Below are 142611 nucleotides of genomic sequence, written 5' to 3' on the forward strand. Positions count from 1 at the left end.
AGATCTAATGTAGAAATTGGCAAACAGCACAAGCAGGGAGAGTGAGTAAGCCGCACATACATACAGCAGATTTCGACTGTAGCCGCAATCAAGGTGCAACGCCACACAAATCTCTACCAAAACAAGTACAAACTGAGTCTGTTTAAAGAAACAAAACAGAAAATATAAGTCAGTTTCGTTTTGGGCACCACGAGTTTCCTCCCGTGAGCTAACAGAGAAAATGACGTTACTGAGAAATTACGGATACCTTGATTCGAGGAGAAGTGTTCCGAGCGTATTATTTTAATTAAATTTTTTTTTAACTCCTTTTGCATAACAGCAGTATTTTACTGCTGCAATACGATGATAAAAAGTTCGAAATCTATTCATGGTATTGAAGGCCTACGAATACCAAGATTTGATCGTTTATTTTGTTGTTTTTGTTTACTTGTCGTTGTTTTCTTGGATTCCCACAGTCATTTTTGATAATCATTAAAGATTTTAATGAGTTTCGTCAATCAAATGCTCAGTTTTACAACTCAGTTTTTTTTCATTTTTCCCCCGATATTAAGAATTTAAGAATTACTAGCATTCATTTTTCATCGACTTTATCTTGAATGGCTAATAAAAAAAAGCATTTTAACTCATGAAGATCTGATTCTTTATTCTTTCATCTTGCATTTGCATATTTATTTTAAAAAAGTTATGAGAAATTTGGTGTTGGATCACAATAATTTCTACCTGAAAAGTTTGAGTATTCTCATTACTTGTTGCTGAATAATGTATGGATGTTGTAGGGAGAGGTTACATGTTCATCAAATCCAAAAATTGGTGTTGGAAAAGTGCACAATGGTTTAATTAAGATTGAAAAGTTCAAACACGCTACCAATTTTATTATCGAAAGAAGTGTTTTCAGTATAACTTACAGAGCCACTACTGTTAAGAGGTTACCAAAAGAAAACAAAAAAATTGTATTCAATGAAACGAACGATAGGTTTAAAACAAATTCAGTTTTAACAATTAGTGCTCTGACGAAGAACTACCGCTCGAGACGTCAGCTTGAAAGACTCTTTACGGTGGCCAATTTACACCATCAACTCAGTTGATTAAACCAAATATTTTGCAATACCTCCCCACTGACGCAGCACCACAGTTTCTTTAGAAACCTTCCCTCTTTATTCAATGGTTTCAACTTCATACACTTCTAACAATCGGCTTTTAGAACTAACGCAAGCAAAAACGACAAAAAATTCAGAAAATATTGGTCGTTTCCTGCAATTGGATAGGCCGGTTTTCTGCATGTTATTCCGGTAATAGAAGTTTCAAGGTAAAAAGAAAGAAAAAAAGAGAAACGTTTTTATATCGGGGCTTCGTACTTTTTTTTTTTTGCAAACATCAAACTTATCGTAAATTAATTTTACATACACCTTGCGATCCGAAAAAACACGAATATCGTTTACACTGTATGGAAGTACAATAAATGTGTAACTACGTACTTATTGACTGAGTTAAGGGGTCGAACGGGAAAATATTTTCCTCATGGTCATGACGTACGGTCCGAGCGCAGCCAGGTTCGTGCGTCATGACCGAGAGCCAATTATTTAAGCTCGCATCTGCCTGGGTTGTATGGTTTTGTACGGCCCTGCTTAACGGCACCACCACGTACGGCCCTCTTGCGAGGATTTTTTAACGAAATTTTTTTATTAAAGGCACGTGCGAGGCTGTACGGGTCGCATAATAAAATATTTTATGTAAAAGATATCATTCTTTGTTCATTCATAGGGTTTTCTACTGCTACGACTTCAAAAATGTAAAATGGTTTGCCCAAAACAAATTCTGTCTTTCTTCCATTCAGTTTCCCTGATAATTATTCTTCAACTTTGTCAACCCATCACCGTTAAATAAGAAATTAAATATCCAAAATTTACATACAAAAATAATTAATTTGAGTCACATTTGCTCGTCCATTCCGGTATCCAGTCACGCCAGTCCAGTCTACGCTTTCTTTTTGCCGCTCTCTTTATTACTCCTATTTTGCAGGTAGGTTTTTATGTAAAAGTTGGTGAACAATCCCATCATAATGAAGGTGTAAAACACCATGACCCATTTCGCCCAAGTTGGATATTTACAACCGTGGTCCAGCAAGGAAAAAAAGCCAGACACTATGACCACGGCGAATTGCGTCTAAAAATAAGAATGAGACAAACAGGCCATCACTACACGAAACTTATTGCACACATTTCTATTGAAATCACGACGGCTAATCAGAACAAAGGAAAGTATCACAAGGGAACAATAAAAGCTCCTGATTGGCCGAGTGTCTAGCACAAGATTGCAAGGTCAATCACAAAACTCTGCAAAGCAAACAGTTGGAACAAATTATGTCCAATTGAAAAAAACTCCGAGGAACAATCCTGTTTTGTGGAAAATTGTGAAATCTCAAATGTGTTATACCCCTTCATTTTGAACAATATGGCCAAATAAGGAGACTTGCAACTTAGTTTGAGAGTTGAAATTACTATGAGAATTTCCCCCACGGGTATTAAATAACCTAGCAAACAAGAGCAGCAAAAAGGAAGCAAACAATATTGGCCTCAGAGGTTCGAAGCCTTTCCATTTCACAGAAGTATTCCAGTTGTTAACGACTACCCAAGGACAATGTACCGATTATAGAATCTTCAATAATTTACATAGTTTTAGATTATGAAAAACGTTAAGCTGATGAAATCATGTTGGGCAGTTGTGACTCAAAATAAAATTGGCATATTCCGCTCCTATTAACAAAATAGAGCTTGCTATCATGGCATTGTTCGTATACTGAAAAAAGAAAGACACTGTAACTTTCAAGTATTTCACTGCCAAAGCATATTATCAGTTACTTTTCAGTACCTCACTCTCCTAGGAAACTACTAGTATTAGTACAATTTTTTACAAGTATGGAGTTTCGCTGCACGCGATGCAGGCTCCGCTGTTAATTTTGGATTTCTTTCTACATCAAGAGAACGTTCTATGAAGTCACATCAGCTGACTGACATATCTACCTGAAAAAGTTGTTACAAATAGCTCCTACAGAATACCTACATAACTAAATAGCAACAAGTCCAGAGAACTTTTCCCGAAAACTTCCACACATAAACCTGTACGGGATTCGCCTTGATATAAAGCAGCGCTATAACGCTAAAGCATTCACAGAGTGGCGTCACCTTGAGTTTCGAGAAATCATGAGATTACTATTTTGAGAGAAAAATAAATCTATGTATACTGTTTCCAAATTTTTTTTCCCAGACTGATATGTTATTATGTAATAGGAAATATAAAGCAGCGCAAACACACAGTAAACGCTATGCATTGCGTATCTCCAATGGTCACAGGTTTGTCGAGGCGAATTCCTTGAGTTATGATTAAAAAAAAAAGTAAATCCCACGATTCTGATCCAAAGTATGCACAACAAGACTTCCTTCTCTAAGAGCTCTAGACTGAGAAACTAAACATACATCGTATTCACAGATAATGACGTTAGCGTCTCGCTCACTATCCTCATAAACCTAAAAACTTAACATGAAAAGAGTGCTGCTTGTCGATAAAAACAAGTTCCGTTTAGCATACCTGTACTTGTCGAGAAATTCCAACACCATCCCAAAGACGACTCAGAAAGTTACATCAAATGATCTGATTAATGGATTACCTTTGTCGAGAGTATCATATTTCACCGAGGTATTTATGATGTTATCACTTGTATTAAAAGTTTTTTTTTTTAATCAAAAAGCCGCAATACCCTGGTATAAAGTTAAAGTTAATTTAAAACGTGAATGAGTTAATAAGAGACCAGTCAAGGGACCGATAATGTTAGAGTTTTATTAAACTTTACATTAATCACTAATTCCAGTTAACTTATTCTAAGTAAAAACCCCACGAGTCTTTCTTAACAATTTTTACGGCTTCTTCACACTTGTGAGATAAGCAGAAGTTTTTTTTGAGGAGTTCAAGAATTTTTTGTGCCTAACTTCTGGCAAAGCGACGTAATATTCGATACTCACGCAGGTAGCGCAGAATAAAGGTTAACCATGTTTTGTACTTTTATCCTTAATTAATTAGGGATAATCGCTAGCAAGTTCTGATCCCATGTAGCTGTGCATGCCAGGGCCTTTTGAAGATCATCCTCTGCTGTTGTTGATATATTGTAGACTGAAGTTTTTGCATATGAAGTTGGAAAATAATTGACAAAAAATAATGAACTTAAACCGCGTGGCTAAGTTAGGCCTCTCTCCCCTGAGGATTAATTTCACTGATCAGACGCGCCAGGGAAGAAAATCAACTCCGCTTTTGAGGTTGGCTCCTACTCCTGCGCATCGCACAAGTGTTAACAAGACCGTCGACGGTTATTCCACTGGTCATATTAAAGCAATCAGTAAACAGTTATAGCTTAACCTGTTAACTTCCCAGATCTGATTGTTAATTCTCTCCCCTTTAGCTGCTACAAATTTCCTTGCAAATTAGTCACAATAATTTGGTGTTAGAACAAGGTTAAAACTTGACATAAGTATTGAGCATTTGCTGAAAATTATGTGGACGTTTAAGAGAGAGGTTACATGTTAATCGCTTCTGGGAGTTAAAGGGTTAACGAGATTCCTAGCCAAGAACAGCTGCTCAAAACACTTCAAGGAGACCGGCTACACCACGGTAGGTAAACCCGCCTTTTGGTTCTTGCATGAAAGGGGATGTTGTAAGATGTAGAGGTTAAACAATTAAAGTAATCCCACTATTTGGTAGTCAAATGGAGAGAATAAATTCTCAAGACAATTGCTAAATTGGTTTTTAACCATTTCTGACAAAGTTATCCATCGGATACCAGTCCATGAAAAAAGTAAAGAGAGAATTTGTTCTATGTGTTCAATATCGCACACGATTGGTTGTTGCTTCGCACGCCCGAATGATGACCAATAAGAGACGTCGTACAGTCCTCCGGGGATTGACGCCATCAATTTGATTTTAACATGTCAAATCACAGGCCTTCTATGAACGCACCATGCAGTGTCATGCGCACAATTTAAGGCCCAAGCTCACACAACCGGCTTTGCGTACTTTTCCTTTGTTTGCAGAGTCTTGATTGGCTTATCATTTAATTCCCTCGTGATAATTCTCCACCAATCGAAATTTACCCCATGCATTCAGAGTGACAGTGGACTACGCCTACTTATAACAACGAGTTCTAAGTCGAAACAAATTTACTTACCAGTTGAAGCTTGGTAATGTAACGCTTCCACCAAAGGTAAGGCCGCATTTGAGGACCGATCGCAGACAGACCATAATAAGCATACATGATCACGTGAACAAAGCTATTGCATGTAGCACCGAAGTAAGCTAGGAAGAAGAGAAATATCACGTTGGTGAACTTGTTATAAACACAGACAGTTTTGGGTAAAACGATTCAGGATTCAAAGAAAGAAAGTATACTTACAGACACCACCTGGAAAAAAAAGGGAAAAATAGAAAAAGTCAGTTTGAACAAACTTTCAAAGAAACTCAAAGTTTAAAGGCTACCATGAATAGTTTTCCAAAAAAAATTCCCATGTCATGTTATCAATGTTGTTCTTGTTGTCGTTGTGTTGTTCTTGAAGGACATTCAAAGTCAATTTTCCTTTCATTGAAATTGTTGAGGCAGCCTTTTAATCAACTTCTTCAATGTAATTAAGTTCCTTCCAAGATTGTACAGCTCTACTTTGCCCACTCTGCAAGCATTTTCTCTTGAACTTCACGATGAAAACTAATTGAAGTAATTTGTATTTCCACAAATGAGAGCATCTCACACTCAAACACAAAAAGGTAAAACGTCCTACCAATATACACTCAAGAACTGCCCCCTCCTTATACTTACCGGGTACCCATTTACACACCATCCACCAGAGCACACACATGCTGGCGTGGTGATATACGTGCAGGAATGACACTTGGTTGTTCTTCTTGCGGAGAATAAAGAAAAACTGCAAATAAAAATACAAAATTGTTATCCTTCCCACGATTCAGTGCGGACGAACACCACACTACACTTACCTAGGTAATTCCCTCCGCACAGAAACTGAATAATTGGCTGTCAGATGTGAAACATTACCAGAAAGTTATTGCAGTTGCGCAAGATCAATTGGGAAAACTTAGGCATGATACGACACGGCTTTTGAACGCATTGGGTTAAAATTCTTTCACTTTTAAGTATAATTCTTCGAGATTAGTAATAAACCAAAACAGGGGTTAGGTGGTCACGTAAAGTGGCGTCACCGTCTGAACCAATAAAATTACAAACTGAGACCAGTAACGACTTGTTACAGCGACCTTCTTCTCATTGGCCGTCGTTATCACGTCAAGCAGTCATGAAGGGAACACCGAGGAAGACGTAGATTGAAAAAGAAATCTATATTTTGCGTCAGAACTTCGCGAATCGCTGCATGTTTTTACCGTCTCTTATGGCAACACACCTCAACTTTAGCATAATGTTGGTGAGTAGCGCTGAGTCAAACTGGTAACTTAAATAGCTTGCCGACAGGATTTTCTGTTCTCAGACCACACAAATTTTGGTGATTCCACTTAATGATGAACAAAGTTTTAAAACGCACGTACTGAGCTACTATTTAGCCTATTAGATCTTTTGTTTTGCAACGTCCTCGTCGCCGTCTTTGTGATAGTTTGCTTAAGGTCCTTCCCTTTAGATCAATTCAAGACACAGGATCATAACTGCCCACTGCACACTTACAGTGTCAAAATACTCCACAAACTTTGACATCCAATATACATAGCAAACTCGAGCCAGCTGGGAAGAAGAAAGAGAGAATAAAATAGTTAGAGACAAGTTCTCTCTGACTCTTCCGCTTCGTACCACTTCAATTACACGATTTTTTCTGGGAACTCGCTATGCACGGATGAATCTTTTGCTCTTCTTCATCCTTTTAAACCTCACCATCTTCTCCCGTCCACTTAGAGGCTCGTTAAGGTGCTACCTATAATTTACCAGCACAAATTACTGCATTTGATCTTGCGTCCTGGTAACATGTTGTTCCAAACACAGTGTTCTCCCTTAATTGATGCACGACAGGTAAACGAAAATTTCAAATAGCCAAAGCAATCCTTTTACCTGTTAAATTTTCAAGAATTCTAAGCAATTTTAGATTATTAAATCACCTACCCGGTTTTGTCTTGCATCGTCACGTACGTAAGGCACAGCATCACAGAGAAGATTGAAATTGGGTATATCCATAACAGCGGCGATGAACTGCAGATTAAAACAAGCAAGAGGTGTCAGGTACAATACGTCTTTTGAGAGACACTTCCTAAAATGGTGACTTAAATCGACATAGTGTACCATACCATGAAATACACCACCTAGCAAGATCAATAACTCACTTCATACATCATCCATCCGGACAGAAGCACAAGTGCGAAGTTGTAAACTACGAGAATTTCTCGTAGTTCGTAGGCCTTCCTATTCTCCATCACTTTGGGTCCGACCTTCACGATGAACAGGTACATCGCCACTAGAGCGATGGTTGGCCAAGGTGTGGCTACAAGTGGCCATTCCTCAGTTTTTGGGTCTGAAATGAAAACCGTTGATGTCAATATTAAGGTAGAGAGGTTAGTGGGACGATAGTGAAGTAGGAAGGTAGGTAGTGAGAAGCTGGGTGGTGCCATTGGTAGATGGAGGGTGCAGGGAACTAAGCAGGAAGCCAAGGAGTCAATAATACTTACCACCGTTACCAATGGCCCAGTGGTAGTAATCTACAAGACGTTGAGTGGTGGTCGTCATCGTTCCTATCAGCCTTCTTTATTCACCTGTGAAGATCATGATCACAATCAAGTAACTGAATAACAAATTTGTTTGCATTATTGTCAGAAAACCGTGTAAATTGAATATACTGATAATTCAGGGCGTGAAATTGCGCCTAATACAGGCGCCAATGCGACTAAATTTTTCACTTTGGCGACCAAATCCTGAAAGTTAGTCGCCAAATTGGCGACTAGAACGTTTCATTAAAACCTTACCAAGAGATATAGAGAATTTTAAAAAATTGCAAAGATAAATCCGCAGCAAACTTCCTCGTTAAGTTTGTTTCCAAAACGTAGCACATGCATCTCGATCGATAACTAGACGCCATTTTTGATTTAGATAAGCCTGAACGTTGTATATCATCCATCCTAGTGTCCACTTTGTAGCACGTTAAAGATCTTTTCCCTAACTTAATTTTGGAGGGCCTATCTAGAACGCTGACAGCGTAAAGAAAGATTTTGTTTGTCTTTGAAAATGGCGACCAACTTTTTTTGAATTGGCTACCACTTTGAAGAATTTAGGAGCCAAGTGGCTATCAGAAAAAAAAGTTAATTTCACGCCCTGTGATACATTACAACAAATATAGCGCCTCGTTTCTACTCAGTTACATAAAAAGAAAACACACGCGTGCAGTGAGGAGAAAACAATTGTAACGATTGCGTGACACGAGCGCCGAAGGTGACATGAATAGTTGTCACGTAATTTTGCGATAAGCCCCAATCAACATTCAGTTAAGAAACGATTTCTTTGTACCTGGAGGAAAAACCTCGCAGTTTCTGAAGAATTCAACTTGAGGATTGCAAAAATACCCTTTAAAGTTAATTGCTTTCGTAACTTGTACGAGAGTTCGTATTCCACAAACTATTCCTTAAATATCACATTACAGCAAAATAAGTTAGGGGAAAAAGGAAATTGTGCAATATCAGAGAACGCATTCCAAGAAGGGTCCAAATTTTCAACTGCACGTTTAGAAGCAAATATTTGGCATTTAGGTTAAGAGTAAATATGAAAGAACTATTTTAGGCAGCGGAAAATGAATTTGTTATAAAACTTATTTCCAATTAAATTATGACAAATTTAATGTCCAAACAAGTCGAGCATATATTTTTCCAAACAAAACGAATCACTTTATGATCTGCCTGTTATACATAAATCGTGGATAGATTCTTGCTAAAATTTAATCGGAGAAAATTCTGTTACTTCTGATGTTTACAGTATTTTCTTTCTCATTAAAATTTACCACACCCAAATTTTATAAGACTTTTTTAGAAACAGAAAGCGAAAGTACGGGCAATTGAAACAAAAAGAAAAAGTTGCGAGTCACACAGTCGCGACACTAAACTTGGAAAAGTAAAGTTTTTCGTAGTTACACAATTTACGCGACATTTTACAAAATCTTACCAAAACCCAATTAAAATTTCTTGCGGGATTACATGGTAAACATACATTCATGATCCACCAAAGTAACGACACTGTTTACCTTGTATCCACGCGTGAACTGAGCGCTGAAGCAAATTAAATCTTCAACAAGGCGCGGTGTTGTCGGAGAAATTTCTCCGCTTGAGCACAGCGTCTTACAATTCGGTTTCTAGTACAGTACTACCACTACTACTACTAATAAAAAAACTAGATACCCGCTTTTCTCGCAGATAATTTGTAAGCAAACAGTACTTGTGTATTTCGCTGGTTGTCACACAGGGAGCAAAAACGCATGCCAAGCTTCAACGATTCAAACCAAGTTTGTTTACACCTATGGGCCAATAAGAGAGAAAGCTGGTGCAGGTGTTTTTGGTTTCAGTTGAATAATTTGTCGGGGCCTTATAGCAACAAACGCCGCAGCGTTGGAAACTTCAGACGCAATTAAACGCGTCCGAATTATACAGTTTAACCCTCTCTGTATTTCATCGATATCATCAAGGATCGTTTTGCAAAAGTGGTAAATGGAATAATATCAATTCTTCTACCGTCTATCCAAAGCGATTTTTTCCTCATTCAAAAAAATAATAAAATAGCGGAGAAAGTGACCTAAGAATTCAAGTTCTATCAGTGTAACGCAGCCTCTAATAAATCTCTAACTGCCGTCTGTCTGGCTTGTAAGCAGGCTCTCGTGTTTCAAAAGAAAAAAAGAAACATAGGTTTCAAAATTTATATGGCGCGAATAACCCGGATTTATCAAATTAAAGAATGATTTATTGTGAAATGACCGAAGACAGGCTTGATTTAAGAACGATCAGAAATTGCAACTCAATGAAGGGTGATTGAGATTTGAACCCAACACTTCTGAAATAATGATCTTTTTTAAAAGAATGATTTCCAAAATCTGGCTGAGTAATTCTATGTCTCTTTTTAGCAAACAGGGCAAACTTACAATTACCTTGAGAAGGCAAAAAACCCTAACAACAAGCACGTCAAACGAATTAAAATGAGTAACTATTCCAGCTTCAAGCCATGCATTGTGTTTGTGTTATATCCTTAGCAAGACACTTAAGACTGTGCTCACATTACAAGGTGGGGTAACTCAATGGATTAGCAGCCAACTCAGGACAATGTTGGCCTGAAAGTGATTCCTTAGCAAGGAAAACACCCCAAGATTCACCCTGCAGGAACAGGTTACCCGAATCAATCCTCTTAGTTTCCTTCCTACCTACATGGTCATGGTGATTTCCAGTCAAAGGATCAGAATTCTGTTAACCCTTTTCCTACTTAGAGTGACTAGCATCTAATTTCTCCTTACAATATCACCCTCAAATCACTCATGAAAGTCACAATCAACAATTCAAGGGGCTCTTGATTGTTTAAACAATTCTCCTAATCAGCACCTAGATAAATGTATCGAGAACAGTATGGAGAATATGCATACTGATGTTTGGGTGTAAAGGGTTAAAAAAAGGGCTAATAAAGGGTTGCCTTCTCGAGATAGAGATTTTTCAAGCCTTTCAGATTAGGCACAAGTATTTTGTTGAAAAAGACAAAAAAAAAACAAACAAAGAAGATGAAATAAATAATAGAATCTATATAGCCTGTGATGCAGGTGTCTTATAAGGGCAAGTTTATATTTTTTAAGCTTGCACTGGGCGTGAAATTAACTTTTTTTTTCTGATAGCCACTTGGCTCCTAAATTCTTCAAAGTGGTAGCCAATTCAAAAAAAAGTTGGTCGCCATTTTCAAAGACAAACAAAATCTTTCTTTACGCTGTCAGCGTTCTAGATAGACCCTCTAAAATTAGGTTAGGGAAAAGATCTTTAACGTGCTACAAAGTGGACACTAGGATGTATGATATACAACCTTCAGGCTCATCTAAATCCAAGATGGCGTCTAGTTATCGATCGAGATGCATGTGCTACGTTTTGGAAACAAACTTAACGAGGAAGTTCGCCGCGGATTTATCTTTGCAAATTTATTTAATTCACTATATCTCTTGGTAAGGTTATGATGAAACGTTGTAGTCGCCAATTTGGCGACTAACTTTCAGGATTTGGTCGCCAAAGTGAAAAATTTAGTCGCATTGGCGCCTGTATTAGGCGCAATTTCACGCCCTGATTGTACTCATTTATCCAGTTAACTGTGTTTCACCATTTAACTCCCACAAGTGAGTAAAATATAACTTCTTCCTACAACATCCATACACTGTTCAGCAAACAGGTAATAAGAATACCCAAACTTGTTAGGTATAAGCTGTGAGCTTGATCTAACATTAAATTCTTGTAACTTGTTTACAAGGAAGTGTGTAGCAGCTAGGGAGGAGAAATAACAATCTAATCTTAGGAGTTAAAGGGTTAAGTTGACAGTGGAGGAAGTAACTGGAAAAGAAAAGGAGTAATTTTAACAGTTCCCTCTCTCTCTCCTTTTGACCATCACTCACCCCCTTAAAACAAAGGCAGGCTAAAATTTATCAGGTGCCATTTTTTCTCTTCAAAGGGAAGACATACCACAATGGATTTTTTTCTTCAGTTGTTTCATCATTATTTTAAGTCACTATCAACTGTAGAATCAAGCTGTGAATTTAAAATTGTAACATTTTGACTGCAATGCTGCTACCCTGCAGACCAACATGTTTTGCTTGTTCACACTTCAATTTCTCTTACAGCTGTCATTTATTCTCTTTCCCTATTAATAATATACATGGAAAAATTACTCAGTTCTGATTGGTGAAGATAAATGCAGTTTTCAGGTAATTCAGTGCAGAAGAGAGTTAATTCAGTGCAGAAGAGGGTTAATTCAGTGCAAAGAAAGAAAGAAATCAGACATTCTGATTGGTCAATAATCAAAGAAACTCACAGATAGCCAATAAAATGCGAGCCTTGGATGTCACAACAAAATTGAAAATTTGATAATTTGCGAGCGAAACAATGGCCGGCATTTTAAGTAGGCTTTCTTTGCCACCACAGCTGAAAAACAGCTTAAACAATGAAAACACTGTAAAAAGCACTGCTTTTTGGTTGTCGGTTTGGAAAAAGTGGTGTTTAGAGAAGGGAATTGCCGAGGAAATAAAAAATTACGAGCCAACCCAGCTTAACACTTTGCTTGAGCGATCCAACACCAGAATTAAAAACAAACATGGTTAAGCCTCGGAAACGACGATTCCATTTCATCGAAAGTGATTAGGATACAGACTGAACAATTCCTTGAACTGTTTAGCCTGACTTTGAACTTTTTTGCAGAAGATATTTTTTTGTGATGATATCATTGCATAATTTATTATTGTTTTGATTGTACGCAGTTGTTTTGACCGAACACACGGTTTGAATAAATTATTTTAGCACTTGATGTGCGCTTTGCTTATATTTAATTATGGTAAGCCATCTCGTATTTTTCCATGTATATTATTAACACATAATCACATGATTTTTCTCGTGCAATTTGGAATAAATAAACACTTGTTAATTTTTTCAAAGACCACAAATTGCACTGGCCCTATAGGCTCGTGCAATTTTGTTAGTCTTTAAAAAAATTTACTCATGCTTATTTATTCCAAATTGCACTCGAAATCATGTGATTACCTATACAAATACATTTTATTTTCCCAGCCATTTTCCTCAGGATGCCAATTCTTGATCCTTTAAGTCCCACTAGTGACCGAGAGAGAATTTCCCCTCACACTATCAGTACAATATATAGCAGACAAGTTATGAGAATAGAAAAAATATCAATTTGGGGATTATTGGTCGATCCAGTTCCAAATTCTCCACACTAACATCACATAAATTGTATGGCAGACAGTCAGGAGAATTACTAATGAAATCTTGGGAGTGAAAGGGTTAAAGCCTTGCCAGTTTCCACTAACTCATCTAATCACACTGCCTAGCCTTTTACAAGAACAAGGCAAAAAAACATTTTAACCAAGAAACCTGCTAAAGTATGGTATTCAGTTGCACATGCAACAACTGGAACTCACTTCATAGTATAAAAGTCCAAATGATGTATTTTGGACCTAACTCTGAGAAGATTTTGAATATTTTGCCTGACCCCTGGACTGCACCACCACACCATAATGCAGGACCCACCACCTACTAAGTGCTTTTCCTGTCTTAGTACCACTGCATGGTTATTTGCCAATTTCTACAACATTTGTGTACCTTGATCTGAGTGTAATTAACCTCAAAAAAAAAAAAAACAGCAATGCTAAGGTCCACATATTTTTAAACCTTTACAAAGTACTTTGCTTGAAATGTTTTTCGTCTCTAGTAGATTTTGGGCTTTGAGAATATCATCTCCTTAGCATATAACCTTTCTCAATAACACTTGTCACCACTTGAAAATTATAATCATGAAATCAAGGACTGGTGTTGCATTCAAGCATTTAGATATCATTATTTTTTCATAAAACCTTTAAAACAAACATCTTTCATAAATTTAAATACATGTGTATGTACACCCATGTACAGATGTTATGTTGAATAATACTTCAAAATATTCTAATCACTTGGATGTGTTGTCCATTGATCTGGTGAGTGGAAAATGAAATTGGATTTTCACATGTTTTTAATATCCACAAACACAGACAACTCTTGTGCAAACTGAGACAACTCTTGTGCAAACTGAGACAAAACGTTCTGTATGATTACATGATTAATGTAAGCAAATGAATATTACCTATGATGTGTCATACTAGTGTCATGTGTAGAGCTTCAAGACCCCCTTTACGAAATTTTTTCCAAAATTAGCTCAGTTTTTAGCATGCCGATATATGCTTTTCCTGTTTTTTAAAACCTGTTGTGACACATGAATCAAAATTACCCTTCGGTGTCCCAATAATTCTGGTGACAAATCATCGCAACATACATTTAACATTATTTAGTATCACACAGATTTGAATAATGCTACTCGTTTCAAACAGTCTTCTCTTCTGTTCTATGTTTACGATCACAGGAAATTTAAGGTGTAGACGTTAGCCTTGAGATAGACACGTGGGAACACAATCACAACCGGTACATGTGATCTGTATTTTCATCATTGGTAACATTCTAAATTTGTCTCTCTAGAAAATCCATGTTTTTGAGCGTCAACCGTTAAAAAGGCTCATGTAATACACAAATTTGTAAGGATCTGCTAGAAGAGACTGATTCTACTTAAGAATAAAGTTAGTTCTCTTCTACATGTACATCTGTTCTAACAGTCGCTCTACTGTTTACATTCAATTGAAGAGTCAAATCACTTACTTTATTACTCTCGATTGCTAGACTTCCAGTCAAATTTTGTAAAACAGTGACCACAGAAATGCGAAATTGAACCGGCTAAGGAGATCGCATTCAAGTGATTTTACATAACGAAATCACAAGGCCGGGACACAAAAGCGATGAACAGAAGTGTAACCTTGAATGACCTTAATTATAGTTGCGTAACACCATTCCATGCGTGCTCCTCATGGATGGAAATTCGTTAAAGGAAATTTTCAACCGAACGCGGCGCGCTTAATACTTTGAACAGAAAGTTAGCTCCGTTTACTATGCATGATGCGTAGTTCTCTACAGCCATGTAAACGGAAATCAGGCGAGACGATAAGTATGAAATTACACGAAAGGGTACCAAGTTAATAGGAACGTCTATCCAATTCCAGAAGCCTCTAAACACTTTTTCAGCCCCTATTTCTACTAATGAAACCTCGGCTTACCTCTATGCAGCTTCGGGTTGAAAATATATTCTGGAGGCTACCTCTCCACCACCTCTCGGAAAATTATGTGAGTGATAGGCAAGAGAGAGCAGGTTTTGTTATAATAACAAATGGCTGGTAGAGCTCGGCTTAATAGGCATAATCGCCTCACTCTGATTGGTTAATGTACAGTGGCGCGACAGATTCACGAGAAGCCCTCCAGGCCCGCTTGATCAAATGGACTGGCTTCCAATGTCTCCCCGGAAGTTCGAATTCCTGCCGAGATTTTGCACCAAATTTGGCTGCAAGCAGTCGTGACTCTGGGATTTCACAACGCATAACACCTTGGAATTTGTAGCTGGTGGGCTCTTGTTTGCATTCTTTTAGATTCTAGTTCACATCAGAGTTAACGAAGTTGAACGGTCCTATTTTTTACTTGCTTGAATGAACTTTGGATGCCCTCGAGCGGCACGTGTATGACAACTTACATATCATGAAATCATTTCTAGCGGGGCAATTTTTTTTTTTTGTGTTTCGGTGCGTACTTTATTCCAGTTCAACCAACACGATTTCATTTTGCATTTATGTCGCTGCTTTCAGACTCTGTCCCCGAACGGAAAAAAAAGAAAACCAAATTCATCTTGCTCGGATTTGATCTCTTTCAGCCATAATGAATTCCATCTACAGGTCAGTAATAATTAGAGTTTGTTTTGGGCTTAGTGTTGAGACAAAAAAGGGCTGCATTTGTTTGTTTAAACAGTCCGCGTGTAAATAAAGAGTGCGATGTTACATCTAGTAATTAACAAACCAAACCTTTGACTTTTTTTTCTTTTTTTTTTTTTTTTTTTCTTTTCACCCACTGCATTCTCTACCCAGTTGTTTCATTCATGAGACCGCTTTTTTTCAAGAACTGATTTTACTGCCGATCCTAGGCTTGCAAACACGCTCTCTCACTTGGTCACGGAGCTGCAAGAATTTTATGCAAGGGTCGATGCTATTAGCGGTAAGTTAAGTTACAGTAATTCTTCAAGTGCCTAATGTTATTTTTGAAATGATTCTTGCAGATTTTCTGCTGAAGCCAGTTCATATTTATTTAATTTTTTTGGCTTGATTATAAACAAATATCCCTCAGGTATACACTACCCAAGAGCGTATAGAAGAGATTAAAAATTCCCCTCAGGTATACACTACCCAAGAGGGTTAAAGTGATTAAAAATAACCCTCAGGTATACACTACCCAAGAGGGTATAGAAGAGATTAAAAATTACCCTCAGGTATACACTATCCAAGAGGGTACAAAAGCAATTAAAAATAACCCTCAGGTATACACTTTCAAGAGGGTATGGAGGAGATTAAAAATAACCCTCAGGTATACACTACCCAAGAGGGTATAGAAGAGATTAAAAATAACCCTCAGGTATACACTACTCAAGAGGGTATAGAAGAGATTAAAAAATTACCCTCAGGTATACACTACCCAAGAGGGTTTAGAAGAGATTGAAAATAACCCTCGGGTATACACTACCCAAGAGGGTATAAAAGCGATTAAAAATAACCCTCAGGTATACACTACCCAAGAGGGTCTAGAAGAGATTGAAAATAACCCTCAGGTATACACTACCCAAGAGGGTATAAAAGCGACTAATAATAACCCTCAGGTATACACTACCCAAGAGGGTAAAGAAGGGATTAAAAATAACCCTCAGGTATACACTACCCAAGAGGGTATAAAAGCGATTAAAAATAACCCTCAGGTATACATTACCCAAGAGGGTAAAGAAGGGATTAAAAATAACCCTCAGCTATACACTACCCAAGAGGGTCTAGAAGAGATTGAAAATAACCCTCAGGTATACACTACCCAAGAGGGTATAAAAGCGATTAAAAATAACCCTCAGGTATACACTACCCAAGAGGGTAAAGAAGCGATAAAAAATAACTCTCAGGTATACACTACCCAAGAGGGTATAAAAGCGATTGAAAATAACCCTCAGGTATACACTACCCAAGAGGGTAAAGAAGGGATTAAAAATAACCCTCAGCTATACACTACCCAAGAGGGTCTAGAAGAGATTGAAAATAACCCTCAGGTATACACTACCCAAGAGGGTATAAAAGCGATTAAAAATAACCCTCAGGTATACACTACCCAAGAGGGTAAAGAAGCGATAAAAAATAACTCTCAGGTATACATTACCCAAGAGGGTATAAAAGCGATTAAAAATAACCCTCAGGTATACACTACCCAAGAGGGTATAAAAGCGATTAAAAATAACCTTCAGGTATACTCTACCCAAGAGGGTATAAAAGCGATAAAAAATAACCCTCAGGTATACACTACCCAAGAGGGTAAAGAAGGGATTAAAATTAACCCTCAGGTATACAATACCTAAGAGCATATGGAGGAGATTAAAAAAAATCCTCAGATATATACTACCCAAGAGGGTATAGAAGAGATTAAAAATAACCCCCAGGTATACAATACCCAAGAGGGTATGGAGGAGATTAAAAATAACCCTCAGGTATACACTACCCAAGAGGGTATAGAAGAGATTAAAAGTAACCTTAAAGTATACGCTACCCAAGAAGGTATGGCAGAGATTAAAAATTTCCCTCAGGTATACTCTACCACATTTGGACTGATTCCACATTAACTTTTCTTCAGCACATACCAGTGCATTTTGGGGTCGAGATTGGATCCCATAAATTTAGAAAGGTCAGCCAATCAATCGAAGACTCAGGCCTACATAATGAGATTGCACTAAGGGATTCCAATCCAATATTTATTGTACTTCTTTATTGTAATTTGCACCAAGGTGAAGTATTAATTGTTAAGTGAACCTCTAACTTATAATCAACAGGTTTAAGTAACCATGTAGACACCTACCGACTGCAAGTGTTAATGCAATTCTCAACATCATAGAATGCATGCTGCAAATCTTTTCAGGGCCGAAGCTCCTTATGATCACTTGCAAGGTTATCAAGGTAACCAGATGACTCCCAAAGCAAACTCTGTCATCTTATTTCAGGTTTTCATCCTATTTTTTCAGATCCAAGAACTAAGAAATGGCTCTTTGTACCATCCATATGGTCACCCATTATAGCAGTTTTAGTTTACTGGCTTCTTGTTTGGCTGCTCCCAAAGATTATGAGGTCCAGAGAGGCTTTTCAACTCACAAGCTGCTTAGTAATATACAATGCTGCTTTAACACTTCTGAATTTATACATCTTTGTTGAGGTAACAGGGCAAATTAAATCTTAGTTGCACCATACTTTAATGTCACAGAAATCATATAATTTTATCTTGAATATATTCCTACTTGCAGTAATGTTGTTACAGAAAAAAAGGAAAAAGACAAATTCAAGTGATAGCATTGTAGGGTATAGAACAAGTATACAAAATTAGTATATAATTCTCATTTTGAAATTTTGGAATTTTTTTAATTAAAAGTAACAATATTGAATTCATACAATTCGTTTTTCTGCAGGTCTTGGTTGCAACTACAGATGCTGGTTACAGTTATTCCTGTCAAGAGCTCTCAATGACTTATAAGCCAAAGGAGATGAGGGTATGTTATTCCAGATTCTTTTTGGAAACAAACAATTGGTCACCTCTACCAATTTTTGTGTAAAATGTGATGATTTAAAGCAGACTCCACCCTAGATTGAAAAGACTAACCAAAGGAGAGAGGAGGAGAAAAAAAATCAAACTCCACTTAGAAGCAACTTTACATTTTAATTAACTTTTGCCAGAAAAATTATGGCTTAATGGTTAATGAGCGGGACTCCTAGGAGACGTAGCTGGCTCCTCTCTCCACCTTGTAAATTGGTACAGGTTAACCCCTAAGCTCCCAGAAGTGATAAACAAGTAACTTCTCCCTACAATATTCATCCACTATCTAGCAAACAGGTAATGAGAATACTCAAACTTATCAGATAGATCTTGATCTAAAATCCTCATAACTAACTTTTAGTTACAAGGAAATGTATTGCAGCTAGAGTGGGGAATTGATAATCAGATCTTGGCATTTAAAAGGTTAATTGTCAGGGAAAGCTGACAAAATGCTTTTGGTAGACAAACATTCCATCCCAAGAGGGGAGTGGTAATACTCTTAGTTGCTTCATGCTAAAGAAACTGGGATAAACTCTGGCCAGATAGGCTACTTGGCAGAAGTGAAGACTCTTAAGACAAACTATGTTATTTCTTGAATAAAGGGGGTGAGTCTCTGAAGAAACTGTGGTGCTGCGTCAATGGGAAAGTATTACAAGGGAATTTGATATTATCACATAAATTGATAGCATAGATTAGTCACTGTTAACCCTTCAACTCCTAACATCTGATTGTTGATTCTCCCCTGTAGCTGCTACACATTTCCTTGTAAAGTAGTAATGAGAACTTGGTGCTAGATCAAGATAGCAGCTTCTACCCGATGAGTTTGAATATTCTCATTACCTGTTTGCTGATTTATGTATGGATATTAAAGGGAGAAGTTTCATGTTAATCACTTCTGAGAGTTAAAGGGTTAAGAGTTTCAAAGCTGATATTTTGAGTGCTAGCACTTGGTCAGCACTTTAGCACTTTGCTCTGATGAAGGGCTAACACTTAAAATATCAGCTTTGAAGCTCTTAATAGTGGCCAATTTATGTTATCAACTCAGTTGATGATACTAAATTCCCCTTTGTTACTTCTTATGGGTTAATACTAACTCATTCATTTTTCTTTGAAGATTGCCTCAGTTCTTTGGTGGTTCTACTTCTCCAAAATTGTGGAGCTTTTTGATACAGTAAGTTGATGCTCTTTAACCTTTTAAACCCTAAAATCAGTATGCATCTTCCCCATACTGTTCTCTCTACATTTCCTAATGTGCTGGCAAGGAGAATTTATTTAATAATCAAGAGGTTCTTCTGTTGATTATCATTTCCTTTATTCTCATGACCTTAATGTTTGATTCTGGGGTGATATTGAAAGGAGAAATTAGATTCTAGTCACTTTCAGGGATTAAAGGGTTAAGGGCTCTTTGTAGGATTGTGCATGACAAAAAATTTACCATTCTTAAGAAATGTTGTGGGAAATTTGAATGCTCAATTTATTATATGCTCTTCATTCAAGAAAATGAAACCCAAACGGAACACTTTGACTCAAAACTATGGAGTACTTTTTTAACACTCTCTACATTTCACATTGTAGAGTTTTTAATCACATGCAACAAGACTTTCACATGCATTCTCAGTTCATGTATGTAAAGAACTTGCAGTGATCTGACTTTTAGAATTTGAAAATAATGATCATATCATCAAAATGTCATTGTAAATTATTATGGCTGATTTTTATTCATAATTGTTTGCCTAAAGCCTATGCTACTAGAGTTTAAACTTGTTTTGAGTTTTAGAGGCCATGTTATATTACATCACTTGTGCTAGAGATTTGACTGTAACTCTCTAACTTTGGAAATAATAAGTATGTCATGTAGGCACACATTATACAAACTGCGTGATCATGCAGGCTGTGAAGGGGTCAATATTTCCTAGAATTTCGTTCTTTTAAGCCAATATTTTCTGCTTTAATTTTAAGTTTTTTCTGAAAAGGGGCATTCTGTAAAGACTCAAAATGACAGTTTTCACTGATTTTAAAAGACAAAAAATAGATGTTGTTATTAAGTTTATTTGAAAAATTTGTTACTGTTCAAACAAAATATTGTTAATATTGTTGGCCAGTCTTTGCATCAACACTCTTCAGATCAGGGCTAATTGTGGTTTATTTTTTTGGCAGATGTTTTTCCTCCTTCGTAAGAAGAACAACCAAGTATCTTTTCTTCATGTGTACCACCACACAACAATGGTTTGTCTATGGTGGATTGGAATCAAATGGGTTGCTGGTGGGCAGTGTAAGTTGCATCTCATTGTGTTGGTAAGAATGGGAGGGGAATATGAATGGAATTCATCAGTGGACATTCCACAAGGTGGCTCTTCTTGTCCACTGTTTCCAGGTTGAATTAGAATTTGAAATGTTGGTTCTTTAGAGAGAGGAAAACTGGAGGAACCAGAGAAAAACCTTCTGAGCAAGGATGAGAACAAATGACAAACTCAACCCACATGTGGCACCAGAGGCCTGTTTCTCAAATGTACTGGTAACTTAATAAGCCAGTAAAGCTGCTCTGTTTTCATTCAAGGTGGCAATTTCAAAAATTTTGAAAATTATACAAGAAAAAATATAAGCTAAAGAAACAAAATGAACAGGCTAGGGTGCCAGAACCAGCTTCTCCATCCTTTAAATTTTGATTTTAAAGTGTGGCTTTGAGCTTGTTTAGTTAGGGGTACTTTTGAGAAAAGGACCTTTGGTCAAGGGAAATCAAAACTGGGACACAGTGGTGAGAGGTGAGTGCTCTCACCATTATGGCATGCCAGTTCTGTTGATTTGGTACACAATATTACAATATTTTTGGGAAAATTTCAATAAGAATAGCTGCCATTTGGCATCATTGATGATATGCTGGGTTATTTCCTAGCAGACATCATCTGTTCCGAAGAGAAAATAGTTTTTGTCCCAGCTATCATATGAATTGTCCATTAATAAAAGCTGTTCTGTTTATTGTCCTTCAAATAGTTTATACAGCACATGTTACAAAATGTTTACTAATAGCATACTGCAGGAGACTTCTAAATTCAGGAGTATGTACACTTTTTAAAGTGACTACATGAACAAACAAGTTTTCTCTAGTTTTATAGTAAAAGAAAATTGTTTTCCATCTTGAATCAACTTTCGAATGAAAGGTTTGACCATTTGGGAATATCATCAGGAAACAACACTGGATATCCCCCTTTTTAGCATCAGACAAGCCAAAATATGAGATGGGTTATTCTTGTCAAGTTACACTTTAAAAAAAAAAAAGATAAGACAAGGCAGCTTTATATTCCCAATGGTTTAACAAAATATTGCATTATTTTTTATAAAAATAAAGAGGGATTACACAGTTGCCCTTAAAAAAACAGTAATTATTCTGGTTTTTTCCCCAATATGCAGCCTTTCTTAGTGCAATGATTAATTCTCTGGTGCATGTATTCATGTACACATACTATGGGATGTCAGCTATTCCAAGTCTGCGGAAATACCTTTGGTGGAAAAAGCATTTGACACAGTTTCAATTGGTGAGAGTCTTTTTTCCACCATTCTTATAACTAACCATGATGTTGTGATTTATCAACTGTGTAACACCCTTCTATAGTTAATATCAGCTTGTATTTTGTTGAGTTTTTGTTTTGTCTCATTTTAAGTTGAACTAAGAATGCAATCTTGCAGCATTGTCTGTTGAGTCTTGCAATAGAAGCCTGATATTCAGGCCTTTGTAACATGTTGTAATCCATGTAGAATCATAATTATGCTTTTGGAAAGATCAAAATTTCTATAATTCCCCCCCCCCCCCTCCTTCCAGGCCATGCAAATAGCAAGTGACCCCTCCCTCTTTATTCAATATTTATGGTGACCCTCTCATCTCCTTCAGTATCTCCCCTTATATGCCTAGTAATTATTAAACTTCATGTCACATACAACCATAAGTTGCTTACTTTGCGTAACACCCAACTTGGATAATGGACCACCCTTAAATATACTTCAAACTAATGACCCCCAGAATTTCTAAACAAATTTAGCCACCCCCCTTTTGCCAATCTGTCAATCAATCCCCCCCCCCCCCCCTTATTTTTATCTCCTTTTCCCTATACATGAATAATGACCAGTTCCAAAACAGATGGTAATGAGAGGTACATCTTACAGGTGTTGGTAAACTGTCAGTATTAAGCTTTTATCGAAAGCCCTGACTATAATTTATTAATTAGATTTTTGATATTTTCACTGATTTTCAGTTCTTGTTTTCTGGTGTTTAGATCCAGTTCTGTATTCTTCTGTGTCATGGTGTTGTGTCACTTCGCGCCAAGTGTGACTACCCCCTGTGGATGCAGTATGCCTTGATTGGTTACATGATCTCTTTCCTTATCCTCTTTTCAAATTTCTATGTTCAGTCTTATTTTGCTAAGAAGTTTAAGAAGCAAAAACCAATTGAAGCAAATGGAGAAATTGTAACAAATGGCTCAGCTAACTCTCTTGAAGAAAAGAAGAAACACGTCTAGTCTGGGATATTTGCTAGGTCTGGTAGTACTGTAGGCAGGGCTCTCAAGTGTCATGCAATGGGTGAGACTTACTCAAACTAATCCAGAACTATTAGTTCTCAGGCAATTAAGGTTTCTGATTTTAATTGTTGATTTTTGAACAGCAAACTGCTGCCTTAGTTAAGTAGTTATAAAATTAATGATCCCTTTGTATTTGCTTCGAACACAGTGGAAATCTTGCTCTAAATAAAGGAATGCAAATCTTGGTTGCTTCCTTTTTTCAGAGTATGCCCCCTTAACTCCTAAGGTAGGTGCTGCCTGTGGTGTTTCACTCTACCAGCAAATTAACTTGAGAGCTCTGTTTGTAATATAAAAAAAAACAATAAAATAAAAACAAATCAACGAAGAGAGAAAGAAGAAAACGTCTTAATATATTAAATAAATAGAAGGCACTTTAGGTGCAGCCTTATTGACTAGAAATTATTAGAGGCATGTACATGTTGTGTATTATTTTAACTTGCTTGGCAAGTGCTGCAGATTATTTTTGATCTCATTCATTCCAAAGTATACACGAGGAATTTGGAAATCACCTTTAAACAGAATGTAATTCCTTTGCTTAGCTATGATCAAAGCTTTCTGTTTGAATCTTTTTGAAAATGGTGATGTTGTGGGCAGTTGCTATGTGAAGTTATTCTTCTGTAAAAAATTATTGGATAGAGGACTGGGAGTAACAGCTAATTTCTCCTTACATTGTTCGTATATTACCCAGAAGAGGTTTAACCCTTTAGCTCCCAGCTCAAATTTGTAATTCTCCTTAACATCAACCATACAATTCTTATGATGTTAGTTCAGAGAATTTAACATTGAATCAACTAATTATCCCCAAATTGATATTTTCTCTATTCTCATCACTTATCTGCTTGATATTGTATTGATATTGAAAGGAGAAGTTCTGTCTCGGTCACTCATGGGAGTTAAATGGTTAAGGAATTAGCAGAAAATAAGCCAAGAGTTATTCTAATAGGGCATTGACACAAGATAATCTCAACTGTTCTACAAGGGAATGAAATGGAAGGAGCATTTAAAACAAGATCTTAAGAGGTGAAGGGTTTGGTGAAGGTGTAATTAAAGAGGCTGAGCAAGGTTTTTCAGGATATGTCTGCAGGCCAGACTGTCAGTTTCCAGTGCTGCCTCACTGCAGCTATGAAAGTTAGGAAATAGATCCCTTTTTACCTACCCCACCTGATCTTTTAATCGTGATATTTTTTATGCAGTCAAAACAGTTGTTATTTTGGTGCAATGCACTATAGTAATGATGTGAAAGCAAAGATAAACATTTTTAGAATTATTGCAACTATCAAGAGTTTACAGGAAAGGAATGGTGGAAATAGAATTATTTCCTCTTTAAAGCAGGTGTTTATATAAATTTATTCTTAATATTGATAAATCAAAGAAATTTTATTCCACTTTTTTTTTAAAATAAATTTAGTATCTAAAAAAAATATATATATGCAAATTGGGTAACACTAGAGACCAAGGTTTAAGAATGAGGACAACAGAACATTTTGATAATGTAATGTTTATTACAAACAGTTTTTTCTTTCTTTTTCATACAAAAAATATCTAATCAAGCTAAATTGTTATTTATCGTGAAAACTAATTGTCCATCACTCACAAGAAACAGTGGTAACTGTACAGTGATTTAAGCTACAGTGTTCTTAACTCATGCATGAAGCTTATCTACTTGTATCAAACTAAAATATTGCGATTATTAAATGGTCATTTTATACACACGAAACCATTCGAATCTCCTCCATTTTCTACCTGACACTTCTGACACATCAATCCATCACGGCCTGTTTCGAAGAGTCTGTCACAACACTATACTTTACGTCGCGCAACAACTCGAATAACGGTTATTGGGAGAGATTACTCGAAGATGTCAGCTTTCATTTACCGTCTTCAAACGAGCCACATTACGGTATTGCCTAAAATTCAATTCGGTTTCCCTAGTGATGCAGTCGAAGACAACACAGAAATTTTTTCAAAGATTCAAAATACGAAGAGAAAATGGTTTTTAAACGTGAATGAAAATAGTAAATTATATCTTAGTTTATTTGTCCTTTTAATGAATGGTGACCATGAATGACCCATCTGTAATGAAGCTCGTCTAAAGTACTCAAACCAATCGTAAATGGATCGTGTTCCTTTTTGAACTCAATCTATTATCGTTTTGCCAAAACGATGAAAGCTGCTAGCACACTGACATTAGCAAACGAGTCAACTAACTATATAACAAACTTTCTCTCGCTATAATTCACTAATAAATGTGAAAAACCTGGAAAAATTGCCACAAAAAATGAAAGGAAACCAAATCTTTACCCTTCGAAATCCACCGCCTCCGGGACAGTTTTGTACTTTGTTCCAAAATGCTGAATTCGAATGTAGTACCGAGTGAAATGCAAATACGTAGTAAGTTATTGTAATAGTTCTATTTACACGAAGGTTTGCAACAAAAGCACAACTTTTACAAACACAACGAGACAAAAAATAGTCGATTCTCCAGTCCTGGTGGACTTTTAAGTGTTTAAATTTTAGACAACGCATCAGAGGTGCGCTGTATTTTGCCCTTTAACACGAAAATGTCCGCTAACCTTCACCTATCAGTTTGTTTTCTTTATAAAAGGTTCCTAGTTTGATTCTTTAAATTGGAGAGGAAAATGAACTCTCAGTCGCTAAGATCCTCTGGTGCAAGCCGACAAAGCGACTGAATTTCACTTCATAATTAATTTTTTGGGAAGTTATACGCGTTTCTGTAACATCCCCTCCAACAGATTGGATCTTCCCCCTAAAAGACGATAGTGCCTCGACATGACGCTACAAATTGAAACAAGACTAAAATACGGTTGTACCGTGTTTGTGTATTTTTGTACAGGTTGTGTTTGAAATTGAAAAATTGAGGAATTTTTAAGTTAAACTTTGAGGAAAGTGATAGGATTCACCAACATCATTCATTGACGAGATTTCTGTACATTCAACGCTTTCTCTCAAATATTTTTCCGGGGGTCTGATGGGATGTCACAGATTCGCAAACAAATAAACAAGTTTGAGAAATCACAAATTCATATTGATAAAGCTACACTACTTGTACAAAAACGTTTCAAACTTTTTTTTTTAACCGTCCTTCTTCATAAAGCTGAAGTTACATTCTTTCATCGTATCCGGAGCGAATTTGTAGATCAAACGCTGTCCAGGGACACGTTCTAGAATCTTCCTCTCGTAATAATATCGCAAAGCACGGCTCATCTTTTCATAATTCATGTTCCTGCGGTTCTTCCGTTGACCCCACAGCTTAGCAACGGCTCCTGAGTTGACAAGCCTGAAAATGCCCTCCTCGCGCTCGATCCATGTAATGTAGCGAGGACATGTATCCTTGTTTTCCAGTAACTCTTTAAGAAATTCCCACAGGTGCAGAGATCTTGTCTCTGAAATAAAAATACAATTTTATTGAAATGACGCACATTAACACTACCTTTGCCAAATTTTGAGAGAACCTGCAAGTTTACTTAACGTTAATTTGCTACTCTCCTATGTAAACAAGCCTACATTTCTTGTTGGTTTAATGAAATTGAGCCAACAAAATACAGTTTGACGTCAGAGGAGTGTTTGAACAGGCACGAACAAAACATTTTTTCAGCCAATCAAAAGGATCGCCTCTGCTATATTCGAAATTTTATAAACAGATGTTACAAAGTGTCAACAGTGGTAAATTACTAAATTTGTTGTTTTTAACTTTTTTTTACCCTTAAAAAAAATATATAATGAAAAAAAAAGAGAAAATTTTGAATAACTTACGTTTTCTTCGGCCAACACGGGGTTTTGCACCTGGCGAACCTGAGGTAGAACTTTTTGTGGAAGAGTCACTTCGGCTGTGGTTTCCTTTTATGGAGAGAGAACAAAAATAGCGGTGAGTAAAGAAGAACATTCAACACAGTCACATAGAAACCTCTGTGATAAATCAACTCACCATCTTTGGCGTCCTCAGTGCCAGAATCTGTTGAACTGGAGCTGTTCCTTCTTCGTGCTACAGGAGAGTCGCATCCTCTCTGCGACGGGGACCCCCTGGGGTATGGGGACGTTGGGGGTGATGGAGATACCCGTTCTTCTCCATAATCACTATCCCCGCACGATTTTGGGGAAAGGTTTGCCGGAAAAGGCACTTGAGACTCAGCTGGTGTCGGCTTCATGGGGGGTTGGACCCCGTTTGATGGTGGCTTCTTTTGACTGACAAACGAAGTATCTAATCTAGGTTTCTTTACGTCAGGAGGTAAGGGTCCGTTCTCGCCGTGGCTGCCAGCGGAGAAGGGCTCTTCATAACGCGCACCTCGGCTGGTGCGTTCCTCAGAAGATGCTTTCTTTGTTTGCGATGCCTGATCAAACAGAGGGTTGCTTTTCTCTAAGAAACTGGCCGCCAAAGAAAGTGTCTGCAGTGAAGACCTAGGGAAGTTGTCCGGGGGGCTGCTGGGGGAGGGAAGATCAGGAGATTTGATCAGAGGGGGCACCGGAGGGAGGTCTTTGTTCCTGGTAAGTTCTGGCAAGGAGCGAGGGGGTTGACGCGGTGGAGGAAATCCATTAAGGGATGGAACACATGGCGGGTAACATCCATTTGGAGGCCACAGGCGAGAGGCACAGAAGCCGTTGGCACCAGAGTTGTGTTGTGCTGCATAACTGCCAACAGAGTAGCCACGAGTGTGGGCTGAAATGAGAAATTTATCAAACTTAGACCACGTGTGGCGTGATTACTCTAGTGGTGTCTTCCTGTCCAAAAGGACTAGTGTCAGCGGAAGTCTTCAATTGTTACTGACTTTATCAAAACAAATTCACTCGAAGTTCACTATGATCAAAGGCCACGGCATGTTTCGTGCTTTGTTTGTTTTTATCACACTGTGAGATGTTCCTTATCACGGGATAACGTAAACATGCGACTTTCATGAGCTCGTGGACTTCAACTCATGTCAAATTTTCGTGAGCTTGTTCGTACATTTTGATGCAGGACTTGAGATCTCTCCGTTTACCCAAAAGCTTAAACCTGAAATCATTTGTGGTAAATTAAGGTGAAGGTTTTTTTATCTTTGCCGGTTGGAAGCTTGCCCATTGTTTTTGTTCCGGTCTAACCTTGGACTTAGATAAACAGTCGCATGATTTAACCGCAGTTAGTCATATGTGTTCGATGTGACTCGTGAAGATTCATGTAATTTTGTGGCTAAGTTCCCGATTGCCATGTAGCGTGTGTGTTGTATTTGTCAACGACAAAATTAACAAGGATCAATGCGTATCCAATTTGTGATGTCACGCAACGCACAGAGAAGCTACAAGCTACAAAGCAGACGCGTGGGTGGGGGGGGGGGGGGAGGGGGGTAGAGTGAGGTCAGGATAAGAATTAAACATTAAAAACAAGATAATACTTACTCGATTGTGGCTTGGATAATGAGCCGGCAACCTCTGTAACAGAGTTGTTCTGAGCTACTGAAAGAAAGAAGACATGATTATTTCACCATAAACAATAATGAGCTTTTCCGCGCGCGATTTCTCGCTCGCACGTGTACACTTTCTTCATGTTATATCCAGCGATATAGCGTTCTTCAAATAAGAAGTCGACTGCTTGGTGCAAACACTGCTATTCGTGGAATGCAGAGTGAATTTTCGATCAACTTTTTGGCACCACAAACTTGAAACTTGTGGGCCATGTTTGTAAGCGTGTGACTGTTTTTTAACGTGGAGGACAAACTTACCGAAAGAATGGCTTGCAGAGCTTGTCACGTGGCCTGCGACTTCTTGAGAGTTGCTGTCAAAATCTAAAATAAACAAGAATCCACAGGTTCATTTATTAACCTTTATACTGACGGAATTGTGAGCTCAAATCTATAAGGGTAGTTGGAAGAATAGGCGATAGTTTGAGGAGTCGGAACCCCTTCAAGAAAAAATTTTAAGACTTTTGTGACTGGAAAGTAAGGAAATTCGAGATTCGTCGAATGTAACGCCCTCCAATTGCATTTTTCGAAACTGCAATGTCAATGATTGTAAACTTTGCATTGGTTGCTACCACAACAAAGCGTTTTTTTGTCGTTCTAGATTTATCTTAAAAACAAGAGGCTATAATTAACACTGCCACGCTTCTAACATAAAATAGAGTTTCGTTCATTGAAGTGGAACAAAACAAACGCTGACACAAGTCACAGGTGGGTTGAGAGAAAAATTTATTTAGGTATTTCCGCACCGACAGATTTGTGAGGAAAAGAATCTTTTAAAAATTAACATTTCAAAGGATGACACAGAAAATCGAGAGAGGTTCTGAAAGTTGCCTAAGAAAAGTCGTTTCAAAAAGCGTTTTATTGAAGAATGGAGATTTCAATGCATACAATTAAAAGGATGGAACCACAACACATCGAGTAACCTGAGGCAAATTCTATTCAAGAAAAGTCTTTGAAAAAACCGCTTCTCAAACCATAGAAATTGTTCCCAGTTATTGTAACAGAGGATTCTAATTAAAATTATTTCTATATGTTATTTGCATTTCCTCAAGGAAATAAAAATATGGAACACAATCTATAGGTACAGATGAAACAAATTTGGGTCAGTCGATTTAAAACAATCTTGCGTGTGTAATAAACGTTGCTCTGACATAAACATAGTAACCAGGGTTTCCTTTTAAATCTTTATTATAAAATAACACAAACATAAAGATAATTTCCTGAATTAAGAAGAGAACGAGAAATTACTTATGGGATTTTCAAACCAAATTTAAAAGGTCACATGAATGTATGTATAGGTTTGCCTATACACTTTTTTAAAAGATATTGCTTGTCTGTCCAAATAATTTGGGGTATCTTCGTTGAACGGGTGGTTTATTGACTGAACACAACAAGTCATCTCAAAATGGTACATGACATTAGTAACGCCAAGCTTTCATTGATAAGCAGATGGTACTTAGAACCAGCTGTCACTAAGCTGATGAAACAAGCTAAAATCTTTGCCAAACTGTATGGCTTACTGTACATGTGCACTGATGCCAATTCAAGATCTCACATGCAGTTCACTGTGGTGTGTTTGTATTGACACTGTTTTGGCGAGTATATTGTTATGATTAAAGTACTGGCCAAACTGATAACTCATCCAGAGTACTTTCAGTCTTAATCATAAGACCTAGCAATCAATTTCTGATATCTGACACCGTTGAATTTGGAAGATTCTTCAGGTCACAAAGAAAGAAAGAAATGAATGAATGTACAGATGAAAACCTGGAAAACTTATCACAATATTATTATTGTTACACAAATTTTTCACATAAAATGCAACTGTATGCTCCCAAAGTTGTTCAAAACACTCTCTTCACACTCCAAATAACACCACAGTCCAAATGGACAAAAGATGTTCTTTGTGATGCAAAATTGAATATGTATAGTCCTAACGGTTTCAAATATCATGTTTTGCTCTTTTTCGACCCTACATTGTCACAAGGAAATGACAATATTGGATCCAGACAAAGGTTACTTCCTTGCAACCTTAGATGAAGCCACAGTCAGCCTGCGAGAGAAATATCTTGGAAGGACGCCACATACAAGTGAAAAGCAATTCACCACCGATGGTGCAATGTTTGTATCGGAGACGTGGAAATATTAGCAACACTACAGTAGCTTGAAAGCTAAACAATTAAGTTAAAAACCTGCTTGGACTTCCAAGCGAAAAGCCCTTAATTAATTGCTTTGTAAAGATCTTTAAGCCTGCGACACCGCACTTTCAAGCTGAAAAGAAGCTTTAATATTTCATCAGCTTAAATTGTCTTTTCTGCTGAACCCTGAATATTCAAGTTGCAACAAATTTTAATATATGTGCATTGTGTAGTTATGCAATATCGCATTTTCTAACGTTCCTCGCCAGAACGAAGCGAATCGCGTCCAAAACAAAATGTCTGTAGTATTAAAGAGTACAAAGGAATGTAAAAAGAGCCATTTTCATCACGTTAGTAACAGCTTAGCCCACACGAGGAAGTGGTGAATGTTTATGCATCGCGAAGAGAGCTATCTGATTGCTTAGCCTATAGTATTACTGCGACCCGACTTTTGGCTCGCCTGTAACTAGTTGACAAACAACACCATCCATAACATCAAGATTACTGAATCAATTCGAAATATCTTCGGCCAAAAGCTACAAAAACTACAACAGAACTGCTTGAAATCGCTGATAATTTAAGACATTGCGAAATTTATGCAAATAGAAGTCATGTAGTCTCTATGAGTTCTTATCTCTTGAAGAATCTCCTTCGAAATTTTCGAAGAGTTAGCACTGATAACCGAAGGAAAAACTTATAATGTACACAAAATAGAAACACACAAAAGAATCTTCGTTTCTTTAGAGGTGACGAAGGATGTGAATCAAGAAAGAGAGACATATAGCGAAAATTGTTGACAATCCCAAGCACAAATATAAATTATTACGTCCACCCAGCCAAGTACAGCATTGTGGTTTTTTAACACAAAGAAATTACAAAATACCCTCGGCGAAAACAAGCAAAGTCAGTTAACTAAGGTCATTTAACCATAATGAGGAGGTATAACTCTTAAGCAAACAAAGAGCGGTCGACACTGTTCCCGGAAGAAACTTCGAGAGAACTGTTTTTGCTCCCGGAAATATTCAACCCAATGCGACCCGCTACGTGACAAAATAATTTTTCTTCCAAAAGCCAACTCACCGCCATCTATGTTTCCAATCACAGCATGACTATCATCCATATCGTTGGTTTCATCTGAAAGAAAGAAACGTTCGTCAGAACATACGAAAGATGGCTTGGACAAAGCTATATTTTCCTAATAATTGTGCGTGCTAGCTCATTTCAATGCCAACTGGATGGAAACCATAGCTCCCCGCAACGCGGAAAAGCATTCAGAATTAAAACCCAGTTCTTCGCGTTGTGAGAAAAAAGTCGCTAAAATTGATCGCAATTTAGAAAACTTCGACATTTTAACAGCTTTAAACGCTTACATATGCACAGCAACCACGCGCAATCGTTGGGTACAAGTTAAAAAAAACGCTTCGAGACTGATCTCAAGGTATGATGCGAAGCAAACGATGAGCGGCAAGAGATACGCATGAAGATGGTCCCTCGCTCAGTAGTCCAGTTTGCCGCTAGACTTTCATCCTTTAAGATTATTAGCCCTTGAGAAACAATGAGACCTTCTGTACCATTCAACAATGTGAAAGGTTTCACAAAGTATGCTAAAAATAGCGATAGACAACGCTTCGCCTTTCCTTCTCCTTCGTGGATATGGCGCGTACCAGCGCGGAAACGAACAAGCTTGTTGGTTTCACTCGTGCTACAAATCCTCATACGAATCCTTGAAATGACAAAAAAACACAACGGATTGACAACGACTTCGGGTTCGTCGATTACAGCCCAATTCAACGACCCAGCGTAAAAGACAACAACTGTAGAAGATTCAACCGATCAGGAAGCTTGAGGCTTTCGCTGCGTAAAATTACACCACGAATCATCGTCTCGATTTCCAAAATACCATCCGAAATGTACTCTGCAGTCGCTTAAAGACGACTAACCGAACAACTGGGCATAAACGAGAATTCTAGCTTTAACACTTTCACCAAACTACAGTAATGAACGGCGGCTAACAGTAAATATATCATAAAAGTTCAAATTATTGTGGGGCTGTTTCACGCAAGGTATACGAGCTAATACCAACGAAATATTATGAATCAATTCGACCTGATTACCTTTTCGCCGACGTTTCTTCTTTTTCTCCTTGCTAAATATTCTTAAAGAGCAGTAATAAGGCATTTCTAGCGTCGAATGGTTGGCGGAAAGGTCGCTTGCTTATTAGTGACTCGACATGCAGGATCGAGCAAACCACGAACAACAGTCGATAAATATGCTGGGGATTACTGAACAAAGTTACCACTGGGGGAGGGGGGGTGGGAAAATACGATTCCTACTTTGTAGCGTTTTCTATGATCAGAGATTTATCCCTTCCACATGAGGATAATACAAAACTTACATTCACACATGAAAAATTATGATAATCCTTGTTGAAGTGATCCAGAATACTTGAAAGCTGTGCAAAAAAGTATCTCTGAACACCCTCCCCCTAAGTAACGCTCTGAAGTCATTCAGATTCAAGTTTCACGTTGCCTATTTACGTAGCAAGACATTCAGCGAGAGATTATTTGCATTTACAAGCAGGAGTGTAATTTGTTTCGCTCGAGTAATTTGAATTCAGAAGCCGACTTTCTCTAGTTAGGAGACGGTCAATCCGAGACGAATTCGCAAATGTTACACATAACCGTGAAGAAAAGTTCATTCGTGAACGAACAGAAGGACTACATTGACACGAAATGGAGCAGACCCGGAAGTCAAGAACAAAGCACAACTCTGCGCGCCTGTGTATCGTTGCGGAAACATAGGAATGTTGTTTGTTACTGCTAGATTTATTATGGGCCTAGAACCCGTTAATTGTCAAACGAGTCACTCGAAAAAAACATTATCCTTCATCGAACTTGCGAGAACGTCGAACAGCGCTCGAAGAATTTCTATACTTTGTCTCGAAGCTCGTAATTTACACTTCCACAATCACAAGACATTTGGGTGCGACTCGCAAAACACCCACGCAAAACTCACTTGACCTGAAGATCACGTGAACGAATTCGCTCGCGTTTTGCGCAATATTATACGTGCTGTAAAGTCGCCGTCAGTATACGGAAATACTTATGCGGAAACTGGTTGCCATCAAGTTCTGCTCTTCATCACGAAGCTGTTCAAAGTACAATATATTTTTTAAGAATTTAATCTCATTCCCTCCACGTTACTGAGGCTCTCATTTTGGCTTTTGCTGGTCCAAACATATGCGCATTTTCTTTAAAACTCTCTTCATTTCCTTCATTTAATGGCACTTGATCAAAGTTTACCATTCCTTCACGTCCAGGTGTTAGCGCCCAATTTTTAAGTTTAATACCGGTTTTCGTGCTTTCTTCCGCGCCTGATTAAGCACATTGAATGGCTACCATGAGCCTGGAGCGAAAGCATGGAAATTAACCACTCGGAAGCGGCGTGTAGAGCCAAAAATTTGCATCGCGGAAAAAGAGCGAATTACTATTCACTTCAATTATGTTCGCTTAAGTTTCAATTGAAATGACCCCTCTGACGTAAGGCAAAGAGAGGTCGCCTTCTGCGTGCAAGCACACTTCCTACGGGTTTGACGTCACCGTGCATACGTGCAATATTTTCAAATATTTCCTGACTTGTTGGATAGTGACTCGTTATCTTTTGGGTTTCTTTAGCAAACAGCCACAAGACCAGTCAAAACCCTTAGCTCATGCAGCAATCCCGTGTATGCAGCGATATAAATAGACCGGTATGTATAAAAGCGTTCGATTCCTTTTAGATTTGAAATTCTGTGATTTCAGCCCAGTCTAGAACGCCTTTGAAGAAAAAAAATGGAATCGAAAGAGCAACATTTCTGTTTGACAAACATAATCTGCTATCTCAAGATCTACAAAACTTTGTAGGAATGTCAAGTTCCTCCTCGACAAAAATTTGAAAAAATAATTTTGAGCGGACTGATTGAAAGATGAAATTTCCAAGTAACAAAACTTATATTTCGCTTCTCACCGCGAATGGGTTTTCATCTAATCGAAATAATTTCCTTATTTAGCATTCTACAATATCGGACACAGCCACTCGGATGTCCTAATCCTTCAATATGTGTCTTATTGGTAGCGGCGCGCGTGCGAGAATGCACGCCTTCGTACTTCGTGCCTCGAGAGGGCATCACTTCACGCGTCCGATCTAAACCGAACTTGCGCCTAAAGTCCCACTGCTGCTCACGCCAGAAAAAAAAGCTTCTAAGTAAGTTTTTAAACCAAAACAAATAGGTCAGGGATTAGGCTATTCAATTATCGTCTATTCAATTTATTGTACACTGAAATATGATTTGAAGAAGTGCTACATAAATCTTTGCATGTTGTTTTGCGAATTGACACTGCAGTTGGAAGGATACGGAAGAAACCCGGCCGAAAAATGCCGAAGAATACCGAAGAAAATAACAAAGAACCGAAGAAAATAACAAAGAACCGAAGAAAGGCTTTCCGTATGGCGGCTTCTTCATACAATATGCTACACAGAATCTATGCATGGTACGTGTTTTAAATAATTATCTGTTTTCTGGAAAACCCTTGGCTCATGGCTTTCCAAAACTTATTATTATTATTTCAAAAATAGATATCACCAAAGAGTGAGACTTACCACTTTGTGCAAGCAATCGGTGGATTTCTAAAAATGAAAAAAAAAAATTTAGTTAAAAAAAAATCAAATCAAGAATGAGATGACATGGAGTGAAGGCGGATTTGGAAACAATAGCTGCCGCAATCGGAGAAAAAGTTATTTGGTAAGATCCATTGAGCCATTTTATAAACAAATTTTCTGTAATCAAGTGAGATAGGGTCTCACCTTCCACGGGAAGATCATCCGGAAGGGAGAAGTAAGGGGAATCTGTAAGATACATGATAATTGACAAGTTAGTATCTAACTTTCATGCAGTGGGGTGAATGAAAACTATCATTACTTCACACGTTACAGCTAGAATCTTGAAAAGCGAGGATAGCATCGGAAGTTATCCGGAAAAAAAATCTAGATGAACGAAATACCTCAGCTGTAATCGAAAAGTTTTATTTATTATGATATTTTGCTTTTGTTGCATATAGCATTTGAAAAACACCTAACCCTTTCACATAAACTTTTCAGTCCCAAGATCTGAGAGCCTAAAAGTCTTAACTAAACTTCATGGTTTCTCTGTTTGCTGGTTTTACTAGCTTAGACCATGGCTTTACACCATGACAGAAAATTCCCCTACTTAATAACGGTCTAGCTCTCACGGAATTATTTTACCTTTAAATTAAGAGATTTTTACCTTGCATAGCAAGAAGATTAAACATCTCATCACTTGATGGATCGTAACATCCTGTAAAAATGCAGACAAGAATAACAACGATTAACTTTCCATTTTTCCTCTCCTGTCTAGGGTATACCAGATTATCCTTTGGTTAATTAACACCGAACAATGTATACTTCTGAGAGTGAACTTGAAGCTGGGGGACTGAGATAGGGGAGTGGTGTACCCATGTACACTATCAGTAGAAACCTTTGGCAGATAACAGGGCTTTGATTTTTTCAGTAACTCATGAAGGAAATCATTGTTTCTATTTCATTTTGTTTCTATCAAAGGAGGAATCGTTCTTTTGTTTACTTTTCTGAAACCCTTACCACATGAAGCTAGAAGAGCTTGAATGAACTAACAGAGGCCGAGACCCTTCACATTCAACCCCAACCAGGCACATCCCGCAAAAGTTTTATTGAACCCTCCCTGGGGAAATGTTCAAGACTTAAACTAGATATGTTACTTACCTCCATAGGAGGTACTGGAACCTGCAAAGGGACAAAAAAGTTTTAACCTTTTTTTATAGGAAAAGCAATCTACCCTAGACATCATACACAGCTAGCCTGTAATGATTCTTGTACTATCTTGTAAGGTCCTCAATGGCCTGCCCAACTGACAGCTTCTTTTCTTTAACCCTTTAATTCCCATGAGTGACCAAGACAGAATTTCTCCTTACAATATCAATACAGTATCAACCAGATAAGTGGTGAGAATAAAGAAAAATATCAATTTGGGGATAATAAGTTGATTCAATACTGAATTCTCTGAACTAACATCATGAGAATTGTATGGTTGATGGTAAGGAGAAGTACAAATTTGATCTGGGAGTTAAAGAGTTGTTTTCGTTGTTTTTTTCTTCTTCCTATATCTTCTTTGATTATTTCCTTCTGAATGCTTTTCTCTAATTCCTCTTCCTTTCATAAATCCATTCATTTATTTATTTATTTATTCATTCATTCCCTCTTTCTTTTTTTCTCTATTCCTTCGCTCTTGTTATTCTCTCCTTCAAACTTTCTTTTCTATTTCTTAATTCACTTTTTAAACTGTTTATTTACTCTCTTTCTTCTTGTTCTCTTGTTCCTGTTTGCATCTTTTCTTTCAGCAACGTTTGCTTGCTCCACTGATGGTTCACGAACTCAGTTGAAAACAAGTTATTTTCAAATGTTTTGATAATGTTAAATTTGTTGTTTATATTGATACAAATATAGCACTTACTTTCCCATTGGGAACTACTCGCGATCTGCGTGAGGGCTTCGTACAGGAGTCCTCCATATTCTGAACGTTTTTTCAAATCATCTGCTGTTGAACACCACAGCTCTGGCCCAGTCAGGTCCAACTTATCCAGGTCATACTCCCCAGTGATATTATTAGAATTCCAGACCGACTTCAGAAAACTTTCTAACTGAGCCGCTGTCCATGTGTATGGTGGGTAGTTGGACCAATCTTCTGAAAAAGAAAAATACATATCAGTACCGAGGGCACCAGGTTGCGAGTTGAACACTTGGGACACATCTAGACTGAGAAGAAAAAAGCATTCCAACAGATAATTAAGTTGAATGCGGGGTTAGAAGAAAATAGAAACAGCAGCAAATTCAGGGTCCTGGGAGAGGGCGAGGGGGGAGAAGGGTTGCGAAACTCCTTCTCCCCCCCCCCCCCCCCAGCAGAACTTTGGGGGTTTGCTTAGGGTTAATATACAGGATCGCATGTTATAACAAAATGTGGCATATTTAAAATGAACTTGTCTCGAAATATTTCTTAGCTTCTAATTCACATGGGACTAAGTGCAAAATACTCTTTCTGTGTTTTCTAAATCTGCCCACCCGCCTCCCCCCCACCTAATCAAAAATTCCTGGATCCACCCCTGATGAGCAGTTTACTACAATCTTTTAGTAATTAGGTATACCTTTCTGACTGGGTGTCTTGTTATGAGAAAGTGGCTGAACAGTAAAAAAAAAGGTATAGAAAGATGTATATAGAACAGATGGATGGATGGATGGATGGATTGGTAAATGATCACGCTGGAAAGGAAAGGGAAAGAAAGGGGGTGAAATGAAAGTAACACTGAAGAAAAGGAAGAAAAAGGGACGACAGGAAAAAGAAGGAAAGAATCCAAAAGGTGGTTAATGTTCTGAGAAGTAATGAGCGCAGGTCACAAAGCACATTCAAAAGCGTTTTCTGGATGTCAATGAAGTTCCAACAAAGATCACAACAGGCTTAGAAAAACTGAACAAGCACCAAAAATGAAAAGTTCTAGAAATCAAGGTTGATATTTCAGCAAAGGAGCCCAAAGAAGAAATCGTTTAGGATTCCAAGCCTAATTTAAGTTGTTCAGCGCATGAATGCAGTTTAACAGGAAATTATTTCGGAGGAGCTTCGCCAATCCAAGAAGGCACAATATATTTATCCTCATATACCTCAGAAAAAGTTTGGCAAATTATTACGAAAGAAAGCATGGAACCAGTTTCGAATCAAAAGCTATGCTGAGCATGATAATATCCAGAAGGATAATGTGGGAAGTACAGAAATCAAAGAGAAAGAGGCATTTTTGACCGAGCGCTTCTCTTCCAAAGGCAAGCCTTATAACCCCGACGGAGAAGTAACAAAGCGTGAGTGAGCAAATTACTGCTGTAGTTTTGGTATCAACTGGAACACAGCTAAAGAAGATCCGCCTCCAGCAACTTCAAGCGATTGACCACATCGATGAGCGAACAGGTAACGTGAAAAAAACTATCGGAGTTTGACATTACACCGAAGTTAGATGTGGATTGATAAAGGTCGCCCTAAGCGTTCAAGTTATTTTTGCCGCCTAAGTTTGTCATTAGAATTCGAAAAAATTAAAAACTGTGACTCAAGTATGCAGTTTAAAGAGAAAACTTGAGAGAAATGACCCATCTCAAGGCAATTGTAAAGCCAATAAATCACAGATTTAAACGAAAAAAAAAGGCCATTGGCCGAAGACATTTGAAGCAAAGAGCTACTTGAACGATTGTCCGGAAAGGGCCAATTTGAACAGAACTGAGCTGTGGCCAATTTATGTCCCCTGAAAAAAGAACAAGTTAAACACGCCTATCGAGACATTTTTGTTTACTTGCCGAAGGCAAAAATCGACTCATGAAATCTTCGCGGGAAGAGCTTGAGCCTTTTTTCCGAATTTCGAAATGCTTAATCTTAACATATTAAAGGCTCCAAGAGCATTTCTTTTTTTAAACTAAGGACGCGATTATGTGCCCAATTTTCGAAGATTAAGATGGTTTCCCAGCTAAATTCAACAAATATTAAAATTTCAGCCTTGCATGATAAATCTTGTGCACTTATCTGTCCTTGAAATCTTTCGCTAGGCCGCATTTGGTAAATTTAATTTCGCTAAACCAGCCTTATAACAATAGCTTCTGAGAAAATGATCATAAAACTCTTTGCTATCGTCTCAACACGATCTACCCTAAATGATTTAGAGTTCCCATGATGTTTCTGTCTTGGAAACGTTGCTATCTTGAATCAAGATCACTTGTCATAAACACGGTTTTGTTCTCAAAAAAAGAACTGAAAGATATATTTCGTTCCAGTAGAATGACCCGTGACCCGTACGGCTGCATATAGAACGCCTTAACGGAGAGATCATGTGAAACCAAACAAAACCCGAAAGTGTAATTTTCCGTGTTTGTGGGGAAGCTGTTGTAATCGGCCTTCCTTGAATTTTCTAAAGTAATTTTTTAACAATGTCTTTATTGATGCTAAAATTATGTTGAAAGCATCAAGTCGCGTCACAGTGGATGTCGCGTGATTCCGTTCGTAAAGCCTCGTTACTTCATAATCTTAGACACTACTTTCTTAAAAAAGCATTTAAAAGGCACGCAAAGAGCTTACCTGTAAAATAAAATAGCCTTTAAAGTAGGATCGACATGTATCAGATCGCAAAATAGAGCTATCTGTGTTCCCGGTTTAAACCTTAGAAACGAAACGAAGACGGAGCTGTTAAACCCGACTTCGACAGAGTCGAGAGGTGATTGATGAATTTAGACTTTCTCAAAATGGGAATCTTAAGCGGAATTTCAAAACACGAAGGTATCAAGCAGCAAAGGAAACTTGCTTACCTTAAAATTATTTCCGATTACCCAAACTATCTTTCAAATACACAAGACCAAACAACTTGCGTAGCTTCAGTTTCTGGTGACAAGACAACTTCGACCGGAAGTTTTAGACCGTTGGAGCGTAAGACAGGGACTAAATGCAAAGAATCGACGAAAATACACATCTTCGTCAAGCGAAAAAACATCTCGTTATTCAGTGATGGGAAGGAACGAATTCAGGGCATCAGAATGAAGCTGTATTTACTGGATACTTTACGCTTGTCTTGAAAGCCTGCAGATTTCGAGTTCGCCGTTGTAAACAGGAAGAACATTCCACAAACGCTTTTGCGACAAACAATAGGCTTGAATTATGGGTACAATCTGGTCGGCCAATCAAATTGCTTCAGACGTGAGCCGACAGAAGGGTGTTTTCGTCCATAGTGTCTATGACGTGTTAACTTTGTAAGTATTTTTAACATAGCTGGTTAAATTACTCCAAAAATATTGGGCACTACACTGCTTAGTTTGAACGCAAACATGAAAACAAATGAATTCAATTCCGGAAAGAAACAAAGATGTGTAATTGCGTTGATCGGGACACCTGCAATCGATGCAAATTTCATAACAACACAGTAGAAAAAAAAAATGTAACAAACGTTATCCATCTTATGCGATTCAGACAGTCCCTCTTGTATATTAAAAAAAAACACGTGAAATGAAGCGGAGTACTCAAGGAAACTTTTGGAGAACCAATTTCAAATATATTTAAGAGAACTTTGAAGTGGGAAGGGGTTATGAAACTGAAAGGGCATTGCTCCAACGATGCTTAAACAGGTGCACGATAAGCGGTAGCACCGATGCCAAAGTCTTCAATCTACTGTAGCCGTGGTTTGAGTCCATCTCTGGATTGGAAATACAGGCAACATGTCCAAAATTGACCGATATTTCCTCAGTCTATCTTTTGCCCACATTGTGTTGCAAGAGGAAAATCAATTTTCGGACGCTTGGAATTGTTTAACCACAGTAAGAATTACAGCCTGGAATTAGCTTGCGCCGCAGATTTGGAAATGCATCATGAGATGATGATGAATGAACTTGGGTGAAGAACAACGGATGAGACTGATAACTGGACATGCATCGAGCTAATTTGCTGTTAGAGATCGTAAATGAACGTCAAATTTCTCATAAAAAAGATCAACATACCGATTCCGACTCGACCAGGAAACAGTGCACAAAGGGATACCTCATGGATGCAACACAATTATAAAAAGAGGAGCCAACCCTTAAATGCACTATTGCTACCATTCAATGTATTAATTATATGAAATTACGTACCTGTAGGTCCCAAACACTCCATTAAACCAGGAGTTGTATGCTGGTCTAAGTCCAGGCAGTTGTTTCCTGGAGAAGGAAGAGCCTCGTCCATCCTTGGGGACGCACTCTCATCTGACGAGTAACCAGACTCATTCAGGCTGGAGCAGCTCTTCCACGAGGTTAAACTGTCACTTCTGCTTTTGCTCTCTTCCCCATCTAACTGCATGGGTTGAGCATCCATGTTCGGGACAACCTGGGTACCATCCAGATTTAAGTAGTCCTCAAAGTTGAACGGAAATCCACATCCAGGAACTTCGTCATCACAAGTCATCATTTTGGATGCTTCAAATAGTTCACGGTCTGAAAATGTCTAGAAGAAGAAACAAGTCGAAACTTGTAACAAATGGGCAGCCCTGGATCAACTGAGTACTTTTAGTGCAAACTACCAATGCTTTTTACAAACTTCTATTTTTTTTTGGTTTAAAACTTGGCCAGTCATTCTCAGATTGGGTTAACATCCAAATGTTCCCTTTGCGACAATGATTTTTGGAAGGTCTTTTCAAACCATATTAGCAGTGCTGATATTATTATCATTATCATTACTACGACCATAAATACCATTAATAACATGATCATGTTTTATTGTCAAGAATTCGTAAATAACAGATAATTTGCCCAATCGCCTATGAAAAAATCATACGGCTCACCTATGGCTTAAAGTTTGAAACTGGCACATTACGATTTTTAAGCATTTTTTCAGAAGATATCCTACATATCAAAAACATGCAGATCTAGCGAATCAAAAACAAAATTATATAGTTACAAAGAAGTCATGCCAACGATGAATTTAGGTGTAATTGATCAAAACACCTGTAGAAGCCATGAGTGCAGAATACTCTCTAACATGTTACAGCATAATAACGTGTGTAGATTTTTGTTGCAAGCTTCTATCTAATGATCAATGAGAAAACTCAGAAAAAGTTTTAGGCAAGGCCAGAAAAGATCGATACTGTATTTCTTTTAAATGCTGCCTAATTTTTATGTATTATATGTACTGAAGTTAAAGTTTTTGTTTGATGAGTGCGTATTTTGGGCAAAATTTGGCCCCACAATCATTGATACGTTTATTTTGCAAATATACTCCCCTTTTATGTCCCCTTTTATCTCCAGAAGCTCTGGAAAATTTAACTCGAGGATGTTTCTTAGTAATATTTGTGTTTGAAAATGAAATAAACGAAATCATCAAAATATCCAAGACGCTGAAACATTTTCATGATAAAACAAACTGATATAAGCTATGCAATCATTTACAAGAAGGCCACTTTTCAGACCATCTATACTTTTAGTCTTTTAACTATTTCTATTTATACAGTCTATCACAGACCCACAAAGTATGTCATTATTAGGCACTTAACAAAAAATATTAGTCCCACGACTTTCAAGCCAATATTATTTAACGAATCAGGTCCCCAATGTTTACTATTGTTTGGGATACCCAAAGATAGATCAAAGTTCCCGCAAAATAGTTTTCCTTAAAATTTACCTCACCTCTTTAACTAGTTTCCGTTAGGTTTTGTATCAGAAAGACTGCGATCACGAGATCTGAGTGAAGAAATCGAGCTCCTAAGGTGTCTTTGGAAACGCTTACAGATTTGATCACTGAATAAAAACACTGTGTCAGAGAAAATTGAGTGGAGTCACGCACAACTTAATGTTTTGACAGAAATGCATCATGTAATATACAGGCAGCGATCGATCTTTTCACCACCGACATGGGCAATACTTTTACTGTTTAGACTTTAAGAAAATCAGAACCATTGGAAACACAACTGAAAAATATTTTTGGTTAGTACTATAGAACTTTAGTAACCGGAGCGCCACGGAGAGAGCGGAGTTCTAGTTTACTTATAGGATTTGGCACTTTTACGACACAATACCCATTACATTTACAGATAAAGTATTTCCATCGGTAAGAAAGAGTGTTGATGATTTTGCAAATTTCTTCTGAGATTTTATGCTCAAATATTTTCAAGGGTTCATCTGGTATCGATGACTATGTTCAAGATTTTAAGAAACGTTAAACACTGTTGAAGCACAATTTGGATACAGATTTTTGTCGAACCCAATCAAGAGAGCGAGACATACCTTCAAAGAAAAAAAGGTTTGTCGAGCAACTCATCATGGAAACAGTTTCTCAATTAGCTAAACACAGTGTACTGTTTCGCCTCGAGGTTGCAAGTACTCGTGTACATTCATCTACACGCTGAAACTGACACCATCGTTGAAACACGCACACTACGGTTAAATTTTACCGCGAATATTTTTGCGATAAAAATTGCAGGTAGCATGCCTACAAGCTGTACCTACTCGATTCATAGAGTAAAGAATGATATTTCACCCACCTCCATCTAGCCTTTGGCAAACAAATTGTGCCACAAAACGTCGGTGTCTGAAAACTATAAACAACCTCCTTAATACAACGCTGATCGAAAAATTAAAAGATGGCGCTTGCATCTGTTGCAGAGGTCTAGCTGTATCGATTTTCCAACGTGGACTGACAAAAATGGTTGACTCCTCTTCTCGTTTGGAAATACTCTTTCACAAGTTTTACAAAGTAGTCAAATGTTTACGACGTTGCCTGCTGATTTCACAAGACGAAATGTCTGAGGACAATCGTAGAATTAAAACAGCTGAAACATCTGATCTCAAATCTACCAAACAAACTTGCTAACGTTGTAATTTTTTCATCGTGTTCACCTTAAGAGTTGTTAAGATTCGTGGCGTTGAGGACTGTACAGGCAATTAGCGAGGAGCAGACGGTATATTAAAATATGTTACCTAGACTATGGATAAAAACAAATGTCTTTGTGCATTTTATTAAAATTCAACCCCTCTCCTTGCTTTTGTTATGGTGTCTGAATGAGAACAATACGAAATGTCACGCGATGGACGTAAGTTACATTTTTTATGTTTGACATAGGTTTAAATGTCATTTCAGATATATCTAGATCCTTTATTTACAGTTAATTACAAAGCAAAGGACTTAGTGTAGAGCAAAGGAAAATAAGGAGATTCATGTTAAATTCAGATGATACAGAAAAGTTAAAAAGTCTATAAATAGATCACCGAGTCAATATACTTATTATGCGTGACGTAATTGAGAATTTCAATGAATTCAAATCTATTCGATTAGATATCAACAAAAACAGAAAGCTTTTTATCACCTTAAGAGTGTGTCAGGGATCTATCGGCAAAAATGTGACTTTGTATAATAGATAATTTTTTCATTTCAATCAGTTTTACACGAAGTTAGCACAACTTTATTCGATACTGCAGTCATGCTGAAAATATTTCGCTTTCCAGTCTTATGCAGACCGGTTTAAAGCTGTATTTGAAGGATTCCACAGCAATGTTTGTATCGAAAATTCTAAGGAAGGATATGTGTTCTAACTAAAAGCATAATTTAATTTCTACAAAATTATCACAATTTTCAAAACTTACGTCCGGACTAGAAGAAAACATGACTTCTGAATGCACGTTTTTGAATTTTCTCACACCTGAAAACATAGTGATTACATTGTGTTACGGATGTCGCGAATAATCAACATGATGTTTGTGATGATCGTGAGCACTTTGTGTAGGCGATATCCATTCTTAGTTCTTCACTCTTTTATGAACTGGCATGATATCCCGACTAAGCGCGCGTCAAAACAAACTGACATCACTTTAAGAACATTAAATATACTTCATTAGGTACACGAACGTCGACTAAAACCGCATCTGGTTTAAAACTGTGAACCTGTCTGTAAGAAACTGAAGTGTTACCTTTATAAGAATGTGCAAAGTATTGCTGCTCCTTAGGGTTTGACAGAGTCGAAGGTGTATCGTTCAATTCTCTTCGGCCAAGGTTTTGTGCCTGTGCAAGTTTTTGATCTTAAACTGATCTTATTTACTCTCGCTGGTTCGTTTTAGCTCGTTTAATACGTGATCATAAAAGGGTTTTCCCAGACGGCTCTCCTATTGGTCGATGAGCAGCGCGTATGAGTAATTACAAATTTGATTGGCTCCCCTATGAGCATCCGGAATAGTTTGGCGGGCGGTACTCGACGATTTGATTGACTGCAACATCCGGTTTATTCAATGTGAGTGCTTGTTTTTACTGTCTAGTAATCGGTTTTGACCCATTCACCCCGTGTAAGCAGCACCGGTAGTTTATTTATATCAACTTTATTTTTTGTGACTCCAAGTATTTCTTTCAGGCATTCAGAAAACTGCATGTAAAACAGCTGCAGGATAATCCTCATATTACTATGATTCCAAGAAAATGTGTTTGCATTTCATCATAAATCGACTGAAAACTATCAGACGTGACACTACTACATTAGACAAGTTATTTATTTCACCGTGGGTTAATTATATATTCTGCTTTCGCATATTTTTGTCTACCGCCGAGTGCGCTCTGTATCCAGAAATAAACAAGATTACAAATCATTAAACCATGCATAAGTTCTTTGAGTAACATTCAGTCACGTAATCCCTACTGGTTGCTACGGTTTCACATCAACATTTGAGTCGAAATAACAAAACTGGAATTTCGCTCCGCATCATATTTTTCGCCAAAGCAGCATGATATATTCTGTTTGCAATTGTTCTTTGGAAAAATATCAGCGTATTTTTATTCGTATTTTTTTCTAGAGATAATATTGCTCGTGAGACATGAACCACATTTAGCACGTAAATGACGCACCTGCCAAACGAACCGCGAATCACACAAAGCATAAATTCGTGATGTCTGCGGCCTACGAGGTGAGGCACATAGCAGGAAAAAACTGAATTGTCGCTTAGTTTCCGTACGTGACCAGTGGTATAGATTATTTTAGTCACAGTCGGGTATGCCGACAGGAAGCGTAAAATATCACGTAAAATAATAAAAAAATAAAACTTGTTTCACAGTAAAAGAGAATCACTAATAAAAATTTGACAAAAATATTTCGATGTCCCCCAAAAAATTAAACAGGCCAATTAATTGAGAATGATAAAATTGAATTTTTCAGCAACGTGGAAGGCAATTTTTTTTTCAATTTTTAGAGGAATTTTTAATCTTCCATAGAATTTAGCTTAAATGTTTTCTTGGCTCGAAAGTGATGTAAACCAAAATAGCTTTTTCCAAACAAGTGAAACTTTGTTTATTTCCAAGTTTCGAAACTGGTTTCAGAAGTCGAGATATTTGCATAGCTTGCAAAGGTTTTGCAGTGTTCTGCAAAATTAAAACAGAAATAGTTTTCCGGAATCAAAATAGATGTTAAATTTATTTGGAATTTAAGTTTTATGGGAAATTCATTTCGGTATCCATTTCGAAAGATGTGAGTGGAAATTCTGCGGTTGTTAAAGAATAAATGAGTCAGTTTCAATTTCGTCTTTTTTTTTGCTGTTCTCTTTAAAAGTCAGATAAATGCATATGAGAAGTTGGCAGAACAGATTCCAGTAGATAGAGTTTGAAGTTAAATGGGGTAATTTAAATCTAATGAAATAAGAGGTAGGTTGTAGTTCGCTCCCATAATAAAACTCATAACTCAAAAGACGCGAATTGGAATTCACTCTAAGCTAACTAACGATTAAAGATGCTGCCCTGTTTTTGATGACGAATGGAAAGATTGCACGCGAATAAAAAAATTTAACGACGTTTGGCGAGAAATCCATAAATTCGAATTTTTTGTGCAAACAGACTGTGAAGGTGGGAACAGGCACATATCTGGAGCTTAATTGACATGGGAAACTAACAACTGAGCTCATAATCTTTAAAATGCATGGATGAACCAACTCTGGTCTGAGGAATTGTTGAGCTAAGATTTCCAAAATGCTTTGATACATGAGGAAAGAAACAGCATCACAGCTAAAAGTAAAATTGATTGAAAATCATTTATGAAAAAATAACTGAAGTTTTCTTGCGAAAGGAAAATACATTTAGACAGGCATGCCATTTCCTATGTTACTGAATATTACTTAAACTTGCTTGTCACATTCAATTAGTAACCTCCAAGTACTGTTCAGCCTTTTACAGCCGGGAAGTGGGCAAAACGTTTTAGACCACAAGATAATGTGCAGAATCATTTCTTCCTTAAAAATCACTGTTCGGATTCTATGATCTACACTCTTTCGCAACTTGTTCTTACTTGCCTGAGATGAAATTGTTATTTCAGAAAAACCAACAAGTAGCCTCTTTCATAGCCGGGAATATGCTGAAATGAAATGTTTTAGTCCAGAGGGAAATGCAAGCCTTCAAAATCATTGCATGGTCTTGCTCCACATTTCATTCCAAACTGTTTTAAATCAATGGCTCTTTTAAAGTGTTTAGCATTTTCGTAGCCATGTTCTAGCTGGGGTGAGATGAAATTAAAATTTCGGAAAAACCAACGAGTAGCCTTTTCACAGCCGGGAAGAAAATAAAAAGTCTGAAACGTTTTGGACTTCAAGCGACAGTGTAGAATCATTTCATTTCTTTGTCTCACTTCTCATTTGATACTACTCTGATTTAGAGTGCTCGCCAACTTTTATTAACAATTACTTAGCTATTTCGCAGCCGTGTGATGAAGTGAACATCGCAAAGAGGACGATAATAACAACGTGTGCTGATGCTGAGATGGGTGTTGGTTTCAGATACTAAGTTATCATTAATTGAGAATATTTCAAGCTCTTTCGCACAAAGAATTTGTAGCAGTTGAAAAGCAAATATTAATGCCAGGATATTGTATATTTTACTTTCTCTTTTAAACATTTAAATCAATTTTGATGTGGTGAAGCTCTTTGAGGATCGCTTATCTCCTACTCCACTGCAGATATGGATCGATGAAACGTTTACCGTACGTGACATTAAAAAGGAAGTCACTGTTACATGTTGAGATCCTAATTTTTGTCCTAACCCGGATACGTGTTAGCTTTAAATTCTTGGCAGTTTTCAACCCTTGGCATGGACAACATGCCAGACCAAACTACACACTTACAGAGTTGCATCACGTATAGTGAGATTTGAAAATTTATCTCCAAATTTGAAAAGTTTTTCGTGTTTGCAATTCATGTGTATTTTAGATTCTGTGGGCAACCCTACCGTAAGTTCCCTCTTAGCTAACTTTTTGAGGTTTCACTACCCACACAAAAGTATTAAAAATATCGACAAAAAATGTTTTGAAGCTACCAGGCTAACGTTCTCTCTGTTGTCGGTTAAGGCAAGTTTAACCTGCCTGAAGAAAAATTTAGCTATGCGGAATTTCTGTAAATGTAAAAGTTTTGCATCAATTCTGCAACAATCTTGGTTATGCCTTAAAACGCAGTGATTGCATGCTACATTGATTTTGAAAACGCTTCCGGGCAAATTTTGGAAGGACAAACAACATTCAATGTCTCTCCGACATCACGTATCCGTGAGACTTGTACATGTCGTAGCTCTTCCGCTGTTACTTTTTCGAATTTCTCGGAACTACAAGATTCGGAATTATGGGAAAAGGCCAATGACTGATTCGCATTTCTCGGAAAGACAGGATCCAGGAAACGATACAGATATCGGAGAAGACGTGATATGTAATTTAATTCATGTCTAGCTGGTCTCGACATGATCGACATGATGTCAGAGGTCGAATGACAGTCATTCCGTATAAAATAAAAATATTTTACTAGCCGTGAAGCCGGTAGTTCAAGTCAACCTTGTCTCGAGTCAACCGTGAGTTGAATTGTTATTTATAAGTTAGGAAGCAAAATATGATAAAAAAAAAAAAAAACGCCTCAGTTCTCATCGAGGGACGTATGGAGTTAACTTCTTTGGATTGGAAAATTTGTAATTCTGAACACGTCAGATACACAGGTATGTAGTTTTATTTGTCTTGTCTAAAATTAAATCGCTTCACTGTCAACTTTCGTTCCATCTGCCTCTCAGTAGTAGTAAGCTGTAATTCAGAAACTGTCTCGAAAGTTGCTCGGAAAAGTGAAATACGAAGCAATCTGCATTAATTTCTAAAGGTCTCAATAATAATCTACCCCCAGGCTCTTCACACAACGTCTCATCTTGACCTCACGCTGCTTAAATAATGTTTTCACAAACACATTCCTCAACATATGACAAATGTGAATAACAAGAATGTTTAAATCACGGTATCTGATTTTTATAGGGAATAGGATTACTCGTTATACATAGAATTAATATCTGCATCGCTATCTGCAAAATTCAAAATATTCTGTTAAAACAACCACGGACAATTTTTCCTTGCTAAGTTTCTACCTTTGGACCTACTTCGGATTTACTCTTGCCTCTTCTGCAGTTTTCTATCTGATCGAAAAAATATTTTGGAGTCTCCTTCAGATCGAAAGAAGTCTTGAAAAGCGCACAAATCTCTCAAAACGTTACATGTCAAACACTGAGACATAAACTCGAATTTCTATTGAAAAAGTACGGAATGCATAGATATAATAAGTTCACCTTTCGAGCCACGGTATCATGGTTATAACCGCAACAACCCAGCAATCTGTTATGATAACAATTACTATATCATGATAGTAACAACAGTAATCATGAAAACATATAAAAACTGTGACCCGGTGGCTCATCTATTGAAATATCAAGTATATTTCCTTAGCAATTTCAAATGAGAGTTTGGTTTATTATTTCCCGTGTAAGTCGTATAGGTGACACTGAGTCTCAACCTCAATTTGTTTCAGGTAGAATCCCCTTCGAAAGTTAACGTCATAATGTAGTAAATACACTTTTTTATTTAAAACAAATAAAAGTTTGTGGTGAATTTTGTAGACATTTTCTATACTCCTGTCTAGATCTTTTGAAGAGGAGTGAAATATAGTTATTTATTGATATCATAGCCTAATAAATGAGTATTTTTTTTAAAGGTTTTTTCCGGTCTTATTTTTTGGGTAACTTTTTCAGATTTCTTCTGCTATAACCTTGCACATACTTATCTTTCACAGAAAGATTTCTACATGAACAGAATGAATCGATCTACACATTAACACAATAAAACAGAAAGTTTTCCTCAGACTTCTGATTATCTCACGGCCCAGTGTTTTTCTGTAATTCGGAGTCTAATAATAGTCACCGGCGTCAGGCCATTTCCGATGGAACTATTTACAGTGGAAAGGTCATTACACAAATGAGATCAGCGAGGTGGCAATTTAATAAAAAGATAGCTGGAGTAATTCTCCGAGATTATTCCTGATGCTGCACAAAAGAAAGACTGACCTAGCAAAGACTGAATTTGACTGGCTCAATTAGAATGCTCATGTTCGAAGATATTCCGTTCTTTTGGGTGCCTCGAGGTTGAGTTGCACCCTAAAGGAGTAATTGCAGATTCTCAAAATTGTTGAAAGCCGAAGAGCGTATAGAGGTTATTTCGAAAAAAGAAGCGAGATTACCGGGAGCCAAGCTTAGTCTTCATGGTTTTCAGCGACAATTCCGGCAGTGTAAACCATAAAAAATTAACTAAATATTTTGAAGAATTTCATACACGAACACACTAATCGTCGACTAAGTTTCCATTTCATTCTCGTTGAGAGCAAAAGTAAAAATTTCCTTTGATTGAACGCAATTTTCCCTTGAGGATAAAAGCAAAGTCACTTCGAGTTGAGAACACATTTCGAGGGTTTTAGTGGTTTATTAATTGATAGAGAACACTAGACCATTTCACATGTTATAAAGATTGTCTGAAGTTGAGAATAACAGACTCCGCATAGTCAGTAGGTAATTTGATGGCAGACTAGTTAGGTATACCTGCAGATTCTATGTGCCACTCACGAACATGTGGGCTTCATGCGTATTTAGTGGCGAAATATTCGAAAGGGAACGAAGAGACATTTCGCAAACTGGATCCAATCAACTAAATAAATCATTCAGGTTCCAACACTCGAGGAATTTAGTTAGCCAGTACATGGAGTGTTAATCAAAACTTTATTTACCAAACAGAGCTACGTCAGAAGTTAACGAAAATTGCTTTTGAAATTTTAGAAAAATCTTGACCTTCCACTCCAATCATCTCAAGGATACCTCGCCAGATATTTAGGACTTTTTCCACTCGTTGGATAGAATTTAGTAACGAAATTATCAGGCCAGTGTATTGCAAGTAATTGTGCAAACAATTTTGCTTCCCGTGGTTGAATTTTTCTTTGAGATATTTGTTCTTGGGCGAAAGACGAAAGAATTAGCGAAAGCCTGTCTTCATCTGAGAATTGAAAATGTTCCCATTCAAATTAAGCCAATTCGGTAATTGTCTTTCTACACATGAGTAAAATTTGTTGAAAAATAACGAGATTTTGGAAAACGTTTGGCAGCTATGGTTCCTTGATTCCAAGTTGTTTGGTGAACAAATGCATTCACTTTAAGAGTAATAAAAATTAGAATTTCTTCGACACAAATCTTTATCGGAATTAGCGAGGAGATTTCTGAAAACATACTTCCTTTTTTTAAACTAGTGTCATTGTTTATTTGAAATGATCGCCAAGTGCTGACGTTCAGTAGGGTTGTACATTCAATTCCAAAAGGACTCAACATGATCATTCTTGCACAGCAAGCATTAAGTTTTATCACACGCCACAAAACACTGCTTGATTTTATCATCATTTGAGAATGAAGGGTTGATTCGTTCAGATCCTGCAGTTTCCATTTGGCAGAGATAGAGGAGCACTTGTTAAATCTATCACATTTCTACCTGAACTTAAGGATAATTAGAAACCTGTGACAAGGTTCAAGGTATTGTTTAATGCATTTCGTGTGCAAAGAAGACAAGAAACTCTTTCTCATTATTTGAAGCAACGTATTGTGATGAAAAGAGGTCCAACTAATAAACCAATTGCTAGTCAGCGTCTCCGATGTTAAAATTCTTCGATAAACTATCCTTTCCTTTCATGTCCCTGTGATTCCAATATCTCCATTTCCTTATGACGTTTAGTATACTGTAGGTTTATGGCAGAACAGCAAAGTTCCCTCGAGTCTACTTTGATTTATATTGGTTTGACAGCGAAAAGGGAGACTGCTTGACATATCACTAAAGTAAAAAGTCCGCGGCGATAAATTTTTCAGTTACAGGTGAAGAATTTCTATCCGATTTGAATTTTACAATCTAAAAGCTGTAGAGTCAAGTGATTTCCGCCCTTCTTAAGACAGGAATAGGCAAGACATAGCTCCCCGTGGAAAAAGGAAGAAAATTCTTTGATGATAAGCGACACAATCCGAGACATAGACGGCAATGTTTGGGATAGCTCTGTTAATCCACCGATCTGTAAGGAATGTGCACGAAATGGTTTTTCGAAGGCTTTGGGAAGGGTATAGTGAACAAAGGGAAGTTTGTTCTTTTACTTTTCAGGGTAAACGTCTTTCTTGTCCATCTTTTTGATCGCATATTCACAGTTCTAATTGGCGAATTCGAAGATTCAGAGAGTAATGTGTCTTGTGAGTTGTAAGCCTTGATTTAGGATGAATACTGAGAGACTAATAATCTTCAAATCCTTTGTTGAAAGCGTGGAGATGTATAGTACACCAGTAGAACAACTCGGAACAAATTCGATTCATCTGGAAAGGTCAATCCAGGAACTTTGTTATTCAAAATTGACCAAATATTTTGGAAGAAATGGTTGTTACCTCTCCTTAAATTTGGGTAAAGTTCTCGGATTGAACTTAAAGATACTTATGCAGTTGTTATTATCATTATTATTCTTATTATTATTAATATTCACCTGAAAAAAGTACATTATTCATCTGGAAACGTTTTGGCAAAGAAAGGAAAGTTGCTGTTTAGATTGATCTGAGCAAAATATTTTCTGAGATTATTTTATTTTTCGAGAAGACATGGACAGTTTCAGTTAAAAAAAATTTAACGATCCAACTATCATCAAATATTTCCTCAAGCTGTACCAAGCCCCGTGTTATAATTTATCCACAGGCAAACAAAATTTTAAATTTTCGATTGACAACTGTGACGAGAATTAGTCATACAGGAGGAAGTTATTCTTTGTTTGGTCATTTATGAGTTCGAAATGGCGTGTTTTTAAACACAGCATTCGCCTGTCCTTTTTCAGTATATAAGAGAAGAACTCTTCTGTTTGATCATCGCCTGAAAAGTTATAATTACATATTAGATTCTCCTTCGCTCTTTATGAGGCCCTTATGAGCGTGTAAATAAGCGAATGCCTTGCAGTGATTGCGGATGTATCTCTGTAAAAATAGGTTCCCCTTGAGTAATATTTCTGAATCTTTAGGAACTAACTCCTTTGAAAAAAACACCTTGTGTTTTTCCTTTTTTAACAACCAAAAGTTAAACCGAATTTAGTAAACTAAAGAGTTACGAGTGACTCAATGCCACCACAAGTGACTCCATGCCATGAAGTAATATAAAATCAAAACTTACCTTTTGTCTGTTTTCTTTTTATCTTAATTCTTACTGTTTAAAGCCAATCCTGATAGGAGTTATCGAAATGGGCTAATTGATATGGCAGAACATATATAACAGCTAAGAGTTGAATTTTGAGTTCCCTAAGCAGTCACAATAATAATGCAAAGAATGGTCTTGCAAGAACTCACTCAAGAGGTGTTTAGCCTTGTTATCTCAACGATGAAAGCAATAATCACTATAGAATCTTTATACCTAGCTGAAGGTTCTGACTATTGATTGCAAAACACGTAAATTTCTAGTTGCAAATCTGCAAAAATATTATAATGAGTCACTGTTGATGCTCATGGTGGGTCTTTTAATGCACATAGACTCAGTAATAACTGGTGAAAACGCATTTAAGTTTACCATAAACATAAAATTTCACAACCTTATTGTGTTAATTCTTCAAAATGAGACACATTAAATGCCATTTACTTTCTACCCAAGAGATGTGTGCTAATCTCCAAACGGATGTACCAGGTGGCGAAGCGAATAGCAAAGTGCTTTCTCTAATGGAGAGAAAGAAGGCTCCAACGAAATCATATATCTATGGACTCTATGATAAATTATCGTTTTCTGAATGCCTGAAAATGAACATTTCGATAGTTTGAGCCAAACGAAGGAAAAAGAAGAGATTTAAGTATCCATTCTTAGAAAATAGTGTAAAAGCTGCGTTGCTGAAGTTGCTTAGTGCATCCAGTTTCCGCCATATTTACTTATAACAACGACAAAATCTCCCGTTGATTCTTAAAATATCACTGGAGAATTAATAAACCTGCTGTTGCCTTTACAACGGAGGAAAATAGAGGTAATAAAGCTGCAAGATTTGTTGTACACTCTGCAAGACCAACTTTACTTTGACCAGTATTTTAGCTCGAAGGAAATAGCTCTGTTGCTCCTTTAAGATGACACATTTTTGCAGATTTCCTCGTTCTTAAAACAAATGTTCAAGATCAGTTGAGGCACAAATGCTCATACTGTTTTCATTTAAGACGTTAGTGCTAATTCAATTGACAACACTTCTACAACAATTGGATGAACCTTGTACGAAATCAGAAACTTTGCATGATCACCGCAATTACACCCGCAAATGAACATGAACTTCGAAGCACTCCAAGCTTGTTGTTTTGGGATAGATATAAACTCCTTTTATTTTCTAATCTGCTGATCTGAGCAGACTCTAATCGTTTTTTGAATAAGGTAGTTTGATTAAAAAGTGACTGGAACAAACACTAAATGTTGAAAATGATTCGAAATAACAGCGATCTCTCAGTTTGATTCATGAATTATAAACGTTACCTCCAGCAATAAATTCGATTGCTTACAACTACTGAGACGAAAAAAACCAAGGGTCGTTTCGTGATTAATCGTAAGAGTCTGAAGCACAACGTACGTTTCGGCTAATTGTAACTCTTTGAAGGCGTCCCTGCCTGTTTTAAATTCAGTTCAGGTAATTGGTGCGTTCACAAACTGGTACCCCAACAACATGTTAACAAGTTGATGTCCTTCGCTGTACGAAGGTAATAGAAGATCTACATTGCTGAAACATTGATAAGACAAAAAGCTGGAGTTCAGAAGAAAAATTAGAATTCCATAAGTCAAATGCAAACGATAGCTCAGGATTATGCCTCGCTGTTTGGGCTTTACTTAATACCTTTGAGCTAGTTTTTGATAATAGCAAGCACCCTACGGATCACGTGTGCGGCTGGTTCATATCGTTGCCGTTCCTACATCAAAGGGGCGTAAGAATCCTCCAAAATAAAACGAAAGAGCTGAAATGAGCCACAATACCATACGATTTCTGCTTGGATTCCAGTGAAATAATCTAAAACAGGTCTGGTGCGTACTGCAACCAAGCGTGCATGAATGGTTAACTAAGGATCCAAACATCAATTAGTCGAACCACATGACAAACATACTGGCTTAGAATTGAGACACTGAGCTTAATAAATAGATTTGTACACATTGTTCCTTGCTTCCATCATCACTGATCATTACTTAAAACTGACCTGCGCTCAGGATCTGCTCGAACATTTGCATTTGAGTTTGCGGTTTAAAACCCAGCTCTACAGTTGCAACGGTACCACTGGCGAATTCTTCGTGAACTCGAAGTAGAATTTCTAAAATGACCTGCTAAGCATAGTTTTCAAATAATTCGACTTTAGAGTGCCATTTAATTCGCTGAACTTAAGCATTTTACGCAACCTTCACCGCAACCAATAAATCCATCACCTCAAGAAGAGATCAATTTCTTGCTCGTAAACATAAAAGGCGACTGTTGCTTGGTTTGGATTCATCCCCCAACGTCGCTTCCAAGAGTTGTTTCACCGCCTTCCCTCCTTTGATTGGCTTGTCATTAAAACGGGCGCATCGATAGAACTCGTGGTTATTGAGCAATATTGAAGTGGAAAGGGTTTTTTGTGTCTTTGATATACGCAGGTGAGGTTTTGTGATAGACGTGAGGTTCAGTCTGATGAGATGAGTTTGTCATCGGAGGGACGCGCGTCAGTAAACAAGAGGATGATTTGCTCTCCCTTCAGTCCATTCGGTTCTTCGACAACAGCTAGGTTTTAATTTTTGCTCCGTTAAAAATATATAGAAGTTACCTGAGCTAGGTTGCTTCACACATTGTTGCAGAATTAGCGACCGCATCGGAAAAAAAAAAAACGCGTAGACAGAAAGCTGTATTTTGGTCCATGAATAAACACATCGAAGGCTACTATTGTACTATTCGATCGCAAACATCGTTGCGCATCTTCTAATCCGCTCCTTTGCAGGTACTTACCTCAGCTTTCACCATTCTAGTTTCTCCAAAGAGGAAGAATTAACCGTACAAGCCTTTTTGTGCAAGCTATGTTTCCAAAAACTGTTCGCATCTTAATTTATAAGCTCTTTGTCTGGGCTTAATTGCAGCTCTAACTTGCTTCGCTCCCATGAGCCTTTGGGTGATGTGTCTACACGTCATAAGTGTCCTACAGAATGCTTTTCCGTTTTGTCAATCCAAAGGTAAGGAAATAAAAAAAATCGCTCTCACCATTACTCCTAGCTTTCGTACGAGAGCCCTAGATTTTTAGTTTGTTGACAGGTTTTTTCGTTTTTCAATAAGTTTATAGTTTAGGTAATCAATGCATGACTGCGAACGAAAACGAAGAGATTGGGGCTTTACTGGGACTGGACTGAAATAATAACAAGAACCTTGAAACTACCCTACAACATTTATAACAACGAAACTTATAAGATAACTACAATTCTTCGGAACGTTTTTAGAAAACACCTTCCCTTAGATCGTTTTTATTTTTCACTTTCGACGACTTGAAGCCTTTGGCATACATAAGGTAACGATATATTTTAATAGGGCTCGTTTTCTCGCATTTCGTCACCGCATTAGAACTTCAGTGTTATGATAGATATTTTAATTATTTGTGCAACGAAAAACGACACCTCATACCGGTAAATGAGACGACGCGAGGATTTTTGTGTGGGCAGATGCTTTGTTACTTGCGTGTTTACCACCAAACTATAAACGCCAAGCAATATTTATTCCTTACAAGAAAACAATTTTTCCCTTTCCACGCGCTCTCTAATTTCACATTAGAAGAAAATCATTTCACTAACCTCTTAAGCTCAAAGCCATGGGCATCGCATGGGCGATCCATTTGTTTTGGTTGTGCAGAAACATCGTTTTCCCGCGTTTTACTGTGTCAAATTTAGATAACATGCACTTATAAACTTCCTCTTTGAGACTTAAGTCAGCCCAAGCAATGCATGTGATTTTTCGTATATGTTTGCTGATTTGAAAGTGAATAACATCATGACGAAACTGGTGACCCTTCACCTTGTTTCAGCACTGAATCAGATATTAAGCCTTAATGGAAAGAAAGGGCGGCAAACTAAATCCATACCTTACCAATCTTGCGACGAAACTAGGCTGACAGTCGACAAGAAAAGTCAATCTAACAACTTTAAAGTAAAAAAACCTGCTAATTTTCAGCCGCACAAGGCAGGTTGGTTTGTTTGTTAGATTTCTCCAGCTATAGAAACCTGGAACACAGGAAGTCTTAAGACCACGTGATGTCATATTGGACTGACGACGACGTTCTAGAATAAACTCTAAAAATTTAAATACGCTCTCAGTGTTTATGGTTTGAGTTCAATTAGCCCCAAATTACTTTTACTACGGAGTGGAAAGACTCTGAGAAACGAAAAGGTAAAGGCGTGCCTTTATGTGCATCTGTATAAATTTGAACCATAGCATACTTGACTAAGGGCGAGCTGGCTGACTCGGGCGAAATGGTCTCGAAATAAAATGACTGAAAAACAAATTGAAATAAATATAAATACAAACCAAGTGATACGAGCCGGAAAGATTAAGATGTTACAGAAGCAAACTATCGTAACGGAAAAATTGAATCTTGAACCTATGATACCATCGAATTCCTCCCACCATTCAGGTTACTACTTCGCATTTAAACGTAAGATTCAGAAAAAAGTCTAGCTTTCAAGGAACATTCGCCAAGGAAAAACAGAAGCACATTTAACCATATATATTTGTTTACAGATGCGTTCATTTTCAGCTTTAACGGCCCAGAAAATGGAAAATTATCTGCCCTCGCTAGAGAAAAAAGTTTCATTTTCGACTGATGTGTTAGGCAATAAATAATGGTTTTGAGAAAGTCTTAAAACTGATTAATTACAAACAATCCTTCATTTGGGGTGGAAAATTATTCAATTAAAGTTAGGCAGATTGCTGTTGTAAAGAATGGTTCGAAAATTTCCCTTTAGCTTGCTCTAATTTTGCATTACGATAGACTAAAACTAAAAAAAAAAAACTGGTCCTGAGAATTAAACTTTTTCGTTTCTATGTTTGTTATGTTAAATGATTAAGTAGTTATAGAATCATTCTAGGAAAATTCCTACAAAATTTTGAACTTGGTACAAACAATATTTCCTCTGGCTGCAAGTTTTTGTTGTCTCCTCGTCAAGGCAATGAACAGATTTGTTGAAATTTCTGTGCCGAAGGAAAAACCCCTTTCACTGAAGGGATGAAGAAAAAAAACGAAGTTTTCACGTAGTATAGTTTCAGGCTGACTAAGTGCAAAATTTCAGTTATAATTGTTACTATTATTAGTATTTAAGAACAAGAACCCGAACTAATTCCCCTTTCGTTAGTGATTATAGAAGAATGAAAATCGCTGTGAATGGTTCAAGATAACTTTGTACCATTAAAGGTCGTTTACCGCTATTGTCAATCGATTCAAACTTGTTGACCGCAAAAAGATTGTATCGAGGAACGCAATACTGGCTGATAATTCAGCTTTGAATGCTATCAGTGACTACGAGTGTTCTGTTTTAAAGGCTGGGTGCGTTTAAAGCTCCTTTAGCACAAATAATGAAAGTGAATTATATTGAGACGGCACTGAGAATCCTAGCTGAGTGAAGATGTTTCCTTTGGAAAAAGGCAGACCATACTCGTAGCGGACAACGAGACTTTTCAAGGGCTGTGAGCTAGTCTGCATGATAAAAAAATCATATCATCTTTGTTTAAAAACAAATGATGAAATTTCCTTAACCAAGACGAATTCTTTGTTCGCCGTAAAGATGGAATAATCAATTGAGTTTTAGGGGCGATATTTATCTGATCAGAATTCAAGCTCTTCTTGTGGTCTTTGGAGGTGTAATTCGCCATTGTTTTAGGCTCGCGAGCCTCAGGGTAAGAATTTGTAGAGGTGGTTCTGTATTGCTCAAAAAACTGTCACTTGGACCACTTGCTTTTCATAATCTATGAATGAAATGTTCACTTACATTTTCACTGATGTTGAAGAGGAATTGTGACATAAGTTGACGAAAAATCTAGTAAGTGTGAGCCCCATAAAGCCATGCAGAGCTTCTTTTCAGTAACTGACCGAGATAGTCAAAATCCCGCGACTCAAGTTTATGGCAAGGAAACAGATTATGTCGAAGGGATTAGTTAAAATACCGTTTTGAATGTTAAAAGCTGTCTATTACTTACAAGAAGGTGCAATTAAATGGAAGAATTTAATTGAAGAAAGAAATTTGTAAAGAAATCAACTGTCTTATTGAGTACCTCGAAAGGTTCGGTTCAGTATCAGAGGATGTTTGTTTTATTGATCCTGGTTAAAACTCCACCGACACAAATCTCCATAAATGTTTAAACTCGTCTTTTGAAGCAAAGATTCGCCTAAATACAAAGAATGTAGAAGGGGGACCCCTTCCCCCTGCTGGTTCTGCTGTTGGATCGAAACCTAAGATCTGGGAACTGCACAGGTTTATAGCTTGAAGAAATCTCTTAATTCCTCTCATTCATTCGCAGCCTCGATCAACACCTTTCATGCCTTCTTGGAAATTATCCTTAAACGTGGCAGTTTCTTATTAAAAAAAAAACTCTTACAAGCATGAGAACTAAAAAAATCAATTCCTTTGCACAGCTGGATCATTTCTCGACGATTATACATCGCATTTTAATTATTGAAGGTCTATAGCAATTTACGTTATTCAGGGTTTAAATGGCTACTGATAGTGGAAAAGTGAGCACGTTGTGGCACGAAAAGGGGCCATAAAAATGTAATGAATAAAATCTTCACATTCAGAGGGTGGTAAGAAGCCTTCTAGGCGGCTTATGAACAGTCACCAGCTTGTACTGAAACTCCTGCACACTGCTCTCCTTTTAACTCAAGTTTACGCAACAAAGTTTAATCTATGTATATATATACACATATATATAAAAAGTACAAGTTTCAATGTAGCTTCAACAATAACGTAAAAAGATATATCCTTGTTGAGAAACAATATAAACATAAAAAGTTCCTGTTTAAGATTGAACACTTTGCATGCGATTCTTAATAGGTAACAGTCAATAAGGTTTTCAATGCAGAATGGATCTCATTGCGAAGATGCACATGCTCTAGCTGGCTATCGTTTGGATCGATAAAATCCCCAAACGAATATCCAAATGATCGACAAACCAACCAGTTGTAATACTAACCTTTCCTGAATAAGTGAAAAATTCACCCAAATGATCACTGATTTTGAGAAGATACGTGCAACTCAAGTACACAGGAAACCTTGTAACTGTGAGCTTAATAAATGAGATATCATCGATCTGTGAGGTTCGACCGATGTATTAAGGGTTTCAGGGGCTCAGCACAAGCATGGAAAGCTATCCCTTTGGATCGTAGGACTCGAGAGAACTTTTTTAAAACGTTAAACATATTTTCAGGGAGGTGAGTTTAGAGAGACCTGAAGATAGCAATAAGCAAATCAAATAACAATCACAATTGTTTGTAAGAAAGCTTTAAAATAGTGTTCACCTTTAAAGTTCTCCTGTGTCTTCGTTTATCTCATCAAACTAGAGACCATAAACAGGTCGCCTTCTGGCGTGCAACGATCATAAAATTCGAATTTTGAATTCAAATATTCAATCAAAAAGGCAAATATTGTAGAAATATGAGTCCGGCTTCCAGCTGCCATTTCAGCTACTTGATTGAAACTCCACTGACCAAGCAAGCATATTGAAGTTTGGCTATAAATTCCAGTGGAGGACTGCATGAGGTTCACAGTCTTGATGCAGAACTTGCAATACCTCTTCAGTACATCGGAATACAAGAAAATTATTCCTATACGTAGTTGTTAGACGATCGAAAAACACTTGTCTTATAGCCTCCTACGCCTTAATGGTAATTAATAATATCAAATTTTCTCCCACGCTCGATTACAGCTCAGTTTCAAGTCCACGTACGTATGTGGCAGTGATGTTTCTTGTTAAAAAAACACCGCTAACCTACCGTTATTGCTTCACTGAAACCAATTTTAACTGTCATCGACGATCTTCCCTCTAACGAAATTTATTTCGTCATTTTAGTTACGAAAATGGTAGCGATGGTTTTGGAGAAAACGCCGTAATAGCTGTGTAGCTTATTTGGGGTGAAACGCTCCCGACTGGAAAGATATTCGAAATGACAACAACGATGTATCACGTTTTATTTTTATAGTATTCATGGACCCTCTTGAAGTTATATTTTGGTTACATGTAGTTATAATGATGGGGTAACCGTAAGTTTTGAATGCTAGAGTAATCCCTGTTTAGTTAAATAACATTTGACAAACACAGTGTAGATCAAACTTTGGCGGGCAGTAAATGGATTTCCGTTCAGTCGGTGCAAATTGGTAAATTGATGACTTTACTCCTCATTCATCACTCTTCCTCTGAGAGTTACGAAGGCCTACATCTTTTGCTTCACTGTGTTGTTTCATTTTAGAAAGATGTAGTTGAAATAACCTTGGTTTGCAGGAAAGCCGGATGTTTTGAACAACAACCCGAGAAGCGTTTTAATGATTTGTATTTCGGGGAACATGCTTTGTTTACTCTTGTCATTTAACTCAATTTCATGGAAACTAAAAAAAATCAACTTATTGCTCCTTAACTGCTTTGCAGAATTTCAACGAGATGTCAGCCATCTTGACGAACACATGAAACTTTTGAAAGTGAAGCGGGAGCGCTTGCTTCGGTCGTCGTAGCCGAACTAAGCAAATCATTTCTTACTAATCAGTGGCCGGATCCGTCGCCATTGAAGTATGCACTAACTTACCTTGAATGGGTAAAGGATACGTCGCCGCATTTTAACCTAACTACGGCTTCCTCTGGCTCATTAACCGACTGATCGGTCCACTACATAGACCTGCCCGGTCGTGCAAACATATTCGTCCACAAGATGCAGAGGGGGTGACTATCTATCGACGGACGACGTGAGGATCACGAGACTAGCTAGATGCTCATTGGCCCAAGTTCAAAGTTGAACGGTTCAACAACAGATCAAATTCTAATTTCTCCTTGAAATGATAGCTTATGTTGAAATAAAACGGAACGAAACAGTTGACATCCCGGTTCCTACTTTGATAGAGAATCAAATTCTCGTAACTTTAAATACACTGATCAATATCTGAGACTTACATTTGCCCGTTTAGTTTGTGATATTTTAAGGGAGGGGCTAGTTTCAGAGGGGGTGAGAAGTTTTAGAGGGCACGGCATGAAAGTTGGATAAAGATTTCTTCAGTCAAAAGGTTTCGAAAAAGCCAAGTGGTATGTAAACCATTCACAGATCTTGACATCAGTAATTTTTTTAATTCGTTCTATTTTTGGCCAAAGGAAATAAATTTGGAAAATTAGCGAAATTCCAATCTATGTTGGTTTTTCTTACTTATCCATTCAGCTTGATCGTCAGACATTCCATTCATAGTCGTGTCTATCCTAGTCATCGGTGGTCATTCGAACAGTGAATACGTATTATGTTGTTGTTGACGGTGCATTTGTTTCATCTGTTATGGCCGGTTTCAATCCAGACGTAAAAATATCTTTTTTTAGGGTGTGGCAGCATTACGAACACCAACATACTCTCTATTTTTTATAATGTGACAAATGCAGAAATCCAAGTTACCAAATAACCTACAGCGCTTGTTTGAATAATTTCCTTGATCATTAACATAATCTCTGTTTATCATACAAGTTAAAATCGGCGTTTGAAACCTTCCGTTTTTTAGTCTTAGTGTTTTCTTTTGGAGGAAGCTCGTGTTCTATTACCACTTGACGTCCATAGATTGTTGACAGTAAACTGTACGCGGAGAAACACCCAAAACATATATGTAGACTTGAAAAAAATAGTTTTTAAGGACTAAATATCACAGAGTAATGTTTTGAACGGTGACACAGATAAAATCGAAACGTTTTCACCATTCAATTTTAACATAGACAGTCACCATATAGTAACTGTAAATTTTCAAGGTATGCGACCAAAACAGGAAAACGTTTAAAAACACACAAATGAGTTCATTAGTTGCTTAAATTGGAGTCTTCGTAGCTTTAAACCGTTTTTTTACGAGCTTGTCAAAAATGCTGCACATTTCGGTAAATGAAATATTTTGTTGAGGAATATAAAGTTGTAATGGATTTTAATGAAGATGTGTTGTCTTTTTAGACCACTTTAGATCTGATGAAGTTGCAAATTAGATTTACATAGTTATACTGAGAATATTTTCGGTGTGACTTTTTCCTCTGTCATTTAAAAGAAATGTAAAAAAGAGATATAAATCAAGTATCTTGTCCTTTATTTAGCATCAATTGATTGGGTTTATCCCATGGACTAACAACAAAATTGATATGGTAAACATTACAGATAACCTGAATCGCAAAACTGCTTATTTGTCATGGTGGGAAATTAAATTCAAGGAACGTAAAATTACTTGATGTGTACGTACATAATTAAGACCTAAGAGAATAGATCATTTCACTAGAAATACGTCAATAATGCTAACGAATTTGATATTAACTTACCGCCATTTGCAAGAAGCTTGAAGTCTTTAATCACTCGTTCATCACTCTAAATAGCGAAAATTGCTTCTAGCGCATCTTTTGTTAAATTCTTTGCCGATGACACATCTTTGCATAGTTGCACAATTGAAATGAGCTGACCTTTGACATCCCTTCAGATTTTTCCGAGAAAGAAAGGAACTCACACTGGAAAGATTACTTTCGATATCAGCATTTCCGAGAAATCCAGGAACACGTCCAAAAGGCCTACTTACTCTGCTCCCCTGGAGTAGCTATGTCGTCCCCCTTTTGTGCGTGAAGAACTGGGTCCAAGGTAACAGACCCAAACAAAGATGGCGTCTGTGTTTTCTCTCCCGACTTAACTTGCCATATGATGGTTGCTCTTTCTTTGAAGCCGAATTGTAGAAAGTTGAATCATGGAAAGTTGAACTGGTAGTTTTGAACTACAGCTGGTTGTTTTTCTTTTGTTTAACGTGAAAGGGTGGGATGGAGGAATCAAAGACGGACTCGAGGTATTCAGTTGACCATCAGTAAGTTACTTGAAACGAAATGTCATTTGGTGGAAAGTCGTTCAAGAGGGAAGAGCTTCGTATGAAACTAGAGCTTCAGAAGCTAACAAAACAATCCAAGAATGAATTCTCAGGCTTGAATCCGAACGACAAGTCCAAATTTCTTGAGAGCAGTTTGAAAACTGCTTTGGCGCTTCAAAACCAACCAATAAAACGGAGTCGTCCCGCGAAAAGCAAGCAAAAAGTGACAGGTATAGAAAACAACGAATCAGATGGTGAGGTTCCTCCACCAAGTCCTTCAATTGATTTAGCTCCGGAGCTGAGATCAACGCCAGACTCGGAGATACATGCAAAGGCTGTTGCTGGAGTGGACTGCTTTGGTGCTGATTTGAGGAGTTCTGATTTGTTCTCCCGATCTACTGGTGTAGCTTCTATCCGATCGAAAGTCGACTTGAATGTTGTAATGTATGGAAGGGGACTTCAAGAAGAGACTAGTGCAGTGATAAAAACAAGGGAAAAGGTAACGTGAAAATAGCTGCATGACTGTACACTAAGTTAAATTCAATCGTTTTACTCACAAGATCTCGTCAGTAATTCTCCTTACTATTTACCATGCAATTATTATCATGTTCGTGTGGAGAATTTGGTTTTAGGTCAACTGATAATCCCCTAATTTATATTTTAGTTAGTCTCATCATTGTCTGGTTGATATTGCATTGATAGTGTGAGGAGATTATGTTTTGGTCACACATGGCAGTTTAAGGGTTTAGTAGGCCCAATTCACCAGCCAATTAGTTCACAAGACCAATCTTGAATGAAGCAAATGCAGCATATTAATCAATTCAAAATTTCAGATTGAATTAAAAATGATTCAAATTTCATGTCTGAACTGTCATTGCCCATGAAAATATGAACATAATTGTATAAATCCCATACTCATAATTGTAATAAATGTTTCTGTCGAAGCTAATTTCACAACCTAGCCATATCTTTTTGCAATCATTTCATGATACTGTAACAGGCAGGGGGCACCTTTTTTCAGAAATCAGCGAAAAAACCACAATCAGCTAGATCCAGAAGTCCTAGAAGTCCTGCACCTCAGGCTCAACACAGGAACATTCAAACCAAGAAACCAGCAATAATAGGCTCTCAGAGCACTACAGTAGCAGTCCAGCTTACACCGCGCCCAGCACAGAAACAACGGACAACCTCCAGGGCATCACAGCAAGGATCAGTGAGAAGTGGTGCTTCATCTGCCAAGTAGGTTGAAACTTGTTAGGCTGGTCAACAGTCTTTTAAGACAAATGAATAAAGGAGATAAGTTTCTTAGGAAACTGTGGTGCTGCATTGGTGGGAGAGTATAGCCAGTAATTTAGTGTTAACAACTGTGTTAAAAATGCAAATTGGCCATCGTAAAGGGTAAAAAAGCTGACATTTTGGGCATCAGCCCTTCGTCAGAGCAATTAAGACTATCAGCATTAGGTTTAAGTATAATTACAATAAACAGGTGAATAGCACTTTTGGTGCACGCTGATTGGCGAGTTCAGAAGTTAATAGCAAGTACAATTGTACTAGTGTACACTAGTGGTCCCTGTAAAGCCAATGAGAAGGTTACACTAAAAACAAAACAACCGATCTGATCTCAAGGCTTGTTTAAAGTAACCAATCAAATTGCAGGAAAATGAAAGACAAAGAGTATCATGTGGCAAATTTTGCAACTTTTGTTTCCCAAACTCTTACTTTTTCCCTCCCAGAAATGGATTAATTTAATTTCAAACTGGCTCAGTGCTGCATCAATAGAATATTTGAACTGGCCAAGTCTTGTATTTGGGTAATTTCAAAATGAATGTAATAAAGTGGTAATGGAACCTCGTGTTGTGCAATTTTGATCTAAAATCATAATTGTGATTCCAAATAAAACTCATGCTGCGCACTCGTTCAATTTTGAAATCATGTGTATGATTTCAGCTAAAATCTCACTCCACTCAGTTCAATTATCATTATTAATTCAATTAAAAAATAAAGGAAAATGAGTCATGCTTCTCAATGAATTAAACCCTGTGTGAGCAATCAACAAATCAACTCCCCTTGTAGCATTCTTTGTTAATCTTTTCCCACATCAGGTGTGAAAGTAATTTTTTTTTCTGTTAGCTCTGAAGCAGTCAAAGAGATACCTACAGTACATGTACATGTAATCCTTACTAGGAAATTGAAAACTTTTTGCATAAGTAATTTTTTTTTAACAAACTGCCAAGCAGAAATAAAAACATCTGAACCATCTTAGTTGATTTAAACAAAAATCACACACAAAATTTATTTGGTGATCATTTCCTTTATTCTCATGACATTAATGTGTGATTCAGTGGTGATATTGTAAGGAGAAATTAGATGCTAGTCACTTTCAGGGGTAAAAGGGGCAAAAGCAAATTAAGGTACATCTTTGCTTCAATTGTGGAGGTGCGCTGGCCTCATGGTTAGTGCGCTTAACTCCAGATCGAGTGGTCCAGGTTCAAGCCCTGGCCAGGGTCGTTGTGTTCTTAGGCAAGACACTTCACTCTCACAGTGCTTCTCTTCACCCAGGTGTACAAATGGGTACCAGCAAATATGCTGGGGGTAATCCTGCGATGGACTAGCATCCCATCCAGGGGGAGTAGCAATACTCCTAGCTGCTTCATGCTAAGGAAACTGGAGCTAAGCGCCAGCCCCATGGGCCACTTGGGCCTGTATAAAGGCTTCACTTTTTTTTGCTTCAATTGATACATCTGTTTTACATTTAATCAGGGACAAGGAAATTTTGAAGGCAGGGTCACCTACTGGGGATGAAGATGAGGGTGAGGCTGACTCAGCTCTTGCAACTGAGGCCAATTCAGATAAGGATGACAGGCCAAAAGAGGTGAAGGTCCATACAAGGTCAGAAGATGCATCTGGTGATACACATGACCAAGAAGCTGATGTGAAAGATGAAACCAGAACTGTGCAAGTTGCTTTTGATTTGGTTGAAAATGTTGAACCAGTTGATAAAACATCCAATGGTGAAAATGATGAACAGGATGAGAATGAAAAAGCTGAAAAACATTTTATCTCTTCTGAAGTCTTAAAAACCTCAATTTCTGCTCCAGCACTAGCCAGTGGGAAGATGGCTGTTGACTCTGAGGAAGATTCACCAATTAATAGGATCCACTCAGAGATTCTTGAGCTGACAAGGAGAATCAGTCAACCAGAGGTAGGTTTACTGAACTTAATCAGAGCTACTGAAGAAGCAGAAAATGAAGCAAAAAGGCTACAGGAGATGGCTTCTGCAGCTTCTCCAGCCAGAGAAAGCTTGTTACTGCGAGCAATGGCTGAGCGTGGAGGCACTGGCTTCTCAATCCAGGGAGCTCTGCGAGGCTTGTCTCCTCGTGATCCAAAGCAGCTGACATCTACCAGTCCCATGATGCCAAAACCACCTGTCCCTGCTGTTAAAACTAAGTTACAGAGTGATGAAACAAACAGAGCCAGGGTCTCAGTGGAGGAGAAGGAAAGCTCAAGTACAAGCCCAAAGAAAGACAGGGGAATGGCAATGAACAGTGAGATGAGTGCTCCTGCTGAAATTAACGCCAAACCACAAGAAGCAGAACTGCCGCAGACTGCTAGTAAAGGAACAGTAACAAGGAGGAGTGGAGTGACTGAGATGGATGTGTCAGGTAGTTTTGTAGTACCATAGATAGCAGTGGTACTGTATGTAGATATGTAGCTGTGGGCTTTGATAATATACTTGTAATTACTGGATGTGAATTTCTTTATGGTCTGTGATAGTGTTATCGAATAGATCTGCTTTCCACTCTTGCTCTTTCAGGTTCTCCATCTCTCATGTCTTTGACAAGACAAGGACTTACCAGTCAGAAAACTATGACAACAGAACAGGCCATGGAGGTAACTGGTGTGGCTTTTTGGGATAAATACATTTATCATGATCACAGTTAGTTGTATACTTACCAAGTCTTAACAAGGAGGCATGAATCTTGCCCATGCTATTCTTTGATTTTCAATTCTTTAACTGATGATTTCATGTATGTTATTGAAATAGATTGTCATGGGAAGAGTGAATTATGTCAGTAATTTTTTTTAGAGAACCCTTTAGTTGCTTAAATTTTTTACTATTTTAATTTAATTTCATTTTGTCCAGTGCCTATTACTTCCTTCTGAAGTGGTTCCAGAAGACATCATCAGCATTAAAGGTCAACAGTTTGAAATGGTGTCTAAACAGTCTCCTGCCCTGGCAACTGCTCCAGATTCAGAGAAACAGTGGATTGATCTTAAACAAGACAAAACTGTGATGTTTTTGGATTCATGGGAAGTGAAGGAAAAGAAAGAAAAAGAAAATGACCAAAAGGTGCACATTAATCCTTTTCTCTGTTTGGTTCTTCATGGCCAAAAGTAGTTTCAAGTGTAAGAATATTGATTCATGCAAGTCCATTTTTAAAAACTGACCAACATTGTTTAAGATTGAAGAATAATAAGAACAATGTCCAGCTGAGAAAAAGTTGTGTTCCCTCTCCTTTGAAAAACAGACTGAGATATTGTCAGTTCAACTCGCAATGAATACTAATGCCATACGTACATGTAAATGGGTTTCAGGGTGAAAGTTTAAAGGCAAATATACAGTGGTACATAGCTAGGTGACCCTTGAAATACTTCAAAGCTTTCCATATTTCCTCAAATAGGGACCCCAGCACTGATTTAAAATATTGCAGCCATAAGGATGGCTGCCTATTGGAAGGAGTGAGGGTAACTCGATCAAGGGGAGGGCTTGATATTTTCCTGTACTGATTTTGTTCTAGTTGAAGCTTAAAAAGTCATAAACAAAATGGCAATTGAAACAAGTTTTCCTTGTAATTCTACTATTTAAAGTGAGGGAGGAGGGGGTGGGGTGCTTATTTGAGGGATGGGGGGGGGGGGCACTTGTTTGACATTGTGGCCAAGGGCATGGGCACTTATACAAGGAAATACAGTATTCCAGTTTCTGAAGTAGTCATAAAACAATTGATGAAAGATTTTAATTTGCTCTTCACCTGAGATGGGATGCTAATCCATGTTAGACAACCCTAAAATCAGTGTCATTGTCTCCCAGTTGCCATACATACATAAAACATGTTGGTGCTCAACCTCTTTATGAACTCAGTTTGGAAATTTTGATGATATGCTGGTCATTTTGAAGAGACTTTTGTCCTCATTTTCTCTAGTATGTACAAGCTACAGTATACACTGTCTTGTAACTAACTTGTACCATTTGCCTGAAAGAAAATTCAAATTCAAATTGTAATCACCAATGTTGAGCATAATTTGTTGATTTTTTAATTTTTTAGCCTGTCAAGACTCACAACATTCACCATTTCTGTACCATGCCATCCAGAGTGGAACTACCTCCTCATCTATGCAGATTGACAAGAGATGAACATACAAGCAATAAATATCGTAAACTGACAGAGAAGACGATGGAGGTAAGATTAACAGAAAGGACTGCAGAGGGAAAGATTGGTCTGAGGTTGTGGCAGTACAATAATAAGGGCCAATATTTCTCAATATGGCTTAAGCAAGTGAGGCTAAGAACCAGATTATAATTATATAGCACTTAGACTAAACTTGTTTATTTGAAATTTTCTGGATTTTGAGAACAAAAATAAATGGCTTATGACCATTTCCACATCCATATAGCAAAATCCAGTCCAAGTAATAATCAATTAGAATGTTTGGGTTTCCCCCAAGACTAACCTGTCTATAATAAAGCAATCTTACTTAATGCTTATCTCAGTTTTTTTTTAAGATTTCCTACAATACATTGTAGTTGGCACCAAGTAAAGCCCAAATTACATTGTATAGAAGAAATGCATTTGAATGATAAATCATGATACGAAATCAGTTGTTTTTTTTACCATCTTACTCTGTCTCTTTTGAAAATATTATGTCTTCAATTTATAAGTACATGTAGCAAACATTTCTTTCTTCCATCCTTTAAACCCTTTTCAAATGAATACATGAAAGACAGACTTTAAATGCTGTCTACATGTAGATCATCTTCAAATGGGAGAGGTTTGGAGAACAAAAAGAATGTAACTATAATAGTTTAACAGCAGGTGGAAAAGCCAGGGTGGAAATCAGTGTTTGGTGTGCCTCATTGGACCTTATGCAATAAGTGGCTTAGTAATGGTGTTACAGGAGGCTATGCCAGAGAAAGTTGCCATAAGGCAAAACCCAAGCCAGGAGCTTGCTCGCAGGCTGAACAGACAACAGTTAGGGGTCTCACCGGCAGTGGTAGACCACCAGTAACTGAATTTTATTGAAACCCATGAGTTGATAGTACTACAAGGGTTTAACCCTTTACACCCTAACATCAGTATCCATAGTCTCCATACTCTTTTCTATACATTTCCTTCAGTACTGACAAGGAGAATTTGTCTAGCAATCAAAGCTTCTTTAATTAGTTGGCAATCGATCATTTCCTTTACTCTTGTGATCTTAATGAATGACTCAGCTGTATTACTGTAAGGAGAAATTAGATACTGGTCACTCTCAGGGTTTAAAAGTTTTATAGAGTAAAATTGGGTCAATATCAGTATCTGGGCAACTGCCCACCTACCCCTCCCCTCCCCTAACCCAACATTAACTCTAACTTGTTATCAATTGACTGTTGTTGGGTTAGGGGAGGGGAGGGGTAGGTGGGCAGTTGCCCAGATACTGATATTGATCTGTAAAATTTGTATAACCTGCTTGTTATATGCAGAGTTTGTCACTGAATAATAATGAGAAGAACAATTATTACATGTAAGAACAGTTGTGAATACTTGAGTCACGACATGTTTGTATCCAAACATGTCATGACTCATGAGAATTTTAAACCATGTTGGAATAATTATACTAAAATGTTCAAAACAAGTGGTTTTTTAGCCAAGAATATTCTGTGGAGCCAAAAGGTCATGGATTTGCACACATGCGTGTAGTGCTTCTGAATATGTTTTTTTTTGCTGTTCATTGTTACTTTGCAGCCACCACCATGCAACAAAAATTGTTGCTCTTTGCAGCATTAGTTGTTGTTCACAACTGTTTTTAATTGTTCTTCGAATTACAATTAATTACATTGTCAAACTCTTAACAGGTAATACAAATTTACTCTTAGACTACTAGGATAATTAATACTAATGTCAAGATTATTATCAAAACAGGTTTTACAGGAAGAAACTGATTTAGCTGAAACTGTGGAAGAGGAAACTGGAGATGAAAAAGAGCCAGAGAAACCAAGTAGAGCTGTTCAGCAGCGACGGTGGTCAGTTGTGGCCCAAAGGATTCTGGATGAAGCTTTGGTGGCTGGTGATGATGAGGAGACTTTCAATAGGTTGAAGAGAGCTTCAGATGATTTGGTGAGTTGTGACTGCTCATCTTGGATTCCTAGTGATCTAAGAGGTTACACTGTTATGTATACAGCTACTGAGGGCTTGAGTTATGCTGGGTTGAAAGTTACAAGACAGTTGTAATATGGCTCAATTATATGTATTTTAGCAGGCACAAACTCCTCCTCCGTAATATGATAAGCTGAATTGTTCACACATTTTGATTGCTTCTTACATATGATCTACATGTATTGGTGGACAGACACAAAGATGATGTAACCATAAGCTTTTTTATCATAAAAAAAAACAGATATTACTGTATAGCCATTGGTCTGTAGAATAGTAGATCACTGAAGATGTCAAAATATGTTAGGTGCATTAGTGGCATACTCAGTTGCGACTTGTGAGCCACTTAACAAATAGATTCCAAGTTGCTGTATGTCTGTTCAGTAATAGATCACAGATGACGTCAAAATGTGGTAAGAACAAAAAAGTGGCACACGAGGGGCAGCCGAGTGTGTCACTGATGTTCTTACCACATTTTGACATCCTCTGTGATGTATTACTGAACAGATGCACAGCAACTTGGAATCTAATGGTTTTATATCATAAAGAATTAAAAAAGTTTTAATGATAACATCATCTATATGTCTGTCCTCCAATAGATCATAAGTGAGAACTAATCAGAATGCATGCATTACTGAGCTTACTATATAATTAATGTTAATCATGCACTTACATGTAAAAGTAGTAAAACACATTCCTCAGCCTAATTGATGAACAGTGTACATGTAAAACTAAGTGATGATGGAAATTCATCAGAAACTTTTACAAATAGGTTTTGAAGGATAAGACTGAGAATGATCTAAACGTTATATCTGTTTGCACACTGTTGTCCATTTGAGCTTCATTTATGATTCACACTTTACTTGTGTATTGGTGCTACACTCTTGGCCTTCTACCATGTATTTGTGCATCATTTTCTCTGGTGATCCTTGTTGGGTTCTGTGAATATCCTTATATTTTCTGCAAAAAAAATTATATTGAATTCAGCATTATCTGTTCTCTTTTTTTATACAGTTCTCAGTTGAACAAGAGCAATCACTTGACATTGTTGGTGTTAAAATAGAACTGAAAGATGATAGCTCAAGGTAATTTGAATTATGTTAAATTTAATACATTTTACAGCGTGGTAATGTACACTTTAACAAATGTTACTTCCAAGTATGTAGACTGTACTGAACAAGTTTCTTTAATATAAATTTGTTTGTTTTGTCACATAATCTAAATTTCAATAGATGTGAAATCCCTTGTGTTATACCTGGTTGGTCACAGTAATTTGAGTTTTGGGGAATTTCAGCTCTATTTAAAAAATCCTGCTTTTGTTAATGGTCTGTAGATTTTTTTCATTTTCCTCTAAAAATACTCTATCATAGGACCTTTGAAAAATCTTCTCATTGTTAACCCTTTAACTCCCAGATCTGATAGCCAATTCTCCCCTCCTGCTACTACATATTTCCTTTTAAATAAGTTACAAGAATTTGGTGGTAGATCAAGACAACAACTTCTATTTGTTATGTTTGAGTATTCTCATTACCTGTTTGCTGGGTAACTGGTCATTTCGCACAAAAGACTTTTTGCACAAGTTTTTTAGCACAAGTTTTGGACCGTTTGCACGGTCTGGTTGAAGTTATTATGTAAATAAATGTCTACGTTTTCGCGGTTGGATCATGTGAAGGTGAAATGTCTTATCAGTATCAATCAGTATACCTTTTATATTGATGTTTCTCACTTATGATTATTGTGCGAAATGACCACTAAGAATTGTGCGAACGGTCCAAAACTTGTGCTAAAAGACTTGTGCGAAAAGTCTTTTGTGCGAAAAGTCCTGTATTCATTTGCTGGATGATGTATGGATATTGCAGGGAGATGTTAATCGCTTCTGGGTGTTAAAGGGTTAAAATATTTGGTCAAATTGTTTTCTTTCCTTGATTGTGCTTGAATTTAAGATACAGAGAATTTCAAACATCTCAGATTAATTTTGAATTTTGACATTTTTCTCTGAACACTGTTGTAAAAAAATCTAATATTTAGCAGGTTTAATGAGGCTTTTTCCTTCACTTGTACTTTAAGGCACATGTATTTTACCACTGTCTTGAAACTGCTGGGGCTTCTAATGAGTTTTGAAAAGTTCATCAATCCCCTAAGTGCTGGTTCATGGAGTGTCATGAAATCTCAATTTACTTCTTAACCCTTTGACTCCTGAGCATAACTACATGTAGCATGTAACTTTCCATACAACATCATCCCTGTATCACCCATTAAGGTCACAAGAACAATAGAAATAATCACCAACTAAAGAAACCCTTGATTGTTAAACAAATTCTCCTTGTCAGCACCTTAGGAAAAGGATAGAGAACAGTATGGAAAATATTAAAACTGATGTTAGGGTAAAAAGGGTTAACAACTGTGTGCATTACGTGTATAGACTCTACTGGACACCAGCTCCACCTAAAATGAACCTGGCGCCTGCCACCATCAAGTCACAGCTGTACCCAGAGTATCAGGGGGCAGCTTTACTGCAGGAGAGCCTTGGTGCTGACGTCCGCACTGCCACAGGCATGGACAGTGAAGACAACAATGAAACTGAAGCTGAAATGGAAGCAGATGGCATAAGATACAGGTACCTAGAATGTCCCTCCCTTCCGACCCTCGTGGGTGGATCTTTGGGGGCTGTTAAGAGAGAGGGGGGCAGGTCTGGCTTTGCTTTGCCTTTTTCCCGCTGAGAATCCATCTTCAGGCTATGTAGAAGTAAATCCTTTTTTTTTTTGCCTGATTTGGCTTTTTGAGGAAGATGAGATGAGCTAAATGAGTTATTAAAAAACACAGATACTGAAACGGGTTTGTTGAGCACGTGATTTTCTAATAAGGTGCAAGCCAGTAGATCAGTGAGACCTGTACAGGTCGTGATAGTTTTATTTTTGAGTAAGGGAGCAGTCATTATTTATTGCCTGGGGTGGGGAGGGTTTTGGTTGCATCCTGATAAAATTTACCAAATGTTTCCCCGCCCCCACTGCCAGTTAATTGGCCGTCAGTTTTCCATAGTCTCCCTTTATACTCTGTTGGAGACGATTGATTCCCCTTCCGTTCCCGCTGGATACCATGAGATCCCCCCGAAAATCCTCCCCTCTCCCCCACCTCTTCCCGAGTGGTTCCTAAATGGACATGAATCTCCTTGCTGGGCTCCAAGCTGCGGCCCTTATGGTCGCTATTGCGAGTAGAAAAAAATTTTTTGGCGACTGAATTTACAGCGAAAGTCGCCAATTTGTAAAAACAATTTGTCTTTCACAGTCATGTGGCTAGCTGTAATATTAATGGACGTAATCAATACAATATCAATACAATATCAATACAATATCAATACAATATCAATACAATATCAATACAATATCAATACAATATCAATACAATATCAATACAATACCAATACAATATCAATACAATACCAATACAATATCAATACAATATCAATACAATATCAAGCAGACAAGTGATAGGAATAAAAAAAAGTATCAATTATGGGATTGGTACTTGATCCAATACCATCCACTCGGAACTAGCATCGTAAGCATTGTGTGGCGGGCAGTAAGGAGAATTACTAATGAGATATTGGGAGTGAAAGGGTTAAGTAACTGTGAGGTAACCTTTCGCATACAATACTATCCAGGCTTCGTCGCCTTTTTTTCTAAAACACTGCGACTATAAAGTTATTGCTGGCCACTTGGAAAAGTTTGACGCTTTATGGAGCCCTACCTGATGGCACAAAAAGATCTCGTTCAATAATGTGGCATGATGAAATATTGTTGAAATTTGTCATTATGAATGAGGTCAAGCCGTGGGTAGTCTTCTGTACGGGAAGGGTCGCTTCAGTCACGCAACGCTCTTTAGAGTATGTTGCGTCACAAGACCCAACAACACCAGGAAGGAGACGAGGACTTGCGTGACATCAATTCAACCCAAGGAACATGTCTGAGCTTCTTTTCCCTCGGGTTAACTGCATTAACACCCACTGAGTACAGTCAAGACGTGACAGATGTGTATCAGTAATTTTTTTTCCTCTAACAGAGTTCTGAGCCGAACACACGAGTCCATGACAGATCTAAGAAAGCTTGTGGCCGAATCAGTCGAACACAGACCTAAAACAGATTTAGGAGGAGAGGGACGTGCTGATCGGTTCAGTGCGCAGCTTGGAGGAATGGGCGAGACAGACCAACAAGGTAAGGAATGGTAAAACCACAACAGGTAATATTTCAACACTCTATTGAAACTTTCTAATCATGAACTGTTCAAGCAGGCGGCCCAAGCAGATTTGTATCTGTGCTTGACAAGAGGAGGCAGGACAATAAAGAAGACGACACAGAGGAAACAGAAGGGGAACAGAATGGGGAAGAAGAGAACCTAGGCGAAGAGAAAGAGGGAAAAGGATTCGTCTACTTTAGGTATATACCTTTCCACTGATAAATACTTTCAGTGCTAGTTTACATGTAGCTGTAACCTTCCCCCCCAAGGTGAAACGGAAGCGAGGGAACCTCCGTCTCACCTTGGGGGGAAGGGTACAGCTACACGTAAGCTACACGTGGGGGGTGGGGAAGGGTACAGCTACACGTAAGCTACACGTGGGGGTGGGGAAGGGTACGGCTACACGTTCGCTATTTTAGTGCAAGTGTTACTGTTTGTGCATCAAGGATAAAGGATATTCAAAGCTTTCGAGAAAGATGTCGCACGATCCAAGGTCCTTAAGTTTAAACGTACCTGAACTTCTCAAAATATAGGAGAGAAATTATTCATGGGCATTAAATAAATTTAATCCCTCCAAAAAAGAAACTGAACTACAGCTTAAGAAACAAGTCATTCGTCGCCCCAAAGTTGATAGAGGCCGTTTTTTAGAGTAATATGTGAATCGTATAGTTTTTTAGTCCAAGGTGGCGTCGTAAATTGAGACTTTTTTTACATGTTTTACCATTTTTGACCTTTTTGCTAGTATTTTAACGTTATATCATGTAACATAAGATAAGTAATATATATCTTGTACAGAAAGACAGAATTCTGCTTTTACTTTCTTCTTTGATAGATCGACGTCACAACCTTTGTTATCCATTGGCGACAAGGATCTAAAAGTTCAAGCTGGTTATGACGTCAGCATGAATGAGGTAAACTGTAGATACATCTACACAAGGTTTATGGTCATTCGTCGCAGATTTTTTAAGGTAGAAATCATTTTTAGCTAAAACCAGGTGTTGTTTGTGTAATTTAGAGGCACAAATAGGGGTTTAAGGGTTGAGGACCCGAACAATTTCTTTGTATTTCCTGACACAACTTAAGCTGAAGACGTCAGTAGAAATAGTTGGCGCCCAAAGAATCGGTAGGTTGACTGGAGTATCATGTGGGGGCGAAGTAGCATGGATTTCTGAGTGTGAGGAAGTAAATCCGTCTTCGAACGAGCCTGGAGACATTACCTAGCGCTGTACGTTTTAACAGTGCGCTCACGACGTTGGGAGACTGCTATGTAACCTCATCGCCACGTTCCTCTCTCTTCCTCCCTCGAGAAAATATAGAGAGGACTCTGGGATCGAGATTGCATGAGTGCTACGCTGGCTTCTAAGAGACCGTGGTTTTCTAACATTTGCTTGTTGCTTTGAATACAGTTGAATTACCAGCGTAAACAAGTCGCTGCCATCAAAGAAAAGCAGCAAGAAAAACATGAAATTGAAGACAGCATCCTTCCTCAGGTACAAATAGAAAGTATTCATATGCGTTCGTGATATGTTCGTGAGTTTTTCTCTAATTTTCCAAAAAATTCGCAGAACTGGGTATCTTAAAAGTTATGATGACATTTTGAAGGCCTCTGATTGTTGTATTTTGTTAGTGAAAAGACTATTCGGGTCACAAAAACCACTAAGAGCCCTCATGAATTCAGGTCGTGAAATCACGACCTAAAGAAAAATCACAAAGGACATTTAAAATGAAGGAATATATCTTAAGGAGCCTAGGATAGCTCAAGGTAGAAACGAGCCAACTGCCTGATGCGTAAGAAATCGATAGTGACCAAGACATGATTGGTTTACGTTTTGCCAACATCTGATTGGCGGAGGAGTTGGCGCAATTTCTCATGGCTAATCAAGGAACGAAGGAATAAAAACTCATAGCAACAAGGTTCTGCTGTATTCAAATGACCCCCCCCCCCTCCCTTCTTAGCAGTCAATTTTCCACAGTCCCGCCCTCCCTTTATACTCTATTAGTACGACTGATCCCCACTCCGTTCTCCCTGAGAACCATGTGTCCCCCAAAATCCTCCCCCCCCCTCCCCCCAGGTAATAAATGATTAGTCCCCTAAAATTGGTCTATTACCTTTTAGGCTATGAAAGAAATCATATGTATTCATCAAAAAAGTGTCTTAGTCGCTGCATAGTTTTTTTCGAGTGAAAGTCGCAGAATACTGACTTTGCTACCAAAATTGTATAACTTGTAAAATTCTTTGATTTTGTATAGGAATCCTCAGCCCCAACGAAAACTACTCCCGCCGAGCACAGTACTGTTTTGGGTAAGTTGCTTCAGTATATGTGAACGACAAAATTTTCTTTGTTTCTCTCGCTCACTTTGGCTAAGAGTGATAGCCTGGGAACGATAGTCACCGCGCAAGTGCTTATGGGATTGTTCAGGGAGGACTCTCATAGCTGTCAGAATGAGTCATACTTTGGTATACAGTTCATAATTTTAGGTTGTTGTTTTGATGTTTTAAGACTTGTCTCACGAGTTGGATACTGATGAGGGAAGGACAGATGCAGGTGATAGTATGTCGATACAAACAGGCACAACTGGTCCAACAAGTCGCAGGTATATCGAGTTCGTTGAAGTTGATGAAAATTTTGCAGGATGAGTGGTATGAAATTGTCTGGCATGATTCGAGGAAATGAGAACGAGTAGAACGAAATGAGATGAGTGACAATGGATAGAGATAGATTGAATGAAATAAGATGAGACAGGACAAGAAATGGGTGGGAAATGGAATGGATAGAGTGTTAAGAGAAGGAAGGGTAAGACTGAGTGGATTGGGATGCAAAAGGACAAGATGAAGTGGGATGTAAATTTGAATTTCTTCGATTTAATTTATAGGAGAATCCCTCACCAACGAAGAGTGAAGAAAAAGACTAAGAGAGAGTTGGTATGTAATAGCCTTGTTTTAAATTTGGTAATTTGAATGTTTCTCCTAGAAATTCTTTTATTCTTCGTTTCTTTATTCATTCGTTTATTTATGTATGTGTTTATTTATTTGGTTCGGTTCGTTTATTCAGGAAAGAGAACGGGCAATAAGAGAATTCTTGAATCAACCGGCAAGGAAATTAGTCAGGTACTGTATTTAACGTGGAATTCCACAAAATGAGGAACTAGAAGTAAACATACTCAGCGGGAATGATATTCTTGTATTTTCCTATTCAACGCTTTGAATGTTCTTCATGATTTTTAATGGTACAGTTATTATTTGTCGCCGGGGGGAGGGGAAGGGTCAGACGATTAGAGGATCACATGGTTTTTAGGGAGGGGGTGGTGGTGGGGAATCCGTTGACCGGAACAGAGTTTGAAGAGGGGACTGGGACTGCCAATGAGAGGCGGGGGGGGGGGGGAGGGGGGGTCATTTAAATACTACAGAGCCTTATGGGGGAAATCAGGTGATGAATAGTGACCGGTCCATCAGTTTGAACAGGTTCGGTCCAGTCGTCTCAGACTGGTGTCAGAGAGACTTGAGCTTAGTCAAAATATTTTTATCTGTAACAGATGCAGGTCATTCACTGAAGTGAGATTCTTGGCCGAGGAAACAATTACAGAAAGAAGGGAAAGCATCAGTACAAGGTAACATAAATTGAAAGAGAAAACTGGTTCTTCACAGTCTTAATTTTTAATCGAACAAATTTTGTTATTGGGGAAAAAAAGGATGTCATGAAAATTGGAAAAGCTCTAAAAAGGTAATTTGAAATAAAAAAAAACCCGACCAACAAGCCGTGTTTCCACTCTCTTCTACAGCGCTGAACTGATGAGAGTTAATAGCGAACCTGCACTTTTTGACTTCGACAACGTTTTCAAAAACGAGTTCACCGGGTATGTATGTTAGAATGGAGGATGATATAGTAATACTCAGCGCACAGGTCAAGGGAAATGAGGTAGGCTTCGAGTGAAAGTTTCTAGTTTAGGAAAGAAAAAATTTTTCTATCGCCAAGCACTTCAATTTTACAGAGCCCATCTCCGTCCAGCTGACACTTGTTTCTCGAATTTCCCGGTAACTGAACGGGCTCGTAAAGCAGTTCTTTTTTCATTTCAAGATCGTGGTTTAAAAAGTTTTGTAAATTCTACTATAAAACTGTTAGTTAAAGAAACAAATAAACTTTTTATGGTACAAGAACCTGCTTTTCTGTTCTTGAAATTTTGATTTTAAAATATGGCTTTAAGCCAGTTAAGTGACGGGAACTTTCGAGAAACGGGCTCTAGGACTCGAAGCTAATAGTATGAGAGCCGTCGCTAAAATGATGTGAATTACTTGCTAGCGGCTAGCATACAGTGTAGAGAGTGAACGAGTACTCTTACCGGGTTTAATGCTGTAAAAATAATGATAAGCTTTGGCAATGATGTTTTTAGGACCTAAACGATACTAGGAGTGAACAAATTTATCCCAACAGATCAGACATAGAAAACTTTGATGAAGTACGTGAACGCCTCTGGTATGTTTGGTTTGACGAAGTTTATCCTCCTACACCTGCAGTGCCCGAAATAAAATGTGAGTTACCAGTTGGTTGATTTATTTTTATGATAGCAGTTTTCAATCAAGTTTCGAAAAATCAAAACAAACCAATCATAACAGAGGTCTACATTATCATTAGCCAATGAGAACTCAAAGTAAAAACAACAATCTGCTTGAAGCGCGGGAAAATGTGAATGGTTTTAGTTTTGCATCTGATTGGTCGGGAGGATAGTGCGAGGTTTCTGGACCAATCACAGAGCACAGTTGAGTAAAAGCAAAGCATTCTCGGATTACTTTCGACACTGTATCAAAAATTACTCATCAGATAGCTTACGATTATTTAGTTTTCGTCGTGGATGGTGTGGTTAAACTCCCAATGGTGGTTTTAAACATCCAACTTCTCCTCACAATTTCAATGTAATATCCATAGACTAGTTATGAGAATTGACAAGGTTATCGTCTAGAGGGTGTAACCTTGGTAAAGCAACCTTGCAGTGGCAAAGGTATTCCTCGGAGTACAGGAAGTTGAGATTTTCGAATCCTTCTTGTTATTATATGCTACCAAAAATTTAACGTTACTCCCTAAGTTTTTATTTGTCATGATAGAATCTGAACCTTCTTTAATAAAGGAGCTCCAGTGCACGCAGCAGGCGCGCAAGTGGAGCCTTAATTTCTCAAAGAAACCCTGATAAACCCAAACAAACCGAGAAAAAGTGGTTGTCACGTGACATGTGCACGTCATCATTTGCATTCGGCCGTTCGTCCGCGCTGAATTGTGACTGTATTACGTTAGTTATTTGCCGACCGCTGATTTAAGGGACTGTCGGCGAATCAACTGAAGTTCCCCTAGAAGGTTCGGTACATTATATATTAGTTTCCTCGTTAACTGATAAATTCTCTTTTTAATTGTTTTTGTCTTTATTTTTTCCTCTAGATGATCTGCAGAGTTTTGCATCTCCAAGACCACCAACTCCAAGGTAAGGCAAAAATACGCAGTAGTTTTTTTTACTATAATCCTGTGGATAAAACTGAGTTTGTTTTTTATTTTTGTAGCAAGTCCTCAGCGGTAGTTATTGACAATAATATATTGGACGATATACAAGTTATTGAGCCGGAGATTCAAAGCTCAGACCAAGAATTGTACCAGGTAAGTCAGTCCCAAGTTTTCTTCTTTGTTTGCCTACTACACCTAGACAGTTCACTTCTTTGGATCAGTGTCGCTACCTGAGCAACCGCGCACTTACCCCTCCCCTGAACCAAATATTAACCCTGACTTGTTATCAGTTGACTATTGTTAGGTCAGGGAAGGGATAGCTGTGCAGTTTCCCACTTGGTGAGCAGAAGGCGAGAGGGTGTAATGTCTAGGTGAACATTGTAAAGTGGTTGCAACGTGGCAAAGACTAATTCGAGATTTTATTTTTTTAAACCCATTTGTTATTTTTGGTCAAGGATATATTGGTTGTTTGATTTTCTTATGGAATGCTCTACTTCTAAGCCAGCACGGTGTTTGCGTAAAATAAAAGGTGATGCGCAACATGAATCGCTAAACAGCTTTCTCACCTCATCCGTATTTCAACTGTATACCTCTGTAGCGTTTTCTTACAAACTGTTGTCGTGATACACTTCATACTGATCACACATACAAACTTAAAACTGTACGAAGCGGCATTTAGGTTTGGCGTTTATACGATTGTTAGCTCACGAGCAGTCCCTGCTTTTCTGCGAAGTCTATCGCACGAGTCAAACAAATCCCAGTTAAAAAATTCAGCAGGACCTTGCGCAATCCAACTCGAACCTCTTGGTAGCTCGAACAAGATCCGATTCCGCTTGACCCTATTTTTCAGTCATTTTCTATCAGCTAACTCCAACCATTTCTGTTTCCCTCCGGTTTAGTTGATTTTTATTAACACTGTATACTCTCGTGTTCATCTAGTTTCCTGCTCTTGATTCTAACCAAAGTACTTTATCCTTCGGTACCTCAGGCTCTTCAAGAGGAAGTCGACCGACTTACTGATTTGATAGACACAACTCAGGGAAAAGAATCTTTAGCCATTCATTTATGTCGACGAGGGGCTGTTTACCGAAAGGTATTACAAACCAGGCACTGGAGCATTGAAAAGCACAAGTGGGATCTATGATCTGTTTGGTTTTTATTTCCATTTTAACCGTTTAACTCCCAGATCAAATTTGTACTTCTCCTTACTGTCAACCATACAATTCTTATAATGTTAGTTCAGAGAATTTAATCTTGGATCAACCAATAATCCCCAAATTGATATTTTTCTTTATTCTCATCACTTATCTGGTTGATATTGTATTGATATTGTAAGGAGAAATTCTGTCTTGGTCACTCATGGGAGTAAAAGGGTTAAAAAGACTAGTAAGTGTTCCTAAGATATTTCGGGCTGGTTTTGGTTTATACAGAATTGCCGTTAATAGGAAGGAAATCTGCTCAGTTGTTGTTTGCTGAAGGAGAACAGCAATGAGGAGGTTTTTAATAAATCAAAAGGTGACAATAATGGTTGAGGATGGAGAAGATAAAAGCGAATTGGAAATGATAAAATATGTGGAAAAACGTATGCTCATTCTTTAAGCTAGGCAAGCCGTAAGGTAGCTAGCTACCTTTCACAGTCCTTAGAACTTCATGGTCCGCCATTTGTGCCCGCCAATCGGGTATGAAACTAGAGGCAACGTTGGCGTGGAACCTCTGACATTTACTCCAAAGATATGGTGTAGACTAGTAACGAAAGATGAACCAACGACAGGGTCACTTCTCTCCCGCTTTTTTGAAACCAGGTGCTTTCTTGACTTGTTTAAGAAAAACTTTGTTGAATCATTGTTAGTTTCCCTGCCTGTGTAAGGTCATTTCCTGTGGATGTGGCCACAAGAATGTCCTGCATTTTCCTGCGCGCCACATCCTCAGCATCATGAATTTCTTTGGTGTAAACCCATTAAGTTTGTTGTTTTTTAGGTGACTATTTTCATATTTACAATAGATATTACTTTTACTAAAAATGGATACTCGGAAAGTGTTATTTCAGTTATCGAATTTTGTTTTTATCTACAGCTTGGACATCTAAAGAAAGCTTGGGATGACTTAAACAGGTGAAACAGCGAGAAATGATTTTTCATTTTGTGTCATATTTAGTAACGTATTTTTTGCCCATTTCAAGCCAGTTTTACGGTTCAATCTGTTACTGGATTAACTGCGTAAAGTTGGAACTCGCCCCTACCAATTGTTTTTGCTTTAATTGCAGATCTATTGAACTGGAACCAAAACTGCTGGACGCGTATTGGCACAGACACCTGCTTTATCTTTTACAAGATAACAAAAAGGTACTGTCAATTGAAAGACAAGCAGTAAGCGTTTTATGTTGTCCCCGCAATGTGCACATAATCCATCTTCGTTTGTCGGTCAACATCGTATGTCTCCAAAACCGCCAGATCAGTTATATTTAACAATTATATGTCCAAGCGTTCTTTATGCTTCTTTTGCTACGTATATCTACATTTTCTCCGTAGAGCAGATACTGTCAATCGAGTTTTTTCTTGCATACAGGATCTCATTTGCTATTGGTGCTAAAACTATTCGCAACCAATTTTGTTGTATCTTGTTGTTGTTGTTGTAGTAGTATTGTTTATATCCTTGCGTATTATAGTCAGCTCTGGAGGACTTGTCTTTTATCATCAAGAACAGCAGCAGTCAAGCCCGAGCATTTCGATCCAGGTTCGTTTCAATAGAGATAGACATAGGCAAACAATAGGCATAGTAAAACCGAATAACAGTTGTATCGCTGATTAAGCTCCGCTATCGCAGTTACCTTCTGAAGCATTGAAGGAGACTTGACGGAAGACACTTTGTTGTAATTCTCTGCATTGTCCGTTACCGACGCAAAAAGAGAACCAAGAGTTCCGCTGATTATGGCTTACTATGATAGTAAAAACATCAAAACGCGAAGAATGAACGAAAAGGAACTAGGGTGGAAAAAGAGAGAAAAACAACATTCTGAATTCCAATTTAACCTGGAAACAGTGGACAAGAAGAGCAACCTCGCGGAACGTCATCTGTTGAATTATTATTATTACTACTATTACTATTATCAGTATCATAATAATTATTGCATTATTATTATTATTTTAACATTGACTATGAATGACTAACTCTTTCATTATTCACTAACCGCAACGCCAAGCTCTGTTTAACGTGATTTTGACAGAGAAAGCGAGAAATTCAAAGAAATAGGTAGAAAGAGGTGTAGACATAAATCAGTGGGAGAGGCACTTGTAGATAAAGAACTTCCCAGTTTTGCATCTGATTGGTTGAGAAAGTAGTCCGAGTTTTCCATACCAATCAGAGAGCGAAGGGAAGAAATCATTCAACATGCAATTTTAAACTGAACCATTAAAAAGGTAGTGTCATCAGTGCCCAACAAGGGAAGGGGTTGGGGGCATACTTAACAGGGTAAGCCTTTTTCAAAAACGTGGAGAGGTGACTAAAGCTACCCCCTCCCCCGGCCCCTCCTCGGCGCGGTCCCTGATCATTTGTGGTTTTGACCGTTAAGCATGAACTGACCACTGTTTCCCTAACCTACAGAGCAGAATTATATCGGCAAGAAAACGATGCAACAATGGCCATTGTCAATTACTCCCAGGTAATACGGCAATGATGCCACGATATTTCTGTTATCGCGTCCTTATTGATTTTAATTCTACGTGCGAATTGAATTTAATGAGTTTAGTGATTAATTGTAGGCGATCAGGTTGAATCCTGATGATGCCGAGACCTACTACCAGAGGGCAGCCATGTTTAAAATGGTGAGTATGCCGACTGCTTTTTCAAGGTTGAGTTATGCTCGGTTAGATCTTAGATTTCATCGAGATCTAAATAAAATGGCACTTTCAGTCAATCTGTTGGCTAATGTTTTGTTTGTTTTTTTTATTAGTTTGTCTCTTTTTTTTTTTAAGCGTGGCGATATGATTTTAGCTCTTGAGGATTATAAAATTGCAGCGAAGCTTTTGCCTTCGAAGACGGATGCCATGTTCGAGATAGGCCTGTTTCGTTTTCAAAACGAGTGAGTATCGAATTTGGATCGATCTTGTATCGATTATCAATTGCCTTATTGCGATCTTATTGGAAACACTGAAATAATGTAACGCAGCGGATGTTTCCCGTTTGAACGGTGTCCGTTGTTCTTGAGAAAGGTACTTTGATCTTGTACTGCTTCTTTCTACCCACGAGAGCCACGAGGCATTTTAATGCCTCCTTACAGTCCACGGGAATTCAAAAGTATTAAAAGACTCTCCTGATGACTTTTGTCTTGATATTTGCTAAACACAGAAACTGGACGGCTGCCCTTAGAGATTTTACAGAGATTCTCCAGCAGGACCCAGAAGACTCGAAGGCTTATACTTACAGGGCAAGAGCGTATGCCAAAATGGTATATGTAATGAATAGATTTTTCCGTGCTTTGAGCCTAATTAGCCACTGCTGTCTTTGTAAAAGGAGCTTCCGTAAAATGCCTTTCATCTGACTGTGTTTAACTGTTGAAATATCTGAGTTAATGCAAAAGTTCCCTAACTCCCTCCCCCCTCAGCAATGTTACAGCTTCTTTGAGGAACTACACTTTTCCTCAATCTTTGCTTGATATTGAGTCAGTTAAATACTGACTTTCTATTGTTTCCCCGGAATACTTTCGGCATTCTTGTTCGGTAACACGCTCATCACAGCGGTCATCACAAAGGCATCATGCCCAAAGGTCTCTTTCCAGACTCTTTTGGTCCAAGAAAAAGCGTCTCTTTCGGAAAATTCGGAAATCACCAGCGTGGTTTCGGGGACCGATAATGTGACATTTAGGAAGAAGCTAGTTTCCTTACCATACAGCAGCTTCTCTTATGTGTAGAATTTCCGCTTTGTTGCAGGATGACTTCGAGGCTGCATTGAAAGACCTAGCCGCTGCTGTTCATTATGATCCTAACAATGCAGTGGCATTCTACCACAGAGGATGTTTGTTGAGAAAGTAAGAAATAAAAAATAAGAAATAAGAAGTTATTCTGTGTTGAAATTTAAAAAGAGGGGCCCTTCAAAAACTGTTTTAACTTTACTGTTTTATTCTAGAGTACATCCGAGGAGAGCTCTGCAGGATTTGAGTGTGTCTCTCCTTCTTGATAGCTCTGAAGATAATGTCAAAGCATTTCTGCATCGGGGAATTTTGTACACCGACTTGAAAAGGTAAGAGTAAGTCCTAGAGACAACTTGCGCACACAAAAGGAGTTTATCCTGGGTTACTCACCATGAAGCAAGTGAAACTGGAGCAATCTTTCATTGAGTGTAGAATGTAATCCTGGATTGCTTTCTTTTAGCTCCAGTAAATTCGCGCCACTCTTTCAACCAATCAGATGCAAAACTTAAATCAATCACGAACTGGTCACACGCGTTTTCGCGCGCTTTAGGGAGTTTGGTTGGTTTTACTTTAAAATTTCATTGGCTCTTAGAGATAATTTCCTTTCTTCTGATTGGCCGTTGTGATTACTTTGGTTTTGGTTTTACGACACAATCAAAATGCGCTCTAGTTGTGCTCTTCTTGAAAGGAAAATACTTCTTACATCACGAGTAAGATTCAAACTTGTAGGATCCTACAGGTCAAAATATCTCTTTTGAGGGAGAACCTTAGGTTCGAGCCCTAGAAATGATCACCGGGTTATATTCTCGGATCACTCCAGTCACTCTTTCAGTGCCTCTCTCCAAGTAGGAAATAGATGGTTCGAGTGGTATCTGGAGTTTCGCTGAATTGCAAGTTCGTCCGCTACAAATTCGCTCCCATTTCGAAGGGTTCTAAAGTCTTTCAACTCGTTTCCTTATAGCAAATGGTGAACCTTTCCTAACGACTCGATCAACGTGTAAATTTGTTACTGTATCAACTAACGCGCTTAGGGCAAAGGTGCTACATTGCACATGTCTTTATGTAACTGGGAACCTGATCTAATGCGTTGTGGGGGATGAATTGTCATGGGCTTGCGGCTCAGTTATCCACTGGTCCATCTTTATCTTTCAAATTGCTCACGCTAAGGGCAAACTCTGGATTGACTTTTAATTACCTTTTATTTATTTTTTTTCATCATTTTTCAGATGGGAGGATGCTGTTCCTGATTTTGAGGCTGCTCTCCAACTGGATTCTAATTTAGCTAGTGCTCATGTCAACATCGGTTTGATTTACATCATCAAAAACAGCAATTACCACAAGTGAGCTCCTTTTTTTCTCTCTTTAAAAAGTGATGTCATAAGCTAGATCCCTTTTTTACCGCCACGTTAGCTGTCTTGAGTAAATAGAGTCACCAACCTCGAACACCATATAATACTGTAATTGAAATGGCTGTCGCAATCGTAAAAGGGTTTATTTCAAATCAAAAAATTCCCTTTTGATAATTCCACTGTTGCTGTTTTCATTAGAGCTGTTCGTCGTTACACAGCAGCCATTCGAGTGGATCCGACATACATCAGAGCTTACATCTGCCGAGCCGAGGCTTATCACAAACTCCACATGGTGGGTTACAAGTTTGTCTCATGGAATTGAAATTTCTATTAGGTTTGATGGGCAGAAAAAAATTGTTTTAGGTGTGTTGTACCATGAGTAAATTTACTGGCACGCAACTTGGCCCTTCAGTTGGGGTTTTTTTCTGTTTGGTATTTTGTTTGTTTTGTTGGTATCAAGAGCGGGTTTTAGATTGAGTGTTGAGAAAATAATCTCATAGTGCCGATAAGAACAAAAGTAAAATTAACATCAAAAGCAGCCAATACAAAGTTTTGGTGAATACAGGCAAATACAGGCCAACCCTTATCCACTTGTAGAGACTATCAAGAGCCATTATCAACTCAACCTTGATCTGGCTTTTTACTATCGTTATGTTTTCCAGACTCAAGATGCCATTCTGGATTATACAAGAGTCATTCACATGAGACCGGACGTATCAGACTACCACATGGCTAGGGTAAGTGAAAATATTAACATCCTCCTCATTTCAATTTAATAATTTAGGCGGTGAAGAGAAAAAAGTGTTGCTGAATTTTTCAAGAAGCGAAGTGACGTACTACGTGGTGGGAAATGGGGAGATGGGAACCGTATATTAGTATTTGGCTGAGTACACGACGTAACAAGTCAGTGGCGTTGCTAAGCGACATAATGTAATTTGACGATGTCGCACAACACAGCGGTTGAACTTAGAGCATGCGCCAGGAGATCAATTTTGCCAGTCACAAGCCAATTTCCTGCGCCAAATTTGAAAGGGAAAAAAACATCGTTATTACGCAAAATATGCAAATAAAATAAAAAAAGTTGACGGAAAACTGTAAAAGGGAGCATAAGGAAGGAAAAGGAAAACTCGAAACTTTTCGAACACAAAGATTATTAAATTACGGGATAATCTGTCGTTTTACCATATTTGTAGTGAACTTTATCAAAGCATTTATACGGTTTCAAATCACCACGACTCACTGGCTTGTGTAGTTGTTTATGACTCCTGTATGACATCTTGGCTCTGATAACCTGAAAGCACTTTACCAAGACACGACAACGTTTGCACATGCGTAGACGTTTAACCTCTACGATAGTGCCATGTACACGTGATAGTCTTTGGAGGTCTCAATAACGGTTTTGTATTGAGATCGAGTCGCTAAAAGTGATACTCGATTGCGCTTAAACACCCATCTCTGTGTGAGGTGGAAGGGGTCCTCTTGAATGCATGAACTAAAGAAGGGTTTGTATTTTCAGGGAAAACTGTTATTGGAGCAAAACAAGTTAGAGCTTGCAAGTTTTCACGTCAGGTCTGTAGTCTTGTCTCTATTTGATTCATGATCGTGTTGTCCAAGTAATGGCAAGTCTCTTTAACCTCTGAAGCTGTGCTTTGTATTGAGTTTCTCATGAAGTCTTTTACTACATTAGGCAAGCTGCAGACTTGAACCGAGGTCTGGGAGCATCGGCAACTCAACAAGCGGTGGTTCAAAGCTTCTTGAAAAATTTCGACCAGGTAATATAAACTTATCACAGCCAAGGAAATGTTCCTTGGGGTCGAAGAGGCCACTAACCTTTCTTACCACCCATGACGTATCTGCTCTCCAACTAGCAACCTGTGTCTCTTTGATTCAAATTTCGCAAAAACCTTCTCCGTCAATCGACCCTCTCTCTTCGTCCCTTCGTCCCTTCGTCCCTCCGTCCCTTCGTCCCTCCGTTCCTTCGTCCCTGCGTCCCTCCGTCCCTCCGTCCCTCCGTCCCTCCGTCCCTCCGTCCCTCCGTCCCTCCGTCCCTCCGTCCCTCCGTCCCTCCGTCCCTCCGTCCCTCCGTCCCTCCGTCCCTCCGTCCCTCCGTCCCTCCGTCCCCCCGCCCCCTCGTCCCTCCGTCCCTCCGTCCCTCCGTCCCTCCGTCCCTCCGTCCCTCCGTCCCTCCGTCCCTCCGTCCCTTCGTCCCTTCGTCCCCTCATCTCTTTGTCCCTTCGTACCTTCATACTTTCGTACCTTTTGGTCATCGTTCCTTCGGCGCTTCGTCCCCTCGTCCTCACGTTCATTCGTGCCTTCGGCCCTGCGTTCCTGTGTCCCTTCGTGCCTTCGTGCCCTCGTTCCTTCGGCCCTTCCTTCTCTTCGTCCCTGCGTTCCTGTGTCCCTTAGTGCCTTCGGACCTTCCTTCCCTTCGTTCCTGCGTTTCTGTGTCCGTTAGTGCCTTCATTCCCTTCGTCTTTTCGTCTCATCTCTCGTTCCTTTGTACTTTATATGCCTTCTTTCGAATTTCCTCGTTCACTCTTTTATCCTACTTATTATGACTTATATCTAGGCCATTGAAGTTCTTGAACGAGCCACACGTGTGAAACCTGTAGCTCCATTGTTTATTCTGCTGGGTAAGACCAACATGAAGGCCAAGAGATTTGAGAACGCCATCAGGAGTTTTGAAAGAGCCATCGACATCATGGTGAGTTTCAACTAAGTCTTACCTTGTGGGCCACACTCTACTGCATCCATTGTAACAATACGGAAAGCTGAATAAATCTAGCCGTAAAATTAGCCTTTAGTCTCTGTTATTCACCTTCTCGTGTGGAAAGGCCAGGGTTGTATTAGCATGTGTGACCACTGATCAATTGCTCTACTGGTATGACCCGTGTGGGACACATGGGTACTCCCCGAGAAATTGCGTGTGAGAGTTCTCTCTGGTGCTATTGATTAGCTTTGCTATTGATTAGCTTCGCTAATTTGCGAGAAGGGATTGTTAGATATGTATTTTAATTGCTAAATGAATAAATTTTTGTTGTTTGTTGTTGTTGTTGTTGTTTGTTATTGTCAAGGATACATACGAGTTTTGATCAGATTTTATTCAATTTGTTTCCTCAGACTCCATGGAATCCTCGAGTGGAAATGCCAATAGAAGCTGCATCTGTTCATTTCCTGATTGGCATGTGTCATTCAGAGCTTGGGAGGCCGCTCGGTGCTCTTGACGCTTTTAATAATGCCATTCGAGTGAACCCAGATTTTGCAGAGGTATTTTAAGAACAAAGACAGATGTCACAAAGAGCCAATGAGGACTCAAATTTGAAAACAAACCAAGTTCTTGCAGCGTTGGAAAAAGAGGGACTGGATCACGAATGGCTGACTGGTTAAGATGGTGGTGTGAATTTCCTGGACTAATGAAAAAGCGAAGAAAAGCCAATTAAACACAATCTTGGTTTACTCTTGACACTCGATGAGAGAAATTTTCAAATGAGAGTTGAAAGTAATCTGGGATTGCGTGGGTTTTGCTTTGCTTTGCGCAGTGATTGGTCCAGAAATTTGTGCCACCCTGTTAACCAATTAACCAATCGCGAGTTGTGCCCACGCTCAAGACATTTTACTTGTTTTTACTCTGAGTTCTGATTGGCTCTTTAAGATACGTTCCCTTCTTTTGATTGGCCGGTGTTATAACTCTGTTTTTCTAATTTTACCACACTCCATCGAAAATTTCTAAAATTTCTCTTCATTGGATAGTCTTTCTTACTCTAATCCCCTACTCGATTTACATTTCCAAGATGAGGCGGAAGGGAATTTTTGTGCGTGTAGTAGAAAAAAAAATTATCCTGAATATTGAGCTAAAAGGTTTTCGTACCTTTGACAGGCTTTCTACCAGCGCGGACTGACAAAGATGAAGTTGAAGCACGCTAAAGGAATCCATGATTTTAACCGAGCATTGGCCATCAAGCCAACACTTTTCCAGGTCAGCGGTATTTGAATATTGTAGAAGTTCTTATTACTTCCACAGTCGTACCTAACGAACCTATGGATGTAGTCTTACATCCCAGTAACCCTGAAATATCCTTTTTTCAAAACATAATATTCACAGTCTGAGCAAAACGAAACCCACCTAAATTTACTGGAAAACTGTCTAAAATTGTTCCCCTTTCTGTTTTCACTAAGTTAGACCGATGCATGTGTACTCTTAGGAAAATAGACTTGTTTTAAGGTCATTTCTCTTTATATGTGCGCTTGTTACCATCCAGTATTCTTAAATGCATCTGAGGTCTTTTCTCGTGCACGGTTTCATCTGCCTACAGTCTAATAGGTTTTGTAGCGAAAAGATCCTTCCCATAAGCTCCGTACTCGTAGAAAATAGTAGTTTAGTACAATTAGCTCAAGGTGTCTTTAAAGACAAGGTTGAAGCTTATGGATGTGTCTTGCGTTTTTCATTGGGTCAGCGTACACTATTTTAGCTCCCCTTCCCATATCACGTGATTTCAGCTCAACCACGTGTCTGTTACTGCCTGCATAAGAAGGAGATGGGGGTGTAAGTAGTCCACTATTTTGTTTAGGAAGGGACTTTTACGCCTGATTTCATTTTGCGAGTTCCGTGTCGTATTTGATTGCTCCTTAGGCATTTTTGAGTCGGGCAGCTTACTATGGTCTGAAGGGACGCTACAGTAAAGGAATCATGAGCTGTAATGAAGCCATTAAACTACAACCTCACAGTGTTAGGGCCTACCTCTACAGGTTTGTTGCTTACCAAAATACTTTTGTGAATTTTTATTGGCGGGTTTACTGCAATAAAAACTCTGTGTGTTGCGATATTTTAAAACACGAAAAAAAAGCTTTAATGTCAGAACTGCGACAATATGATATACAACACTGTATGATTTGATGAACGAATGGACTAACTTTCGAAAGAACAAACCATGAGCGGAGGACGAAAGCGCAAACGAGCTGGTGAACGAACGAAGAACAAACAAGTAAGGGTATAAATCTATGAAGAAACGAAATAAGGAATTATGAACGTACGAACGCACTACGAACAAGTAGACTAACTTATGAATGAAATACAAGTGGATGAAACATTTTAGACACGAAAGACAAACATATAACAAGCGCCAGGTTGAAGCTTATGAAAATAGAGATGTGCCTTACTGTAACCTGCAGGGGAGCGTTGAAATACAACATCAAAGCTTTCAGTCTGGCGGTAAAGGATCTCACAGAAGCTGTAGCAATCGACTGTAAATGTTCACTGGCTTACTTCAACCGTGCGGTTTGCTACCATGAAATGAGATTCTTTCAGAAGGTTGGTACAGCTTGGTGAACAACTGTTTGATTAGAATTCATACCTACGTCTACAATAACCTCTAGTTTTTTAGAAAAACAAATATGGTAACCTGTGAGTTAGGTTTTCGAATAAGGATAGATGTTAGACGTTTTGCTTGATGCGTGGGGCAAACGAAAATTCTCCTCGACGTCCATGGTCAAAAATATCTATCCAAACAAAGGGCTCACGAGGAGCTAACGCGCAAACGTCAGCTTTGGAAACACCTAACGATAATCAATTTACATGATAAACTCTGTTGATAAAACCAAATTATCTTGTCGTATATATATTCCAATGGTATAATCCAATGGTATGAGGTTCGATTCCTTTTGGGGTCTCAGATTTATTGCTTTGTCCCACACTCGAGAAAAACTAATAACACCTTTCTTACGCCCCAATTTTTTTATCGCTAATCCCTAGGCGCTGATGGATTATGGAACAGTAATGCTACTTGAAGATGCTCCTAATATTAAGGTGAGTCTGTGTTTAAACCTAAAAACTCTGGGAAGTTTTCCATGTGGCATGTGGCGTGCTTTCGGGCTTTCAGAGTCAAGTGGAATAAAACTTACGGTGTTTCTAAAGCGTTTAACTTTTTTTTTATAAAGTTAAAAAAAATGGTAATTTAGCAGGAAACCCGTAATCAAGTAAGCTGTGCGTTCAAATAGTTTCAATTTTTTCTTTGCCTTAAATTTACTTGCGTTTACAAATATCGTGGACTCTTCCATCCAACCCCCTCCCCCTTCCATATTTTGTGTGGAGGAGGTTGTTTGTTATGTTTTTCTTGGATACTTTGGGTGAGAAATTGGCGCGTGATCAGCCGAGATTGATTTCTTTGCGCATGCTCGACGTTAGGGCTAACGGTCGGTTCCTTCCTCCCTTCTTTGGCTTAAGTTTTCTGTTGTCCTCGTTTTTCTGTTCCGATATAGGTTCTGCAGAATCGAGGATTGCTTTATTACGAAATAGATGACGTGGAAAATGCATTACAAGATTTCCTAGCTGCTGCCAAGGTACCCTAGAGACTTTCTTTTAGCGCCTCTGGTCATTCTCTTTGTTTCGTGTGCAAAAAAATAAAATATGTCATTTTTTGTCTTTCCTTAAGGTGTCGCCAGCCAACCCCCATATACGTCACACACTGGGTCTTTGTTATCACAAGTGAGTGGTGTTGGTCGTTCCTATGCGGAGTAGTTAGCAAAAAACAAAAAGAAAAGTAAAAGGAAAGAAAACGCTGGCTGTATCTTAGCGTGCGAGTCGCCCTTCATTATAAGTGTTTCTGCGCGTGCGTTTCTTTGTCTGCGGGAAAGTATGGGGCCTGGAGCAGAGCGAGCCGACAAGAGATCTGCGAGGGGCGTAGCGGTGACATATTAATGCCAGTCCCCGGCTAAACTCTCCCCGACTCGTCTCAAATCTTCCCGCGGGCGAAAACTGCGCGTCCTGCAGCGCTTATAACGAGTGCACGCTAGTTGTATCTTTACCTAGCTTACTATGGAGGTTATGACTTCGCTTCCACCCCAAACGAAATCCAAACCGGGTTATCGTTTTAATCTCTGTTTTGCTGCCGTATGTAGCCAAAGTTTCTGTTAATCAGAAGCCTCGTTCAGTATCACTGCTTTGTTGGTTTCATATGATATACACAGCAATCACTATACCTGTCTTTACACTCCTCTGTTTAATGCTTTACCCAGGTTAAACCGCTTGGAGGAAGCTGTTTCGTCTTACAACGATGCTCTTCGTATCGATCCGTTCTTTGTTGAAGCATACAATGGGCGTGGAAATGCATTGATGGACTTTGGACACGAAGATGGAACTATTCTGGGAAGGCGAGTACTAAGATACTTTCTCTTATTTTTCCAACCATCTGCTAACATGTTCACTTAATTACTTACCTGTTTGTGTTCCTGCTTCCTCCCTCTAACCCCTATCTCCTGTCTTCCCATTTAACCACTCTCTTTCTACATTCTGTCTATAAGTCTGCCCCAGCCTTCTACCGGCCTTCACTTCTCGGCTTCCTCTCTAATCAAAAATGCAGAGGACTTATTGTAGAAGGGTTTGTCTCCCTAACTTATGGAGCAAACAAGGCAACAGGGGGTTTCTACATAACGGCTTGCTATCGACCTGTTCATGTTACCTTTTATTTCAGACATGATTATTTAAAGGCTCTTCACGTGGACCCACTGTGTTTATCTGCACGAGTGAACTTGGGCTACAATTTGCAGGTAACTAATATAATGTGGCTGTCAAGGATTGAAGAATTGCTAGATTAATTGATTGCCAATTGCTTGCGTGCTTCCCTTCTTCACAAGCTGCCTCACTGACTGAACGACGAAGTGACAGACTGTGGTACTGACTGTTTGTGTGACTTGCGGAAAGGCTGATTGACTAACTGGTTGACTGACTGCCTGTCATAAAAATAACGGCGATTATCATCATAGGGGTTTCTTCATGTGCGCGACTTTTTTATGCTTGAAGAGCGTGGATTTACTGACTGACTGACGAACGGACTGACTGACTTACTGACAGATTGACTGACTGACTGGCTGATTGACTGACTTACAGATTGATTGACTGTCTGACTGACCGGCTATCTGACTGACTGACTGACTGACTGATGGACGAACAAACAGGCAGACGGACGGACGAACGGGCGGACGGACTGACCGACTGACTTACAAACTGACTGACTTATTGACTGAGTGACTGACTGACTGGCTGGTTGGCTAACTGACTGACTGCCTGATGGACAGACGGGCGGACAGACGGACGGACCGACTGACTGATTGATTGACTGACTGACTGACTGACTGATAGATTGATTGTCTTTCTGTCTTGCTTATTATCAGTCTGTCTGTCTCTATCTGTGACCGACTGACTAACTCGCTGGCTATCCGAATGAGTCGGTGACCGAGAAACAGAGAAATAGATTGAAAAACTGTCTAAATGGTTAATATATTAAACATTCGACTGTAGGTTCATGGATCATTTGGTGAATTATCTTAACTGATTCCTTTCGGTTCCTTATCAGGTTGAAGGAAAGTTTCAAGCGGCATGGAACCAGTTTTCCGCTGCAATATCCATTAATTCAGGTCGGTGAGATGCAAATAAATTGGTTTGTAACACTGGACTGGTGGTGTTTGTGTTTTTTTACAAATTAAATGTTTGAAATGACATGCTGTTCTGTCTCTATATTTTCTGTAAAGGCAACGTGGTCGAGTTGCTCAGGGTGCTAAGTTTGAAATTTTTGGGATCCCAGGCTCAGATCTTCCACTCTGTCACTCGACTGAATCTGTTTTTCGGTAGTCCTGCTTTTGACTCCTTCGCTGCCCTCTTTTAATCCTCTAATCCTCTGAAGGTGACTCCAATCTAATTTCCCCCTACAGTATTACTGCTGAATCACTCACTAAGGTCGTATGAATAGAGGAAATGATCACCATGCACAAACTAAAGAAACTCTTGACTGTTCAACAAATTCTCTAGGTCAGTTCCATAGGAAATGTATAGAGAACAGTAGGGAGAATATGCTCACTGAGGCTGTAAAGTCTAATATAACACCCATCTGTTCGAATTCTTAACCGTTTCTTTTCTCTCTGGCATGTTGGGTTATGTACTCACAGTGTCTCGAAGGTTACTAAATGTATCGTCCCTTAGTGTAATTTCTGTGTTTCTTTTTGTCTTCTTTTAGCATGCCAGTCAGCTTTGGAAGGCCGCGCTGTTGTAAACTTACAGATGGGAAACACGTTTGGTGCCTTTGTTGATATGAATGACGCTATCAAGGTACACGAATACTAACTATCTTGGATTGTGTATTGTTATTAGAGTAGGGGTTGTCATTTTTCTACTTAAAAGTTGTCGCTAACTAATTGCCTTTGTTGTTCGATCAGATTTCTAAGACTGCAGAGTTGTTGACGAATCGTGGAGTAGTGCAGCAGGTGAGTACCTCTTTATCTCCCAACAAGAGCTTAATCTACAATAAGTGGCTTAAGTGTTCGGTTACTTTCTTTCAACCTCTTTGTATTACTCTTCTACTATTCGCCTTTCTCTCCCCACCCAAAGGAATATCAAATGAGCTTCTCTACATTTCCATGCGGTTTGATTCAACATTGTATGGTAGGGAAGGGGGCATTGTTAGATTTAAAAAAAAAAAGAGCAATTTCGTAGGTCAAAGGACTTCGTGATGGAAATGAAACATTTCATGCAGCGTCCCAAACAAAACATCTTTTGCTCAAGGCTGATGCAAATACTTTACGTTTTAGTGCCCAAAAGGCTTAGTGCATATGGAAAGGGGTCCATTTTTTTTCTTTTTGCTATAAATGTTATTCTTAACTTCCTTAAGAACTCATTACACGACTCCGGGTTGCTTTTTAACCCGGGTTGAATCACCGCGATGGATAACCCTTTTTAATGAAATATTTGTACAAGCGTTTACTTTAAAGAAGTTGTCAATCAGGGCCTGCTCACCTTGCTGAGTAACCCTAGTTAACAGTCGGGTTGACCCGGCTAGAAGGAGTAAAAATTTCCTCATTTTTTTAATGTTAAAACTCACCGGGATTTCACTTTCACCCCAATAACCATTTCTTCTTCGTTTATCTGTATTGTTTTTGTTTTTACATCATGACCTTCTAGCATTCTGTCACACTGGACGTGTTTTTGTTACCTTATAGCTAATGTTATCAGGTTTTTCTTCGGTAAGAAGTATGACCCGAGTCAATCTCGAAGAGAACTACATTCTAATGCAGACTGACAAACCGTGTTCTTGTAACTTGTGTATCTTTAATTTAGGATTCCTAGCGGTGTTTCGATTTGGGCTAGAATTCAACCCGTGCTCGTATGAAGAGGCCCTTAGAGGTGGTTTCTGAAAAATTTTCTCTCTCGTTTCTCACAGTTCATGGGAGACTTGGTAAATGCCATCCGCGATTACCAAGCGGCAGTAAAAACAGATCCATCGTACGCTCTCGCCTATTATAACGCCGCTAATGTCTACTTTAGACAGAGGCAATTCAAGCAGGCAAGTAAAATTTTTTATTAGTAGTAATTTTTCCTGTGCTTTTACGTTACCACCATCTGTTGAGCCTAGACAGGGTCTCGTGTTTGAGTTTCACCTTACAGCCCCCTTCTTCGGGCGCAGCCATCGGCAGCCGCTCATGGAAAAAGTTACCGGAACTTCTGATATAATCCTGTCAGGCTAAAGCTGTTAACATTCGTAGCCCTGGCGGACACGTTTGCGTTCTTCAGGCGAGTGAATGTTCGAACTAGACCCAATATTGACTAACAATTTTTTTTCTTTTAAAAGGCCCTGAACTACTACGACAAGGCTTTGTCTTGGTATTCTGAAGACGAATCTGCAGTTCTTAACAGAGCTATAACGAAGGTGCGTTATTTATGCACAGCGGTTGAACGTAAAGGCGCAACTCCATTTTCTGTCATCACTGCTCATGTTCTATAAGTTTCAATTGTTTCTGTCATTACGTTACAATGCAATTAACTTTAAGTAAATGTCATTCATTTTGGTATTTTTTTCTACACAGGTGATGATCAAAGACACCCGAGGAGCGATACAAGATTTCAACCGAGCAGGTATTCTGTAGGGAAATTTCTTTAGCCAAAGCCAGTTAGGTTTTGAATGCGCGGCACACGACAAATTGCGCTCTGGATCGAGTGCTACAGGCCCTGGTTCAATCATCAGTGTCGTGTTCTTTTACAAAACATCAAGTGTTTTCAATCACAGTGTCTCTCTCTACTTAAGGGTGTAAGTGAATGCCGGTGAAATGTCAAAGAGACTTGACGCAATTCCTGGGGGTAATCATGCTTTTAAAGGGAGCTAGCAAAAAAACATTCAAAGTTAAAATAAACAAAAAAAAATGCAGTTAGGTATTTTCGAGAGAGAATCACTCCTAAAGTAAAATGTCCTATGTAATTAATAACATCGATAAAAGTCCTTTCTATATCTGATTTTAAGTCTTCACCTAAGCCGTTCTCCCTCTTTCTGTTTTAAGCACTTATAATAATTCTTTTTTATATTTACAGTGGAGCTGAATCCGTACGCTGCTCATCTGTACTTCAATCGAGCAAACCTTTACGCTTCACTAAGAAAATACAAGGAGTCTGAGGATGATTATACTAGAGGTAGGAACCCCCACCCACCCCTCCCAGGACGCTTACATTTGTCTACCCGTTGGGTCTGTTTTAGAGTATATTTAGTTGGGGAAACTCTTCAGCCGATAAAACAAGAAAGCAATTCGCGCTACATGAATGTCACGTTAAGGTAGTCCATTAATATGCTGGATGTACGATACCGTGACCTTATATGAATGACAGAGCATGCGCCAACGTTATAGGTTATTACAGGGATTACGAGGCCATTCCGAATCAGTGTTTTCGAAAAGCTTCGTTTTCTGTCGTTGACTCAACCTACGCTGGTTATCCTTTTCAAATTTTTTTAATTCTACAAGCTTTGTCTACGAAAGCACCAGATTGTTGTGAAAGGAGCTTGAGTATTCAACCAAATATTTTGGTATGGCTACGCAATGATTTTTTACCTTCGGTGCATTTCGATGGAATGTCGGAAAGCCAGCTAAAGAAACGACAATAGCCCTTGGTAAATATTACTAATAAACTGCTTTAGGCGCCGGAAAACGCGATCAACAAAGCCCCTATTTATTTCAGTTTTGCATCTGATTGGTTGAGAAGGTAGTGCGAGTTTGTAGGGACCAATCAGATAGCGAGGTATCCCAGGTTACTTTCCACACTCGGTTGAAATTTTTATGCCTGCTTCCTCTACAATCTTCCGATTTTAATATTTCTCCTTAGCCTTAAGCCTTAAGCCCGGTGATGCTCTGGTGTATAAAAGACGAGCTGACGTTCTTGGCAAACAAGGGAAGAAAGGCGCGGCTATTGAGGACTACAAGAGAGCAATCGTGATTCAGACAACAAAACGATAGAAACACCATTCAATTTCGATCCTTCTTTGTCATTTAAATTTTTTTTTCAAATTGGTTAACCGAGATAGGGGCTTGAATAAGAACCAATGTCTACCGTTGCCTGTAAGACTTCACACGCCGTTTGTTGAGCCTGTGAGCAGCCTCTATGGCCCCTAACTGGACACAGCTGTCTTTTACACCTTTGACAGCCGTTTATGGAAAAAGTTATTGCAACCCCAGCTAGACAAAAACTGGTTTGCAGAATATATTTTTGCAGTATTTGTAAATTTTGTTGTACATTTTAAAGGTTTTCTTGTATAAATAAGCGTTCTTTGTGTGCATATTTTTAGAGGCAATCTTTGTCATTTTAGCAAAACCCAACTTTTATTTATTAAACGAGCACTGAATATTCTTACAGATATGCTGTGTGTGAATTTTTTTTTTTCCAATGGTACTTCAGTGAAACTGTTCTTAATAAACTCTCTTCGATATTTGGTCTGTCCCTCAACTGTGGACTTCTAGAAGTGATTGAAATGTAATGTTTCCTCGCCATATATTAATACATTATCCACTAAAACGATGATGTACGAATAAGCAAATCCTTTGCTAGAAAATATTGTTTCTACAGGCTTGTCGTCCCGTTCTAGTAATCTGAATCTTGTTTTTAAGACCAGGCATTTTATTTGAATACTACGTGCGAACATCAAGTTTGAGAGTGATTTTTCTTAATTTTTGAAGAATTAAAGGTAAGTTGATATTACCGTCTTTGTTGAAACTGTACATCAATTCTTTAGAATTCGGCTAAACTCGCTTGCTCAGTTCCAGGATGAATACTATGCTATTTCAGTTTGACACTTTTTTTTTTTAAACAAAAAGAAGTCTGCATTTTGCTCCACGAGCTGCATTTATGGAGAAGAGAGCGGAACATGACAGGATTAATGTTTACCACAGAGATTAATTAAAAAGGAAGGTCTTAGACAAATTTTACGGATTTCTGGTAAATTTTTATCCATTTAGGTTGAAATTTAATTGAAATTATTATATCTTCTCGGTTTTATCAAGTTTTGGAGCAGTTTTCTAGATGTATTCATGTTTTATCGTCGAGTTTAGGTTTTGATATATTTCTAACCTTCATTTAAATTCCAAGACAATTATAGCTGAATAGATTTTGATGAAACGGCTTTTTCCCTTTCTTGTCTCGGTGTCATTTAAACTATGAACCACTTAACTGTCTGAAGTTTTTTCTTTTTATTTGCAGGTTGATTAGTAGCCACATGGCTATCTTTCACGGCAGCCGTGACAACTTCAAATCTAAAACTCAAAATGGCTCAAGCAGCGAGCATAATCACAAAGTAAGTCATTTTTTCTCTTTCCAATCTTTGCGACATAATATATTTGTTCCCACGCATTCTCGTATAGTAACATTCATATTCAAATGGCTCAAATCGAGTTGAACAACATTATACCTTCCGTTTATAAGAGGGGTCGCTTTTATGCGATTAACGATCTGAAGGTGTAAGCGTTTTGTTAAATTAAGAACATGCACAAATTATATTTAATACCATTGGAAGTCAGACAGACATAATTTGCCCAGGAGCAATTTAACATGTCAGTAAATCGGCCACTTTACATAGATTTATGTCGCGTAGATTTTAATGAATTCTAGAAACTTGCAACTGTTAATAGCACTCTCTCTTCGATCGATTTTCAATAAAAAGAGCGTTGCACAAAGCCGTTATTAGCGTTTTGATTAAGAAAGTATCAATAATTTTTTGAAAGGCAAGGACAAAAGAGTATGCTTTAAAATTGACGATCTTTTTATTGCTTTTTAATTTTTAATTCGTGATCTTTCTAGACTCTTTGAACTTCCTTTCCAACTTTAGGATCCATTTCTCATTTAACCTGCCCAAAAGAACTTTGCTAATCATTATCAAGATAAATGGAAGTTTTTTTGAGTTTTCCATATTTTCACTTCCTTATTTTTGCAATCCCTGTCAATGTTCCTTGCAAAATAGTTATTTTTCCGGAAACAAAGCGTAAATCCAACCCGTTTCTTTTTCGCCGAAAAATTATTTGAGCAACAATCGTCTCAATCGTCTCTTGCATTATCTTTAGTCCCCTCTAACCTTCTGCCCCTTCTTTTAACCAGCTGATTAACGGCATCAATTTAAAAATACCTTCATTTAATGACTGTTATCAAATCCACCGAATGTGAAATCAACATCAGTTGCTCCTCTTTCCTTGTAACGTCACGTTGTATTCAACTGCATGCTCATCCAGTCGACCTTCATATCACATCACTGTATTATTGAAGGCGGGTATCCCGGGACAATGAAAATTTAGCATAAGCATCCACTGACGCAGCTGGTTTTTTTAATGTTCGTCAGGTTTTCCTAAGGGAAGTTGAACCCTAAAATAACATTGATCCAATCGCGTGACTTTTTCGTGTAACGCCAACTTGTACGCCAGACTGTACGCGTACGTCGTGTACGCCCGACTCTTGACATCGATAATCATATAGTTTACAGAATTCTAGGGGAAAAAAAACGCTTTTTAGCTCAGCTGGAAAGCGGGATCAGAAAATGGCGTCAAAACGCCTGAAGATAACCTGAGAAAAACGCAAGCTGCGTAAAATAGGCCGATGCGAAAACTGCGTCAAATAGGCCGATGATATATGCAGTTACGTCACAGTAGAGAAACGAGAAGAAACTTTAGCCATTATGATTTAAATAACGAATCACAGATTCACGTTATCTTTTGGCTGTTTATTATTGACTTCTTAAAAATAATTCCTTTCTTGAAATTTGTGCTTGTTTTAGAAATAGCAAGTGCATAACCAAGCCGTATAGTTTGGTCTAAAAGTTATATTTTGTTTTGTAAACTAGAGTGAAATTGCATCGGTAATGAAGCATAGAGAGGGGCCGAGAAACGAGTTATATTAGTTCGTCTAACAAACCGCTTAGCGGCAGCGAATCCACTTCAATTATATTTTGATTTCCCGCACCGCGTTCTCAATATCGCCAATAACTTCGCAAACTCTTGCAAGTGTTTTAAAAGCCCTCTTAAACGAAACAAATAACAATGATGCCGCCTAATATGGCGTTCACACGGGTAATTTAAAGGCAAAACTTGGTAACTGCGCCCTTCAAGAACCTTGTAAGTTGAATTTTTACAAATTATTTAATAGTTTACCATCACGGTTTGGTCAATTACGAATTTTTCAAGGCATCCGCACATATTATGTTGATATCGTCTGTAAATTCAGTTTTCAGCTGTAGATTAATTTTCCTTTCTAAGATGCAAACGTCTTATCAGGGCTTTTGATAATTTCCTCGGTTTGTAGACTAAACTACCGAAAAACCACACAATTGTGTATGTATTTTACTCAAGAAGTGCCCCTGGCAAACGAGCGAAATTCCAAAAATAGACGATGTTTGTTTTGTGTTTGTTTTGTTATATTTTTTTTTTTTTTGCAGTTAGTCCAGAATACTAAAAAATGGTTTGGTTTCAAAATTAATACAACAAACTTTGAGCAAATAGATGATCCACCAGATGAAACATGGGATAGGAGATCAAACTGTTTTTTAGACTGATTTGTTTTGCTGTCCTCGCAATTGTTTCTTATAAATTCTTGATTCAGCTGTTTTGTCAAGGCAAAAAGTATCATGAATTAATATAATAAAATTGACATTGTGGTCTATAAGTGTCCCTCATTTAGCAAGGCTCGTCTATTATAGGCTCATTTGACGGCGAACTTTGTGCCCGGAGTAATTTCCCAGCCGTCATACAGAGTAGGCGGGAGGCGGGGGTTATTTAAAGAAGGGCGGATTTTTTGGATAAGGCATTATAAACTTGCGATTCAAAGGTGCAGGAGCTTTTTAGTTAAAAAGGTAAGTTCTTCATTTTCATATCACAGAATCGTAGAGAGGCGCATCATTGTCTAGTGCAGAGGAAAATGTCGGATGACGTTTATGAAAGATAATACGAGTTGTAGCTCTCAAAGTAGTAATAATATTTGTTTATATCGTGAGTCTGTGGTTTTTGTGAAAACTAACGAAAAATTTGGCTACCGATGATGACTGCAGAATGCCAAGTGGACTCTCGGGAATTTTTTTAAGGCCCTCTAAGCTCATGGTTATGTAAGTGCTCTTGCACTTTCTCATCATGATATCAAAACCTGTTTTGATAGCTTCGTAAAATTGGTACTAAAGATAGCATGAAAAGTGCTTCGGGTTTGATGCTAGCAGCATTGCCTTAGAAGACCCAACTTGTAAAAGAAAACAGATGTTCTAGTAAAGTGCAAAACCAGATTTGTCCCATTTTAGAGCAGTAAAATTTAAAAATCACTATTCCGTTCTCCACCATCTTTCCGCACAAGGTTATATGAGCTACCCACGCACTACCTTTTGATGTAAAATAGAATGTTACTTGTAAAAGTTCAAGATCATTCCTGCTCAGAGTCTGTATGTTACCTCGCCTTAGTCCTTTGTTATTCTAATTTCTAACCACTCAGATAAAACCGCTATTTTAACGTACAATCGGTTTTTCTCTTTTACTTTACCCCGCAACAGTTTCCGTTGCAAACAATTCCAAATTACCAGATCAATATAGTTTTTTCGTCGCTTTCCAACGCTGTCAAGCGAATAATTACAGTCCTTTATCATATCTTTCAGACGCACTATATAGTCAAGCATGTTACGGTAATGAATGTTTTTCAGTGCTGCTTTGGTGCTGAACTCTGCGCCTTACTCATGATGTCTAGTCAATGATGTCACTAATTCCGCCCATTTCGGTTTGCGTGCAAGCTACGATCTGAAACAAAAACATAAAAAATTAAGATAATTTCGTGGGCGTCGAACAAAACACATATACCACTGTTAAAAGGCCATTAACAGATAACTTACATTGTCTTTATGATGGGGAAACGGAACAAAGCCATCGTTACCTTGCAGTGTTTCGGCTTATCAATCTTTCTAGACAATGAGCTGAAAATCAGCTCTGTGATAACAGAAAGGTGTTTGATAAGTGTAATAAATGATCACGATGAAATCAAAAGGGCTGAAGGGGGAAATGCAAAAACCCAGATAGGTTGGAGTTCATTACTTGTCCTTTAATCATATGAGTTTTAAACTCTGTTGGTAAATGAGATTCAAAAAAAGCTCCAGAATTGGTCTACATTTGGGAAAAACGCATTTCACTCCAAACGTATTCTTTTACAATCCATACTAAATATATGACCAGCATATGATCCTAAACTTAGCAACCATTTATATCCCTGACGATCAATTTATATTTTCTTTCTTTTTTTTTTACTATCTAATGGTGTTTTGACCACAATTATTTCATTGCTTCTCGCGTTAATAAAAACAATTGAAAACAATTTTAAAAAATATCTTCAATGATGCAAGGAGCAACCATTTTCTTTCATCAAATATAGTGGCTAATCTTTCAGTGTTCAAACATATACTAACACTAGAAGCTGCACGATAATCTATGCACTTCTTTTTGAGAAAACATCGAGGCATTTGTCCATTTTTCATTCCTCAATTAAACAATTGAGGGCTGTATTAAACCTTTTTTTTTTTTTTTTCATGATAACAATTACAGCCCCCGTTTTTTAAGCAAAGAGACAACTACTCTTTTTTTCCAGGCCTTATCTTCACAATTGCTCAAGTAGTGTTCATTACTGCAAGGATCGCTTCCATATTCACACTGTGGTTATGTTGACAAAAATTTTCTATTACCTTTACAAACCTTTATTTCCGCAAAGTTTTTCCCCTGTGCTTAGTCTTTCAAACGAAAGTTATGTTGTGTACTTCGAAGACAAAACATACTTCAAAACACCAACTAAAATAATTTATAAATGATAACAATAAAAATAAACCTTTTTTTAAGACAGTACCAAATATAAACAAAGCCTTAAAGGTATTGTTGTCTAAAGATAGAAATACCCCAATAAATACGTTCATTAAAATGGTAATTGCAATGCCAGGATATGATTCTGTGAAAAACAATTGAATTATCTAAATAAAATCATATAAACTGGTGCTATTTTGTTTTGTTTGAAAATTACTAATACCAGTGTGTGTGGGACGCTATAAGCTGCCATCGCCAGTTTTAAATTTGTTTTCAAACCCTGTTTTCCAATCCCACTTTCTGGTGTCTCCAAACATAGTGGACAGTTTTATCAGACCAGAAATGTGGACTTGAAACTGAGCAAACCGCGGACTGCATCTAAACACCGTAGCTCAAACACATGACAATAATGGTTTAGTAGAAGAAAATGATTACTGAAAATGCAAAATTTAATAATTCGGAAAGGAACTAATAAAATAGGCTTTCTAAATTGTTACATATTGCATCATATATACTGACTAAAATTATGCCATATCGAGAATTTCGAACTGAAATGAATCTCGGTTTCCCAGACCCAACGGAAATAACACAGAGGCGTCATTCCGCAGGGAGCAATGACAACTGTAAAATTAATTTTGATTGAAAAAAGTCATGCAAGAAGATATAAAAAATTTAATACTTTTAGGGTTACCGAAGGGGACGCCCTTCCTTGCCATTCTTGGTTTTTATATAACGCTATGAAAATGAAAGATAGCGAGCAGATTTTCAACCGACAGAAAAATACTCTTATAGAAGAAGTATGCTCTTCAGTCCATTTAACGTTTTTTTCCGCCATGAAAAAGTATACATGAAATTTTGATATTGCTGAGGTTTGAGATTAAAAGAGTAAAGTTATGCTTTCCAAGATTACCTTCAGATTGCTTGAAATTCCACCACGGACGCCGGCATTTTAAAGCTAACTCGTACTCTTCCTTTTCTTGGCAATCTGTTTAGCAAAAAAGTATTTTTACGAACACCAGATTATCAACTGTTCGTTGTGATTTTTTGTGCGCTGAGTCGATGTCAAAATGGTGGCGTTGATGATCGAACTTCGAGCGCGTTTGATGACAATTAACTTGCGTACGATTGGCAGCTTTTTTTAGCATCTGAAGTCACGGTTTCTTTGTTATTGTTGTTGTTGTTTTTTTTTTTGTGGTGGAGATGAAGTTAATATCGTTTCACGAGGACACTTCTCCTTTCTAATTTTCTTTTTTACATGTTCTCTGCTTTGTCAACTGTATAAGTTGGTGTCACGAAAAGCACATCCAAATGGCGTCCAAATAAGCTGTTAGGTAAATGTCTGATACTTAAAAATGGTAATTTAATAATGTGGTATTTTAATCACCGAGCGGTCAAAGCAATGCAAAATTAGTTTTGGTGTAACTTATCACTTTCGCTTTGTTTGTGTTATTTTTTCAAACGCCGTATTAAGGGATCTAAGGCAGTCAAGACGGCAACGCGACAAAGACGTTGATGGAAAAATGAATCAATATTTTTGGTTAGAATTCTGCGAATGACTGGATGTGTTTACCGTCCCTTGCGGTGCCACATTTCAGTTTCAGCACAACGCATGTGAACAGTTTTGCATTCCAAATGGAAATTTAAATATAATTTCTCGTTGAGGTTTTCGTTCTCGGGCCGCACAAGATTGGGAATTTCATGATGTTGCTTTGCAGAAGACGGATTAGAAATGTACAACGTGTTAAAACGCACTTACGGCGCTATTATTCTGCCTATTTGATCCTTTATTTCGCCACGTCGCCGTCGCCGTCGCCGTCGTGGCTTAAGGTCCCTAAACGTACCTTGGACGAGAACAAATATGGCGTCCACGTACTGAACCGTGAAAATTCCTATGAGGCATTAAGGCAAGTAACTCATCATCTGAAAACCGCTCAGGGATCGAGACTTGAACAAACTTTGTATCTGTAGATATTCCTCTACATCTCATATTTTTGGCTTAAATTATTGAGAGCTTTTTATTTTGGTTGTCGATACCATGAAAAAAAAATTCCGGCTTTAATCGAGAGAATTATCTCGCAGGTTATACCTGACTTACTAAGGTAAACCGCAAAATGAATGACATCTTTTCAATCTTCAAGCGACGTGTAACAACTTAAGCAAAGGAATGGAAAAAATCAGATATCAATTCTTGGCCTTAACCTCAACCTCAGCTTCTCAAGTGCAGCTCCTAATGTTAGAATGTTGTGATTGATTCATCCAGTCACAGAATTAATAATATTCAAGAAACTTAAAAAGACCATTAAGTAAAATCAGTCTACCAGCAAGTACTTTAGAGTATGGACTGTTTTGCGCATCACATATGCTTATATTGCTCCAGAGTGTTTTTTATTGTTCTCAATAATGTTAGTAATTACAAGTTTCACAGACGGTCCGATGGCAGTATTGAACTTATGGTATGCCAAACATCCAAGTAATATACACCCCACAATTTAATGAAAAAATAACCATCCACACAAAACGTAAACATAGTGTTCATGTCATAAGCTTTGAAGGAAAGATTGTTTCACTAAATATCTAAAGCAATTAACACACATTTAATTCCTCAATGCCTCAGAGAGCTCAAGAGTTCCATCTTCCCAAATTCCCACCTTCGTTAACAGCCACTTCGACCCAAGCGCAAAGAAACGAAAACTTCAGACATATTGGACTTTCTACGTCTGAAGTTCACCATGTTTCTGTGACGCAATGTTGTATTTGAATAAGAATTAAAATTTGTGGTGACAGAATTTAATGAAAGCGGGATACGTCATGTCAAAGCTATATTGCTACCGTGATTCGTGCTCATTTTTCTTGTTTAAAATAACCAGCATAGTAAGTGTTCGTAAGTTTGTTTTTCTGCGAAACTAAAGCAAAATATTCCGAGAAGGTGTCCTTCCTGCACCACTGACGTTCTGACGCAGAGCTAACACTCGACACATTAGCTCTAGACACTCTTTATGGTGGCCAATTTACATTTATTTATCAACTTTGTTGATGAAACCCTATCATTTTCTCGTACCCCCACTGACGCAGCAACATAGTTTCTTTAGAAATTTAACCCCTCTATACATCTAATGTTATTTCAATATCTGACGACTTTTTTTCTGGGAAACTAAAGCAAAATATTCTGAGAAGGTGTCATATTTCTTTAAATAGACAAACATCGGAAAGGGTGGCATCACAAAATAAGGAAAATGTTTATTTTCGGGGCATAGTCGTGTCCCAGCCAAATACTTGTCAATGGAAAAGTTCAAATCAGACATGAGGAGATCACAAGATAATCTGGTTTTATCAACGGAGTTGATTATGTTAATTAGCCGCCGTAAAGAGTTTCCAAAGCTAACGTCTCGAGTGTTCCTTCGTGCACCACTGACGTTCTGACGCAGAGCTAACTCTGGAAACGTCAGCTCTAGACGCTCTTTATGGTGGCCAACTTACATTATCAACTCGGTTGATGAAACCTAATCATTTTTTTAATACCCCAACCAGCGTAGCAACACAGTTTCTTTAGAAATTTAACCCCTTTATACATTTAGTTATCTCAATAACTGACAACTTTTTTCTGAAATCTTTGAGGAAGTATGAATGAAGATGACGATGTGATGGAATTTGAGAATATCGGTGAGGTAAAGGAATGTGAAAGATGTTGAGTCGAGTGCTTAGAAATTATTATTTTTAAAAAGGAGTTGGCAAGCACTTGACTTGATTCAACTAAAGGATCAAAGCCGAATTAGTAATACTCGGATAGGATTTATTAAGGGCGGATTGGGAATAAGAAAACAAACTGGCTTTACTTTGGCCACGATTAAGTTCTAGGGATGAACCTAAAATGACTCCACTGTGAACCGCTAGGGATAGTTTGCCTTTTTTAGAGTAAAATGTTTCGACCGTGAAAACATTCTCAGGATCACACTAGGTAAAACTGCGGCACAAACAACTGGTAATCGATAGGATACTAATTCTTTTCTCTGGTATATTGGAACGTGATAATGTTGTCGTGGTTTTATGATCATGCCTTAACTATAAATTCTAAAATGTAGCCAGCCCACAATTAATCTGCAAGGATCTCAGCACCGTTTTCCGGCCTAGGGCTCCTTTGTTATCACTTAACAAGTTGCTATGCATTGCTATGCATTAGTCCTCGGATGTTGGTACTTAAACATATTCAGTCACCGGAACCAAATATACACGTAAGATACTTAATATATATCACAATAATTTCCCAAGAGCACACATTGACGACCAGATCTGTACTTCGAAGGAACGGCACAGTGCCTCGTCCACTCATCGTCGGACTTCTCACATCGGCCCTTAAAGTGCTCGAGAATTTTTTATAAATTTTTTGGCATTCTGTCGTCCTTATGGTCTATTACTTTTACAGCAGCGATTGACCTGTACATTTTTTTTTCGTCTGGAATACAGCCATCCGTGGGTGAGTTTTAGCGATTAACTTACTACAAACTGCATTTTCAATTTGGTCGGTTATCAATTTGTTCTTTTGTTGAATTGCTTCAAAATCTGTCTCGATAAATAGTTTTTTTTCAATGATGCGAAATAATCAGCTAAGGTATTTGCTTAGTCAATGTCATACACGAATGAACTGAAGTAATTGCTCTGTACTGTTCCTTTATTCGGACATTCCCAAACATTCTAATTAATGTTAGAGACTCAAAATTGGACCGGAAACTCAAATGAAAAGATTGATGTAGGTAGACTGCCCCAAGGTCATCTTTATTCGTAAACATATCTTTTTCAAGAAACAACGTTTTAAATTTAACTAATCCGATCCTCGGACAGTGTCACTTGACAGCCAAAGAACTGCTGGTGTGAGCTAAACCTTGAGCGACCTTAGACTCGAGTGATCATAATTTGAGTAACAAACTCATTCACAAGAATTTTGCGAATGTTTTTTTGTCATAAGTGACATTTAGGAGGAAATAATGTGTCGTGGAAAATGCGAAAGAAATAGCTTTGTGTCGGAAATTGAAACTGATATCATTTGCTAATTAAAGAAATCTTTAATTGGTTGTTCAAAGTAATCTGAGATTGCATAGGGTTTCTTCTTCTCGCCGATGCAATTGGCCGAGAAAACTTGCTGCAACTTCCCTGCCAAACAGAAGCAAAGCTTGAACAAATTGCAACCTGGTTACTCGTATTTACCCACTTATCAGGCAGTCTGCTTGTTGTCACTTACGTTTGTCAGACATATTTTCTTCCGTGGTGAGTGGTCGGGAATTTTACTTTCGCTTTTTTTTTTTGCACGTTTTTTTATGTCATTGAATAGAAATACGACTTGTAGATGGTTGACTTAAAACTTGCGAAGTCAAATCTTTACAATGTAGAATGTAAAATTGTATTTTCAGTTAAGTAGGCCGGGCTAACGCTCGAAACGTCAGCCTTTAAACTCTTCACAGTGGCCAATTTACGTTTTCAACTCAGTTGATAACACTTAATTACCCTGTAATACCGTTAGTTAATTTGACTTGTTTCGATTCTCTTCCAGGTCTGAGTTACGGTTTTATTAACCTGAGGATGGAAAGCAAGTTCATATTTTTGTTAACGATCATCACGATCTGTGATTGTCTGCCCTCTGCACGTGGTATGTAATTAGAACGTTAATACACGGCGTTACTCTACGACGTTATTACTTGATGGTTACGGTCACCGATGTTAGGCCTATTAAGATGTTGCCATGACAATAAATTTATATGTCACGAGTACATACCATTGTTGCCCACACAATGTTAAAAAAATTTGTGTTATCGACTTAAGCTTATAAACTGTTCCTATCCACCTTTCAGATTATCCGTCAAGGCTACTGATGAGTCCTTCACAAAATCAGAAAAAAACGCCAGGTAATTTAAAATCATTTTTCGGGCAACCCCTTTGTCTGAGCCTAAGGGCCCATTTAAATGGTCTTGATTACACGTGACAACCCTTCCCCATAGTTACTCTGGCCGTGCTAACTTTTCAGTTATCTTTTTAAATCAACCGTTCCCATTAAAAGAACGAACTCGACTGAGGGAGTGATACAACTCGGAAGGGAGAGGGTAGGGACAGGTGTGGACAACTTTTTCTTATGTAAGCGCTCTAGCTCGCCTTCCCGAGACGAAGAAGGCTCAAATTTTGTCCAATGTGTAACCGGCCTAGCTGTCACCAGATAGACTGGTGAGGGACAGCTTTTACAATTCACAACTCCATAAAAACGCTCCATAAAGTTGTCTCTTAGGACACGAAATACTTTTGACAAAGGAAGTATTTCCTCAGACCGCTCGAGCGCCTTGCGCCTCTAGCACTCGATTTGTGTTCTTCCTTGGCGTTCTTCACGGAAAATGCACTTTATGTCTCAGTGAAATTATAGGAGTTCGTAGGCCCATGCGATTTGTGGAATTTTTTTTTCTTCTTTTTTAGGGGTGAGGGGAGAAAAACATCTGGGTATTCTGTTTAAAATATCGTTGTATGATAGAATGTTCACTCCCCTTGTCTTTTTGCCTTGTTCCTTTAGGACGCCAATGTTACTTCCGTAACCACAAGAAATCTTGCCGCAATGGTACCTCCTGCGAAGTAGTGAAAACTTGCGAAAACGGATCTTACTGCTATTCGCTTTATAATAATAAAACCTCGCAGGTACTTGTTGGTTTGTCTTTCTGTCTGCCTTCCTGCCTGTTAGTCTGACTGTCTGCCTGTGTGGTTGTCTCTCTGCCTGCTTGTCTGTCTGTCTATATGCCTACCCGTCTATCCCTCTGCCTGTCAGTCATTTCGTCAGTCAGTCAGTCTGCCTGTCTGCCTGGTGCCTGTCTATTTGCCTGTCTGTCTGTCGGTCTGTCTTTCAGCCTCTCTGGTACTCTTAGCGTCATGAATCTTCCTCTAGCGTTTCAACATGGTTAATATGATATAACAAAAATATGCATTTTGCCATCGTACCTTGAACCTTCACAGATGCTCCTTAAAGGCTGCTGGCTCCCAGACGACCAGGGTGGTAATAGTTGTTCGTCGGCAAAATGTAAATTTCAGGCAGTCAGATCGCCTCCCTATTATTTCTGTTGTTGCAATACCGATCTGTGTAATCACTCCATCCCGCCACCAATCAAAGGTGAGTGGAAAATATTAATTCAACTCCTTTACATTACAAGCAAAGCGCAACAAATGCAAAGAAAGCTCTTATTCCAAGGGACATGCGATAAAGTTATGGTCAGCGCTCTGGTTTTCGGATTGAATAAATCACGCGCCTTTTCTTGAAAGACTCAGTATCTTTTTCCTCTTCCGTGTCTCTCTTAAGATCGAGATGTGAACAGTTTTGGTATTCAAACAATAAACATAACAGGAAAGGGATTAAAATGTGATAAGATTTGAAATATTACTTCTAGGAACGGGGCTCGAGTTCCTGCCATTGTCTCTCTTCATCCCGGAGTTAAATTGAGTCAGTCAGGATAACCTGACAAAAAGACGAAATGTAGGAGGGGGGGGGGGGTGGTGGGGGTAACCTTACGATGGACTGGTATCCCATTCAGCCAAAGGTATTTCTTGTAGAAAATGGAGAAGAATAGCCTGTCTTTGCCATGTTTGACATTGTTGGTAGTGAGTTTTATACTTTTACTCACCCCTGAGATAAAGTGGCCCGTCCTTAGAAATATTGTAACACGTGTGCTTCACTAGGAATTAGATTTAATTGAAACCCCGAAACTTTAAGAAACTCCAAGACATCTATTGTTCGTCATCAACCCGCGCTTCTTTTAAGGAATTTAGCCGTGTGTCAAAAGAGTGGCTCAATCCTTTACCCCCCTGCATCAGAATGCATATTCTCCAGACTGGTCTCTATACATTTCCTAAGTGCTAACAAGGAGAATTTCTTTAACAATCAAGCAATTCTCTAGTTGGTGATCATTGCCTTTACTCTCGTGACCTTAATGTGTGATTCAGAGGTGACATTGTAAGGAGACGTTACTCTTGGGGGTCAAAGTCCTTCCACTTTTGCGCTAAAAGAAAAATTTCAGGGAACATCGTCCTCTTAAATAGAGAGCCAAGTCAACTGTAAATTCTGAGCGTTTTTGTTTAGTTTCAGGGAGAAAGAAGCGGAAGACCATCTGATGACATAAAGCAACTAATAATTTAAGTAGCTGAAAGCCGAGTAAGACGTAGGCCGAAGCTTGAACAGTTGAGTAGACGCCCTGGCTGTAGCCCGTTAGTGTTAAGGAAAAAAAAACTAAAACTGCTGTTGTATATGAAATGACTTCCCAAAAGACCAATAAAATTTTGATTTGTAGATGGATTCCAAGTTGTAACACTCTTTACTTTTTCAAGGTAGTGTGTTTCAGATGTTCATTCAGTAAAGTGAAGCGTGAAAAAAACCCGAAGGAGGTTTGGGTCGATCCACGCGACTCGACCCAGCACTTGCTTCCTTTTTTTCACTCTTCTGTTACTACTGCGCCGTTGGCTCATTTCGCTCCACTTAAGTAACTCGGAATGCCTGAAAAAGGCTATTTTTTAACGGAGCTGCCAATAGTGAATTGATTCTCTTTGAATTCCTCGCCGATTTTCGTCTTGATTTCATTTCTTGGCTTTCGGCCAGAAATTTCCTTCCGTAGTAACAACGTACATTCTACTCAGGGTTCTCCAAATATGTCCCAACGTTTCTGAGATATTTGAAAACATAGGCATGCCTAGCATGCATGCAAGAGTTACTTTTTTGGCTGGGTGGGTTGAGATGGGACAGTTTGTTTACCTAAAGTTTTTATTTTTGTAGCATAAAAAGAGCATAACTATTAAAAAAACGAAAATATCGCATTACTTTACCTTAGGAGAAAGAAAAAAAATCTAATTTATCCGAACTCACACAGCTATTTTGTGTCTATTGTCTCCATTACCTAAAAACTTCTAAGGCAAAAGTAAAATACATTGGTGTCACGCTTACTCTAGTCTCCTTCAGCAGCCGTTATTTGGTCACGTCACACAACGCCACCTCTCCCCTGTTGGAGAGAGAGCGCGTTGCGAGATTAAACGTTGAATGACGAGTTCTGGATTGATGTTCAACAACAGTTTGAAATATGGAGAAAACATGGGCTGTGATAGTTTGTCAACACGCATGACAATACATGCCCCATATGTTTGGCCCGGCATTCTACACGGGCTTTGAAATGGATCCAAGATTGAACGTTCGTGTTAGTAGAGATTTGAATTATTGAATTTCAGCGAAAAAGTGAGCGTAAACCTCCTTTCTAACTGTGCGTGGGAACTGAGCCGTTTGGCAGGTATTCCATGGGTATTTTGACGCTTTCGAAATCTAATTTCATTTCCTAACTGTTGGAAAGGAAACTCAAAACCCATAGCACGTTCAAGAGGCTTCAGAAAGCCTAACAAACGAGACAGCAACGGACGGCAACAAGGCATTTAGGTGAGATGCTTGTATTATCAAGATATTAATTTATAGATGTAAATTCGTTGTTCATTTACCAAGCTGTGCTTGTAAAATGTGGTATATGTAACACAACTGAGGTTAGAGCCTCATTCGCAGAAACCATGATGGTGTCATGTGACGTCCTCAAAAACGACCACGGAGACGGTTAGACGAGACCCTTTTGCCTGTACGGTAACCGATGTTGTGAAAAATTTCACGTTTCGCTTTAAGTTCCAAAAACGTTTCGCATAGGGGAAACGTAAAGAGAAAAACTAAATTCGCAGCTTGTTTCGCCCGTGTTGACAATGTCAAATACACACATGCTAGAAGTAGAAACGATATGTAAGCAAAATAATTTATTTTCATTGAAGAGATCATGTACAATGTTACACACTGCGCATACTCTTATGCACCAAAGAAGTCACCGCTGGCACGACTGAAAGGGAAGGTGACGTCATATTCCTAACACGCACGGAGTGCTAGCGCGAAAGCGGTATGTACAATAATTTATTGTTCAAGTGTACAAATGTTTCAATTTGATAATGTAACTTTTCTTTTGCAGTCATGAAAGACGAAATCCTAGCATTTTTGGGTTACAAATTCACGCCTGTGAACTTGTGATCTGCTGGCTACTTCTGCGATTTATATCGTTTCAAATGTTTACACATTTGAGCACTGCTAGCCATTCTCTTTCTGCGCCGTTTCGGTTCCAATACCTCTCCTCCTTCCGTCGCAATTGGGTCCCAGTGGACCACGAGAGAAAGTGCAAAACGGAGGGAATTCTTCTCCCGACGTCGGGACCGAAATCGCCTCATTAAAAGAGGTTTTAGTAAAGCCTTCCGTCCATATTCTTGCAGCAAATGCAACTGGGAATATTTGAAATCAAGACTTAAGACTCGACCACCGGGATAAACTGCGCCGCCTAAAACACAACAAATTCAAAATAACGGTGTCATTTGGGACTATCGTCGAGACCACTCTTGTGATTACTACATAACTACTAGATGCGTTTTTGTTTGGGTGATGGTCAGCAAGAGTTTCTTGTGGGACTCTGTTATGTGGGAATGAGTGCGAGGAGGATGAAATATTTTATATTGAAGAGAAAACACGAGTGACAAAGTCGTGAGTGGTTTTTGTTCTGAATCTGATTGGTTAAGAAAGCGGCACGAGGTTTCGGGTCCAATCACAGAGCATAGAAAACCAAAACCAAAACAATCCCGGATCTCTACAGACACTCTACTGAAAAAAAAATTTATAAGAAAAAATATTTGTCTCTTAAAGTCACTACTATATTTTCACGCTCATTCAGAACTTAAATGTTTAAATTCTACCATGTTAACGTGATAGAGTTTAACCCCGGCAAAAATTATATAATTGCTAACAGTCTTACCCAAACTGGCGCATGTGCAGATGTCCTTTGTTTGTACCATACACCAAACCACTCCCAACTTGAGGATGGAAGAACGCTGCATTTACACTCACGTGACTCCGCCGGTCAGGATCACAGTCATACGTAACACTGACGACGGGCTGTTTAAAAAATTACGAACACATATGTGACAATTAGAAAGTCGGTTATTTTCTTTCTTCACCGACAACCGTGGGAAAAAATTTCTATCGTTTTTTTAACTTTGCGAAAGGAATATTAGGAATAGTACCTTCACTGCGTCTGATGGACTTTCTTTGCCAGTCAGCCGGAAGATTTGTGCCACAACCTGAAACAATTTTTGTTAAAAATTATCAAACTTCAATTACTACAAGCTGGATATTTCTTTCACTCTTATCTAGTGTGCCTTATCTAGAGCACACAGTTATTAACCCTATACACCCTAACATCAGTATGCATATTCTCCATACTGTTCTCTATACATTTCCTTGAGTGATGAGGAGGAGAGTTTGTTTAACAATCAAGAGTTTCTTACTGCTTGATTCAGGGGTGATTATGTAAGGAGAAATTAGACGCTAGTCACTTCTACGGATCAAAAAGTTGTAGAGCTGTTAGTAACTGTTGAGAGGTTTTTTTCTCTGGAATTTTAACAGAACAGAAACGTACAAAACAGATTTGATGCGTTAAAAATGAGTGGGTAGTTTTGAGTCCCATCTTTTCACATGCACTCAGTCCTCAACTGTATCTCGTCTCTCTCGAACAGATCTAACTCCGCTGATGTTGCTACTATCAATACGAAAAACTGCTTCACCGGGACTTGTAAATTAATCTTCTCGAATTGACCACGAACTTTAAAATTTTTGACTTGTTTTTGAGCAATTTCTTCGTTCAAGCTTCGAATGACAATGACTGGTAATAAATTTAGCAATAGGCGGTGTATTTTTTCCAGCGCTTGCCTTAGAATAACACAACAAGGCGATCAAACGTCTGTGCATGTGCAAACATTTTAGTGACTTCTGTGGGTGGCGTGCTTCGAGGCTGTCAGAACCCGGTTGTCTTACAAAAGCCAACCACACATGCCAGAAAATCATGGTCTCTTAAAAGCGTATAATTAGTTTGATAAAGCTCAAAGCAGAATAGTAAATCAACAGGGTACCCGTACATGAATAATTTTTACGTTCGAAAGGGCTGAAGTTTTCGTCTTCGCTACTTTTATTTGCTTTTACAGATTCCAATGAACGTTTTCATTTCCTTTCACTTATTTGTGCGGGAAATTGGCGCGCGGGCGGCCAAAATTTGACCCCTTGGTGCATGCTCTACGTTTGACCGCTTGTTGAGTGACAAACTTAACGTGACAAATTGATATACCTGTCTAGATGTGAGATGCCAGTGAAGTCGCCTGGCTGCTAAGCCGACCATAATGTAACGATTCAGGGGAGACAGACTTATGGAGATTGCGTTCGGCCCTGAAATACACATAAAAACAACGACTCAGCCAAAAGCACGAAAGAAAAGACACCCTACATGCATGGCACCATTTTCATACCTCTAGTGAATGAAAGGTGAGTATAAAAATGAAAATTATATTTCGAAGTTTCTCAACATTGATATCCTACAGATTTCCCACTTTTTCCTGCAAGAACGCCTGCCCCTCCCTCTCTTTCTCTTTTCTGTCTGTTCTTGAATTCTAACGCAGCAAATAATGTAGGGAAATTTAATTCCGATCCTAAAATATCCTGACTGAAATTCAGGGGTATTCCAGGTCCTCCTGCAAGTGCCTCTGCCCTACCCTCCCCACCACTTCCCGTTCCACCCGTTCCTGAACTCTAACGCAAATTATAATGTAGAGGAAATTTATCCATGTTCTTAAAATTTCCTCACCAAATTTCTTTGCGAATAGACACTGTCCTAGCGTAGCTTTCTCAAGGGAATAAACCGCCACCACACCATCATCAGGGAAGCCCTGGGCACTAGGCACGAAGGTGGCCAGTAGTTTTCCATCACTTGATATGTCGCAGCTTGCATCGTTGTGAATCTTACAGCTTGGGGCAATCACGTGACTATCACCTGGAAATAATGCTCCGTTAGCTACCTCTGCGCCATTTGCAAATCATTTACAGGTGGGAGAAATGGTTTTCAGAAACTTGTCATCACCTAAAGGCTCTGAGAGGTTTGAGTATTCTCGCGAACTGTTTGCTGAATTATATTGTTAATCACTTCTGGCAGTCTAAGAGCTTACGGATGTGTAAACAGATAAGGAGACGAACACAATTACTGATACTCACTGTTTTTCAAATCGGGCAACTCCACTCGAGAAAAATCCCACCACTGTAAACGATGTGTAGTGTTAATTATATTACTTGCCACGGCGCCTTCGCCACACCCTGCGAATGCCCCTGCAATGGCTCTGTTTATCGCAGTCCTCAGAGCAAACTGGGGCCCTCCGTTAGTTACATCAGCGACCACCACTGCAGTATGTACGTGTCTAAACGTCCGTGCTGTTGCCGTGGCAACAGCAGTCCCAGACCCCTGGCTACCACCTAGTGTAGCAAAACTTGAGCTATGGTTGGAGCCGTGGGAGAGATAACTACTTCGAGATGAGCTGGGGCCGACATTGATAACGCGGCCCACGCCGACGACTCGATCATCTGGCTGGTCAGCGGGGGCGGAAGTAAAATATTGAGAGTCAAAAGGTACGGATTGTTGCATGGTGGGAAGTTCTACATCCGGTGTATCAGAATAGACGTCTGTATCCCCCGCTGTCACACTCATGCTCACTTCAGGGCTGTCGTCGCTCGAATCAGACTCAAAAGTAACGGAGTTTGCAGCCGATTCATGTTCTAACACAGCCGAATTATTGTCATTACTAGTTACGTCAAAATTCCAAGTGTTGTTATCACGGGCTCGAAATACAGCGAATACTCCTCTGTAATCTTGGTTCTCGTTGTCATTTTGATTTATTACCGAGCTTGAAGTTGTCTCAGCTTCCTCCGATAAAGATGGAGAGTTTGGGTAAGGCATACTTTCAGCTGAATTTGAAGATGTTCTACTAGTTGCTTCAGGAATGGCGTCGAGACCCGTGGACATGGAAGAAGCAGAGGCAGACGACGAAGAGGAAGAACTTGACGTGGAAGGATGCAACACGCACGAAGTAAATTGATCGCCGGCCACACGTGAATTGCCAACTGATTGAAGAAGACGGTTGACTACGGAAGAACGACTGCAAAGCAAAATAAAAAAAAGAGGAAAATTGAGTGGCTCTAAACGTCTACGCACGTGCGAACGTTGAGGCAGCAAAGTTATAGACTCTAAGACTGTCAGGACCTAGTTGTCAAGCAAGAGGTACATACAACCACATGAACCAGTAAGTCACGGTGTTTTAAAAACGCGTAGCTTTTTAAATAAAGCTCACAATAAAATGGTAAACTAATCCTTTACCCCTTAACATCAATGAATATTCTCCTTACTGTTCACCATACGTTTCACGAGGTGCTGACAAGGAGAATTTGTTTAACAGTCAAGAGCTTCTTTATTAGGTAATCATTTCCTTTATTCTCTACTGGGCGAGTTTCACATGCATTGCTTAGCTTTAACCCCCACCCATCCCCCCCGGGTAAATTTTTATAAATTCTACAAGCCTGACTAGAGTAGCTTCTCAAACTAAGCGTGGTTTCCAAACCACGAAGCCATTACTGTAAATCCCCCTGGTCTGCAGATATCGATGTGTCTTTCACAGATTATACCATTGCTTTAGCAACTCTTAGGGTGTAGTCATTATTACTTATCGCCTGGTGCAGGGGGGTGGATTTTGTGGGGATCGCATGGAACGGAAATGGGTATTAGTCATCTTCGACAGAGTTTAGAGGAGAGAGGAATCTTCATACTGTGGAAAATTGACTGCCAATGAGGGGGATAATTAGAATATCAGAGAACCTTATGGGTGGATCAGGTAAGTTTTATTGTGACACAACCAAAATCCTCCAACCCCCCACCCCCACCCCCCCCCCCTTAGGCAATAAATTATGAGCTGTCCTCAAATTGAAAGGATGTTTATGACACATTCATCATTTTTTTAATACTGATCTTTTTCCTCCAGCAGATGAACCATGGTGATGTTGAGTCATGTACGAAAATGTAAACTAATAATAAGCTGTTTTGAGACAATCTGAGCAATCAAGTTAGAAAAAAAAACATTGCTGTGGAATTTCTTCATCCACAATTACAAAAATTCTAAAATATTCTCACCTGGATGGAATGGTTTTGGGGTTATCAGCCTGTAGAAGAAAAAAATGATTGGAAAAAACTAATTGGTTGTTGCTTATAATCTAACACAGTAAAGACAGTTGACATCATATCGAAAAAAAATTCTTTGTTCTGTCAAACACTGCACTCACGTTGAAAACTGTTTCCAAGAAAATTCAGTATGTAAAACCCCTTTACACCCTAACATCAGTATGCAAATTCTCCATACTGCTCTCTATACATTTCCTAAGGTTCTGACAAGGAGAATTTGTTTCACAACCAAGAGCATCTTTAGTTGGTGATCATCTACTTTATTCTTGCGACCCTAATGTTTGATTCTGGGGTGATTTTGTTAGGAGAAATAAGATTCCAGTCACTCTTAGGATCAAATGTTTAAGAGAAAGCCACAAAATTAATTGAGCAAGAACTGTTTACAATCAAGAATAAGGCAAAAATAAAGATGCAACAACATTTTGCAGAGTGCTTGTTAAGTTGATGATCACAGATCACATCAAAATGTGTTAAAGATCAGAGAGACACTCCAGTATTTGTTCTGCACACATTTTGACATCATCTGTGATTCTACCCTAAAGATAAACTCAACCAAGAAGTCTACAGTCTACCTTTCAAATTTATGTTTTGTTTATTTTATTTTATCTAGGAAATGGAAATATTTACTCACCGGCTGAGGTATATTTGTGACTGCAGTAAGAATATGGTCACCAAGAGGTGAAAATTCCACCAATCTGAAAAATATCAGCAGTTGCATGTAAAACTTCCAAAGTGTTTAATATAAACATTTAAAACTTTGTAGTAGACCTCACACACTGCAAAGTCTCTGTGGCTCAGTGGTAGAGCATCGGAGCATGGAATCCTGCTCTGAGGTTCAATTCCTCATGAGGACTCAGAATTTTTTCTTTGTTCCACACTCGTGACAAGACGAAAACTTCTTTCTCTAAAATTAATTTCTTTCCCATTTTCTTCTCATTGACTATCAGCAACATGGGATTTTTCACAAATTTCACAACCAGCTTAACCCCCAAATTTAGAGAAGCTTGAGGCTGGAGTAAGTTATCAAACTGCAACAACAGAACTGGCATGCATTCTGAATCCTTTGGTTACATATACTTGTTACTTTTTCAGATACTCCACATAATTTAGTTCTTTTTGACTTTTTTTCATCAGTACCCCTATGTTTTATTTTAGTACAACAAACACAAGGAAATGAATTTGGTCTCTTAAGATTCACCAACAGGGGAAAATTTTGGCTGCATCATACCTAACTTTTTCTTCAGTTGAAGCAGTCTGTACACAAGCAAATGGCTCAGGCTGATCCCAGCTCCAAAAGAAAAGCTTGTTGCTGGTTGCAATCAGCAGCACATGGTCCGTAGGATGGAAGGCAAGTGAGGCAATAACAGCTCTGTCAGGAGGTGTGTACACTTCACTATCTCCAGTCTTGACAGAAATACATTAACATGGATGAATAATGTTATAACATTGAAGGCAATAGTAACATAACTTTCTCACTGAAAAGATTCAACAACCTCTTACACCTTTCCCAAGGTGCTGACAAGGAGAATTTGTTTCGCTGTCAAGATAATTTTTCCCTTTTTTTCTCATGACCTACATGTGTAAATGTGTGATATTGCAAGGGGAAATTAGGTGAGTACCTCTTATGAGTAAATTGATTAACCCTTAAACTCCCATGAGTGACCAAGACAGAATTTCTCCTTACAATGTCAATATAATATCAACCAGATAAGTCATGAGAATTAATATCAATTAGGGGATAATTAGTTGATCCAATAATAAATTATCTAAACTAACATTATAAGTGTTGTATTGTTGACATTGAGGAGAATTACAAATTTGATCTGGGAGTAAATTGGTTAAAGGAAAGGATGTTGGCATGTATATATATTATTACTATAATTGCCTCAGTGGAAATTTAGGCTGAACTATCTTAAGTCAAAACATTTCAGGGCAGCAACATCTTTGTTTCATAATTATGGTGTTTTAGTTTACTGCATATGTTTTGCTCTCCAGTTTTTCCTGTTCCAACAAGGGATGCATTTTGTTCCCATACAGAACATATCCCTAATGTAATTTTAAAAGTGGCATGTATTTTGAGAATATGCAGAGACTGAAAAGTTAGGCAACAAAAGGATAAACATCTAAAAGTGCAGACAAACTTCTTCCCTCCTCTCCCACACACCTTCCTTTCCACAATAATACAGACCCTTTAAAGGTGGGTAACAGACTCTTCAAAGAAATTTTTTCAAAGAAACTTCAGATCAACTGCAGTTTGGTCTAAACATGAAGGAGTTTTACAAGTACCGTCCACAAAATCTATCCCTGTTCCTCCCCTGTAATGAATTCAGCAAAAAACATTACTCTACCTTTAAATTCCAAACTCTGACTTCTCCTCCAAGACAACCTGATGCCAACAGCTCATTGGATGATGGGTGGAACGTAATGCACCAAGGTGTGCGAGGATGACCACTGAGAGTATTTATGCATTTAGATGTCTTACAGTCCACTATACGCACAGTGTGATCTCCATGCGAAGATGCCATTTTGGTCCTGAAACAAATAATTATCAGCACAAATTAAAATTCAACCTTTCAATGGAAAGTGTAAAATACAGTGGCTTGATAGTTAATGTGTTGAACTCAGATTGCAAACTGCAAATTCTCTTTACTGTTCTCAATATGTTCCCTATGGACCTACAAGGAGAATTTACTTAATAATCAAGAGCTTCTTCACCTTGCGCTAATCACTTTCTTTACTCTCATGGCCATAAAATTTATTTCAGGGTTGATACCATTGGGAAAAATTAGATGTACTGTATTACAATTAGATTGATCATGATGCTATAACAGTGTTTTATGTTTGTTTTTTTGTGCGTAAAGAAAATGAAATAGTTAATGTAATAGAATGCACATGGAAATAAAGTTTAAACTAAAAAAGTTTATTGAAATGGGAGAAGGGTGGGTTGGGAACACAGGGAGCCTGCTCAAACTAGTTGAGTTATTTCTTCTTCCCTTGGACTCATAAAGTTTCTTTCACATGTACAAAATCTCCACAGATACCAGATACAGGAAAGGAACAGTATTTGTTAAAACTACAGACTACTAGAAGCAAACAGTGAGTAATTAACCCTTTAGCTCCCATGAGTGGCCAAGACAGAATTTCCTTATAATATCAACCAGATAAGTGACGAGAATTAAGAAAAATATCAACTTGGGGATAATAAGTTGATCTGATACTAAATTCTCTGAATTAACATTATGAGAATTGTATGGTTGGCAGTAAGGAGAATGACAAATTCAATCTGGGAGTTAAAGGGTTAAATAATCAATTATTTTCATTAGTTATTCATTTAAATCCTAAGAGTTCCTAGCATCAAATTTCTTCCTACAATATCACCCCTGAATCACACATTAAGGTCATGAGAATTAAGGAAATGACCACCAACAAAAGAAGCTTTTGATTGTTTAACAAATTCTCCTTGTCAGCACCTTAGGAAATGTATAAAGAACAGTATGGAGAATATGCATACTGATGTTAGGGTGTAAGGGGTTAATTAAACACACATGTACACCAAGAAAAATTACAAAACAATATGAACAAATTATATTCATTCAAGATATGAGTTAAGTATCCAAAGGGGATAACAATAGTAATGATGGTACAACGAACTGAAAATAAAACTCACTTGTCAGGACTGAAGCAAACAAGAAAGGTTGACCTTGGTGATCCTGGCAGCTTGCATTCCTGAAAATAAAAAACATAGCAACCTCTAGCATTTTTGCAATTGTAAATAACCTTTAGCACATTGTTTAAATAACTATTACACGGGGATATCATTTTTGGCAATTGTTAGAGATATCCTGGCAAAATTTTGATCTGTTTGGTGTCAAGTGACTTCCTGTAAATAAATACCCTCCTTATTTTTTATTTCAAAATTTGATATCTTATGTGTAAACTTTTATTTTCCTAAGGTTAAACAATCCTTTGGAACCTAAGAAAACCCCCAAGTGATGCCTTAAAATGGCAGAAAACAAAAAGCTCTTAATTTCTAGAGAGTACTTTTCCTTTAAAAACAAAGTCATTTCTAACTTGAGTATGGACTTTTTTGAGCTGTCAAGTTGATATTCTGCCAAACAGTGAAATTTCAGAACACTAAGCTGTCAAATGTGACACTTCACCTTCCTGGGGTGGGGTAACTTAATGGGGGCATAAAGAGGAAGTGTACACGTGTATTCCTTTTTCTGAGCATGTGTGAGGAGTGTCTGTTGTCGGCATGTGCAAAAGTAATTTAAAACGCACTGACTGGTTTTACGGAGGTACAAGAATTTCCACTGTTGGTGGGTGTTTGAAGCAAGAACAAAGAAACAAGGAGTAGATTATATTTACAAGAATAACGGGTATTTAACTAAAGAAACAGTTTGTTATCTCAAAATCAACAGTTTAACCCTTGGACTCCCAGAAGTGACCAAGAGGTAACTTCTCCTTATAATATCCAGACACTATCCAGCAAACAGGTAATGAGAATACCTAAACTTATCACATAGAAGTTGTTATTCTTCATCTAACACCAAATTCTTTGAGCTAATTTAGAAGGAAATGTGTGGCATTAGAGGGGAGGACTAATAATCAGATCTTGAGAGTTAAAATCTTACATGTGTGAGAAAGAATAGATCCAGTGTGAGAGCATGAGATTGAATTTGTTCGCGTGAATCTCATGCGCAAGGCATGAGAGCATCGACCCTTGGACTTTTATACAGTAGGTTCCAAATTACCATTAAAATTTTAACATTCCAATTTATCTATTAGTTCTAATCTCTATTTTAATTAGCGGTACTCTTAATATCACTGGTAATTTACTATTAAGGTCATTATCAGGGTTTTCTTTAAGGTTTTAAGTAGCCGGAGCTTTTTTAAAGGTAAACAGTTGTGGGTCTCAAAATCCAATAGGGCAGACAAAACGTCATATGGTTTGTACTTTCCTGCCACCACAGCAAGATTTGTCAAAAAGACAGTCCCCTTGAGTCAGAAGTCTTTTTATGTTTTCAGAAAAGATAGGCAGTGCAAATTCATATTTTTATTGAGCCCAAGTTTAGACCTGATAAACATCACCTCTGTATGGGCTCTCAAAGCAATGAAAGTAGGCGGCGAAACCTTGCAGAGAAGCTGGCATTCTTCACCAGCTGCCAGCTATTATCTACAACCCCGCATTATTACTCTATTTGCATTTTATCTGCATGAAAATCACTGACACTTATTGGTAGATGCGCAGGAATAAATGCAATATACCTGCACTTCAGATGTACACCATAAATTGACTGTAAATTGACCCTATATTCCTAAACAAGGAACAAATATTAAAGGCGGCTTTTTTAGTTCAGACTCACTTAGATCATTTCCTTTCATCTTATATTTGTTCATGTACATGTGGACATTGATCAAAATCACAAACAGATGGCATTATGACACCATAATGTCACCATCAAATGCACTCAGACAAATGGCGACAGTCCCTTGATTGCAAAAAAGAAGCCATGCAGCATCTATTTAGCCATGCTTCCTAAAATGTTATAAGCGCATTTACGTACTTGAAAACTCTGGATTTTTACACAAGAACACAGGCAAAAATAGACTTTGGCAATGCAACATTAGCCTAATGCTTAGGGATTTAGGAAATTTGTGTGAATTTCCTGTTATTGTTCAATAGCATCACGTGAAAAGAAGTCGGTATAAGCCTTATTTGAACAGATGTCAGTTATTACTCATCTCAAGTAGCATAACTTATTACATTAATATTTAATCCCCTTATTTTCTGATTCATGAGGAGAAGCCAAACTGTGCACATGATTGCCCAATCTATTAAATTCTTCTACAATCACCTTAAATCTCATTAAAATAAATTGATTTTTTTTCCTTTCGAGTAATGAAACCCTACAACACATATTGAATAATTATCAAATTTATCCACAAATAGCATAACTGGGTATTTTTAAAATCCTAGCCTAGAGGAACATATTTTGGTAAGTGAAGCAAAACTGATAGGATTAAAAAGACTCTACTCATATCAACAAAATTTTGCAAACAAAGATTCTGTAGTAGTAACTTTTCACTGGTCTTAATCATTTGACCATGACTTAAATATAGATATATTGTACCTGGTATATTCAAGGACATTTGCAACATTAAACTCTACTGAATGAGAACATTCTCAGATTAAAATATGCAAACCACTCATAAACCCAATATTAAGAGTGCTATTTATACATTTACCAATGGAAAAAATTTATTCATCACACCATGACACTGGTTACCCCCAATGAGAAGTTATAAAACATTCATGTTTCTCTTTTGGCCTTATGATAAAGGTGTCTTTGATCCCTGCTGCTGATAGGTTTCATCAAAATTTAGGAACAAAACCAAGTGCTAAATTTAACTCATCTTGTCATGCAGGTCACAGAGCTAATACTATTGTTATTTCCAAAATAACATGAACAGTCTATTGCCTATTTCAGACATTCAGTAGGTGGCTGGCTAGAAACAAAAAGGCATTTACATTCTTTGTTTAATTGGCAACCAAAATAGATTGGTATGAAGCATGTCGTGTTGTTTTAATTCTAAACAATGACAAGAACTGGATATCACGCACATTAAAGCAGTAATTTAAGGGCAAGAATTCATGAAACCTTGTATCAAGTAGTTTACGCAGAAGAGATAAAAATGCTTTTGAAGGAATGGTGTTTCTGTATTTTCTAGATCAAAGCAAAACTATTCAAGGTAGAAAAAGAACAAATGAAACTGAAAGAAATTTACATTGCGCAACCAAACAAATTTACATCTAGCGGAGCCCAGTTTCAAAGTCTTCTTTATGATACTTCTTCATTACATCTATATTTGTAAATTGTGTACCGTCATGGAATTTTACAGGTTCTAATAAATACGGTAGTATCATGAAAATCATATACATGCATTACATTAAAAACGCTATATAACTACCTTTCATAGAAATTTTTTCGAAGTGGTCTCTCTGTCATAGAATCATATCCACTGTACATGTCAGGTAACTTCCAAAATTTCCACAAAAATTAATCAAAGATTGATGATTTGAAACAAATTCTGAAAGGTGAGTGCTCAGATTAGTGGACCCAACCTTAAAACCCTCGCTGCTTCAATTTGGCCTTTATGAAGATGAAAAATTTGATTTACAAATGTTGACTTTCTATTTACATCTTCAGCCTGAAAATTAAGGTAAGCAATACCTTTTTCTTCCCCGGGCATTTAAAATTATAAATATACTATTCTTTTGGTTAAATCTTGTACTTCATTTTCTCTTAAATTTAGAGATAGTTATATGGAAAATCAAATCAAGGCACATATCTGAGATACAAATGGATATGTCAGATTCATAGCTTTCTGAATGTTTTAACTCCCATATGGCACCAAATACTCAGAACTAAGCAAGGAATGTAAAATCCTTAATAAGGAAATCTAATTTTTGAATCTCAGCAGTCAAAGGGGTTTATCAAATTTTGGTAGGAAGTCACGACTACAGGAAACTGATACAGATCAGATAAAATCTACATCACCCAAGTTCTATAAGATAATAACATTTGTAGTTAAATCATTTCTTTGTAAAAGCAGTAAAAATAATAAAATATTATGTGCTTTTGTCACATAATTTCAATACTACAGTGGCACAGACAGGTCTTGAAAAAATTCGCGACGTTATCTGTCACGTGAAATACACATGCTATACATCACTTCTATTATTTGTTTGGTAAGTAAGTCACCCTTAATGTTTTCAGAACAGGATGGGATGTCAGCTTATTTCAATTGTTATGGATAATGAGATAGCTTACATGTACTATAGAAGTTAAATACTGGTCTTGTGTCAAAGACAGCAAGTCCATCTTGTCTGCACAGTATATTCTAAGTAAAATGTTACATCGCACATAACTTAAAAAAAAAAAAATTAAACTTAATTTCAAAATTTAAGCAAGATAGGGGGCAACTGTGATTTAAATAACTTTCTCACTTATTATGAATTTTTTCTAATCAAATACTGACAGAACTATCCAGAAAAGTTTATAGCCAAATTTAATTTTCAAGTTGACATTGTTACTTTTAATGTCTTCACTAGTGTGTACATAACATCTTTCAGAGAAGAGAAATAAAAAATAAAAAAATAAAAAAATCACTGGTTGGAGGTGAGCCTCAAATGATTACTATGTATATTAAGGCAAAATACAGTAACTCACAAAGTTTTTACTTATGGTTTATCTTAAATTCATGTTTGACAGATTATATTGAAAGCCAAGTTTTAATTGTGACAAAAAAATATCACCCACAGTATGGTTATATTTTGGTTTAATATAAGTTGCCCAAGTTCAAGGTCATTGGCACTGCCACTGCCAATGTCAGAGACAAAAATTATCAGAAAGCATATCAAATTGGAAAACAGCAATATCACTGGACATTAATTTTATTAATTTAGTGATTTAAGCTTTTCCTTCCCATTACTATCTGCCCTACGTTCAAATGGTTTTCAGTTTTAATTGAGAAGCCATCTCCTGATTGATATGTAAAACAAACTCAAAGTACAATTGTGCAAGTTTAGTCTGTCTTCGTATTTCGTATTGAATCACACCAGATGGTAACAAGTTTAATTTTCAGATCTCAAATACACCTTCTGACTAGTAAATATAATTTCCTTTCATAACATGCGTATTTGCATCGTATTGATGGCTTGCTTGTACAACAAAAACGAGCAAGGTCAAGTCCATGAACCACACCCTGACATAGTAAATAAAACCTGGACTACAAAGTTTCAATTAAAACTACGGCCAAAAAATGAGACTGCTTTTGATTGATGCGAATACCTTTGTACAATAACACAATCGAAACCTTCTTTAAAACCGGAAGTATATCAGGGTTGGTCGCCGCGCCGCGAAGGTCAAGACAAATCTACTTGTGTTTTCAAGAGCTACATAAGAATTTCCACCAACCACGTTACAAATCGGGTAATTCTGAATTCTTAATGAGAGATAGGAATTGTCTCTCGTCAAAACAGAGACCAAACTACTGTTGTTTTTACTTTCGTCAGGTTTGTCAAGGTCACTACGCAATAAGCTCGTGGTTACGTGCACGAATTGAAAAAAAAAAAAGAAAGAAAGGTTTCAGTAAAAATCTGCTCTGTCTTCAGAAATATATAGGTCATGAAAGATACTCAGGTAGCAGTGTGTGAGAAATATATTAATATAAAAGATTGTTGTCCATTTTGAGAAAAAAAAAACAATGTAGATTTCGGTCATGAACTGGAGTGAACTTGGGGCGATACAAGAGGCTAATGGCACGTCAATCATCTGAACTTGACATTGACAAAACAGAGGCGATTAAGAGGAACACAATGGCCCGAGATTAGGAATTTTCATGAAAGGAAGACATATAGTCGAGTGGAAAACTAAACAGTAGGAAACATATGCCTTCTTTAACACCCACTTCATGGCGAGAAACGAAGATACCGAACCGGACGAAGTTTGGCTTATTGTGTCCTGGTGATAGATACAAATGTCGTCATGGTATAGGAAATCAACGAAAAAGACAGGAAATTTTCGTAAAATTGCGGTTTATGATAGAAACATACTGAAAAACCCCTCTCCACGATCAAAATAAAATAATATTACGAATTATCTTGAAGCGATTAATTTTAGTTCAAAAAGGTCACACAATCTCAAGGGAACTTGAAAATCGACATGAAAACAACAACAGTAACACCAGTCTACAAACATTGACCGGTAAAATGACAAGAGCTAAAATCGTACCTTTGTTCGATTACAGGACATCACAGAGGCATCTTCGGCGTACGATGCTAACAAATCGTGGTCGTGAGTTCTTCGAAAGTTTGTTTCCCGGCCGATCAAGGCAGTTAAGACATTGGCTTTTCCAGTTCTCCGCATGTTTCACGAGACTTCACAGTAGATAACACACGCACCGCGAGGATGATTCCTTTCCCTTCTGTTTCTACCTATCGAATTTGAAACCGATGAACGAAACTAGCTTCGTTTCTTAGCGGTCAACAAACACCGCCAGAAAATTCTTGCCGAAAACAAACAGGACGCCACAATTCGCCTCCCACGTAAAAACCAAGTGCTTGAATGGACTCGGCGAAATATGCCGGTGGTATGTGTGTAATGTTCAGTAAGAACAATTCTCCGTGAAATCTGCCTTTGCCAAGCATAACTACATACTCTTAATGTTGGCTGATCGTTCTAATTCAAGATCAGAAAAAAATTTTCAGCCGATTTGCCTCTGTAAAACAAACAAGGTTTCCCGCCAACACTAACGTATACGTTGCTGTCCAAGTAAACTTCTGCCGTGACATTGCGTGCCCGTATCCTTTATATTTTCCTTGATGAACTATGAACTGCTGACTGTGCAGTTTATTTGACCAGCGGTTAGAATGAAGCATGCGTAGTGATAATATTCAACGTGGCTTTCCGGTCATAGATCTAAATGAGTTGTAGTACGGTAGATAGAGATAACAAACATAACGTATAACCTTGGGAAATGTTGCCTATTACAGATTATCAAAGTAAGAACCCCTTTTTCATTTCAACACTTCACATGAAATCTGTGTCTTTGATATTTTTCTGTTTGAAAATTGATTTTTAGAAATCGGCATTGGTGTGACAGGCTTTGGAGTATTTTTTCTCTTTCTGGGAGTTTTGTTCTTTTTCGACAAAGGTCTTTTAGCTATTGGAAATGTAAGTATCTAACACCTTCCTGCTTAAATTTTTAAAGCATCAGCGAAAATTGGAGAGCGTTTAGATCTCTTGCAATGTATTTCTACCGGTGCTAAGCATGTTCATAATCAAATATATTGGGCTCTTGTCATTTGAGATATTACACACAAACGTCTGTGGATACTGTTCAGCAGTTCAGAATGTCATCATAATTGATCATTTTCAATTAGATGAGAACTAATTGCCAGGTGCTTATTGATTGATAACGAATCCATTGATGTGAAACCAAAGATACGATGTAACTATTCTCCCTACATTAAAAAGCTAGGCCAGACAAATTTCTCTGCAGCTCATAAGTGTTTACACTTTTAACCCTTTGCGTCCTAACATCAGTATCTTTATTCTCCATACTGTTCTCTATACATTTCCTTAGGTGCTCCAAGGAGAATTTGTTTAACAGTCAAGAGCTTCTTCAGATCATGATCATTTCCTTTTTTCTCCTGACCTTAATGTGTGATTCAGGGGTGATATTGTGAGGAGAAATTAGATGCTAGTCACTCATAGGGGTCAGAGGATGAAGATAAGAGTTTACTCAGTAATGGTGTTTCAGTTGGATTTTTTTTTGTCTTATCTGTTACAGATACTATTCATTTCTGGATTAGCACTGGTAATTGGATTAGAAAGAACTTTTAGATTTTTCTTTCAAAAACACAAGCTCAAGGGAAGTTCTTGTTTTCTTGGTGGAGTTTTAGTTGTTCTCATTGGTTGGCCTCTTATAGGAATGATCATAGAAATTTATGGATTTATACTTTTGTTTAGGTAAGTTGTAGTTCAATTATGCAAGAATATGTACTTATTGACTGGGTATGAGGGTAAAACAGGACAATATCTGGCTTGAGGTCATGACAGACAGACTGAGCCCAGGTTCGCATATCATGATCTCAAGCCAAGTATTTTCCCATTCAGCCAGACCAAACTCAGTCAATAAGCATTATATTTCACTGTATGGCCTGTCGAATTCAAAGGTTTGTTTGAATTGAAGTCTCTGTCCTCTATTTGAGCCCAGAAATATCACAAATATCTCAGTAACCTCATTTCATCACGTAAACTATGGTGTTATACAAGGATTTCCAGCCCTGAGAAAAGCCATAACAACGCATGAAAAAATATCATATTTTTTCATGTATGCATGATATCACCAATCAGCTGCTAACACGTCACTCACCTTTTGCACCACTTGGTCAGGTTGGAATGAATGGTGAAGCCTTCACCATTCTCAATCCAAGGTTGTTTGTGGGAATTTTTTCAGATTACTGTAATTTCCAGCCAATAACCTGCTGGTAATCTGTTAATTTTTCCACAAACAGTTGTTGGTGTGGGTTATAGGAAGGTGCAGGTAATACAATAATTTTTAAAGTTTCCAGTGTAGTTAAAAACAATAAACAGGAAAAAAACAGGTGATAAAATCCACTACAGATTCTCTTCGAAAACCTTGTGCAACAACTCGTTTATTTCACACAGATTGCTCATTATAATAAGACTTTATTGCCCTCAATGAAAGCCAATGCAAATCAAAAAACATACAAAACTTGATAACATAGCTTTTATCTTGTTCATACTCTTACTTTCTTACCTTGTCAATTTCACAGCTTGTTTCTTTGTTTAGTTCAAAAAAACAATTCTCACTTACATGGGAAGTGAACTTGAAAATAAAAGAATTCAACAACCATGAAAAGACTGGCTTCAGGCCAATTCACACAGAAAATGATGCCGATATGTTCATTTTGTGGTGCTGCATAATTAATTAGTGTAACAAAATATTCTATGCATCAGAGAAATTTTCTTAGCTAGCACTGCCTTGAAGTAAAGAGTATTTTCCTGTGTCAAGCGATTTCTCCAACTCAGTAGATCTCATGATATCGTTTTTTTTTTGAGAACAGATTTTTACAATTGGTATCATTCCCAATAAAACAGCGAAGACAAAAAGTGTGAAAATTTATTAAGCGCATGCTAAAGAATATCATGTCAACAAAAACAATGAGGAACTTTGTGTGAATTGGTGATTTTCTTTTGTTTTTAGGTGCAGGTTATCTGTTGAAATTTTTTCTAGTTATTGCAAAAATTGACCAATGTAGGTAATCTGCCACGCAGGTAAATGGACAGAAATCATGGTATAACCGCTAAAACACTGAAAAAATCCATATCGCTCACTGACAGTGATGTTCAAACTTTCCTTGAAGGGGAAGAAAACCAAAATACGTATAGAAAAAACCAAAAGTTATGTATCAAGTGGCTTTGGTAATGGCATTTCTCCCAGCCTAGAACAAAAATCAACAACTGGAAGATTTGCTGTAGGCCGATTTTAGCCATGTACCTTAAAGATTTCTCCTGTCAGTGACTAAGAATTTTGTGTTTTGAAAATTACATGCACTGTTTGTTTTTGTAGTGTTTCAACTCATTTTTTCATCTTGAGCTGCATCATCAACACACTTTACCATTTTTATTCAGGGATTGTCAATCCTTTTATTTTTATTCATTGATAAAGTTGACTTTTCTTGTCAGTGAAGGGCTATTGTGTTTATATGATAAACAAAATAATACCTGGTTGCTTGTAGATATTAAATTTCTCTTCTCTTGTTCAACTCAACATCTTTCTCGTGAACTATCAAGTTAAACACTTAAAGAGAAATTCCATATCCACGTGTGCCCATGTATTATTCTCTATTTATCAGTTCATACCTTACAGTGCATACATACCTTGGTTAGTAAGAGGTATCTATAGCATGTATTACACAGGTTCAATTTCTCATGGTTTCTCCAGGTCAGTATTAAATCTTCCTAAGGGGTAAGGATTCTCCCACAGAGGGTCCTTGTGGGGAGGAATGCTGCGCCACACTCATTTCTTGAAAAGAGGTTTTTAATTAACATGCAGCTTGCTGTATACACATATCTGAATTTTTCAGTTGAAAAAGTGTGGTGGAGGCACACATTTTTTTGTTTAATTAGCACTGAAGTAATTACTGTTGTCATTTTCAGTGGCTTCTTTCCAGTTGTTATAAACTTTTTAAGAAGAGTACCTGTCATTGGGAATATACTCAACCTCCCAGGAATTAGCATGGTTTGTAGGCTTTACATTTTTCATAAATTTATTGTGCAAGCTTAACCCTTTAACTCCCAGATCAAATTTGTACTTCTCCTAAATGTCAACCATAAAATTCTTATATTGTTAGTTCAGAGAAGTTAGTATTCAATCCACTTATTATCCCCAAATTGATATTTTTCTTTATTCTCGTCACTTACCTGGTTGACATTGTCTTGATATTGTAAGGAGAAATTCTGTCTTGGTCACTCATGGGAGTTAAAGGGTGAAAGGTAGTATGGCTTTTTATTAGCCAAGTTCCTTTTTTGCAATTTCAAACCTTTAACTCCCATAAGTGACCAAGGCAGAATTTCTCCTTACATACAATACCAATACAATATCAACCAGACAAGTGATGAGAATATAGAAAAATATCAATTTGGGAATAATAAGTTGATCCAATAGAAAATTTTCCAAACTAACATAAGAATTACATGGTAGCTTGGTAGATGGTAAGGAGAATTACTGATGAGATCATGGGAATGAAGGGTTAAAGTGACAGTAGGAAAAAAGCTGCCTGAAAAATTATAATTTTTAAACTATTTGTGCTAACATTTTGCATTGTTTTGTTTTGGAAAAAAGTAGTTAAATTAGACCATTTGTGTGGTCAATGAGAGCAAAGCATGTCATTAATTAATTCCACTGATATAATAGATAGAATCCTTAAAACTGGTTTGTTTTTTTTTAGTTGCTTTTCAACTCCATAGGTGATTAATGTTCAAAGCTTAACCCTTTAACTCTCAGATCGAATTTGTCATTCCTCTTACTGTTAACCATGTAGTTCTCATAATGTTAGTTCAGAGAATTTAGTATTGGATCAACTTATTATTCCCAAATTGATATTTTTCTATATTCTCATCACTTGTCTGGTTGATATTGTATTGATATTGTAAGGAGAAATTCTGTTTTGGTCACTCATGGGAGTTAAAGGATTAAAGAAAAGAGAACTGTGAAATTTTGAACCCTGTTCCAATCATCCACCATTGAGATATGACTCTCTGAAAGAAGAACTTTTGCAAACTAAACTGCTGTCTTAGTTTGGCAAAATAATAGAAAATTTTTTGGAGATATGTATTAAAAAAAGTAGCTGAATTTAAAGATAATCTTTTGAATAAAAATGTTCCATTTTCCTCTCTTTCTTACCTGGCTTCAAATTGATTAAGGAAAATTCTTTACTCTCAGGCCAGGTACAATTAGATAGTTTTTGATTTTGCAGCTTTTCATATGTTTCACCAGCCTGTTGCAGGTATTCTGTTAGTATAGGGAGTGAAATAGTAACTAACTATAGAAGCAGATGGGTTGGAAAAAGTAACAGGTTTGGGTGACCCAACTTAAACCTCTTTCCTTTATGCAAGCCTCCTGCTTTTTTCACTCCATCCTCTAGTATCATGCCATCTACTATTTTGCTCTATTTTACCAAATGAATGCCTGGAACAGGCTGATGTTTCACCTGCTCTGGACAGTAGTCACATATTTTTGACTCCAATGAAAAAAATAGTACATGAAGTAAACAAACACTTCAGAATTTAGGTAGATATAAATAAACAGTAATTGAATGAAATCACCACCAGAACAAATTATACCTAACATTCTGTAATGTGATGTTTTTATATTTAAATTTTCAGATAGTGGGTAAATTAGCAGGAGATGGAAGCAACTCAATGGTGTAAATCACCGAGATCTCAATATATCCAGGCCATTTTCTGGCAGAACTGCACTGGAAGAAACCCATCTACTATCAGAAGTGCTATATTAGGGAAAATGAGTTTTGGACTTCATAGCAACTTAATTTGCTAAGTTCCCCATCAGTTCTGTTTTGTGGCTCCTCTTCATTTTGTATCATGGAAGGAAACAACTTTTTCCTGCAAAATAGACCATAATAAATATTCCTGCACATAAATTGTACTTAGCATATGGTTTGCTATGACTCAGTCGAACTGTAACTTGCATTGTGGGTTCTTGTGAAATTCAGACTGGTCTTGTGAAGAATCTTACTTGTTGTTCTTTGCAGAACTGATGCAGGCAGTCTATACTCAGTTACTTCTTGATGCTCTTGTAAAAGTTTTATCATTTTGCTTAATTGTGGGAAATTGTAGCAAATGCTCAATACACATGAGCAAAAACAAAGTAAAAATTTGTACTAATTTTGTCACTAAATTTTATTCTTGGGTTGAACTTTACTTTTCTTTCTTAGAAACTTATTGTTCTCTATTAGCATGGCCATTTTAAAGAGAAAAATGAAAATTTCAACCAAAGATTAATTTGACCACAAAAACATTAATTTTTAAGGGGAAGCATTCCTCTAGCAGGTATTCCTACATGCAAGTGTTTCTCTCCTATGGATGTATTTAAATTCTTGGATTCTAGGATTATCTGATGGATTCTTTAGTCTTTATGTGGAAGAATCTATGGGGATACTTGTAAGTATGTATGCCAAGAAATGGAAAATTCTTAATTCTATTCAATAAATTTTTTTGTGTACAAGTAAAGGTACATTGGTTGGGACCCATTGTAAAATGGTATACTCTTGTTTATGAATCCACACCCAGAAATCCATACATTAGGGGTGGAACATATGTCCTAAGGAAGAATTAGTCTTCTTCGCACCCCCCTCCCCTCCTTCCCCGCATTCGTTGTCTCTAGAGACCACACCGCTTGAGTTCGTCGACAGAGTGGGGGGGGGGGGGGGGGAGTGGGAGTTGAGGGTTTGGCGATGACCAAAAGAATATGGAAGTTCGCGACAAAAATATTTTCAAGAATTCTATGAATTATGAATTCAAAATTTGAACTCGTGAAAAAAAATCAAACCTGCCTTTGTTACCTAAGAGCGAAGTTGTTTCTCCCTGATGTTAAAAAAAAAAATTGTTTCAATTATCTAAAATATCGCCTGATCTCAAGTTAAAAGATCCACTCAGACGGCGCTTTAATTAATCTTAACAATGGCCTGTTTTTGTTTTTATCCTGTTTGAAGTGCCTAATTAGAGGTATGGACGCGAATTTGCATAAAGGAAAACCGTGTAGCTACAGAGCGTCTCGTTTACCTAGAAGGAAGTGATAATTCGGTTCATGTCTGATCTCTTCATTAGAGATGTACGCGATTCCAGCTAAGAGAACAGACAGAGCAACGATCTAGCACATCAATTTATTTCAATAAACTCTTTTTACGAAAGTAAGAAACTGTCGTTCTGGTGTTTTTTATTTTCTGTTTTGCCTGGCTCAAAACGGTAAATTCTTTCCGAAGAATTTGGCTGATTTAGCCACAGGAAGGCCAGCTCGCGAAACGAAACTCCATAAATTTGCGTATTTACCGAGGCTCATTTGCGAGCTTGGGCTACCTGTGAATTCGTTAAAAAAAGAAGTCCACTCGTACGACGGACTCACCAGACAAATAAGCAGGTTTCGTGATCTGTCTTCATTTTATTTTTCACTGATTTATAAATCGATAAACACACAGCTGTGCTACACTATAGCAACTTCTTTCTCGAATAATCCTTCATCAAAGCGCCGCAGTTTGTTTTATTTGCCAAATTAATCTTTTGATGAATTAATAACAAGTTTGACGCAGTTTTTACTAACTGCTGAGGAGTAAAACCACGCAAGATATACATAAAGGTGAAATTAAAAAAATGGTAATACATATCATTTTTTTCAAGCGTGTGTTTTGAAACACTTATTTGCCTTTCTTGGAAAGGGTACGAAACTGACAAACGAAAACACTGATTGAAAGAATCCTGTAGTCAGGAAGTCTTATTTGTTCAGCTGCATGTTTTATGAAAGGAAAATTCTTTGTTGAAATACTGGTCGTAAAGTCTCCGAAAGCTTCCGCAACACTAATCAGTATTTCAATGTAATTTTGATACCAACGTGGATATGTTTGACGATGATCTGAAGCGGTTCCTGTGTAGTAAAAACCCCTTGGGCTGGGTATGAGTGGGGAGGGGGGGAAATCACGTGTAGTATTAATAACAAGGGCCGGGGTGGGTGAGGCTTTTAGCCGCAAGTAGGGATGGAGGAAACTTTGAATTTTAAACAGAATCCCTCTATCTCTCGAACAAGTGCGATGCATATGGTTTGTCGACTATGTAGCGCTCTGATCTGCGTCTTCTGACGGTATAGTTTAGATTTTAAAATTGATGGTGCCACACATGTTGACCTTGTAATTAAGACTATAGGCTTACATATAGAGATACCTTGTAAAAGACACTGAATACGCTGTACATCCTGACGGAGATTCAAGCTCTCAAAAATAAACCTCACCATGTTTAGAATGTCTTTGTTGAGCCTAAATATGAAATGTTTCTTCCCTTCCCCCCCCCCCCCTAGAGGTGAAACAGGTTTGTGCAGAAATATTAATTATGGCCTTTCAATTGACGTTTCTATCTTATATTTTTATGACTTAGGAGTATTAAAAAGTCGAACCGGCATAGATAAAGGAAATGAAAGAGACACGACGGATTTTTTGTAATTACGATGCACAGCTATCTATTGCCATCGCAGCGAGTGAGCAAGGATACCGCGTGGATCCCCCCCCCCCCCCCCGCGCGCTTCTGTCTAATAATGGCTGTCTTCCATAAACAATCATCGCGTCAAACTCGTTCTAGAGGAGTTTTGATTCAATCCTAGCGCTATCCGCAGCCGCAAATTGTCGCTTCTTGACAAAGGCGATGTGATGCGTGACAACAGAGAATTTGATTTTCTTCACGGTGGGTTGGTGTGCTGCACAATATGTGATCACTCTCAACCCGTGAAAGTTTAAACATAAGTGAAGAAACTGAAACGAGTATTTGAGAAAGCTTATGGCGATAGCTTTTGGCTCAGAGAAATCAAAAGCCACAGTATCACTTTCATTGGAAAACTCGACCACTTAGTAGATATACCCATCGGTTATGTGGGGTCAAATATCAATGAAGGACTGAAAACCGTAATGCTTGTTATTGAAAAGCTTCTCCTCTCTGTCACTTTTTCAATCCTCGCCCCCAACTGCTCCATTCCCTTCCTCCCCTCTCTTAAGCCCGTGAAATAAACCTGCTTTCGGGGAAATTTCGCCTTTACTTAGGCTTTGCCATCGAAAACTCGTCTTTCATAAGCTTCAGATAACACGCCAGAATAAGATAAACAGGAAGAGCGAAATTGATTACAAAACAACCTAGATTGCTGAGACAAAATCATCTCTTTGATCAACTCAAAGCATGTTTAAGCGCAGTGCTGATCCTCCATAGGTCACTCTGGCCTGTCAAAAACGTGCTATTATCACTATGAAAAGCAGACAGAAAGTTGAAGTTCCGCATAACATTAAGATGTAGTTACGACTTCCTGTGTCAAAATAAATGGTAATCTTATTTATCGAGCGTTGAATAACTTGGAACGCTGACGCGGTTAGTATCTAGTCTTAAAACTTCCTCTAGTTTGTGTAATTAAGACTCCGCTTTGTGGGAAGATCTGCAACAGTGCTGGGCATCCGCAAATCTTGCTTAAGTATCCAACATGTTGCGCTTAAATTTTCGTTCTGTTTTGGTAAGCGTTGTTTGGGTTTACTTTATTACGCGGGCGCAATGCTTCGCTAATTTTCACAAGGAAGAATCGAACCGAGGCTTGAACGATTGTGAACGAAGATGTCAGGATTCAGTTTCCACGGAACCTTCCTCGGTGAATGAACACGTAAGTTTTTTCACTCCAAGATTTTTTCTTTAAATTGAGGGGGTTCATCATTTTGCGTGGGTATTAATAATTTTCAATTCTCGATACGAAGTCAGTGGACATCACAGGTGACACTATGTTAAAAAAAGGCAAATAATGAAAATCGATTCTTGAAAATAATGTACAATATTATCATTTTTATTTTCTTTGAATTGTAAAGACTCGATTAGTTGATTTTCAAAGGGCGCGCTTCACGAAACGAACCCACATTACAAGGAAGAAAGACTTTGAACATACGTATTTACAAGTTTGATCAATTAGAATTTTGCAGTCGGTTTTAGAGACAATTCTACGTTAATCATTCACATTATTGGTTTTTTAAAGGAAGTTGGGCTTTCCCCGGTTTTTTTTTTTTATTTTTTTATATTATGTATTTATATACGGCGTTTCAACACATAACAGACATAGCTGAATTAAACTGATTTATCACGTCGGTTTTACCCGCACCAGCTTGTTACAGAAGGCTTAACTGATATGAGAAAATCTAACTGATTTTTTTATTGGCCCTTCTCTGACATCGTTCAGTTTTTACAGCAGTGAATGGTCCCTTCTCATCTAAAACTGATAGAATGTCATAGCTTTTTTTGGGACCTTTTCTGTAACGAGGTTAAAGGAAGGGCACTAATTCCTGATATTATTCGCATCGAGGATACTCAAATTACGAGGTACATAACAAGTCTAATAGGGTGCCGTGTAAATACGAGACGACAGGATAAACACTCTTTACCGTGTATATAGAAGTCGTATCAAGTTCTTTCAAGACATAGGACGCCCTGAAACTCAATAACAATTATTCAGATCGCAAGATGATGCAAATTGAAAAAAAAGGCACGGAACTTTACGGACGAAGAAAAAAACTAAAAAATGATCCTGGCCGGGATGTCTTCCTCGGCCTAGTTCGTCCTTGTCCACGCTTACAATCGGCTGGGGTTCTTTTCCGTCTCATTTTCTTTGACTGTAGCTCTATCCTAACAAAATTCAGAGGCCTTAGCTGCATCGTGTCACCTGTGTTTGTTCGTTATTTCACTTGCTAATTTTATGCCAGTCACTTCACCTTGTTTGACAAGAAATTAAATATTTTCCTCTCGATTTTCAGGACTCAAGGTTATCATCATGTTTGGAAAAGTGCCTATTTTTGAATGAAGGTATGGTGTCATAACAATGGAAAGCGTGCTGAAAATTAATGGGCATAATTTCAAACCTTTATGTTACCGCCACACACTGCAGAAGATTTGCAAGAATAACGAGCATTTTTTTTTTATTGCATTTCTTTCACACGTTGCAAGCATTAATGCTTTCTTTAGCCGATTACAAGCTGAATATTTCCGTCACACTTATCAACTGAACAAAGGAAAAAAATCTGAGAAATCTAGGCTCATCTTTCTTTGGGCTGTGACTGACAGAAGTGGTACTTTTCTGCTTGCATGAATTTTTTTTTTGGATCACGCACAGCATAGAATAAACAACAATCCCTTCACAATAATATTAATTACACAGAGAAACGTCAGCAACCGTTGCGCAACTTACGTATAATTAAATATTAGAGAGTTTAAGGTCTGCTCTCTCTACTATTACTTTGCTTGATATTCCGTCCCCTTTAAGATCTGATAGCAGTAAGGGCAGGGAGCAGAAATTTTGTGGAGAGGCGCAATTTTACAAGTCGTTTTGAATTCGGGGTTCATTTTAAAAAGATAAGATGATTTGGGGGTGGGGGGTGGGGGATGGGGGATGGGGGGTGGGGAGCTCAAGGCGGTTGAGGAGGAGAATTCCATAATCACCAAGGCACTGTTGAGATGAACTGTGACTTTCA

The 142611-nt window shown here is 38.0% G+C and overlaps 7 protein-coding genes and 2 long non-coding RNA genes across 23 annotated transcripts in view; 5 read left to right on the top strand and 4 right to left on the bottom strand.

The window, feature by feature from the left end:
* Positions 1–1132: 1132 nt before the first annotated feature.
* On the bottom strand, positions 1133–15043 carry LOC131795480 (very long chain fatty acid elongase 4). The gene is made up of 9 exons (XM_059113062.2): positions 14904–15043; positions 7714–7797; positions 7372–7559; positions 7154–7240; positions 6725–6781; positions 5855–5960; positions 5438–5446; positions 5213–5340; positions 1133–2163 (listed from the first exon to the last, which is right to left on the bottom strand). The coding sequence occupies exons 2-9, from the start codon at positions 7769–7771 to the stop codon at positions 1975–1977; spliced, it is 822 nt and encodes a 273-aa protein (XP_058969045.2). The 5' UTR covers positions 7772–7797; positions 14904–15043; the 3' UTR covers positions 1133–1974.
* Positions 15044–15082: 39 nt separating this feature from the next.
* LOC131795477 (very long chain fatty acid elongase 4) lies at positions 15083–24783 on the top strand. The gene is made up of 9 exons (XM_059113059.2): positions 15083–15243; positions 15483–15569; positions 15815–15885; positions 17933–18120; positions 18371–18451; positions 19610–19666; positions 20653–20767; positions 21904–22028; positions 22764–24783. Exons 2-9 carry the CDS (start codon positions 15553–15555, stop codon positions 23004–23006), a joined length of 897 nt encoding a protein of 298 aa, XP_058969042.1. The 5' UTR covers positions 15083–15243; positions 15483–15552; the 3' UTR covers positions 23007–24783.
* On the bottom strand, positions 24549–64243 carry LOC131795479 (uncharacterized). 10 transcript variants are annotated; one of them, XM_066170580.1, is made up of 14 exons: positions 45190–45330; positions 44866–44921; positions 41386–41734; positions 37199–37429; positions 36451–36471; positions 35957–36007; positions 35497–35538; positions 35293–35319; positions 31735–31788; positions 28778–28840; positions 28455–28511; positions 27013–27741; positions 26841–26924; positions 24549–26470 (listed from the first exon to the last, which is right to left on the bottom strand). In XM_066170580.1, the coding sequence occupies exons 2-14, from the start codon at positions 44884–44886 to the stop codon at positions 26160–26162; spliced, it is 2040 nt and encodes a 679-aa protein (XP_066026677.1). In that variant the 5' UTR covers positions 44887–44921; positions 45190–45330; the 3' UTR covers positions 24549–26159. The 10 variants fall into 10 exon arrangements, with proteins under 10 accessions (XP_066026677.1, XP_066026679.1, XP_066026675.1 ...); XM_066170582.1 differs by lacking the exons at positions 44866–44921; positions 45190–45330 and adding an exon at positions 64129–64243; XM_066170578.1 differs by lacking the exons at positions 44866–44921; positions 45190–45330 and adding an exon at positions 62390–62532 and having other exon boundaries at positions 37199–37426.
* Positions 34148–38885, top strand: LOC131795481 (uncharacterized). 4 transcript variants are annotated; one of them, XR_010718420.1, is made up of 4 exons: positions 34148–34402; positions 35036–35183; positions 35269–35434; positions 36068–38885. It is a non-coding gene; the product is annotated as an uncharacterized lncRNA (long non-coding RNA). The 4 variants fall into 4 exon arrangements; XR_010718421.1 differs by lacking the exon at positions 34148–34402 and adding an exon at positions 34414–34896; XR_009341045.2 differs by lacking the exon at positions 35036–35183 and having other exon boundaries at positions 34155–34402.
* LOC131795478 (uncharacterized) lies at positions 64217–114442 on the top strand. Of its 3 annotated transcripts, none has more exons than XM_066170576.1 (60): positions 64218–65154; positions 65656–65894; positions 67416–68317; positions 68470–68546; positions 68800–69006; positions 69980–70114; positions 71834–72028; positions 73079–73149; positions 74487–74681; positions 76124–76275; positions 76353–76497; positions 77130–77208; positions 77704–77787; positions 78548–78599; positions 78799–78892; positions 79172–79220; positions 79351–79406; positions 79832–79906; positions 80078–80152; positions 80728–80825; positions 81724–81766; positions 81843–81936; positions 82772–82876; positions 83857–83894; positions 84047–84125; positions 84449–84516; positions 85384–85441; positions 85542–85604; positions 85755–85861; positions 86128–86227; positions 86709–86806; positions 86905–87018; positions 87916–88029; positions 88237–88330; positions 88701–88775; positions 89555–89607; positions 89726–89810; positions 90608–90742; positions 91159–91305; positions 91916–92014; positions 92669–92784; positions 93208–93346; positions 93788–93841; positions 94294–94374; positions 94467–94519; positions 95050–95184; positions 95505–95580; positions 96387–96447; positions 97044–97135; positions 97243–97290; positions 98244–98366; positions 98652–98729; positions 98887–98935; positions 99386–99484; positions 100169–101630; positions 111677–111772; positions 111975–112028; positions 112679–112800; positions 113113–113266; positions 114230–114442. In XM_066170576.1, the coding sequence occupies exons 1-55, from the start codon at positions 64675–64677 to the stop codon at positions 100297–100299; spliced, it is 6564 nt and encodes a 2187-aa protein (XP_066026673.1). In that variant the 5' UTR covers positions 64218–64674; the 3' UTR covers positions 100300–101630; positions 111677–111772; positions 111975–112028; positions 112679–112800; positions 113113–113266; positions 114230–114442. The 3 variants fall into 3 exon arrangements, with proteins under 3 accessions (XP_066026674.1, XP_066026673.1, XP_058969043.2); XM_059113060.2 differs by having other exon boundaries at positions 65677–65894; positions 76350–76497; XM_066170577.1 differs by lacking the exons at positions 99386–99484; positions 100169–101630; positions 111677–111772; ... (2 more) ...; positions 113113–113266; positions 114230–114442 and having other exon boundaries at positions 64217–65154; positions 65677–65894; positions 98887–98946.
* LOC131795462 (uncharacterized) lies at positions 104478–108295 on the bottom strand. Its single transcript, XR_009341043.2, has 3 exons — positions 107976–108295; positions 107045–107119; positions 104478–105090 (listed from the first exon to the last, which is right to left on the bottom strand). It is a non-coding gene; the product is annotated as an uncharacterized lncRNA (long non-coding RNA).
* A 1480-nt stretch (positions 114443–115922) lies between the features above and the next one.
* On the bottom strand, positions 115923–131604 carry LOC131795435 (activating molecule in BECN1-regulated autophagy protein 1). The gene is made up of 12 exons (XM_059113001.2): positions 131045–131604; positions 124915–124973; positions 123596–123779; positions 122476–122651; positions 121879–121942; positions 121200–121228; positions 119240–120174; positions 118836–119021; positions 118323–118420; positions 117226–117282; positions 116958–117097; positions 115923–116489 (listed from the first exon to the last, which is right to left on the bottom strand). Exons 1-12 carry the CDS (start codon positions 131177–131179, stop codon positions 116450–116452), a joined length of 2103 nt encoding a protein of 700 aa, XP_058968984.2. The 5' UTR covers positions 131180–131604; the 3' UTR covers positions 115923–116449.
* An 82-nt stretch (positions 131605–131686) lies between these two features.
* On the top strand, positions 131687–138234 carry LOC131795437 (vesicle transport protein GOT1B). Its single transcript, XM_059113002.2, has 5 exons — positions 131687–131814; positions 131895–131986; positions 132606–132784; positions 135002–135083; positions 136730–138234. Exons 1-5 carry the CDS (start codon positions 131790–131792, stop codon positions 136772–136774), a joined length of 423 nt encoding a protein of 140 aa, XP_058968985.1. The 5' UTR covers positions 131687–131789; the 3' UTR covers positions 136775–138234.
* A 2188-nt stretch (positions 138235–140422) lies between these two features.
* The window catches only part of LOC131795460 (uncharacterized), an 8587-nt gene continuing 6398 nt past the window's right edge, over positions 140423–142611 (top strand). The window contains exons 1-2 of the mRNA XM_059113034.2: positions 140423–140762; positions 141898–141946. Of these exons, the coding sequence (XP_058969017.2) occupies positions 140589–140762; positions 141898–141946 (223 nt within the window). The 5' untranslated portion in view covers positions 140423–140588. The remainder of the gene's footprint in view (positions 140763–141897; positions 141947–142611) is intronic.

This window comes from Pocillopora verrucosa, chromosome 8 (assembly GCF_036669915.1).
Source record: "Pocillopora verrucosa isolate sample1 chromosome 8, ASM3666991v2, whole genome shotgun sequence".
Classification (NCBI taxonomy): Eukaryota; Metazoa; Cnidaria; class Anthozoa; order Scleractinia; family Pocilloporidae; genus Pocillopora; species Pocillopora verrucosa.

Excerpts from the sequence above, each read along its gene's own strand:
- LOC131795435 (XM_059113001.2), bottom strand. The coding sequence starts at position 131,179 with ATGCGGAGAACTGGAAAAGCCAATGTCTTAACTGCCTTGATCGGCCGG. Across the intron at positions 124,974-131,044 it reads TGTCCTGTAATCGAACAAAG|GAATGCAAGCTGCCAGGATC; the intron begins GTACGATTTTAG and ends TTTTATTTTCAG. Across the intron at positions 119,022-119,239 it reads GTTGCCCGATTTGAAAAACA|GTGATAGTCACGTGATTGCC; the intron begins GTGAGTATCAGT and ends CATTATTTCCAG.
- LOC131795437 (XM_059113002.2), top strand. The coding sequence starts at position 131,790 with ATGTTGCCTATTACAGATTATCAAA. Across the intron at positions 131,815-131,894 it reads GCCTATTACAGATTATCAAA|AAATCGGCATTGGTGTGACA; the intron begins GTAAGAACCCCT and ends ATTGATTTTTAG. Across the intron at positions 135,084-136,729 it reads ACCTCCCAGGAATTAGCATG|ATAGTGGGTAAATTAGCAGG; the intron begins GTTTGTAGGCTT and ends TTAAATTTTCAG.
- LOC131795478 (XM_066170576.1), top strand. The coding sequence starts at position 64,675 with ATGTCATTTGGTGGAAAGTCGTTCAAGAGGGAAGAGCTTCGTATGAAA. Across the intron at positions 68,318-68,469 it reads GACTGAGATGGATGTGTCAG|GTTCTCCATCTCTCATGTCT; the intron begins GTAGTTTTGTAG and ends TTGCTCTTTCAG. Across the intron at positions 68,547-68,799 it reads CAACAGAACAGGCCATGGAG|TGCCTATTACTTCCTTCTGA; the intron begins GTAACTGGTGTG and ends CATTTTGTCCAG.
- LOC131795480 (XM_059113062.2), bottom strand. The coding sequence starts at position 7,771 with ATGACGACCACCACTCAACGTCTTGTAGATTACTACCACTGGGCCATT. Across the intron at positions 7,241-7,371 it reads CCGGATGGATGATGTATGAA|TTCATCGCCGCTGTTATGGA; the intron begins GTGAGTTATTGA and ends TTTAATCTGCAG. Across the intron at positions 2,164-5,212 it reads ACATTACCAAGCTTCAACTG|ACGCAATTCGCCGTGGTCAT; the intron begins GTAAGTAAATTT and ends TCTTATTTTTAG.
- LOC131795477 (XM_059113059.2), top strand. Across the intron at positions 18,121-18,370 it reads ATTTATACATCTTTGTTGAG|GTCTTGGTTGCAACTACAGA; the intron begins GTAACAGGGCAA and ends GTTTTTCTGCAG. Across the intron at positions 18,452-19,609 it reads ATAAGCCAAAGGAGATGAGG|ATTGCCTCAGTTCTTTGGTG; the intron begins GTATGTTATTCC and ends TTTTCTTTGAAG.
- LOC131795479 (XM_059113061.2), bottom strand. The coding sequence starts at position 62,419 with ATGCGGCGACGTATCCTTTACCCATTCAAG. Across the intron at positions 41,735-62,389 it reads GTATCCTTTACCCATTCAAG|ACATTTTCAGACCGTGAACT; the intron begins GTAAGTTAGTGC and ends TTCTTCTTCTAG. Across the intron at positions 27,742-28,454 it reads ATTATCCAAGCCACAATCGA|CCCACACTCGTGGCTACTCT; the intron begins GTAAGTATTATC and ends TTCTCATTTCAG.